The sequence below is a fragment of the Aulonocara sp. 'chitande type north' Nkhata Bay genome, linkage group LG12 (assembly GCF_057382095.1).
Source record: "Aulonocara sp. 'chitande type north' Nkhata Bay isolate Kocher_YH1m ecotype deep benthic linkage group LG12, A_spYH_male_GT1.1, whole genome shotgun sequence".
In the NCBI taxonomy this organism is placed as follows: domain Eukaryota; kingdom Metazoa; phylum Chordata; class Actinopteri; order Cichliformes; family Cichlidae; genus Aulonocara; species Aulonocara sp. 'chitande type north' Nkhata Bay.
Window position 1 is genome coordinate 25,598,894 of NC_141355.1, and position 142,153 is coordinate 25,741,046.

Sequence of the window (142,153 nt, forward strand, 5' to 3'; positions counted from 1 at the left end):
ATGCATGTGTACCAGTGTGATGCACTGTCTGTCAATCAGCTTCTGAGTTAATTATTTTGTCACCCCGCTGGGTGTGAGTGTGTGTCAGGAACTCTGACCTGGAGACCTGGGGTTGAGTCACCAACACACACATCAACACATTCTTCCCCCTGAGAGCTGAGGGGTCCACCCAAGTACTCAAAGGATGGTTCACTGGCCACCTGACTACCCCCTGTGTTGACCAAGATGAAATGAATGTGTTAATATGAGTAGTTATGAACAATTTTTACTGACTACAGTCAGGATTTCAGGAGACATCTAAAAATGTAAAAATAATATAATATTTTTTGTTTGTTTATTTGTTTGTTTGTTTTATTAATCTTCACTGATTTTTCTTATAGCATCTTATTCGCATCAAGAACTGCATAATAAGAACTGGTAGTTTTGTGTTTTTTGTTGGTTTTTTTTACATTTGCTAACTAGGAGTGTCTTTGTCCTCTATTCTGACTGACCAGTAGCAGATATCAAATACAAACAATGAGTGCTAAGCCACCATGCTTGAACAAATCTTCGCAGCATGATCCAATAGACATTGCATCTGTAAATAAATAATAACAAAAAGCACCCATTCTAATGACATCTAAACCAAAAAACCCTGCACTTCATTTTCCCACAGGAGAGACGCGCTTGTACAATAATCGGCACCTACATGTGTCTCGGTCCATAAGCTCCACCACACACCGTGAGCTAAACTGATGAAGAGTAACCCAAGAATGAAAATTAAAACACTGTCACCTTGTTTTTGAAGATGAAAGATGCTGAGTAAAAGAACAGTGAGCGAGGACTTATTGGATTAGCAGCCGACACAATCGCATCTGTGCAGATTTGCCTCTGTGCTGTAAATGTGATTGTGGGCAATAACATGTCGATTAAGGGGCCGTGGCTGGACTATTGGAGGCTTTATGTGAGACTGCAGAGGAGATGATTTGATTATCGAGGGCTAAAGTGAGAAACCTTCAAGGAGAAGGGGTGAATACTGATGAGAAGGTCCAGAAGTAACCAGTCAAAAAAGTAATACTTTTTACCACATGACGTATTTGCTTTGTTTTAGTCTGAGAACATCAGGAAGCACTGGAAATTTTTTTTGTACATTTATGATAAAATATCCAAATCACTTAAACTCTATATTTAATGTAGAATATTCTGTAACAGAAGTTGCAACCTCTTCTATTTACAGCACTGTGTGAGTGTTTGAAAACTGAGGACATGAAGACAGTGTGTTGTAATTCTGAAAGTATCATGTTTTCCAACTCTTGCTGATACTGGATTTTCATTGGTCAACACTTTGGGCCCCAACTAAGTTTCAAAATGTCCCAAATGTTTTCAGCAGGTACGGAGCCCCGCAGGGGACATGGGAGAAAAAAAATTAAGACGGACTTTTGCAAAAGTTGAATTCCAACAATGGCGGCAGCTACTTAGTTGTAATATTACTCTTTCTGGGTCACAAAATACTTTGAGGCGTGAATGTAGTTGTGTAAACGTCAGATACATGCTCGGTTTACAAGACATCACATATGTGCAAAAGTGCTCCGACGTTTTCGGAGATCTGACACCCACCATCTCGAAGCTAACGGGAGGTCGAGACCTACTACAGCCGGGAGGAACACCGCTTTCCCGGCACATCGTGCCTCGACCTCCCGGTCGGCTTTGAGCTGGCGGCCTCCAAAGAATGCGAGATCCCGAGTTTGTTTTGCGAGATCTCGCAAAAGTCCGTCTTAATTTTTTTTTCTCCCATGTCCCCTGCGGGGCTCCGTAAGCAGGTGACCAGTGTAGGATAAAGTCTATTTTACTCTTTAAGTAAGTGCAAAGATGTAGTTTGGCATTGTGTTGTTGAAATAAGTAAGGCCTGGTCCCAAGAATGAGCTCTAGAGGAGAGGGACCAGAGGATGCATCATCCACAATATTCCAAAAGAATGTCAAACTTTGATTGGTCAGACCATTGAATAGCTTTCCATTTGGGCTCAGGCCGTGTTAAATGATATTGAAATTGACTTTCACTTTAAATCTTTGCCTCACTTTTCGTGACTTTTAGACACAACCAAATTTCAGGTGTCCTTTTGGGACAATGTTATTGCTAATAATAAACACACAAAAATCACCTTGGAAATCTTTGCAATCATTCGTAGATATTCCTGAAATTTTGAAAAACAATATTGCACTAGTATTTCTCTTCTTGAGCTCCTTCCTCCATCTCTGTCCTCCTGGTGATCAAAAAGAGGCCTCTCTGATTTCCACCTTACAAATTGTCTTATCGGTCTGTGAGCTGATTGGGGAGAATGAAAACATGACCTTCTCAGACGGGGTCTCTAACAGAAAACTCCAGGTACACTGATCGGGGCCGATAAAAGCTTAAGGAAGAGGATACTGCAGAGTCATAGAGAGACTTATCTCTGGGTTCACTGATCAGCAAAGATAAAGCCATATGAGGATAAGGGAGAGCAGTGGAGTGGCAAACAAGCACCATTAGGGTTATTCTTTTCCTACGTAGAAAGAGAGAGAGAGAGGGGGGGGGGGGGGTGTGTGTGTGTGCAGGCCTGGCAGTTAAGTGGCTAACAAGGTCCATTATTACTTCTTAGACTTTCAGAGCAATGGCGGGCAGACTGACTGAATGACTGATTAGGCTGCGGAGTGACAGGAGTGATGGGTAGAAAGAAGGAGCATTAAAAGTAAAGCGTGATTACATACACATTTGTACACATAACTTAATCACTGTCTGGTTAATTTATGTGTTAAGGTGAACAAAAGTTCAAATTAATAAAACTTTTTCATACAGTGTATTTATGTTCACTTATAAAATGATTTAACATCCTTTTTTTGTAATGGGGCAAACTGCAAAAGTCAGTTTTATCACTTAATAAATGAAGTGGCTATAAAAAATGTAATTTGATTTACTTCTCACAGTTTTTAAAAGATAAATGGATAGAATGTGCCACAAAGGGTCACTAAACCCAAATGTGAGATGATCTCATCTTGATACTTGCTTGTGAATATGCCAACACAGCAGATCACTAGAAAGATTTTTAAGTGGGACATCCGAGCAAAAACTATAATTGCACATTATGACTATCTACAGAAAGATTCAGTCTTATTACGCCGCCTTTAATAGACACTATTTTGTGCAATGTGTGATTTTTATTTTTATTCTTTACCTTAAGCTCATAATTTTTTTGAGAAATTATACCAAAAGCATGGTGCATAATGGGTGGCTATCCGGTCGTTAAGTGATGACGTGGCGAATCCTACTTCTGGGCCTAAAGTAGTCTGCGTTTAATATGGCTTTTGTGTTGTTAACATGTTTAATATTTTGTATTTCCTTCTATTTAATCTCAAAAAGCTCCTAAAACAGTCAGTGATCACTGTTGACCTCCCTCGGCTTTTATTACCGCTAATCATTTATTTAAGCTCAGTTTTTAAAACCTTAGGATGTAACTACAGCCCAGCCCATGCAGCAGTATATGAATGACTAACCTCGTATTGTGGATGGATTGTTCTCCTGGCTGAAGTTTGGTCCTTTTACAGCATCCTGCCATGCGATTACATTTGTTCCTGACCACCGAGAACACTCGTGTTAACTTTTATCGAGTGGGAAAAAAGTTTATATTATGCTAACATAGCTGTGTCACCAGCTGTCACGTAGCACATCATTATATACCAGCTAGCCAAACTTCAGTAACCCTACAAACGTCACTGCTGTTTAGTTTTCTGTCTTCATTTATGTTGGAAGTGATAACAGAGCTGTACGTTTTAATATGTTTCCAAAACCCCGCAGTCAGGACATGCTATATTGTATTTAGATAGAAGCTAGCGAGCTAACTTCCTGCTAACTTCTAACTCTGTTAAATGTCATAAATTCCGTTTTCATGGATGCCTGGATGTTAAACTCAATTGTTACACCTCGTAGAGCAGAACACTGATCATTTTTATTAAAGATGAAAGACTTTAGACAATTTTTCAACTCTCAGTAATGCCATAGTGATCGTTTGATATATGGACCTGCAGCGGAGTTTAGGCCCAGACACGGCTAGTGACGTTCAGACTTAACGACCGGAGCTTTGTAGGTAAAGTGGGTCATCTCCCAATTGGAAGGTGAGTGGTTTGCTTCCCACTTCTTCCTGACTGCATCTCAAAGTATTCTCAGGCAGGATACTGAACCCAGAGTTGCCTGTGATGCATCCATCAAAGCGTGTGTGTGAATGTAGACAAGGTGCTTAGGTATAGGAAAATAGCATTTGTATGAATGTGTGTGATTGGGTGACTGAGGCTTGTTGTAAAAGGTTCAGTTAGAGTAGAAAAGCACTATACAAGTACCAGGCTATAAGACATTTTTTAAAATGAAAAATAAAAATAATAAAAATGGTCACAAATAATAATATTAATTAACTTATATTCAAAGATTTAAACAATTAAGGCTTGGGGTGGAGAATAAAATCAGGTCTATGTAGCAGCATAAGAAAGAGAAGGCTCAGCGGAGGGAGGCGAGTGCATGGGGATACAGTGCAAAGGGCTGGCTAAACTTTCAGATCTGTCCCATTGTTCCACATTAAAAGCATCGGTGTCCATTGTGAGAGCTGGGAGGGCAAGGTTTCCATGCAAGCTGCGGATGGCTGGAGGGAAAAAAAGAGGGGGAAAAGGAGACAGAGAATGACAGAAAGTTCAAGAAATTAAGGAGGATGTGTCGGAGCATAAACAATACATCAAAACAAAAAGTATGATGGGGAGAAAGAGAGGAAAAAGGTGGGCGTAGAGGTAAAAGAAGTTGTGATGTGTGCACATGATAAATACCCCCCCCACCCCACCTCTCCCTTTAGCTCACGCTTGGCTGCTCCAGGATGGAGAGAGAAGGAGAGAGAGGGGATGGGGGAAGAATAGAGGGTCATATTAGACAGTGGGGGCTTTGTTGACACTTATCAGACTGATGGCAAGAACTGGACCCAGAGAGGAGAGACAGTGAATAGAAATGGACCAAGGTGTGTGTGTTTCTGTGTGTGCGTGTTGGACTGAGGATGTGGAAGTGAATGAGGAATGAGCCCAGAAAAAAAAGGGATGATGCAAATACAGATGAGACAAGAAACTGTGACGAGCAAAGGGGGATGAAAGAGAACGGAGACGAATGAGGAGAGCCATAGCACGCTGGAGATCACTTTACCAGCCTGAATGCACCTTCAGGAGAGACTGAAGAAGTCGGAAAGAGGTGGAAGAAGGGAGCGCAGGGACACTGACAAAGAGCGAGAAGGTCAAGGAGAGGTATATCATATGGAGTCCGAGAAAACAGAAAGCTAAGGGAGGAAAGGGCCAGAGAAGATTGTATTACACAAGAGTACACCAGAGCTACATCCACATAGGTGGAGTTTCATAGACAGAGGGACTCTGCTGTGTGTGTTGCTATGTATCAGGGTGGTGAAAAAAGTTATTCCCCCCCCCCCCCCCCGCTGTTTTCTGTAACTCACTTCTTAACTTCATTGCTTTCCTTCACTTTCCCAATAATACACTGAGACATACAGGCACGCACCGTGGCAGCTCCCAGCTCACTGCGGTGCGCCTGCTGAGAGGGGTCATGTCAGACATCAACTCCCGTCGCGTCAGCTCTTTTTATCCCACTATTCAGCACAGCTGAGCCTGTCACCACACTAACCTCCCCCCACCCACAAAAAGGCCCAGACACGGCCTCTAACTTCCACGTAGACGCAAACATATTTATGATGTACGCACATAATTCAAAACGCACTCACACACTCATTCACAAGCCCCATCAGACCCACCTATTTAGATGCAGTGGCGTTCTAGAGGGGACAGACCCCCAACTGGTGTCCACCAGCAGGGGTGCTGATCTTATGCTGGCATTCCCATCTCAGCCACCTCAAACGTCCCTGCCACTTTACAGACTAGAGAGGCCAGGACACGCACATATGAACTCACACAGTCACGACTGTCCCAGAAAGACTGCCAACAAACAGAAACAACCTAACAAGACTTTGTCCGAGCTCTCTTCTCTCAGGACAGCTTTGTTTTTTTAACAAGGGTGAAAGTTTTCCTGGAGCTTGCAAGTGTACATTTGTGTGCATAGGTGTAAAGTCATGGAGTCAAACAACCTGAATCTCTTCATACAAAAGGCTGAAAGTGAACTCCTGACACAGGCAGGTGCTAAAATACTGCAAGTAAACATGTGTATACTTACTTTTAGGGCTTGTTTTCAACCAGAAACAAGCCCTAAAAGTAAAAATATGGCAAATACCACTGAACAAGTTCAGGCACCAGTAAATCGAATGGACACCTAGCACTTATTTCAGTGAGCCAAGTCATGTCCTCTAGTATTGTGCCTGCATTTTATATTTCACTTTTTCCCACTTCAACGGTAAAGTTTAAGGCAGACCCTCCCTTTATATTAAAATCAACAGTTTCAGGCTAAACTGTGGGGACAAAATTGTAGCAGTAGTAGATTACACCAAGCAATCCAAGTAGGACAATAATCAGTTGGTAAAAGCAGAAAAATAAATCATGAAGCCAACAATATTATTTGTCTAAATGACAGAGACATAATTGGCATCATTTGACTCAAACAATTGCAGACAGGCAGACAATGCAAAGGCATGGAGCGCCAACAAAGCTCTGTCTGAACAACGTCGTATAAGGCAGCCTGGGGATCATTCATTGTCCGCCTGTCTTTCTGCATGTCTCCTTCTGCTTAATTAAAACACTGCAATAATGTGACAGAACCATCAGAGTTGACTGCAGCCGCTGAAAGGAAGGAAAATCACCGTTTAGTTGTGCCACACTTCAGGCAAACACAATAACGGGACGCTATCGCTACAAAGCAAATGCAGAGATTACAGTAGCAATATATATTTTCATTTTTTGACACAGATCTAATTAACAATGTTTCATTAACGGAGTGCAAAGAGGACAATACAGAGGAATGCAGCGCTAACAAAGCTCTGTTTGACTGATGTTCTGTAAGGCAGCCAGGAGGATCAGTCATTGTCTCTCTGTGATTGGTGTGTTGTCTCGCTGCTCCGCAGCATCACCGCCAGCAACAGGGGAATTCTCCCCCACTGCTGTTTCGCTTTGCCTGCAGAGAGAGAGGTTATGAGTGATGACTAAACAAAAGCAGTTTTTTCTGTAAAGTGTTTTATAAGTTTTCTGACAGCAGATTTTCAAGTGGATATGTTTTAATAACCCAAATGCTGTCCATAAAAAGCATATTGCTGCAGTCCTCAAATCCTGTCTTCTTTCTTGGTTTGTGTTTTTATGTCACTGTAAATTATTCTGGCCACCTTTTTCCAGGAAATCATATTTATTGGTTGCAGTTATTATGCACTGCACAGTCTTGTCTGCTAACCTTTTGGAAATATCATAAAAAATCTTTATGATATTGTTTGTTTCCCGGTGCATGAGCATAAGCTAAACTTGACTTATAGGCTATTTTGATATTGTTTGCCAAAAGTGAAAGTAAGATACGCAGTTAGTGAAACTCTTTTATTATTAAACTTTTACCCCTCTACGTGTCAAATGTGGATATGTGTGAGTTTCTCTCTTTATAGAACAGTTGTGGTCACCTTGACTTTATGTCAGTTATACCAAAATGTAATAGTGACAAGTTTTCCCAGCAGAAATAAGAGTCACCACATCCATAAAAGTTTTCACAGCATACTGTTCACTCGCATGTGTTGGTATTTCTTTTTATACACTGCATCTCTGGTAGCAACCACAAAGGAACAAATAAGGTTAGGTGACTTATTTCACTTATTTCAGTTTCCTAAAGCAAAACTTGCATAAAGTACCCAGTGGCTGGCTATGACACAATAACAATAATTTGCTAAATAAGCTCATGTAAGCATAGCATTGTGGCGGCAAATTGAGGCGGCACATTTTTTTATACAACATCAATGGAAAACCTTCTGTTAATTGAACATACAGTAGCTGTGCAGGGTTGGCTGTATAGACAGAGCTGGATATATGAGAGTAATCTACAGCTCCACAAATGTATTATAGTGTCTGTGGTGTGGAACTTGGTAAATGAATGTTAGTAGAGCTTCAAAACTGTTTTGAAATATCATAAGCTGTTTAAAACCAATAGCCACATCACAATGAGATAGTGCTAACATTATGTTTGGTGGCTTTGTGCAAAAAAGAAACCTAGAATCTGTTTCTCAGTGTTTTCACATCAGTTCATGTTGATTGTTACAGTTACTTCTAACATGAAATATGTCCTACACTCAATGAGTGTGTGTGTGTGTGTGTGTGTGTGTGTGTGTGTGTGTGTGTGTGTGTGTGTGTGTGTGCGTGCGTGTGTGTCTCCCTGCATTTCTTGGGGGAGTTGGGGTGGGGGGGTTACATCCCAGACGTGTTACCAGGGTGACAAGGTGCTCCTTGCCGCCGTCGGGTCTCGGCCAAGTTGGGCGCCATGGTGACTGGGTGGTGACAGACACTGTGACAAGTCCACTGGGACATCATGGATGGGTCAACCTTAAAAGTGCACACACAACGAGCGCGCGGGCATGCATGTAAGGCGTGGACTTACACATGCACTTGACACAGGCCCTCATAAACGAATATGTGGATGCAAGCTTTTCACATATTACAGGAGAACATAAACACTATTTAGATTTACAGTATGAGAAGTGCAAGCAAATTATCTGTGTGTGTGTGTATTTGTTACATTAATAATTTGGTTTTAAAGCAGCAGGATGTCATATCACTTGCTTCACTTTTGCTCTGTGTATGTTTCCATACTTTTGTTTCGCTTATTAACTCGAGCAAAAACATACCGTACAAATGGTTCTTGCCTCACACGTGGAAACACGACATGCTTGCTTGTTTTATTTTTGAATCTGTGTGCAATCCTGAGTTTGATAAATACATAGTAGAAAAGCCCATGTATAACAACCCTGACAAAGCAAAACTAACAAAGGAAAAAACATTCTAACTTTAATGGAAAGTACAAACACACACGCATACACACACATGCACGAACACATATACACACAAACCTTGACCAGGAGACAGGAGAAGCCAGGAGCCACAGTTTGAGCATCCTGCTGTGAAGGGTCACAACCCCTATCAGACTCTATGTCAGTCTGTCTATTGTGCTTTGGGTAGAGTACAAACACACACACATACACACAAGCAATGCTATAACTTACATGGTCTCCATGACAATGGTGGGGGCGACAGTAAGGCGGCAAAATGGCGCTGTACTGGCTGCTGAGGTGTTATGATGAGACGACCAAATGTAACCATCAACACTGCTCTGACGCAAGGTGTAGTGACATCATGTTGCCAGGTTTGGTGAAAACTGGGTTTATGGAAGAGGCCGGTGTTTTAAAGTGTTTTGTGATGTGTCATTAGAAGAACATTCAAAGTTCAATCAGGTTTTACTGCAGACATGTTTGTCTGACATGTAGCCAGACCATCTCTAACACATAATCTGTGCACACAGTCTGCACATGAAATACAGTTTAAATCCATCTGTCACCACATCCTGTCAAACCACAACCTGATTCAAGCTCTGTGTGTGTGTGTGTGTGTGTGTGTGTGTGTGTGTGTGTGTGTGTGTGTGCGTGTGTGTGTGTGTGCGTGTGTGCGTGACTGCCCAGGAGGAAGGCAGACCAGTTGGATGGTTGAGGAACTACAGTAGAGCTCAATCTTAGTTGTTGTTGCTTCACAAATTTGCTTCTCTTAGGTGAGAAGATTTGTTAGAAAGCAACATTTTTAACTTGTAATGGAAATAAATAACTTTGCTTTCTTTGAGCCAGCTGTGAGACAAGTGCACAAAGAACATCTACAAAGTGCAGGACTAAAAAGAAAAATTTATATATTTTATTTGCACAGCCAATATAATTTGAATTTATGACCCTCTTTAGTTTCCCTTTGTTATGTATTTAGTAAAAGCAATATATTGTGTAGTGGTACTACTTTATGTTATAAAATAGAGAACACCAAGTGTGGTGTATGTGCGCATTGATATGCCTGCGCCCTTGCAAAACATGTTAAATAAAGTAAGTTACTTCAACAAAAAGGTGTTGTTACCATAGCAGTTAAGTTATAAGAGAGAACATAACACCCTTGTTATTTTTTTATTTAAACCTTGGCTCGGGTTTGGGGTGACTGTAGCTCAGGTGGCAGAGCAGGTCAGCCACTAATCAGAAGATTGGTGGTTCGATCCCAGGCTGCATGCCAAATATCCTTCCCCAATCCCATCACCAGTGTGTGAATGGGTGAACGACTAAATGTAGTGTAAAGCGCTTTGGGGTCCTCAGGAACAAAGTAAAGTGCTTTACAAATGCAGGCCACTTACCATTTAAACAGGCATGACATTTTATGTAACTTATGTTAATATACTGAATTATGTGGCTTAAGAGAGAGCAGCAGCAAAGGTCAGCTGATTAAATAACCTGTCAACCAAAAAAAAAAAATCTGCAGAAGCCCAATACTCACTTGATGATTGTTATTATTATGCTACCTTACATAAAAATAGCTTCAAGTACACACCAATAACAGGTGAGTGCCTGCTCCGCTCCCAATGGTCTGCAGTTACTGCTAAGTAATATCACTTAAAAGCGTCTGAGTATCACTTTTAAGTGAACCGGTGGAATTCTCTGAACTGAAACAAAGCATGCTTCAATTCTTCCTTTCTTGATCTCCTGTAGCATAGCAGATACTGAAACATCCATCCGACAACAAAAAAGAAACACCAGATACATCAGTTTCCACAAATACATCAGTTATTTAAATTATCACTGTGATCTTCATCTAATGCCAGAAAATTGGCAATTGACAATAAAGTTGTTATTTCTTTAACAACTTTATTGTTTCTGCGCCCATTAAAATGGGCTGTACCTTGCACACAGAGATTTAATATAGAAGAACTAGTTTGACAGTTCTAGGACTGTATAATGATAGGGTTTTTTTAATATATAAGGATGAACAAACTGTATTCTCCCAAAGTGGTACTTAAATGAGAGCAAAGAGAACACACCTCCAGAGGATGCTGAAGTTACAAAAGGAAGTGAAGGAAACTTTGTAGTCCTTTACCCCATCTCAAAAAAAATGTATCTGCTGCCACCTGCTGATCTGTGAATGTGTGACAGTGTTTGGCACTTTTTCATTTTTTTCGTTTTTAAACTCTGGGGGATTTGGTTGCTGAGTAACGGGATATTTATCAGATTATAAGGACAAAATAAGTTTAAACATCTTGTATATTTATTGCAAAAATGCATCAATACATTTGATCTAAATGTGTTTTATACACTGTACTTTGTGAAAGTCTTGAGCCACCCCTTTCATTGGGAAGATGGGAAAATAGCTGCAGGAATTCATGGAAACACTGCTAACCGTACAGTACATGGAAATACAGGATATAAAGCTAGAACAGAGTTTGTACAAATGTAACAGGCTTTGGTATCACACACACACACACACACACACACACACACAATGAAATCTCACTATTGTTGGTTTTAAAATATCCTCTTCAGTTGGATTTACTTAACATATGAGTTTTTTTAAGTTTACTTAAGTTATTTGTGTTATTTAAGTAAAATTAAAAAGGTTATTTCAAATGTTTCCACCCAACTGTGTTGAGTAACTCCAAAGAAATTGACTGTTGTACTCTATATTTTTAAACTGAGTGAATGTAAAGGCATTGAGTATTTACAGTATTTAACTGAAATAACAGATAAATAAAGTCAAAATTAAGATGTTTCATATGAGTTACTAAACATAGTTGTGTGAAACTACTTAAGTAAATTAGAAAAAAAACATTCTTTGAGTTCAAGATGATCCCACACTGCTTTTATAATGTTGAGGTCTGGCCTCTCCTTCCAGGTATGCTTTTACTGCATTGGCAGTGTGTTGGAGCTCACTGTCATGCTGAAAAGTGAAGCCATCCCTGATCAGATGCTTTGCTATTCTTTGCTAAATGGTCTGCTATGTGAACACTCGTTCATGCCTGCAATTAGGTGTGTTTTTGTGCTTGAATGATTCATTGGTCAAGCCATTGTGTTAGTGTTAAGTGGCTTAAGAAACGACTACAACAAAACTCCATTCATTTGAAAATGGTAAGGTAGAAGGAAGGACTGAACTAAAAATGAGTGGAAAATCTGCCTTTGCCCAAATAAAAACCTTGAAAGCTCTTCAGAAATCCTAGAGCACTCAAGCACAATTTCAAATATACAATAAAGTCTGGCTCCTTAAAAGCAAAATTTAGAGAAAAAAAGAGTTTCTAAGGACTTCATGCGTCAAGTCAGGGGATAAGAGCCTTCTCCTGACAGAGCCAGATTTTACATATTGGGTATTATCTGGGGATAAATGGCATATAGAGCAGGAAAATTTGTTGTATTTAGAAGACTTTGGGAAAAAATGTATATTCCCAATATAAATTTATATTTATATTTCCCATTAAGAGTTCTCGTGTTGGATGGTTAAATGCAGAAGAAATAAGTTATTATTGCTTTGATGGTAATAAATACATTAATGAAAACAGAACATATCCTTCCAAGACAAATCTGGGTTCACAAAAACAGGCATTCCCTGTAGGCATGCAATGCTATTTGTTTTCACAGTACATCCAGCAGTTTGATGTTCATGATGGAAATTATTATTATCATTATTGTTATCATCATTATTAATATTGCACCACGATTTACTTAGAATTGCTCATTGTCAACGCTCTGTAAAAACCGACGACCCCATTCTAAACAAATTTCATGGACTTGGCTAGTACCTGTAAATTGCATAGTAATTACAATTTAGAAAGACATGTCTGTATCTTTGTAATTAGCTCATACCCAGACAATTTAAAACAAAGTGCATATTGCAGTTAATGATCCATACATTCAAATGATATGGTTACCCACAAGTGCTACCGGGTGTGTAATTTTATACATCAGTGATTTCATAAGCGACGTCAACACTGCCGTGAAAATAATGAACCTCCTTCTCTTCTGCCCACTAGTGGAAAGGAAAACGCCGTGATACCTCACGGATGCATTCATATGTATTTATATTCGCGATGAGACGCTGACACTCATTACATTACCATTAGCCCTGTAAAACTCAATGTGAGCGAAAGCGGAAGTATGCTACAGAGTACCATCTTGACTTACCGATGAGTTTCCGCCCACTTCTTCCTCTTACCAATGAGCTGTGCCGGCTCGGATTCCTCCAGGGCCGAGGGAGTTCGCGGGAAACCGGGTATAGTAGGGATGCAGCATACATAACTCGGGAGTTTAACCGCTTTCTTTGTTACAAAACCCGTGTGACATTACCGATCAATTTTAAGCTAATGCCGTTAAAAACGGAGCAGTGACACAGCTTTCTTACCCTCTATGCTAATATCTGGTGCTAGTTAGCGGACTCACATCGTGCATCACGTTGTGCTTCGTACGGCTGAACAGGAAAAAAATACGGCTGAGTAGGAAGAGACAAAGAAGTGCCGCTGTCAGGCACATAAAGGACCTGGTAAAATGAGTCTCTTCAATTTAGACCGGTTCCGTTTTGATGAGAGGGCATGCAGCAAGGACCAGGTTAACGGGTCAAAAAGTCCAGAGTCTGAAAAGGAGAACAAACCAGGTAACCAGCAGCTACATGTAAAGGCTAGCTCTGCATTGCTGATAGCTAGATGTGTTGAAATGCTATCGTTAGCATGACCTGTATCACTTTAACAGCTCAGCATGGCTTCCCCCCGCAGCAGTATTGAGGTAGATATTTAGAAATAATTCTTTCAATCTATAGCTGGCCATTTACACAATCAAATATTACACCTACAGCATAAAAGACAACAATTGTTAAGCCATTTCAGAAATCCTATTAGAGATTTGAGGTGATGTCAGTCTAATCTTCATCTTTTAGCAGCATACAAACACTAAGCTCAGTATTATGATGATGTCTTGTGTACCAGGGTTCACAAGTCAACCATAATTTCAGGATTTGGTCCTTTTCATATCCACCTTCTTTAACTTCAAGTAGTTCCATGCATGTGGTTATGTTCCATGTTTTGCCAAGAAAAACGTAAAAGCAGACATGTGTCATACAATTTGTAGTATCACTGGTCTTCTTCACTGGTATTTTTCCTGCAAACATTAATTTTAATATATCGAATGAAATTTCTTTGTCTGCTGTTAGGAAAACATCTACCAACATGTTTCTGCTGTCTTTTTTCCCCCCAGCTCAGACAAAGCCTGTCAAAGCCCCACCAAAATCCGTCGCCCGAGGAGTTGTTTTTGAGGAAGTCTTTACTATTGATTTAGAGGAGGATGAAGTCATTTCTGAACCAAAAACCAAGATGTCGTTAACAAAAAACTCCAAGTGTGTATATGCTAAAATAACTAGTAATTATTTTTTTCCCCCCAAATGTATGCATTCATTCACTGATCCACTGCATATTTTAGAGTTGTTATCTTTCTTTTATAGCAAGCCTGCTGGTAAAGCATCCCAAATTGTAGTGCTGGATGATACGGATGTGGACGATGATACGGATGTGGACAATGAATTGGATGACAAATTGAACAGACTAATGGAGATGTTTCCTGAGCTGACAAGACTGGATGCGCTGGAGGTGAGTTTCAATAAAAGTTTTGTATCTTTTAGGGATGCCACGATTAGTCAACTAGTCACGATTACGTCGACTATCAAAATCGTTGACGACTGATTTAATAGTCGACCTGTCGTTTGAAGCTTTGTAAGATCACAACAGACGCAGGAATAAGAAGTAGGATTTAAGAGTGTAATAACGGACTGAAACAGAAGATGGCAGCACTGCATGTACAAGGATACCAGCTGCTGTTAAACCCCGAAGAAGAAGAAGTAGCCCTGTCCCAGAATTCATAGCACAACCCAGCTCAGTTTCCAACAATGGCGGCAGCTAGTTAGTTTTAATATTACTCTTATTCTTTCTGGGTCACAAAATAAACATTTAATATATGTTCAGACAAGAATGTAGCTGTGTAAACCTCAAATATCTGCTCAGTTTATCAAGACAGCACTACTTCGGCAGTAACCGATTTACAGCACTAAATCGGTTTGGCTGAGATTAAAGTTAGTTTTTACACAGCTGAATAAATGTCAAGAAGACAACTGATTATCAGAAGTGTGAGATGCTCGAGTATATACTCCGGTGTCCCGTTATATTTTAGATAGCAAGGAGTTTATTAAACTTAGCTGAAACAATCAGCAAATTTCATGAAAATTTAATAAACTACCATCTTGTCTTTATTTTTAGTTAGGACATACCTTAAACACTTAAAGCTGTAAGCTAATGATAGTTATATAAGAGCAGATGCATGCTGGTTCAATTGACCCTGTGCACGAGAAAATGCTAACTTCCTGGTTTGAGACTGGATGTGGGGTTGTACATTTCCGGTAGCTTTACTTTGCGGTCAATCGCTACTGCGAAGATATACTCCAAAATCATGTCCAAAACGGAAAGATCGCGTTAAGTTACAAAGAGAAGAAGGTGGGAACACTCACCACTGTTGTGTCATAAAAAATCTAATGATCAATTTTGACGTTTAAAGAGTTTAGATCGATCAGTTGTTTACATCACTCAACACAAGCAGAACTGCATCACTGCAGCAGAAGACACATCGTCCACATTCAGAAGCACATCTCTGTATAGTGACTGGTCTTATGATTTAAACAGGCAAATGTTCAGCATTCAAACTACAGGGGAAGAATAGTCAAACCAGATGTTTCCCCCGTTATGTCAAGATCAGCTAGTCAAGTACACACATACACAGCATGTTAACAAACCGTGAAAAAAGCCACACAAAAATGAATGATTGCTGGTAACGGTTTTTATACATTAGTATTTACGAAGGGTATGTTGTGACTTACCTTAAAAATTACAGCAGTCCCTCACTATAACACGGTTCACATTTCACCTCGCTGTTTCGCAGATTTTTTAGTGCAAGTTTGCATGCTTATTTTTTTTACGTCACCTTGTGTCCTGCGTCCTGATCGCTGCAGACGATCTCCTCCGTGCCGTCTCTCCTGTACAGTACACAATCGCTGCATCGATCGCTAGCAGTGTGACTCTGAAGTGCAGTACTGTATGTCCACGAAATGTTTTGCACCGTCAAAAAATAAAATTGGCTACTTGATTTCACCTATGGCTGATTATTTTTAGAACATAACACCCACGATAAACGAGGGACAGCTGAGAAATATAACATTTTTAGAGCTGGGCGATATATCGAGTTTTTAAAAAATATCGATATATTTTTATACGAGATATAAGATGTGACAATATCCTTTATATCGATATAGTCTATGTTACGTTATAATTATACTTGTGGAGCCACAAGTTTGCCTCTCTTTCGTCCACTTTCGTCTTTACGCAACGTTACTCGGCCTCGCCTCTCCTTCACTGAACACAACTCCCCCTCCTCCCCCATCGCTTCACCTGCAGGAAGCGACAAGATGGACACGGCAAATCTCCGTTAACGAGTTACTGCGCATCGCCCCGTGCGTGGGGCTGGACGGCGTCAGTGTGTTAGCTAGCTAACCACGCTAACGAGCTAACCACGCTAACGCCATGCAGCCCAGAGGTGCTGCACGGACTAAAATCCTTTCATTTTCTCAAAAGTTGACAGCGCGCCTTATGTATGAATTCTGGTTGTGCTTGATGGCCGCGAACCGATTTTATGTGGAACGCGGCGCTCAGCAATCTGTCAAAAAATGTTTTAGTATGACTTTGGTAAGCTACGGAGCTGCACCGCTTGATGGATTGTCGGAGCATTACGGCTGAGCCTCGCGGAGTGATACGTACTGTGCTTCAACGTAATATTACCCTGTGTATAAGGACCATAAATGGCACCTGTTAAGAGACGTGGTTGCGAAGCGGATTTAAAAACTCCAGGCTGTCAGTCACGCAGTACAAGTTGGGAACAGAGCAGCTGTGAAATCTGTCTTTGTTATTGTGCTCAGCGTCTTTTAGTTTACATTTTGACTGCACAATTGTGATCTTTTTGTTATGCACAAAAACAACATTGTTTTCTTTTATTTATGGAGCATTATTATTTAATAAATGCTCATAATTTAGTTTTGAGTAAATTTTATGTACATCTGCTCTATGTTAATAAAAGTGCCTGTGTGACATCTGGGACACAGCTTTGACTAAGAACTCTCTTTTTGTTCTTACTTTATGGCTTTAAAAAAATATATCGAGATATATATCTTATATCGCCATCCAGCTAAAAAATATCGAGATATGAATTTTGGGTCATATCGCCCAGCCCTAATTTGAATCCCTTTTCTCTTTTGCTCTGAGGTGCGGGGGAAAAAATATCGACAAGTCGATGAACATCATTTACAGATACAGTATATTGGGTAAATGCCCAAGACATCTATAGAAATGTAAATCGCCGCTTGATTCATTCATTTGCTTAACTTGTTTTGGACCGTAAACCAGGCGCGAATAGGACACCGGAAACAAAGCTCCCCACAGCAGTTTCCGCACCGGAAGTAGCATATGCTAACGTGCACATAGTCAATAAGTTGTACGTGTTACGTCCAATGGATGCATGATCTGATTAGCCGACTAATCGCAAAATTAATTGGTGACTAGTCAACTATCAAAATAATCGTTTGTGGAAGCCCTAGTATCTTTATGCATTAATGCCAGTTGCCAAGTATAAAACATTAGGGGTGAATGGGTTTTTTTGTGCCAATAAGAGCTCAATGGTCTGTCCATTTCAGGCTACATTTTTTTATTTATTTATTTTTTTAGCTAATTCTTTGCTCAGTAAATAATCAGCCCACTAATGTTTACGATTGATTTTCTTTAACCCATGTTCATTTACTTTAGTTAAATTTGTGTGTGGCCTGTAAACTGCTAGCATTGAATATAACTTCTTCATAGAGAATACCTAAAATAAGTTCTATATTTTTTATGTTTGCTTTAGAAATTATTTAGTGTTTAAAAATCAGAACCAGCCTGCTGCCTGGTTTTTCAGCACCCTTCCCAAATGTAATATTTATAATGGTGATTGAAAACTGTATTTATATATTAGCCACTTCAAATGTAGTCACTGTTCATTAGAGATGATCCGTTCGGTTTTCCTTTCAGATCGTTGAAAGTACAAGCACACTGGATGGGGCTGTAGCTGCTTGCCTTTTAAAATATGGTGATAAAGAAGGTAAGTATTTATTTTACTTTTCATATTGAGGTTTATTTTATAACTTAAAGGGAAATCTTTAGTTCTACAAAGAATATACCAAATCTAAACCTATAGAGAGTAAGTAAGAGTAAAAAGAAAAAAAGAAGCAATTATTAGGTGTGAAAAATAATTATTCCAAATATATGAGCATGTTATTGTAAAAATAACATCCTCTTAAAGTGATTAAAGTAGATAGATCTGTTTCTTAATTAGTTAGATTTATTAGGAACACTGTCTGTTTTGTCCTCTCAGGCCCGAGTCAAAGCAGGAAGAGAAAGCAGGATGGAAGCAGCAGCTCTAAAGACAGTGTTGAGATTCAACCTAGCAAGAAGACAAAACCATCAGCGGTAAGCCTTCTAACTGTGTCTTAATAGTTTAAAATGGGAAGAATTGTGCATCTTTGCGACACTAATGGTGACTTCAGTCATGATACAGCATGAAAACAGTGTGCACAGAACACTGGGAATACTTTAATTTTCTTTTAAACAGAACAAAAGCGTGGTTTACAAGAACTGACTCCTGCTTTGTTTTGTTTTTTTGTAAATTAAAATGGTAATTTTATTGCATTTTTTAACGGACAGGCCTCTGATGAGGAAGAAAATGAGGACAAAGAGCCAAGCTGGGAGAAGCAGGCATCTATGGTCAGAAGACTGCAGAAGAAATTTCCTGACCAGGACAAGGAGGTGAGTGAGAGACGTCTTAAATTCACAATGTCGCAATTAACATTTCCACTGATGTAAAAAATATGTTACAAAAACTGTATAAAATGGCCTGCAACACTGCAGTAAAAAGTAAATGTGTCAATGTGCCACTTTAGTTCGGCTGGTGAGAAGGCAACCCTTGCTGTAGTGTCCTGGTTCAATTCCACCCTGGGAATTCCCCTTCTGGCTCTGCCTTCTTTTTTACATGCCACAGTCCTAGAAGGCCAACAAGTAAACTTAAAATATACATACAGTGCTTGACAAATTTATTAGACCATGACCAAGTGTATGGTTTTTACCACAGCTGCCTTCTACAATGGTCTATCCACCAGTATGTACAATGTCTTTAAGTGAAAGTTTTTGTTTAAAACAAGATTTCTAAAATGTTTGTTTTCATCCCCTAATAAATGTATTAAGCACCGTATAAAGGTGGAGAAGATGTAGTTGAACATTTACTGATGAGTTCAAAGAAAATTACATCGACACAAAATAGTAAGAAAAGGAAGTCGGTCAAAATTACAGCTGTTTCTGAAACAATGTTTTGTGTTAGTTTGACGACTGATCCGTAGTCTGTGTGTTGTAGGAGCTGAGGATGGTGCTGCAGGAACATGACTTTAATTTTGAAGATGCTCTGCAGGTTCTACAGATGTTCTCAGACACAGGTGCAAACACAACAGCTGTCATCTGAATATTTTCACTGTTTAACAAGCAGTTTATATGTACTTTCAATTTAATGTTGAAGTGCTTAACTGGTTCTGAAACCTCCGTTTGTTTTCTGATATTAGATAATACAAGTTTCAGCTCGCATGGGTCAGAAGGAAAGGTATCCAGCAAATCAAAGAAGAAAGACGAGTCAAAGAGAGAGCTGAGGCCCCGAAAAGACCAGAAAAATGCTGAAAAGAGGCAAGACCATGTCAGTGAAACGGAGGATGACAGTACAGATGATTCTGAAAATACAATGGACAGTGAAGATGATTCTGACTTGGAAGACAACGAAGACTCCAAAGAGAAAAGTGCCACTCTGTCTTCTTGGATTGTAAGAAAATCTGGTCCAGCGGCTTCATCATCCTCTGCCAACAAAACTACTACCTCTTCCTCGCTGAAGTCCTCTTCCTCTTTATCTGCTGCCCAGACTTTGTCCAGATTTGCCAGTGGAACCAGCATAGCTAAGAAGCAGGCGGCAGAGAGAAAGAGGAAGGCGCGTGCCTCCGATGAACATGTCAGTTCAGAGGGCGAAAACGACTATGAAGACCCAGTAAGCAGCGAGTTTGAGGATTCAGATGATGAGCTGGACTCTAAAGTAGGCTTGACAGAAGTGAAGAGGGAGATTCTTGCATTCTTCCAGGATGCATCACTAGACGAACTGTCACTAATGTCTGGGTGCTCCATTAAAAAGGCACAGAAAATTGTGGAACTGAGACCCTTTAAAAGCTGGAAAAGCTTGGTAAGAGGCCATGTGTTTCTAAACAAGAAGCATGAAACCACAAATAGATTTCCAGCAGATTATTTATGTTAAATAAAACAGTTTGATAGAGTTTTTGTCCAAAGAGGTATAAAAACAAAGGGCTGTATTCACAGTCTGAAATCATCTGACTGAATGCAACCTTTTGTTTATGCTGTATTGGCTTGTTCTGCAGATAACATGCTCTGTTCAGCACAATAGTTTTATCACAATAGTTTTCTTTTTCTCCACACCTCTATCATCAGAGGGTAAATATGCAAAGATGGATAAGATTTATCAGAATGTGTACAAATAGAGTAGTAATGACTCCTCTCTATATTTAGTCAGATTTATTTGTCATGTTAATTGTTGTTTGATGTTTTTCTCCTCCAGGTTGATGTTCTCAATAAGAACAATGGACTTTCAGAAGACTTGCTGGCGGGCTGCAGAGTCGTCCTCAAGGAGAGGAAGGTTGTCCTGGGGCTGATGAGCAAATGCGAGACGATTTCATCAAAAATGGTCAAACAAGTCACTCAAGTGATGGAGAAAGGGACAGGAACCATGAAACAGCCCACAGTGCTCAACACCCAGTGAGTACAGTGTAATTCTTGAAAACAGTTTGTGAACCATCTTAAATTTCTTAAGTTTTTGTGTAGTATGACCAACATCAGATTCTAATGCAAGGGTTCAAAGTAAATATTCTGAAACGTACTTCTAGAAATTAAAAGAAAACTGTCTCCGAGAGTTCAGGCTGTGTTAAAGAATAATGGGGAAATAATAGTTCAGTGGTGGTAGCATGTGGGCTGTTGTGAGGAGCTTCAGACTATCTGCAGAGAGTGTCTGTTGTCAAATTGGGGCAAGTGTCAAAAATATGTGGTATAGCCGGTCTGTGGGCCGCTCTTACATGTACTGCTATTGGTTCATCTGTCAGCCATGGGGAAGAATGAAGTTACAACATATAAAGAGCTGAAGTGAAACAGTGTTTAAAAAATTAAATGTCTCCACTGATGTCACTGTTTGTACTTTGCATGCTATATTTTTTTAATGGGTTTTTGTTTGCACAATTGTTGAATGTATCTCTATAAAAAGACGAAGGTCAGTTCAAGATATTTGTGCAAACTGTCGATTGTTTCAATAATTTGTAACCAAAAAAATTGAAATTTCGTAATAAAAAAAATCAGTTCTTTATTATAACAAGATTGTTAAAAATGTCTTTACAGAACTTTTAAAAAATATTTTGTAACTTGATAAAGGAGGCTTTCTGTTGTCATTTCAATGTATAAGACAAGCAAATGTGATACAAAAAACAAGCGAGTATGATGTGCAGAGTATTAGAAAGAAATGTCTGAATGTTTTTGCTACTGAGTGAAAGCTGAACGATCTTTAACTTAACTCTCCAATGTTGGAAGGAAAGTGCAGAATTTGCAAACAGTGTAGGAACCAATGTAGGAAGACTGAGGTGATTTGTGACCTCAGAATGAACTTGGCCATAACTGCTGTTATAACAGCTTTTCATCATTTCTCCATAAATTATGCATGCAGGGTGTGTTTGGGAAAAAAAGACAGACCTAGTTCTTTTTCTCAGTCTGTAATTATTGTTGTTCTTCAGGTTCCAGCTGAAACCCTATCAGCTAATTGGGCTAAAGTGGCTGCTGCTTCTTCATGAACACAAATTGAGCGGTATCCTTGCTGATGAAATGGTGAGGCAATAAGCTTGGGACCTGTTGTTAAATGTTAAATCCGACATAAGTTTGTATAAGTTTGTTTTTTTCTTCCCAAAAAGTATAAATATGGATACTGAATTAAAGCAAATGTGTTGTTTTAGCCTAAAAATGGCAAGAGAGCACTGATTTGTGCAGTTGGTCAACATTTTGTTCTTAATATTGTTGAGAAACAACAGTGTTCAAACATAAGTGTTTGAACACTGTTGCTACTGTTCGTGTCTCATGTCTGATTGTATCGCTTTGTCTCTTTCACTGTCCAACCTGCAGGGTTTAGGGAAAACTATCCAGGCTATAGCATTTCTAGCTCAGCTGTACCAGAATGGTATTGAAGGGCCTCACCTCATCACTGTGCCTTCTTCTACACTGGGTAATGAACTCCACATGTCACGCGCTTTGCCACTTCACTTTATACCGTGTAATCTTTCAGCTTGAATAATAGTCCACATAGATAGATACTTTATTGAAATTATAACTTGAAAATTGAAACAGAACAATATACACACAGATTTTTATCTTCATTAACATTTATGGTACAAACTTCAATATTTCCATCTGAATCTTTTTATTTACATAAAACCTAAAGAAATGACTATTTCTGACCTGTGTTGTTTTCAATTTGTCTTGTAGATAATTGGGTCAGAGAGATGAAACTCTGGTGTCCAGATCTCAAAGTTCTCGTCTATTATGGTAAGGTTATAGTTAATTAAGTGTTGCTAGAAAATTAACTGAAACAGTTTTAGGAACTCGAGGATTTGTGTTCTGTGGAGCATGATGTTCACATGTAAATATGCATAATCTGTGGTGATTGTTAGAAGTTTAGCTGGATGTCACATGTCTGCTGTGTGCACTTGCACAATTAAAAAAGTTTTTTTTTAAATTGTGCATTTGATTTTTGCTTCAGAATGTTTGTATCTGACCTTGCTTAAAAATCTAATTTCCTCAGTTTGGTAAACAAAGCATTGTGTTTGTGTTCCTTTATTCTGTATAGGATCTATAGAAGATCGTCGCTACCTCAAACATGACATCCTGAATGGAGATGTTGACTTCAATGTCATTGTGACCACGTAAGCAAACACAGATCACTCATCATTTTAGCAAACATGCTACCAGGAGATCGAATTAGTGCAGTGAAGAATGAGCTCCTGGAGGAAACGATAGAAACTTTTCACTCATACCTTTGCTTTTATTTCATTTGTTTGTTTCTTTATAGTTATAACTTGGCAATAGGAAACGACAGCGACCGCAGCCTGTTTCGTAAGCTGCGGCTGATATATGCCATTTTTGATGAAGGCCACATGCTGAAGAACATGAACTCTTTGCGCTATCGGCATCTTATGGCTATTAATGTAAGCTGACCTCTGTGTAGTCTTTTTTTTTTTTTTTTAACACCACTGTGGTTTTTCTTTGTTGCGCCTAACGGGGTTCGGTTTCTGTCTGGTTCCCTGTAGGCAGAGCATCGCTTGCTGCTGACAGGAACTCCGTTACAGAACAACCTCTTAGAGCTGATGTCTCTTCTGAACTTCATCATGCCATCTATGTTCTCCAGCTCCACTACCCAGCTCTCAAAAATGTTTTCTATGGTAAGTGTCTGTCAAGTCGATTTTGTTTTGACAGAAGTGGGGTTTTTTGTACTTTTTAAGCACTAAATAACTCCAGAATTACAAGAAAATGCAACTCCTTTCTCTTTCTGTTAAACTGTAGTCGGTCATGTCTTCTCTTATTAAATAAGAATTTGAGTGATTAAAACAGCTCAAATACCAAAACAGGTGCTGCATCAAGGAACAGGGTTTGAAAATAAACTTGAGCCTCTGAAATTAACTGATTATTCATTGTCCCCTGGTTTTCACTTTAATTACAGACAAATGTCATGATCTTTTGTTTCACAGGTTAAAACAGTGCAAGAAGAACATGCAAAATCTGTTTAGTAGTAGCGTGTTCTGTTGTTCTGTCTCCTGACTCAAATTGCTTGTTACATTGCATGTTAGAAATCACATGAAGAGCAGAGTCGTTTCGAGAGGGATCGTATTTCTCAGGCCAAACTCATCATGAAACCTTTCATCCTCCGACGGATCAAGAGCGAGGTCGGTTAATCTGAGAAAGTTGCACATTTGTACTGTACAAGTATTATGAGAATTTCAAGTATTTGGAATGAAAGCCTGCATTACAGCTTTCGTTTTTTTTGCCCAAGATGTGTGAAACTCTTAATAGTAATGAACTTCAAGTAATAATCGAGTTAGAATTAAATAAATATTCATACACTTTCTATGAAAATCCTTCTTGTCTGGAGTTGATCTTATTTAAATGACTATTGGGCTAAAAGATAAGCTTCCAGGAAAAACTAACAAACAGTTTTAATCATACACATTTACAGGGATTATATGTACTAATTAACTAATGGTGCTCCTTTTCCCCCCCCCCAAGGTCCTTCAGCAGCTTCCAGCAAAGGAAGAGACTGTGGAGTTCTGCTCAATGAGTGAGAAGCAGCGGGGTCTGTACCAGAACCTCTTTCAAAAACTCAAATCCACCACGAATGGCGAAAGTAAGCCCCACATTAAATGAACTGGGTGGAATTAGAGCTCTTTAGTATAACTCGGGATACTATTTTACAGTAATATAGAACAATGTTTGATTAATAATTCTTGACATGCATCTTCTCTTCAGAGCGAGAGTTGTGTAATGTGATGATGCAGCTGAGGAAGATGGCCAACCACCCTCTGCTTCATAGACAGTACTACACCACTGAAAAACTAAAAGCCATGAGCAAGCTTATGCTCAAGGTGAGGATACTCCCCGACAACCACTGTTTGTGTTCTTTATTGTGTTTTGTTTGTCTTGTTGGCTGAATTATCGATTAGCTCATGCTAAGACAGTGAGCCCTCCGTCCACATTTCCGAAGAATCACTACTATGTTCTGGAGGACTCCTTGTTTTTGCACACAGTGATCACCTAATAAGTCTTTGCTGATAGTGTTCAAGTTCAATGTCACTTTTGGTGGTTTTCAAGGGAATTTGATTCTCATTAGTTCAATACAACCAATGACATGAAAACATCACTTTCTCTGCTTCACACATTACAACAACCTTTGAATCTTGAAGTTATTGACATTCTGGTTTTTCATTCTGTTATCCAGAAACGTCTTCAAGTTGTGATATTTAGCTTGCAGATTTGGCTCACAACACCAAACATTTAGATTTCTTTGCCATCATCATTTTTTGGATCCTGGTACGCTGTTGACTAGCTGAATGCTGGACTTTGATTTAGTACATTTTCATACATTTTGGGTCGTCTCTTTTTCTCTCTCCTCAGGAGCCAACACACTATGATGCAGATCCTGTTCTGATACAGGAGGACATGGAGGTGATGTCAGATTTTGAGCTGAATCGTCTGTGCCAGCAGTACTCCACTATCAGCTCCTACCAGCTTGAAAATGATCTCCTGCTTGACTCTGGAAAATTCCACCACCTTACAAAGCTGCTGGCCTCACTTAAAGAGAAGGTAGATAGAAATATACCGAACCATTTCGTTCTACGTTTTTGATTTTTGGAGCACAGGTTTAAGATTTTTTACAGCACAACCTTCCTGTCGTCATACAGGGGGACCGAGTGGTATTATTCAGTCAGTTCACCATGATGCTTGATATTGTGGAAGTGCTGCTGAAACATCTTATGCATCGTTACATCAGACTGGATGGATCCACACCCATAGCGGACAGGTGGGTTTCAAATATTGAAATAAGATCATTGTAGCTAACAAGGCATCAAGCATTTGATGTTATTAGGTCTAAATCTTTTCCTTTAAAATTATTTATTGGACTTCATTCTTGCGGTTCTCAGTCATATAGGTCATGCTTATCTAAGGAGCTTGGAAAGAAAAGCGACTAGACTTCTTTAAACTTCTTTTGAGTCACTTTTTTTCCCCAAGCTCCTTAGATTCTAGTTATATTCTATGTTCTGCAAACCAGTAGAATAAAATTGTAACATGATTTAAATTTAATATCTAAAAGGTCACGTTGTGCACATGTGGATGTCTATACAGACACTTTGACTGGAACTTCAACAACATCAGATATTACATTACAGTAAAGGCACCTTAAATCCTGCAGAAGTGTTTGTTAAAGTTTAAGCTGTTTGAAAAGTTTAGCACATCTGTTATTCTAGCTGTTGCATCAGGTAAAAATGTGTCAAAATGGAAGCAATGTCTGTTCAATTCAGCTTGTACCCACCTGTAGCTGTTAAATGGTTTTCTTTCTCCTTCAGGATTGTGTTGATTGATGAGTTCAACACAGACCCTGACATATTTGTGTTCCTGCTGTCAACCCGTGCTGGCGGCCTCGGCATAAACCTGACCTCAGCTAACGTTGTGATTCTACATGACATCGACTGCAATCCCTACAATGACAAACAAGCAGAGGATAGGTGTCACCGTGTGGGCCAGACCAGGTTAGATGGAATCTGTGTACGATCCTAGATGTATTTTACCCAACAATGTCTTGTGATTGTGCCTTATCATGTCAGTTACTGGGCAGAAAAGCGTTTTGCAATATCAATGCAGGTTCTGTTGGGAGGAAATTCTGTGGTTAGTATAGTTGCACACATGCAGTGTGTAGTGATGGATCTACTTCTGTGTATCAGAACTGTACAGGTGATTAAGCTGATCAGTAAGGACACTATAGAGGACTGCATCCTGCAACTGGGCAACAAGAAACTAAAGCTGGAGCAGGACATGATCTCATCTGAACAAAGTAAGGAGATATTTAAAGATATGTGCTGTACCTATTTTCACCGAAGGTTTCTCTAGTAGATAAATTCAATTAGATAAATGCATTTGTTTCGGTTTTTAAAATAAACATGAAAAAAATACTCAAAACATAAAAAAACAGTAGTGAGGATTTCATTAAGAAGTCCTAGCCTTTAAGGCCCAAAGTGTGCTTCTGTTCTTTTAAACATGGTCAGCTGCTTTCACAATAAACTCCTGCAAATTTTGTACGAGTACCAAATTTGTCAGAGAGATTATTGCCCCTCACTCACGTCTGTGCTCTGCAAGCAGACACTTTGAATTTTTATTTTAGCAAGTAATACTTACTGGCCATCTGACACTTCTCTTTCTCTGTGTGAGCACCCGAATCGATACTCTATTTTGCTTCTTTCTGTCTTTGAGTGACATTTTTAAACACCACAGCCGCTATCTTTAGCTTATGTGTACGACATATTTTTGTCAGATAAAGGTTGCAAGCCTCTGACTGCAGTGTCTACATCTGTAAATATTTGCTTTTGATTTCTGCTAAAACTCCAGCTGACTTTAAAACTGGGTCCACGTTTTATGGGGTTTTTCTGTTTGGAAAGTGCATGAATTCCAGGAGCAGTTATTGGATTAACCTGATTCTATTGTGGAAAATGTGGGAAATTGATTAACATTATTAGGCAGGTGAAGTGCAAACAATGAGGATTGAGAAGATAATCACAGGAAAATGTAGATATTTTTTGCAGTGTGTACCCTGCCTTTTGTTAACTGGAATAGGGTTAGCTAAGTTGGTTAGGATAATGCAAAAATAATGCTAACAAATGATTTGTCCTTTAGGTGATGAGGGGACCATACCTGAGGATATGGCATCTTTGATCAAAGCCTCACTGGGACTGTGATACACAAATATGTGAAACTTGAAACTGTACAAATGCATTTGTATGGAGTCTCCTGAGATTTCGGGAAGACTTGAGTATTCTGACTGAGCTAACACCATTGTGTCTGTACTTGAGAACTGCTGTAAACCATAAACTGCCATGCAAACACTGAAATCCAATAGATCAGATTTACAGTGTGACATGGCAGCTGTGCCTAAAACAGTTTTTACATACGCACAGTTTTTGCTCTCACTTTGACTACACGACCAGTATAAACTGCATTTTAGCCTCTGCATTTTGTAAGTGTACCAAGCAGTAAAAACTTGAAAAAGTGTGATTTTTAAATCTTTAGTAATAAAAAAGTATTTAAAGTACACTATCACACTGGTCTGACAGAATTAAAGTGTCGTTTAAGTTTAAACATATGCAGTGTTGCACTGCTCCCATTCAGATAAAAGTAACATGGTGGTAAGGAGAATGATGCTTACTTGCCAAACTTTGATACAGGAAATATTTTAAAATCTAGGACTTAAAGAAAAAGGTTCGAGCATGGAGAATGGTGGATATATTTTTACCCGCCGTTCCATACAGTGTTTACGTGTTCAGAGAAATACAGTTCACATAGCAAGTATACTGAAAATGTTGTTCACATTAAATTCCTCTACCATTTCTGATTTAAAATTTGTGGCTGCATCACATGCATATGGACTCTGTCAGTGTTAAGTGTAATGTCTTACATTTCATCCTGTTGTCATCTTCTAATTACATATTTAGGAAAGGCAGACTGCATCAAGCATACAGATATTTTAATTCTTATCCTGGTATGTAAGAAAAAACCTATGGTGCTTGAATTTCTTTCATAGCTGTTTCTACTCCTTTAATTATCGTGCCGAGAGAAGACTTTTCGATTTAAGGAAGCAGCTGCCGCATTCGTGTACTGTATAAGTAGATAATGTGTTGTTATTGTAAAAGTGTTACTGTAAAAGCTTTTACTAAGTCATGTGTATGTTTGTTTGTTTTTTTTAGTTTCTTGTTAAAACTGAATAATAAATATTGGAATAATTGTTTGTGTGGTGTCTATAACAGTGCACCAGTAGAGGGAGCCAATGACAATTTTTTTTAACTATTATTATCAGAGATTACAAAGATCCTCCCAAAGGCCAGAGTTGGTAACGGTCTGTAGTAGTATACATTGCTGAACTATAATTACATTTCCAATTTTTCATTTGGAGAAACTGTAAAGGATTCTTTGATTAATCTAATGAAAGAGTGCCAAAATAATCACAGAGCAATAATATAAGAACTTATTAATAAACTGAAATTGGGAGGTCTGATATTTTTTCAGAAAATAATTGTTTGTATAAGTGCGTATTGTTACCTTGTTGCTGATGTAGACAGTTCCAACAGGCTTAAGAAAAGTCAAGGGTACTTAAAAATGAAACTGGTAATGTCTTGATTCAATTGTTTTTTTAATTTTGGTTTATACAAAAATGCTGCTGACATGTATATAGAAGACTAACAACAAGTAGGCTATCAAAATGTATCAATACAATATAATGTACAATGGCACACTTTATCATTCATTATATATGTATATCATTAGAATGCATTCATGTCAGATTAAAAAATTAGGAAAAAATTGTTCCTGTAAAAATGTGCTCAAATACCATTTTGGTGCACATTTTACCAAGTTGTTCTGTCATATAGGCAAATCACAAGAAGGACTTAATGTCTTGGAAAACAGAACCACCAAATGATTATATAGAGTACTGTGCAAAAGTCTTGAGCCATATCTAATTCCTTTTTGTTTCCAAGAGTTTATTGTAATTTTTAAAGTGTCTTTGTTTTTATTTGATCACTCATTTAAAGTCCAGTCCTTGTACCTTGTACCATGCAGCACTGACCCATGGCTTATTCAAGCATAATAAAAAGCACCTATTCCAGTACTGTCTATGCACAGATAGCTCGGCAAAGAAACAGTTTTAAGTTAAAAACGGTTAAAACTTGACATATTTCAGCATGGTGTTCAGCGTGTCCTTAAAAATAGGAGGACTTAAATAAGTCAAAGACCATAGATGGTATCTGAGAGAGAAATCTGTTTTTCCAGTTTATCCATTGACCAGTCACTGAAGCATCATCAGAAATGGTCTTAAGAGAAAAATGGCTGTCGAGGAGTGTTCAAGTAAGGGAAAGATAAAAGGCTGGGGCGTGGCCAATTACACAAGAACTGGACTGAAAATTAAAAGCAACAGGTCTTAACAGCCACAGCCATTGTAAGACATGGTTGAAACTGACTTGGTTTGGGGCTGCATTGGAACCAGTGGTTTTGGGAATCATCTGAATGGCCACAGCTTCATTTTTCAGCATGACAATATTCTATCCATGAATGCAGTAAAAGCATGCATGGATAGAAAAACACAAACGCTCAGTCATAGATCAGAATCTGGACGTCAGCATTATTGAAGCAGTCTGGGGATCATCTTGACAGAGAACAAAGCAAAAAGTAGCCAACATACAAAGTACAGCATTGGAATGTCCTTCAAGAAGCCTGGAGATCTACTTCTGAAGGCTACTTAAAAAAAATGACAAGAAAGCTTGTCTAACAGAATTCAGTCTGTGTTGAAGACTACAGCTGGTCATACCAAATATTGACTTTTAAGCTCATTACAAATGTACAAACCCTTATTTTGTCTTAGATTTTTTTTTAATAAATGTTGATCTTGTAATGTTTGTTGCTGCACCTATTTCCTGTTTTCATAGCAAAATATGGAGGAAAAAAAGAAATGAGGTACAGACTTTTGCACTACTGTAAATCCATACCTAATCTACTCAGCATTGGGGGAGTATCGTCCACACCTATATCCTGTCAAGTGAGCATCACAGTTGATTCTGTAGGTAAAATAGAGAACCCCTTTGCGCAGCTGACAGCTTAAGGAATGAATTCCTCGCTCTGGAAACACAATACACCTCCCTGCAATATCATTGTAAAGCACGTCCCTATCCCAGACTTCAAACCTCAACTCCTGACCCAGCTCCACCGAGCCAAAGTCATAGGTGGCATTCCATATCGGGTCATTGTCATCCATCACCGTGTCAGTCTCTTCATATATGCCATTGTAGAAGATCTTCACATAGGCATCTGTTTTTGTGAAGGTGTCTGCCCTCAGGCCTGCAGCTCTGTGAATCTCCAGTTGGAGAGTTCCTCTACCAGCCCTTAAAGGGCAGCAGTTATGGTCCAGGTTGGGAGTCGGTGAGCAGTTCTTGAAACCAAGTTGGTCTTCCTTCAGCTGGTTCTCTTTTATGTACTCTGAGACAGTCCTTATCAGATTAGCGCTGATTTGTGAATCCTCCACCAAGTGATGCAGAGGGAAGATGGCATAAGAAACCACATCGGGGTTTTCATGAAGGCTGTTCATCCAGCTGTGGTAGGCTTCAGATGGGTCCTGCTGATAGAGGATGTCAGGGAAGTACCTCTCTCCTCCAGTAACCTCAATCTTATGGGTCATGAAGCCTTGGTAAAAGCCCATGCTCATGTTGCCTTTAAAGAGGCTGTCACACCTGTTGGAGAAAGATACATTGGCCGGGAGGAAACCCAATGCCATACGGAGTTCAACATTCAGGCAGTTTTTGATCTCTGCCTCTGAAAAGCCCTTCAGGGTGGCCAGGCAGGTCCTGAAGGCAGTGATTCGCCTCACCTTACCACCGAGCTGGACCTAACACAAAACAGTAATAGAATGCATTATAACATCACCATTATTTTGCACCAGAAATGCTTTCCACAGCCTACATATTGCAGCATTAAACCCCTGTGTATCCAACAAGTTTCACTGACCTGGTGTATATAGTGTGTTCCATAAGTGTCTATTAGACGTCTGTATAGGGCTCTGTTCTGGCTTGTGTTTAAACTCTGTGGGAGTCTCTTGAGATGCTTTGTGAACTCTGCACTCAGCGGTGGATGATCAGCCAGCCTGTAGCTGCAAAAACAAAAGGCATGTGGAGTTCAATCATGAAACAACAGCAATTGAACCTTGCTTTTCTGTAAGAGGGACGATAAGCAGCTCAGTCCACTGAGTCCAACAATTCCAAAAGTAAACATTTCTCTCACATTGTAATCAAGGTCATCCTTTCAATTGTAACACATACAACTGAAAGGATGAGCCTGTGTTGCTTTACCTGTAATAGGTGCAACTGATTTCATGAATGGCAAAAGTGGCTTTGTCCACACTGTGCTGCGAACGTGCAAACTTTGCCAAATCTGAGCGGCTTCCTCCCAGAACTGCCTTTCCAATGTTGTCAAGGCTCAAACCCAAATCCCAGTTGTTGTTAACCAGCGAGTTGGAGCTGCGCAGCAGGGAGTCCACAGAGTGGTGAAGTGCACTGGAAAGCTGCTTAGAGCAGCGGCTGAAGGGACGCCAGTCAAGCACTGAAGCTGGGAGTCTCTGAATCTGTGGAGCAGATGAAAGGCAGGAAGTGGAGCGGGATGCAGGTGGTGGAGGAAAATATAGGAAGTTGAGGGGGAGGAAAAATGCAGGAAAGTACAGAAAAAAACAGGGTGAAGGAATGAACTTGAGGCTGATAAAGAGTGTGAAGGTTAAGTAGTAGGTTTCATGTTTTCACCTCTCCTTTTTGGAATCGGTTCGGACACAGTGTGCAGGTGTGGTTGTCAGCTAGGTGGGCTTTGACATTGATGACATATGCTCCTGTCCGACGCATCCGCACCACGTCAAAGCCTTCTCCAGCCAGATTGTGGCCTGGTACAAAAGGAGCTTTCTCACACTGGGACCCTGTGCCACTCCGACAGGCCTGGACACTGCAGTCTTCCAGCATAATTGGCAAAGCCAACATAAACAGGAAAATGTGTCTCTGCTGGTATCCTCCTGCACACATGGTTACCTAAAGGTACAGTGAGGGATAAAAAAGGGAGTCAGTGGATATTAATGGTTACTGTGTATAAGCACATTTTTGTAACTGAGTTATTTTCCTTTGAAATAAAGAAAATGTCATTTTTTTTATTGATGTAAATGCAGATGAGCTTCTAATCCTCTTAAATATATAAGCTGTAATCAGGCCACAGATATTTTGTTAAAGCTGAGAATGTGCACATTGGTGGCATACATTCTTACCTTGTCCTAGCTTTCTTTGTCCTCTACGTTTCGTTGTTGTCCAGTATTTTTTCCACAGCCAAAATAAATCTCTTGATTTTAAGTCCCCCTCCTTATTTGCACCGTTGATTGCACAGCTCGCTGTGAACAATGGAACCTCAAGCTGACGTCTCGATCCTGCTGGAAATAAAATCACGGTTGGACGAGCCTTAGCGTTGCTGAGAGGTTGTGCTGGAAGCCTGCTGCGTGCACACTTTGGTCTATCATCTGCCTTTTAAAAAAAACATGGAGGGAGTTGCCTGGCTATGCTGCTCTCTCCCTCTCTGTCTCTCTCCCTCTCTACCCCAAGGCCTTCCCAATTTCCTCAGCATGAGCGGGTTTGTTTTTATTCTCAAGACCCAGTTCCGTAAATCCCTCACAGCCCTGTATGTCTGTGCACGTGCATGTGCATTTGTGGGGGAGGGAAATTTTGTGTAGTCACGAGAGAAAAGATGAACAGTGGTCTGAGCAGTCTTTACGGGAAATGGGCATGTATTTATGTATGTTTGTACATGTGAGTGTACAGTGCACGGGTGTATGTCTGCTGGACTGAATCTGTGCTTTCGTTCACATAATGTCTGAGCTGGCCTGTCTGTGTGCTGATAACCTTACCAAAACCATGAGCTCAGCTTTGCCACTGTCTATTTCTGGATGTGGGTGGCGTGTTTGTGGTTTTTTCTCAGTGAGGACAAAGGAGAGAAACATGTCTTTATGCAAAAGGTTTCATTCAGTGTAAGAGGTATTCAGTTCATATTTGAATAAAGAATATTTTGTGTGGTGCCACAGATTTATGCAAGTTTTCCTAGTGTAAGTTCCCTTCACTGTTAAAATTTTGTTCTTTACACTATACAAACTATAAAGCAGGTATACTATAAAGTTCCAGTTAAATATGCTTTGTATCAGGTCAAAGATCTAGCACAAATTCATTTGTTGTATCATGAAAAAAATTCATACACACCCTGATCTAGGTAAGTCTTTTGTGAGGGCTGTTTCTTTGCTGACCATGACAGAGTATGAAGTAAAACTGAATTAAATGTTTTATTTGAGGCAAATGTACAAGCAAGATCTGACCTTGATCTCTCTAATAATCCTGTGTTTGTTTTAATGTCGGCCTTCACTGATTACCCCGTCCCAGATTCACATGAACTCTGGCCCACAAGCACTTGAATTGTGTTGGACACTGCTGTGTATATAAGATTTTTATCTTTCATGTTGTTTTAGTGAAGCACTGAGGTCCGTGGGAGCACTGCACTTTCAAGTTCCTGTGTATGATCTGTACATATGTTTTGACAATAAAGCTGACTTTGACTTTGACTAATGTTAATGACTGATTAAAAATGAGTTGGAGTGGGAGTTGTGAACCTTGTTTGCCTTCTAAAGGGAGTCTACATGGTTAGAGAAATACCATTAATCAATACAATGATAAAATAAAGACTGATCCATATAATGTCTGCTATGCTCTAGTGCACTTTCAGAGTCACACCAGTTTTTATAGTAGGCCTTAGAGACAGAAAGTATCAACATAAAAAAAAACAAAAAAAAACAAAACATGTGATACTTTAGATTTGTACTCCAAAAGATTGATTTTGTTCATCTGGACGTAACGTTTTCAGTGGGACAAACATTTTGTCACTAATTCAGCTGAGACTCAAGAATTCATGAATCTCAGCTGACTGCAGGTTTCCCCAACCTTGAAAAAAAAGTGCATTTGCACAATGAAACTAGCACCCGAATGAACAATGGGCTGTGAGGTGAGTTCCTTGATCATTAATGTGCAAATTCTCATGACCATTGATCAACAACTACTGATCAAAGTGGTGCTAGTTTCAGTCATTGTGCAATGTACTGTTTATAAGGTAGTCAGCTGAGGGTGAAGAAGTCACTTGGATGAGTGATGAAACATTTCTCCCACTGAAAACACTACGTCCAGATGAACAGAATAAACTATATGGGAACCAGGTATTTGTCCAATTAGGCTTGTTAAACTCTAGTTTCTGTTTGCTTGTGTCCACTTTTGGCTCCTTCTCCCGCACTCAACCACAGGGTACTATATAATACAGCTGTAGCATAATATTTGCCTATGAAAATCATTAGGACCTGTCAAAACATGTCCAGTTGCAAGTAAATCAAACCTCCATTGAGTTAATGAGAAAGACACATCTGCTAGTTCTTCTTGCTGGAGGACAACAAGAAGAATTTAGACACTCTCAAAGCTCATGTTCCCTCTGCTAAAATTGAAACAGCATCCTCCAAAAGAAGTTGCCCGGTTTTGTGCCAAGGTAGGTATCCCCAACAGAAAAATTTTCCCTGCATCAGGAGCACGCAGCAGCTGTCTAAATCATGGACAAATAGTATCTCACATTCTTGGTTTTTAGTTCACAAACACTTCTTAAAATAACTTATTACTCCAGACATTTTTGAGGTTTTAGCTCTTAATACAGTAAAGTTAGGATACAAATAATTATCAGGCAATTATTTGTATCCTGTGTGGTGCCACAGATTTATGTCTACAGTAGTTTTTGACAATTACTGTAGACAAGGCTTAGAGTTAGACCAGTCTAGTTCTTACTTAAGTCGACTTTAAAAAACCATCTCATAGATCTTAGTAACTGGTCCATGATGCAAACAGCATCTAAATACAAAAATAATGATATACTTTGTATTTAGACATTGTGAAATTACAAATAAAGTGTTCTTCGTTTATGAATTATACACGGTTTATTGCAAGCAGTGTGAAAATCATACACAAAGTTCTTTTATTGGAGCAAAAATTGAATTAATATAAAACATGGCATGTGCATATTGACCTCAAGGGGGAGCCGTTGGGCTTAATGTTAACTTTGAAAATCTCTTCACCTTCTTTTTTAAAAAAAGAGTCAAAACATTTTTCCAGAGCTATAGTATAACAGTATAAAGTTCTCGAGTACAAAACACAAAAAAACAAACTGAAAAGGCTGATCCAAAATAAAAGCTCTTAACATTTTTCAGTGCTGTAAGAAGCATAACAACCAATAGAGTCACATTACTATAATCTTTGTATCTAGTTGATCAAGGTATTACGTTCTTATTACATCTTGTTGTGTATCCATTTCAGCCTCTTCAGGTATTTTCTCATAACCTCTCATAGTTCTAAACCCTGACATCCTCCTCCTTCTTTTCACCAAGAAAACTGCCACTATGGCCACCAGCAGTATCATACCGATCACCCCAAAAGCTACACCTGCCTTTTCGCCACTAGACATCTGATTCAGTTTAGGATGAAGATTTTGAATAAATTCCTTGATTTCTTCTGGTTTGGCAAGTTTCCACGTCTTGGTCTGGCCCACTCTCACCCAGCTGTTTTCTCCTTCAGTCATCACCATCACTGTGTTGGTGGCTTGCATGCTGATAAGTGGAGGTTTGGTGAACGGAGGCAGATCGATGGGATTCAGCTCCCCACCTGTGAACAGTCCAGACTGAACACAGTAGAGGATTTCACAGCCATCACTGATTGCAGCAAGGTGCTGACTAAACTTGGGAGGGCACCTGCGTTGACTCCTTGCCAGTGGGTTGGTTGACTGACAGCTGAAGAGACCTCCGAATGGTACTGAGAATCTGGTACCTGTCTCATAGTCATTACTCATACAGATTACCTCACCATCTGAGAGGAACTTTAGCGGAATAAAGTTTGGAGGACAGCTTTTGCTTTTCGTGAGGGGGTTTGGGAGATTGGGGTTGTAAATACCTCCAAACAGATACCCTGAATTTTCTGGAGCCCTTCCATTTACGGAGCACCAGTAGGTGTTGATGCGAGCAGAGCGAACATAGGTGTTGTCCCGACACCAATGATCATAACAAGTTGACATGTCAAAAAACCCACAATCATAGCTACGTGTATAACATTCATTCTTTGTTTCAGTGACATGTCTCAAAATGTTGAAACATAAGTGTGACAAGTGCAATAAATAAGGAAGAGGAAATAAGAAAACACATTTTCAGAGTGCTGTACATACTCAAATATAGTGGATATGAAGACAGATTACAATCCTGTAAAACAGGAGAGATAACAAGCTGAGGAAACATGCTGCTGTTCGCCAGAATGGCAAGTTTAAGACGGCTATGCGAACAACTGAGTTCCAAGGCACTCTGCTGCCCTCTACTGCCAAAGTGACACACATTCACTTGCAACACTGTTTATTTACTGGTATAATGAGGTTCACAATGTGAAGCATACAAGATTACCTGGACAGGTTGCCAATCTGTTGCAGGGCTAACACAGAGTGGCAGACAACCACTTACACTCACATTGGCCAGTTTAAAATCACCTCCACTCCAATCAAACTCCACTGAGAAAGGCCAGATGATGGATTAGACATTAGGACCTTCTTGCTGTGAGACAACAGTGCTAATCATCGAGCTACCTTGGTCCCCCAGTCATCCAGCCTTCACATGTGAATGACATTTGATTAATTTGTGCACTAAAGGATATGTCCTGGTCAAAAATGACTCCAGGCTGTTTCACAGTGCTACTGCAGGTCATCCTGATTGAACATCAAGTCTGACATTTTTAGTGAAATGCAATATCCAAGTATTTTTGTTCTTTTACATGCATGGATATGGTTTAACCAATATGTGTCATCGGGTGATTAAAAGCTCTGATGACCCTTTGTCAGTGAGCTGAGGGAGTCAACAGGCAGCTTGTTGGGTTTACTTTGACATTATAAGACTTTTTTAAGTTCCACGTCCACACTACTTGCCAGAACACTCATGCATCACCTAATGGAAGGCTAAATGAATCCCCATCATTGGCAACAGGGTGTGGAGATGTTCTATAGGTGGAGTGTGAATGCTATACAAACCATCTGGGACTCTCCACCATTTGACCCTAGAACTGAAGAAGCTTCTCAGATGAGAGGTGAAACGTCTTCAAGCAACTTAAAGAAGTCCAGACGCTTTTCTTTCCAAGCTCCTTAGACTACGATGACCTGGATAACTGAGAACCTTCACAGACATATTGCCGTTATGCGGTCATCCTAATTGGGCGTTTATAAAGTCAGCAAAGAGTAATTAGTAATTAGATATGTTACTAATCTCCCTGTGCAATACAGCAGCTGGACCTTTAGCTAGCAACACACTGTGCAAACTGCATACAAGCAGTTTGTTTCTTTACTGATGTTTGTTGAGCTGATGGCTTGCAAGATACTGAAGTACCGCAATTTATGGACACCTGCAGTTGTTCCGGTGTTCAACAAAAAATAAATAAATAAAAGGAAAAAGGACAAACATCCCCACTTAAACCCCTGACTATAGCACTCAGTTTTGCCTCTTTCATCTATTTTTATGCAACATCCTCTGGTGATTAATACAGGAACAGGATTGAGTTTCATGTGTTACTTTTAGGAAAATTAGTTTGATGTTTAAAGGCCCACAGTGACGAAATAATAACGCAAATGTGTCAAACCAAAAGTAACGAGCCTGTTTTGAAAACACAAGAAGTAGAAATTACAGATATTTGTTTAAAGAATGTAGAGAGTAAAATTAAAAAGTTAACGTAAAGTAAACAAATAAACTATAGATACCTGATAATTGTACTTAAGTAAAGTATGTATTTGTAAATTGTTACTTCCCGCTCTCTGGTTATGTGTGTTTTATTTAACGTAGTTCTAAACAAAGTTTCATGCAACCTCTCAATATTTGTACAAAATTATTTATAATCAACATGGAATTCTGCAGCTGGGCCTGAAGAGGGCAGTATTGGTTCAATGTGGAGTTTGGAAATCTCTGATTTCTGTTTTAAAAGCACCACTTAGTACTTTCAAAGATGGTGTGACAAAGCTATCTGTCCACATATACAGTACCCAAAATTAAGACTGCATGGTTGACAAACCATTGTTGGCAAAGATGCATAAGACAGTGTCTTGTCATCCTCACACATGTAGAGCTTGGAAGTAGAAGTTAAGATCAAGATAGAAACAGTACAAACCAAAGATAGCCACTTCCTCCTCCATCAAACACATCCTGCATCAAGACTGATGATGATGTGATCTCCATAGCACAATCTTCTCTGTGCCGCTATCGACTTACAGAGAAAGTCTTGAATTTGGCGCAGATTGTATTTTATTGTAATTGTACCGGTAAGTGTTTTTAAAAACTCTGCCATAAGGGGTGTCATGTAAAAGAAATACAAACTTTCATAGCCGCTTTCATTCTGGGCCTCTACAGGGCTAGAAGCATACAATGCATAATATTAGTAATGTGCACAATAAAAACAGTTTTCATTTTAATCAGCTTAAGATACATAACAGAAAAGGTGTGCAAGAAACTACACAAAACAGAAAACTCTTTTTCTTTGCTTGTTTATTAGAATATATTGTGGAAAAAATGAAAACCCTTCTCAGATTATCTATTATACATGTTTTCTTGAAAGTATTTGCAAACAAAATCATGCATACAGTGCTTAGATATTTACAAAAAAATTTTTACAGCATGATCTTATGCATCTTGGGCCTTAGTATAAAATCACCCCTGCTTTCCCTTTTTGATGGCTCCATCTGGTGATTTCAGAGGCAGACTGCTACAAAGTCATTTCTCCCTGCATATATGTTAATAGTCTACAGGTTAAAGTACAAAATGTGGAGCATAATAAACTAAAGTAATGCAAAGACTGATTCAAAATAGAAGCTCTTAAATGTAAATATTTTCCAGTGCTGTAAGAAGCATGAATGTGGAGACAATCAAAAGAGAAGTTCAAAGCTAAACCTGCCACACCGGTTTCATTTCTCTATGTGAGTGATCAAACTTCTAAGCTGTGTTCTGCTCAGGAGCCTCATCTTCCTGTGACTCCCTCTCAACTTCTTCACGTATTTCCTCATAACCTCTACTTCTAAGCCCTGACATCCTCCTCCGCTTGAATAGGACCACTCCCACTATGGCCACCATCAGCATCACACCCATCACACCAAAAGCTACACCTGCCTTTTCTCCATTAGACATTTGACTGAGTTCAGGGTTAAGGCCTTGAACAATTTCCTGGATTTCTTCTGGTTTGGCAAGTTTCCACATTTTGGTCTGGCCCACTCTCACCCAGCTGTTTTCTCCTTCAGTCATCACCATTACTGTGTTGGTGGCTTGCACGCTGATAAGTGGAGGTTTGGTGAATGGAGGCAGACGAATTGGTTTGAGCTCTCCACCTGTGAACAGTCCAGACTGAACACAGTAGAGGATTTCACAGCCATCACTGATTGCAGCAAGGTGCTGACTAAACTTGGGAGGGCACCTGCGTTGATTCCTTGCCAGTGGGTTTGTTGACTGACAGCTGAAGAGACCCCCGAATGGTACTGAGAATCTGGTACCTGCCTCATAGTCTTTACTCATACAGATCACCTCACCATCTGAGAAAAAATTTACTGGAATGAAATTTGGGGGGCAGCTTTTGCTTTTCGTGAGGGGGTTCAGGAGCGAGGGGCTGTATATGCCTCCAAACAGATACCCTGAGTTTTCTGGAGCCTGTCCATTTATAGAGCACCAGTAGGTGTTGATGCGAGCAGAACGAACATAGTTGTTGTCTTGACAACGTGTTTTGTGACAAGTGAAAAAACCCCAACAGGAATGACTTTCCCTATGACATTCATACTTAGAGTAACTCTGAAGTCTCACCTCTGATCTGAGTAAAGTTGGTGAGTAAGGTGGACGACAGGAGAAGTCACCTGTATCTGGGTTTTTCTGGGCCAGGGCATTACATAGTGGATCTGCATCTGAGCTGATTTTAACACACTCTTGGTAGACACCACCAAAACTGAGGTTTGTAGCGGGACCCTCACAGGAATTATCATCCATGTTAGCCTGGAAGTTGAAGTTCTTGGAGTTGACATCAACACATCCGGGGCGAGTATTGATCTTGTAGTAGCGCTCTACAGCCTGACTGACTTTAAGAGCAACTTTTCCAATCGTAGGGTGTGGCAGATCAGTGAGAGTGTTGGTGTTTATGAAATAGTTCAGAGGAAATCCTGAGCGATCGATGGCAACGAGGTTGTTTCTGGTACTTTCCTGCCACTTCTGCAGAGTGATACCAGGATAAAAGGTTGTGCCTCCATTGCTTTGAATGAGAGAGTATGTAATGTTGGATTGATATGTATGAAGTGATGAGCTCTGTTGGGCACTTTGACTGCTAATGTCAAACTTTAGCTTATCAAAGAAGTTTAATCCAGCCTGTGCTTTCACAGAGGAGCTTTGTGACTGGCTGTCTGACACATAAGAGGAACGGAGATAGTCCTCCTGCACCAAAGCAGCCCCAGCATCCACAGTAGTGATGACATGAGTCCCATAGTCCAGCACCATCTTCTCCGAGAGATAGTCTGCATTTTTCGTCTGGTTGTTTTCAATTGCATCAGCGATGTCTCTGACTTGCTGAACAAATCGTGTGTCCAGAGTGAAGTCTGGATAAGCCTTAACTGTGTAGAGGAAGTTACGAACCTTTGAAAGAGAGGATTATAAGATTAATTATTGTTGTACATCACTGTGTATCTCAATCTCTTCTTTATTTTCTGTAATTAAAATTACTTTTAACATATGTGCTGAGACTACAGTTAAAAAAGCTTTTTTTTTGGCTAACTCTAATATTTTTACAGTGATTTTAAAAGTGCATTATATAGGATCATAAAGGAATAAAATGCTAAAGCTAAATTTCTAAGGATGTTCTACAACACTGTGCTGGCGTCTGCTATTTTTATGCTGTGGTCTGCTGGCGTGGTGGAATGGCAGAGAGGGACATGGGGAAACATAACAAACTGGTAGCAGCTGTCAGAATCTATAACACAGTTTAACATGGTTATCTTACTCATTACCGGTTTAATTGACATATCACTTGTTTTTAATTGCTGTTAGTCATTTGCATCTTGTTTGTACATATTCATGGTATTCATAACCCCCTCCCCCCCTCCAACACACACACACACACACACTTTTGTACATGTCTCTGTACACTTTTATGCATATCTCAGTGGCTTATGTATATAGGACTACTTTGTGTCTATATTCCTCTTGCTATAAGAGTTGTATAGCACCCAAATTTCTCATTCGTGGGATAATAAAGGTTTATTCTATTCTATTCTATTCTAAATATAATGTCTTAGCATACTGTACAAATACTGTATGATTAATAAATGGTAAATTGCTTAATATAAAAAAAGTCTCAACATCAGTACTGTGCATTTTCCTTTACCTTGTTATTGTTATTTATTCAAAACATCTGAAAACTTACCTGCACTCTGGCTGTGGTTGAAGAGTCTCTGACCTGATGGGTTTTCATTCTAGTGTTCTCAACAGAAAATTTACCATTGAGCACCGTGAGGAAGGATATGTCTGCATTAATGGAGTGAGATGTTGAGCTTTTCTGCTCAAGCCAGGAACTGATGATCTCTGAGCTGGTCTCCACACCTGTCTGTTTTTGAGGGATGACAAACACTTCATCTGGAATGAGGTAGAGCCCATCCTCAGTGGTCTGGCACTGGGAGTAGCTGAGGTTCATGACTCGACCCATGTCCATGTTCCGGAGGTTGTCCCAGCCTCCACCTGGCAGCACCTCCAGTGCTGTGATGGAGAGGTTGGTAGAAGCACGGCATTGTCTGAGCCAGTTTGTTGGACGGCTCACAGGTACTGAAGAGCAGACATGAAGGAAAGAGAGAGCCAGGAGGGCCACTGCAGTTTTCATGATGACTGTGTCAAAAGTGAGTGCTGACACCACTGACTATAAACCCTAAGCCCCTCCTACTTTTGGGCAGTTTATCATATGACAAAGAGGAACATCTTTTTCCACAACTTTAGCTTATTAGCTTATTCCCACACATAAAAATGTCTTATCAGTAAAATGTAGCCACAGTAAAGGCACCACACCTTTTATTTACCTACTGCACATAAACCTGCAGTGATTTATCTAATGTTTCAGGTCATTTAAAGCTGTTATTTCATCAGTCAGTGCCAAAGTGTGCTGAAATGAATTCAAAATTGAATGAATTCATAGGAAAGTGCAGTTAGTTGGGTAAATGAGAGCTCCTAGGAGGAAAAAAATATTTATTAAACTTGCAAAAATGCACAATAATCTGGCAAAAGAAAATAATATTTAAGTAAGAGAAGTAAAATCAAAAACCTCTGCACCAGAAAAGGGTAGACTGGTTAAGTCTTCCTCATATTAAAAGGAACTGAAAGTTGATCTGAAAACATGTTGTGTCTGTTTTCACACGTATTTGCAAGTAAGTCACATGAGTACACGTCATTGGGGTTTTCCTGAAAATTTCTCAGTTTCTACCCAGAAGTTGATAATAAGCTTTCTGCATGTTTCCTCTTACATGCATGGTGATGTCTACCTCATTTCCAATAGTTTATTTTTGATGTGTGACTTCTTTTGGTTATGTGAAAAAAAGGGGCGGGGGGGACGACACACTCTCCACACATTCAGCTCTTGTTTCCTGTCTGCTGTATGGAAAAAGCCTTAATTGGGACCTCGGTTTTGGCAAGATCCCCAACACCACTGTCTGAAATGCAACACCCCACTGTTCTACCTCTTTCCTTACCTCCTCCACACATGCAATATCAACTAAAAAAGGTTACGTTTGGGTTCATCACTTCATAAAACCTGTTGTCCCTGATTTTCACTCCAGTTCTTGTGTAATTTGGCATACATCTGGCTTTTTTTCCCTGTTTCCCTTCCTTAAGAATGGCTTGACAGCTGCCCTTTTGATGAGATCATTTTAACTTTTGACTCAAGGCCCAGATGCAGTTTTCAGGTCCCGTGCGAGGTCTTTTAGAGTCTTTCCTGTTTCTTAACGACAGGACTTTTAGATACAGTTCATCTGCTGTTGATGTTTTTTTTTAGGCCTGCAACTTCTTCTTTTGTCCTGTGATTGTGCATTTCCCTCTTTTATTTATTTATTTTTTTTAATTGCACCACATGCCCGGTTTTGCTTATGCAAAATCATTTTGTTTGTGCACAAATACTATTTTATATCTCCAAAGTGTTGTCTTTGACATAAAAATCTACTTAGAGTCAACTAAAGAAATGTGAACATATGATGTGCTTTTGCAACAGGCTTGTACCGTGCACAGGTACATGTTGTGAACTGAATTTCTTTTAGCTTCTTTTAATAATGCTATCAGAGATGCGAGGGCTGCCTATTTCTAACAAATGGTTACAAAGAGCAGAGGTAATCATAAGGTGTTATTCAACCATTAGTCACCATTGTTACTCCTGCTCTACCTGCAGCCCCTATTTCCTCTAATGAAGATTGTGAAAATTTTCTGTCTTTTCTGCTTGCAAAAATTAATAATGTAAGAATGATTTTTTTTTACAATCAGTACCTGTTTTGTCTGTCTCTACCCCATCTCGGACCATCATCTTGGATACTTTCGCTCCTGTTTTACTACCTGCGCTGGTAAAACTAGTGAATTCAGTGAAAGCATCCTCTTGTTGTTGTTGTACCTGTATCATTATTCAAAAATGTCTTCCAGTCTGTTGGTCCATGTGTGCTCACTTTAATCAACTTTTCACTGGCATCTGGTATAGTTCTGGTTTATTTTAAAAATGCTGCTATTCTCCCACTTTAAAAAAAATCCCAGCCAGACCCTTCTCTTTGGGGCAGTTACAGGCCAATCTCTAAATTACTGTTAATTTCTAAGCTTCTAGAAGAGGTTGTGGCTAAGCAACTTATAGAGGCTCTGGACAAAGATAGCTTTTCTTGATACGTTTCAGTCCGGCTTTCGTAGAGTTCATTCCACGCAAACAGCCCTTCTTAGGGTCTCTAGCAACATTTTGATGAGTAATGATGCAGGAAAATGCTCTGCTCTGCTTATGTTGGACCTCACGTTGGCGTTTGACACAGTTGACCACCATATCCTGCTTGAAAGGCCAAAACTTTGGGTTGGTGTATGTGGAACTGCCTTAGAGTGGTTCTCCTCATATTTACATCACCGATGTTTTTCTATGAGGTTTCTGCTTTTAGGTCATCCTCTACCTCCCTTACTTATGGTGTCCCTCAAGGTTCGGTCTTGGGGCCTTTATTGTTTTTAATATATCTTCTCCCCCTCCAGCATATAATGGGCTCCTTCAAGGACATCTCTTATCACTGTTATGCTGATGACATTCAGTTTTAAGCCCCAAGATTTATCCAAGCTCCAGCTTCTGAATGACTGCCTAGATTATATCAAAACCTAGCTTTTGGTTCATTTTTGCCTGTTTTATATTGTCTGTTTTACCTTTCATGACTTATCTTTTTGCAGCATTTCGTGATTCTGTCTAGAAAGGTGCTACGTAAATAAAATGTTATTTATTTGTTGTTTATAAAATGCGTGAAAAAGCTATTCAGTGCCTTGAGTTTATTATTATTGGGTTTATCGTTGATAGTTCTTGATAGTGCTTCATGTTCCCATGTTCCATGTTTTAGTGCCGAGTCTGCATCATGGTGTTATTCTCAGTTTCCTGTTTTACTTTGGTAATCCTTGTCCCATGTTTCTGGTTTCAGTGTTGCTTCCCCGTCTTTCATCGTCCCTGCATTGTCCCAGCTGTGTCTCCCTCCTGTCTCGCATTCCTTTATTACGCCAGTATGTATTTAAGCCCTGTGTTTTTCCCTGCCCTTTGTCGCGTCCTCTGCGTTAGCTGTGTGTTCATCCCTCATCCTATGTCGTCAGGTTATGACATGCCACGCTGCTTAATTACATACAGGTACACATGACTACCAGTATAAGGACCTGAAGAATGAGACTATTTCCAGTCACAGAAAAATTACTTCAAGCAGACTAGATTAAACTCTAGCCTTAGTAAAAGGCAGTGTCAGAAAAACCACCATTAGAGATTATTGGGTTAAATGTTTAGGTAACAGCCATGATGCTGAATCTGTTGTGCAATTGGACTATCAGATAACACAGTGATTTGTGTTTTTTAATTGTCTAAGTTCAGTTTTAAAGGAAAGTTCCATGTGGACAACATGAGAAGCCACTTAGGAGAGTTGCAAGTAAATGAGGGACCTTTGCTTTCTTCTGTCAAATCTATTTTATTCATTTCAAAAGTAACTCACTACTTTCTTTTTTATTAGTATTTACAAACACAAAAACTGTTACCTGTTCAAATACAAGTGAGGAAGTATGTAGCAGAAAAGGGAACTAACATTTATTCTTAGTCTAAGCTAAGACTAGCACAATGTCAGTGTTATTATTAAACAGAAAACATGAAGTAAATGTATAGACATGCTTTGTTTTCAAACATACGGTTCCGTAGAATCCAATTCATCATCAGGTCTATTTGAGTGCAGACCTGATGATGATTTAGGTCATATTCATAAAGAAATGCAGACAATTGAAAACTGTTCATAAACTCAAATGCACCACTTTACATGGCCAATGATCTCCTGGTACTTCCTAAGCCCAACAATAAAGTTCTAATCTTTAGCAAACTACATATTTTAATGGAAAAAATAAACAAAAAGAAAACGATTTGTACGACTAAACTGCAGAATTTCAATTAATGCATCAATTCAAAACAGCAAAGGGAGAACAACTGATTGTTATTTGTTTCGGTTTATTTTGGGTTAATGTTTGGCACTGAATAAATCAGTATGTTCACACTTTTCTCTCAGTTCCTCTCTCATGCTCTGCCACTGACAAACGGAGTAAAACTTCCAGAGTTACAGGAAATACATTACAGTAGCATGGGCACTGTCTCCATTTTAAACAATTTTAACATTTTTCATCTGTTATTTAATTTACAAGAAAAAAAAAAGCTCACTCAGTTTTATGACAATTTTTTGAGTGAGAGGGATGCCAGCTTGTATTTGTGCAATAGGGTTCTGTAAAATACTTAGTTGGTTACATTTTTCGTCAGTAATCTGCATGTTACAGTGAAATTAAACCACACACAGTCTATGCATCTGACCCCAGATAAACGTTGCCTACATTTCCAGTTAACAGTTGTTAATTAATCCCGCCAGCAGGTGGCAACACTAAACCACTCAGCTAATGAATCGCACAGTGGCGCGAGTCACTGCTGTTTGGATACCTACAATCTTTCTTTGTTTTGCTTCTGTAAAGCACCTTCAAAACGCAATCAAGGTGTGATTTTAAATGTAGGCTTTAGTTTGAGAGGCTTTATAGAAATCTACTGTTGATGGTTTTGTCATTTTAACTTACTTGTATCACGTGTCTTTAATTGCTCAAGCTGTGAGCTTGGTTTTTAGTCAGGAGTCTATTTATACTTAAACCTTTGTGAAACTGGGTGTAATTTCTGAGTAGTTAAATAATTATTTTTGAGGTACCCCCTGGTGTGAATGGTTTTGTAGATTATTTCGCATTAGTTTAAAACCTCATGAAGTCAGAATATAATAATTAACAACAATATCACCCCTTCATCCCTATCACGTTCTCATGCTAAGCTCAGAGGAACAGCTGTCCTCTGCTGTGTACATTCAGTCATAAACTGCGATGATGAGTGTGATAGAATAAGCCCCTTTTGGGAGATGAGCGGAAACCATGTTGTGATACGCCCATGAAGCCTCACTCTTCTTAGTATTGGTGAACTCTTATGGGTGTCACTTCCTGTCGATTTTCCTTTTTTCACATTTATATGAGTATCTAACCGGTTTCTTTATCTATTCTTTTTTTTTTAAATCAATGTGGAATAATAGGAAAAGTGAAAACTTTGCATAAGTAACAATTTAATTTAATAACTCAAACTTCTGAGAAAAAACTTGACTACTAAGTAGGAATTTTGAGATAATAACCCGACGTTGTGACATATGGATAAGGATGGCCCAAAGTTTTGTGTTTGTTTGTTTGTTTGTTTGTTTGTTTGTTTGTTTGTTTGTTTGTTTGTTTGTTTGTTTGTTTGTTTTACTACTTACTATCTTCCATAAAATCGTTTGACACTGTGGGACTAAAAAAGATAATCTACCACTTCCCAAGAAACGGATTACATAGAGTTGAAAACTATATAACTCTGGGAAACTAGCTCCCTGTGCGTAATTGTGCGTAATTGCGCGTAATACGCACTCCTCCCAAACTTAGCCGTGAGTCAGGCAAATCAGCTGTTAAGGCGTCACGCACCAAAAAAAGTTAACCGCCGTTCAGAAAACATCGATTTTTTTCTTTTCCCGATATTGTTTGTTTTTTCAATTAAATTTTATCAGGCTGGAGAATTTCTTTTTCAGATAAAAGCACACTGTACGCTCTGTAAATGAAAATAATTTTATTTCAAGCAAGTGCTATTCAGTTCATTAAAACATCATGACAGGAAGCAGGAAAGAAAGGCTTGTACAAACTGCGAGTTCATTTTTTCTACTTTAGAAAAAAAAACCTACTTAAAGCTTGACTTGAATGCAGCTCAGTCCGCATAGAGTCCACAAAGACCGGCATTTAGTGTTCAGTGGAAGAGCATTCACTTCTTGGCAGCAGACCTGGTCTTGGAGACTCTGCGTTTGGTCTTCTTTGGGCTCTTTGGCTTCTTGGGCTTCTTGGCCGCAGCGGGTCTCTTGGCTTTCTTCGGGCTCTTTGACTTTCTCCTTTTCTTGGGGGACTTCTTGGCTGCAGGAGTGGCTCCTGCTGCTGCTGTTTTCTTGACGCTGGCCCGCTTGACCTTTTTCGCCTTTGGCTTCTTCTTTCTCACCACCTTCCTCTTCCTAGGTGTGGGGGGCTTTTTGTTGAGCTTGAAAGAGCCCGAAGCCCCGCTGCCCTTGGTCTGGACCAGAGACTTTTTGGTCACCAAGCGCTTCACGGCGATGAGAATCCTGGCATTGTTTTTCACCACATCATATCCACCGGCCTTCAGAGCCTTCTTCAGGGCTACCAGAGACACACCGCCACGCTGTGTGGATGTGGACAGAGCCTTCAGTATCAAGTCTGACACAGTCAGGCCTGTTTTCTTCCTCGGAGACTTAGCTCTCTTTTTAGGAGATTTGGCCGGAGCTGGCGGAGTCAAAGCAATCGCAGCAGAAGACATTGTAACAGCTGTGATACCGAGATGAAGTCAGTGAGGGCCACAGACAGAATCAGTAGAGAGTGATATCTCTGCTTGCCCTCTTGGCTGGTTGAGGCTTTATAAAACCCCAATGAGAACCGTGTAGAGTCAGTCCCACTGCCACAGTGCGCCTCTTCTCCTCCTCCGCCACTTGATCAAATTTGTGTTTTCTTCAACTGGATAATTCTTTAAAATTCCAACGTTAATTGTCATACAACTATATAAAAGTCACTTCACAGCAATCAGGGAAATGTGAACTGTCTGTCTGTGTGTTTTTATTCAGCATGCGTTCAAATATATTAGCACCTGTTGAGCGATTAGAAGCTGACAAACGAAGAATGCAATGTGGGAATCGTGCTTTTAACATTTTGACTATGTTATATTTCCCAAATAAGTAAGAAAAAAGTTTTACAATTAAATAAACTCTAACATAGCGACGTGTCTAGTACACCGAGCCCAAAATTTAGTTTTATTTCCACCGTTATTGTGAAATATTTTCACCTAAAGAAGACTCAAGAAACACACTTCCCTTGATTCTATTTCGAGGTAACCACAGAGAGACTTCTAATGATAAATATTCAACTTGGAATCAAAGCAAGGGCGGTCTTTGAGTTGGGGATGATGTGTTAAAGTATAATTAATAGAAAATTTTGTTTGATATGAATATATGTAACATGAAAGTGAAATTAAGGCTATACATTGTGTATTCCCTGTGTATAGATGGACCAAAGCCAGAGTAGTTATCAGCCTGTGAGGAGGGGCAGCCCAAGAAACGAATTTCTGATTAATTTTCCGGGCTTTCTTTTTAACGAGACACTTTGTGGAATGACTCCAGTGGGGTGCTTGTACATAAATATAAATTTAAATTAATTTGAATTTAGATCATTTCTTATTTATGCATCAATTAACTTTTATGAGGAACTGCTGCGTAAAAATTGTGCAAAAATAACTTCACTTATGAGATTATAACAGTTCTGCGCATATAAATGCAAAAACACGAATCATGTTTCATTACACTGCACTTAATTGGTTTTGGTAAAACAGCACAGCACACATGAATGTACAAAAACCATCCTTTACTTGCGCATCTGTGAAACCAAAACAAACTTCAGGCACTCTGACGCGCTTTACACGGCTTAGCTGTTTGACCTTTTAATGATAAACCATCGGTTTTATTGGGTTTTACAGGATTGTTACAAACCCGTGGGGGACAGGGGGGTTGTGATATTTGTTTACAAAAACACGCAATAAAATCTGCCACAGGTGGAGCCAAACAGCGGGAAAATAAACCAGAAAAAACTAAATCGTGTAGTCCAACATTGGAGTCTTTGTTTTATATTAATTTTATATTATTTTTATATCAGTTTTAAAATGAATGCAATTATCAGACATACTTCTGGGAATGTTTTAATATTACAGTCTTAGTGCAATCCATCAAAAACGTCTCCAGTGAAAGAGGGATGTGTTTTTCTCTTCTTCGTGGTTTCTCGCGCTACTTTTGTTTGTTTTCTTATTATTAATGTGAGATAAGATATGTACTTGTGTGTGCGTGCGCGCGAGGGAAAAGATTGGCAAACGTTTCCGTGCCTTCTGTAGTGCGCTGATAGCGCCTCCTCACAAACACTGGAGTTTTGTTTGGCTGGAGTGCAGTTCTGATGGACACCTGTAGGTGGTGAGAGTGTTGTCACGGGAGACCAGCTTGAAGTGCCCACTGAAAGCCTCAGATGTGTAGTTTTTGTTTCTCGCGTGTGGAAGCTTTTAATCGTGGGCTTGTATGCAGAGCAGGATGATGCAGGTATACTGCAGCACGTCTGATAAGGCTGCAATAAACTCTTGGAATTTGGACCCAGAGTGGGAGAAACTCCCTGGCAGATGCTGGACTTTCATCCTCTTTAACAACAAAGCCTTGACTGATTTTGCAGTTGTTGGTCATCTTGGCCTCATTATCAATACAAAACCTTTACTTCTATAGGCAAAGAGACCTACTCCGAGGCTTCTACGTGTTCCTCTGAATAGCGTGCAGCCGTGGTTTAACAGTTATAACCCATGTCACAGTCGGAAGAGCAACTGAATATTTCTGCCGCTCCCGCATTCATTTAAATGAGTGTCAATTGCTTTAATCTAAATGTGTCAGTTGCTTTAATCTCTTGCAGTGATACAGAACTGAGCGCATAAAGGTCAAACGAAGCCTTCTGCTGAACTACTCTGAATAAAACAATTGTTTTTGTGGCTGCAAATTGTCTGTGTTGTGGTTTTCTCTTTCTATAACTCCCATCCACATAACCTTTTGACTCAATCCGAAAGAATAGCTGCCTATTGTCCTCAGAGTTACTGCAAAAAGAGTCACTACTTAAGCATGCTTCACACGACTAAAATACATATTTTTTTCTGTTATTAATAACAATAAAAAAAAGAAATGTGACCCCCCTATTATCTCACATACTTAGACAATGAAGGACAATGAATCTTGTGCTGTATTTCACAACCAATGACTGTATAATTGATGCCAACATTAAATTACATTACTGGAGCACATCGGTGGGATTAAAACCAATATGCAAATTTGAGACATAACCTTCAAAAAAATGTATGCTTAAACAGTAAGCTTAAACACACCTTCCTCATGCAGTGATATGAAAAGCATGCTGCTTATGTGCACTCTTCTTTGCCTCGAGCATTGGAAGTTCCATCCTTTGTGTATTTGTTTTTATTTTTATTTTTCTAATGGCTGTCACAAACTGCAAATAGGTAATTTTATTTTCTACAAATTTATAAGATCTTTGGCTTTATAATGGAACTTAACTGAACTGCATGTTGAATTAAAGGGGGGAATGAATAAAAATACATTTTTAAATGCCAAAGGCATTTAAAAGTAGAATCCTTTCTACGCAAAATTATGTTAAAATCCTTTAACCAAAATAAAACGCGTGTGATATCAAGCAGCTTGATAGAGTCTCGGGCTTCCTCGTGTGAGACTGATGTATGACGTGATGCACGGGTTGGAGTGGGAGGGGGAGCTGCAGGATCTGCTGTGTAGCTTTGCTCTCCTCCCATCATCATGTGACCAGGTGATCAGTCGGTACAGTCAGAACACAACGGAAACTTGTGACCAAAGCGGGCGGGCAGCTGGAGAAACTCGGCGTACATAAAAAGCGACATAAAAAGCTGGACATTCGGTCTTTTTCTTTCTCTCCTCCACCATCCACTGAGACGCCATGGACTGCGGAGTCGCCAAGATCATCCTCCTGTTTATCAGCTTGATATTTTGGGTGAGTCGCTGTGTAATTCTGTCGTTCGTCCACCTGCAGAGATTTTATTTCCTACTGACGACGCTCTGTGATGCGGAAAGGGAAAAAATAAATATGTGGGGGCTTTTCTATTTGTGTTTCTCAAAAAAAAAAAAAAAATCTGCTGCTATTTGTTTTCTCTTTACTCCTCCTGTGTGAATTGTGCTGTTTGGGGTGTAAACAAATCAGTATTATGGTTTGATAAAGATCCCAGTAGTCAGCCCCCCGCCCTCCTTTTTTTATTCTAGCACAGTCGCAGCATTACAGAGCACTTCCTCATTTCACCCCACCTACCCTTTAATAGACTTCTAACGTATGTAGCTCTGAAATAAAAAGGCCTGGGAAATTTTCATGAGATCACTGACCTGCCCGACTCTGCTCTTATTTTTCCGGCCATTCACTCCCTCGTGCAGTCATGTCTGTCTTTGTGTTGGAGTACTTTCAGTTGTGTGCTGCTCGTTAATGTTGACTTAATAAACCCAAGCTTCCCCGCCTGTGTCCTCTTCAGTGACCTTACGAAGGCTTTTGAAAGGAGTGGGTAAATTTCCCAGCCTGTCCCTTCCGTGGTTAATGTGTGTGTCTAATTGGATAACTGTAAGACAGAAACAGCCTGTGTGTGTGATTATTTACCAGAGACAACATGGACGTGCTTTAATTTGAGTATTCAAATCCTTTTTTCCTCTCCTCTCCACTTCCTAGTTTTCCTATCTTCTGTTCCAGCCTGTATACTTTCTCTTTCTATGCCACACTTACCATCTTACATCCAGCAGCCTTGGGTTGGATTACCGAGCCTCTTTGAATTAAATGAAGGTGTTATTGCATTTCTCTGACCTTCACTTTATTTCAGTAATGTTCACTCCCTCCCAGCATGTGAGCATTACAGACAACAAATGACTCCATATTTTAAAAACACCTCTGCTTTTTTTTTTTTTTTTTTTTTTCCCTCCTTTGTTGCACAGTTCAGATGTGGAGTTAGTCAAACCTGCTGAGATTGTTTAGCCAACAAACAGCATTCCTGTGTTTGAGCTTCAGGCTGAATGTGCAAGTTTGACATTTTTTTTGTTTTTTTGTTGCTGATTTATCAGAGCAAGAGCCCTGATTAGACATGAGTTGATGAAGAAATCACGTATCCGGTTGAATTAACTATTGACCTTCATGATATACCCAGCAATTTGATAAATTAAGGAGTTTCAGCTTTCTGTGGGAAAGTGAACATTTTTTAAATGATAAACAGCCAGTTTCATTCTGGGGGATTGTTTAAAGAAAATCATTCAAAAGATTGAACTGAACTATGACCCACAGTGATAAACATTACACAGATCCTCACACGTGTTTTAAACAGTTGCTGATATTTCATGGTTAGATTTAGTGAACATGTTCATAGTTTGCTTTTATAAAACAGGATTTCTGCTGCTTCACAGCAATAAAGTTCATGTATCTGATTTAAGGAAACGATAAGTTAAATGGTTCCTGGTTCACAAAATTTACAGTAAGTCTTGTCTTTTCCTGGAATCAGATTGAAGCTGGACCTTCAGAGAACCCCTCATGGCCTCAGAGAGCTAGTTACATTCCAGAGAGGTTGCGTTTTACGTTGTGTAAGCCTCTTTGTGCTGCTTCTGAGCCCCAGGATCTGAGATTCTGGAGGGATTAGGGGGTGAGCACTGGATGGGCGGGGGGGCACAGCGTAACAAACCCACAGGGTTCCCGTGACCGTGAAGTGATCAAGAAAAGTGAGTCATGGGGCTGAGCTACAAAGTGAATTGTTAGGATGCGCTAGACACAAGCAACCAATGTATAAGTTGCTTAACTATGAGGGGAAGTAAAACTGAAAATTGCATGAATGACTTACCTCGGGGAAACTTTGTGTGTGAGACTTTCCGTCTGCTACAGAAATGAAAACGTTGCTGGTTAACACCTCCTCTGTTCCTGTGTTCTGACTGACATCACCAACGTATGAAGAAAGAATCTTTCATAGACTAGATACAAAAATGTTAGCTTATTAGTTAATGAAGCCTTTTTTAAATATCTTTTTTTTTTTTTCATTGCTACAGTAGGTTTTTTTTTTTTTTTTTTTTTTAATTATTTCAGTGTGAAGAATCAGTGTGATTCTTTTTTTTCCCCTTTGTTTTTAGGTGTGAGCTCCCTATGCACAAACTTGGCCCTCATACCTGCGGTCATATGACTGGTGATCTCACTACTAAAGCATGACTAGCAGTAAGGTCGTGATGGCAGTGTGACTTAACGCCAGATATGCATCAAAGTTCAATGGGGCAGACTATCAGTGACTCTCACAGAGTATGTTAATCACATGAGAGCCAGTAGGACAGAAAAATAAGAACAAACATCTTTGTGCTCAGTTTTAACAAAAAGTTTTAAAATCAATACAAAAAATAGAACTAAAACAAATAATTGATTTTAACAGTTATAGGTTTGGCCAGTGTAACATGTCAGAAACAGAAGTGTTGTAGAGGAGGAAGTATGATGCGGTGTGTCTGGTTTTAATGTTGTGTTGACAAAGCAAGGAGCATGTGACTGACTCGAATTTTAACAGTGTAAGCTTTTAAAAACCGGTTGCAGTCTGGTTTCTAGCAACTTCATGTCTAGAACGTCAGTTTCTTCATGAAATCGTCAGAATGACTTGTGAAGGTGCAGATGATTTAGCATCTATTGTAACCTGTGTTTATTTATAGTGGAATCTTTTTTTGTTCTATCCCCATTTCCTTCAGGCTGCAGGAGCAGGACTGGCCTATGTCGGTCACTACGTGATCAAGTCCTTCGGCAGCTTTGACAGTCTGATTCAAAATAAGTCAACTCTAATCCCAGCAGCCATTATCATCGGAATCAGTGCGGTGATGTTCTTTGTTGGGATCGTGGGATGCTGCTCAACCCTCCGCGAGTCCAAATGTGGCCTCAGCTTTGTAAGTGTGTGTGAGGGAATTAGGACAAGACGTGATTTGTGCCTTAATCATATTCCCAATTCCTTAATGTTTATATGCTCATCTGTAAAATCTGAAGGTAGAAGCCCAAGAGCAAACCCTTATCACCTCAGCTATGAAGTTACTTACCATCCTTTCTGTTACATTTGTTTGTTTCTGTTGATCTTTCGCTCTGTTTTAGGATCCAAATTTACATCTCATTTCTTTTTTCCATTCATTTTAGTTCTTTCTGATCATCATGTTGATCTTTGCAGCTGAAGTGACTGCTTTGGTGTTTAGCTTCATCTACCGCGGCAAGGTGAGTCACAGACGCTTCAGGTGTTCTAAATAATCCTAGAATATTAATCTGTGTTTAGTTATTTATTTTAAGTAACAGTAGGGAAAATATACTTGTCGTAGCTCACGGTTAACTTACATGACTGCTTACATTTGGGGGGGGGATTTGTTTCTCAACAGATCAATGGACAGCTTGAGAGCCCCATAAGAGACTCTCTTTCCAAGTATAATGGGGAGAAGAACTCTGAAACCGAAGCAGTGGACAGCATGCAGACTTTGGTTAGTGTATTTTCCACTTTGATAATAGATTTGTTTTCTTGATTCTATTTTCATTCTCCATTGTCTCTTTTGTTGTTGTGTGCATTCTCTCTCTTACATGGTTTCACTTCCTCTTCTCCCTCCAATTTTGTCTTCAGAAGACAACAATAAAAATAAAAATGAAGTTCATAGGAAGTCGTTGCACTTTACAGCTTCATGACCTACATGCACCACTTTTACTTCTCCTGTGTCTGTCAAACGTAACTGTGGGAAACTGATAACTGGATTAGAAGAAGAAACCGATCCAGTGTGTACAAAACTTGAAACACTGCAACACAGCCGCAGTACCATATTTCCCTTAGCTCAACTTCTTGTAGGACCTTTATCTTTACCTGTACCTTTATCATAGTTTCCGTTTGCACATGACCCTTTTCTCTTTGACTTTTTGCAGTTAAAGTGCTGCGGTGTCAAGAATTACACCGACTGGACCAACACCACCTATTTTTCTACAAACAAAACGCTGCCTTTGTCCTGCTGTAAAAACTCCTCATCGCCACAGTGCAATGGCAAACTGGAAGAAAAGGACCAGTTTAACACTGAGGTGAATCACACTTGAGTCACACGTGTTTGTCTTTCTCTGGACTGTACGATGTTTACTCTGACTGCGTGTTCACCTGCAGTTTGGATACTTCTGTCATTCAGTCTCAGATTTTTTTTATTTTTTTTAATGATTTAAAAAAAATGTTATTATGACAGTTTTTAAGTCTGCAAAAACTCCCAGCAGTAAAGGCAACAAAAAAGGAGCTAAAGTCAAGTAAATACCTTTGATGTGCATGTACTGTATGTATACTCACAACGATTGTGTATGTGTTTTTAGGGTTGTGAGCCCAAGCTGGAGAAGTTCATACAGGATGTTCTGACCTACGCCATGCTGGTCGTTGTTGCTTTTGCCATCATCAAGGTAAGACCAAGCTTAAATGTGGTTTGGCAGGTAAATGAGGATATGTCATTGACCTGCGTCCTTCAAACTCTGAAGTGCATGGATTTGTTAACTTAGCACTTGTGTGATCATTTTGTCTTCTATGTGAAGAAAAAAAATGAATTGTTAAAGAAATTCTAAAAAAAAAAAAAAATTTCCTGCAAGCATGTCTGTATTATTGTAGGGTGTTACATAATTCAATTTTATATATAAATATATATTTCAAGGTTGTTTTTTTTTCACTCAGGAAGCCAAACTTTGTGATAGGTTTGTAAGATAAAAAATTTCATCCCCCTTATTAGTCGGTTCATGTAACCTAAACAGAAAACGTATTTTAATTGGGTCTCTGATTTTTATTTTTTCCTTTTCCAGTTTTTTGGGATGGTGAGCGTGTGTGCGATAACCTGTAAAAGCCGAAGGAATGGTTACGAACCCCTCTACGCTTGAAACAGTTCCCGCAACCTCCCACTGTACCTCCTCCTCCTCATTTAGCTCCACTGGGATTTCTGAGTGCTTGCTCTACATTGCACAGAAGCATCTGTTCGTTGTGCTCTTCTAGTTCTATTTAAGTAATTACATGACGATCATTGTCTGGGCCTTAATGGGGTCATACCGGAACATTCCTGCACGAAAGAAATCTTGGTGAATCTTTTTGGTTAATGTGAACGCAGCTCTTTATTCGTAGTTTTTGTTTTTGTTTTCCAGCTATGGTTTGGAATTTTTTTTTTCTCTCCTTCATTTCTTTGGTATCGTTTTCAAAATAGTTTAAATAATCATAAATGTTGTTCGCAGCTCGATTGTGCTTCCAGCGCAGGCCATCGTCATAGCTGCCATTTCATCAAAGGGGAAAAAAAGAGAACGAATATGAACATTTACTCATGTGCTTGTAAATCCTGCTGGGCCCTTCCTGCCCTGCTGCATCTTGTAGATACTCATTAAGAGGAAATTACGCTTTGCATTTCCACTGTACTTTAATGAATGAGCTCTGTCCTTGTTTTAAGCTGTATGTGATCGTAAACAAAAAGACAGCAGTTATATGCCTTATCTAGGACAGCAGAGTTTATAACCACCTGCACGAATGAATACATGCAACACTTTATGGTCAGTTAACTCTGGTAAATTGAGTTGTAGTTCCACTTTGACTTTTACTGTGTTTATTATATTTCTAAATTAAAAAAGGTGAATATCTCACAAGCGTGTGGTGTGGTTGTGTCACTTTTTTTTTTCTTTTTTTTTTCTTTGTCAACTTATTTGCAACATTCAATGATTTTTATAGAAATGGCAAGCATCGCATTTCTTGTTTCTGTTGCTGTTGTTCTGAACTGAGGGCAGAGGGAGCAGTTGTCTACTCCTGTGGCCACTTTAGTGCCTTCTAGCTTTACTATTCACTGCTGCACGGTGTTCAGAGCATCCTATTAAACGTGACCCAAAGCATTTATCTGTTACCTCCTGACTCTGCTGATAAAGAGGCCCCTCAGTGTGGCACATACAGAAGATAGGAGTATTCATATTGCATAAGCAAAGTTAGCGTTCAAAGAGATAAATAATACAGACTCCTGTGCAGGAGATCATTATTCAATCAATGTGCAAGAGGAACCTGATATAGCAGTCACTGATGAAGCTGTAGATAAAACTATTTTCAACCATTTAATCTCAAATGATCCCTGTACTACGTTTTTGAAATTAATGACACATTCAAGCTGTTCACACTTCAATCCTCATTTGTTTCCCTATTTGTTCCTTCAATTTTTCAGTTTGCAGCTGTGACATTTGATAATGCATAGTCATGTTGGATGCTGTGTATTTAGTTGCAATAACATATAAAATCCTGTATATGGTGCTAGAGAACCTTTTATCTGAGTTTAAAGTTTAAACCATCAGCTGTAGCTGTGACGGGGACCTCAAAACATTGACTTCTGTGGAAGATAGTTCATAATTTGTCAGTAATTACTTGAAAGGTAAGATGTGATGGTTTAGAGCCTAAAGAGACATCTGAAATTATTTTTTTTAACCGTTACATTTACACTCGCAAATCTCACATCTCTGATAAAGTTTAGTTGCTCTTCGTCTGCCTGGGATCTTTCCGTGGTTGCTGCTGTATTAATGACATCGACTGATGTAAATGACCCTGCTGCTGCGTGTCATTCTGGGTCCCTCTCATATCTCCTGGCTGCATATCTTATGCCGTGCACATCCCCACTGCCCCAGGCTGTGTTGACATTTAGACAGGCTGTTCCTTTTCAGAGAGAACTTGGCACGCACACTCCTAGATAACCTTGTCAGCTCCGAGACTTGCCTGTTCCTCAAACTGCTTTTTTCTCCTCTCTCTCTCTCTCTCTCTTTCGCTTTCATGGCAGTTTCTTCTTGTGTGTTTGTGCCATTTCCCTAGCCTCACCTTCTTCTTTCTTGTCATACATTTTTGTTTGCTCTTATTCTTTTTCTTTTTGTTGACATTTAAAAGTGTATTTGCATCTCTATCTGACACCTGGAGCACCCATCTGTTTTCTGTTCTGTCTTCTTGTTTTTCTGAACTTCTCTCACGAGTGTTAACCCTTATCATATCAGCTGGTGCAGCAACGAAGATAGTGCTCTTTCTCACTCACTCTTGCTGAATACTGCGAATAATACCAATCGTTCTCAACACAGCAGCTGTCTATAAAAAGTAGGTCAGTTAATTAAAATCATGAACTAAAAAGGTGTTAATTTGAATTAAGCACTTGCTTAACTATATTAAGCAAGTCTATTTAAAAGTTGTGTCTAATCAGTGCATAAAATGCATATTAGAATAAAGCTCCTGTGTGAAAACAGTGTTATACTCTTATATTTATACAAACCCAGTTTCCAAAAAGTTTAGGAGGCTGTGTAAAATGTAAATAAAAACAGAACCCAATGATATGGAAATCTGATGAACGCATGTTTTATTATAGAACAGAGAAAACACACTCTTTCTATTTCATGCAAATTATTAGCTCATTTTGAATTTTATTGCAGCAGAAGGCTGCGAAAGGCTTTTTAGGGGGTACTAAAAAGAAACAACTGGAGGAATATTTTCCAACAAATTAGGTTAATTGGGAACAGGTCACTAACGTGATTGGGTATAAAAAGAGCATCTCAGAGATGCAGAGTTTCTCAGAAGTAGAGTTGGGCAGATGTTCACCAATCTGTAAAAAAAACTACAGATTGGTGACAAATCTACAAATTTTGCAACAATATTCCTCAGTGTTAAAATGCAAAGACTTTGAATATCTCATCTACTGTAAATAATAACATCAAAGGATTCAGAGAATATGGAGAAATTTCTGTGCAAAAGGGACAAAAATCAATATTGGATTGGATTGGGGCCCTCGGGCAGCGCTGCATTTAAAACAGGTACGATTCTGTCATGGAAATCGATGTAGGGGCTCAGGAACACTTCCAGAAATCACTGCTATAAACACGGTTCATCGTGCCATTCTCAAATGCAAGTTAAAGCTCTATCGTGCAAGGAAGAAGCCAAATACTGTATGAACATGATCCAGAAACGCAGAGTGGAAAAATGTTATGCGGACAGACAAATCAAAATTTGAAAATCATTTTGGAAAACATGCACGTTGCATTCTGTGGGCTAAGGAAGAGAGGGACCAAATGTGACAAAGAACTGTTGAGCAGCAAGAATCTTTTTTTTTTTCAGCTTAAACATCTGACATGTTTTCTGTGTTCTGTTAAAAATGAAATATTATATTTATATTTTACACAGACCAAACACCTTTTTTTTAGGAATCCCGTTTGCATACTGGAGGAAAACACTAGGTTTGTTTGTTGTTTTATGACAGTATCGTGTTCACTTTGAAGATAAAAAGAACCAACCAGAGAGCGATGAATTCATGAGGTTGTGAGTCACTTGTGTGGATAATTTATTACCGTGGCATTTTCTGTTGTCTTACGTGGACACCTCCAGATGTGGCCCCTTTCTCGCTCTCTCACACGCTTTCCAATTTGGGCCATCAACTCACAGGAAGAAATTCCTCACAACCCAAGTGCACATGCCAAATGTCATCACAAGAAGATTTCTGCCTGCCCTCTAATTTATTTATTTCCTTTCCTACTTAGAGAGGGATCTTTGCTTTTATTTATTTATTTTGACAGGAGCTAACCTGAGGAGGACGCACATACAGTGCTGCTGCTCACTTCCTGCAGGAAGATGGACAAAAAGTTCAGAAGGACTGTTTTTCTGCCTCTTTGAAAAGATTTGAGGACACTTACCTGAAGAATTCCTTCATGATGTGTGCAGCTATTCAGCTACTAAGTGTCTTTTCTGGATTTGTTTCATAACTGCTGCCTTTGTCAGCTTTACCATCAAAGGTTTAACAAAGAACATGCCTTGAAGTGTATCACATGGTGGATTAGGGGGATGTTTGCTTTCTTATAGGTACAGCAGGGGGAAAAAGGTGGGATTTGTCTCCTTTTTATTAAAAAGTTATACAAACAAATTGTAGTAGAGTTGTAGTAGTGTCAAGGTTTATTTGATTTTCCAACCTTTCACCATCCTTTGAGACCAAATATTAAATATGCATTGTCAGGACCAAGAGCAGGTGCTACTGACAGCAAGCATGCCCACTACTGTTTATGTGTGCTTCTCTACATATTCATCCACAACCGACGCTGTGATGTCTCCATTTGTTCTACGCCATCACTGTTAATTAGAGAGGGAAGCCAGAGAAGAGGCCCAGACACACAGGACAGAGAACAGAGGCTGAAATAGACCACATGAGGAGCAGCAGGTCACAGCTCTGTCCATATTACCTATAATTGTGTATCTTCACAGCATGCATTGTTGAAGGAGATATCCGTATCTTCTAGCTCCTTTTTTTATATTCCTTTGCCCTTTTTCTCATTATTCCATCGTCTCCTCCTTTCATTTATTTATTTATTTATTTATTTACCTCATTTCCTTTACACCCAGCTTATGTTGCTCAACAAAGAATCTGATTTGCCACATGAACGATCAGAACAGAAATGGAGAATGAATTTTAAAAATATATCCCCAAACAAAGGGTTATTTTTGTCCATCTTTTCTATATCAGTATTTTTTTTAATTTTTGTCATTTAAGTTTGTTGCAGAAAATATTCACAGGAAAAACAAAATCTGCAGACAGATGTGTTTTTGAAATGTCTGGTCACCAGTTGCATAACATAGCAAAAGGTGTCCATCTCTGTTTTACATTTACAAGGATTCAATGGACTAGAAACAGGCTTTTAAACAAGGGGGTGGTGCAGTGTTGCCTCACAGCAAGAAGGTCAAACTGAGTCGCCTCCACCACCTATGTGGGGGGGAGTTGCATGTTCTCTCTGTGTCCGGGTACTCCAGCTTCCTCACACAGTCCAATGCAGTTGGTAGGGTTGGGTTATATGATGACTCTAAATTGCCCATAACTGTGAATGTGAGTGCAAATGGTTGCCTGTTCCTCTGTGTCAGACTGCTGACCTGTCCAGGATGTAACTTACCTCTTGCCCTATGGTAGCTGGGATAGGTTAGCTGGGATATCGGTCAGGATGGTTGTCACCATGCATTTTGATTCTTTTCCTGCTACTGAATAAAACCATCCTTAGAGGAAGTCTCTTTGGGTGCAACTGCAACCAAAGCATTTGACAGTTTTCTACTTTCCATTTGTAAACCTGTTCTATTTTTGCAGGACAAAGAGCAGATATGCTTCTGTAAGATGCAAATTTGATAGACTATACCAAGATTCCCTTTAGATACATAAAAAAAAGGAGAGCGAGAGACAGAAATCCTGTTGTTGGAAATATTTCTTGTCACTTTTCATCTTAGCGATAGCAGCGGCTCTCTGGTTTCAAACCTCCTTCTGTAATTACAAAGAAACCACAGACCCACTTACTGGCTTGTGTTTAGCAAATGATTCATCCCCGAAACATAATTCAGCCAAACATTGTAAGATACTTTTTCCAGTCTGAAGACCTAATAAAGTCTTGTTTCCCAAACTGTTTTATGCCACGATGTTTCAGATTAGAGGTGAGAAAGACATCTTCATCTGTGCTCTCACGCCATGAATCCCCATTAGCTTAGATATCTGTACACTAATGAGGCAGAAATGGAACACAAAATGCAGAAGTGTATCTGTAACTGTGTCTTCTCCTTGACAAACCCACAACATCATAACAGCATCACACACAGTTCATTACATTAGGTGACTCATGGATCTGTTCTCTGTGGAGCCTCTCTCCTCTTTATTAATCCCTCAGCTGAAGCAACCCTGCATAATTATTACGCTCACCGTGACCTTCCAGCGGCTGCTGAGGTTTGTAAGTCAACAGATTATTGAGATGCTGGAGAAACTTTGCTTTTTCCTGTTTTTTCCGCTCTGTTAGTCTTCATAAAGGTCAACAACCCACACACTTTGAGCTCACGCAGTTTTCTGGAGTTGTCAGAAAAGGGTTTAGGAAAGCAAGAAATCATATCTTAATATGGCTTGAGAATGAGGAACCAATCACACTGCGTTTATCCAACTATAGCTGTAGATTTACCTTTAACATCACTGTTTTTCCCCTCAGTTTTTTAGCAACAACAGCATGGCTCAAATGGCTTGTGAAATAGACTAATTTCATCATAATTTATATAATAAAACTGGCACACTTTAGTTCATCAGCAGCCATTTTCTTCTGTTCCTCTTTTAAACACTAGCCAATGCCATGCTCACAAAAGCCGTGTGTTTTTCATTTTCACTCTCCTCACCAGCTCCTCACCAGGTAGATGTTCTGCAGAACCCACAGTCAACAAAGGCTCCTCTCTGGCTTCCTGTCTTGGGGGATCTCAGACCCACAGATGTTGTGCCTGTCAGGATGATAGATGGCCGTGGTAATCATCAAGCTATAATAACGAAACTGGAGTGAGATGGAGGGGCGAAGGGATGAGAAAGATGGGGTCTGAATTATAATTTTCTCTTTGTTTATCCTTCAGCGGGTTTGGAGACCAGTAACTGTGACACTCGTGGAAACTAAGGTCTGGGAGATGCTGCCGGGAGTCACGGAGATATGAGGGAGAGATGTGAAAGTGAGGAGGGAGAGGGAGAGAGATTAGTACTTAATCGTGTGTGGTGCAGTGTGTGAGAGAGCCTACGAGGCCACTCGGGTCTGCTGGATGCACCTGAATCGGGGTGATCGCTTCCTCTCCGCCCCCTCACTCAGATCATCGCTCTGAAGCGCTGACAGAGAGCGGACAGTCGCTCACAATAACCGGCTCTGTAGCAGCCTCCGGCTTATCTCATCTCCCCCCAGCCCCGGTGCCGACCCGCACCGACTGTTCCCCTCTCTATCAACTGAATCTCCCCGACACACCATAGAGGCAGAGCTGCGGTCGTGTTTCACTTTCTTTGCTTGCACGGAGCTCGCATCGTTTCCCCGGATCTTTGTTTCTGGACGGCAGGCTGCGGCTGTGTAATGCCCCGGTGAGTGCTGGATGGTTCCTGGTGTTATCTTTGCGTGTATTTCTTTCTTCTTCCTCTTGTCGTTTGCCACAGAACAGATGCTCTGATAAGATATCTGAGATATGTGTCTGACATAGGGTTGTTAATGTTTGGAATACTTTTCCCCTTATAAACTGGGCTTTATGTTTTATTACATGCACTTCCATTACATTGTTTTTGTTCTGTCAGAGGGGCGTTTCTAGAGTGTGTGTAGACACACAAAGGCAGCTGCATCAAGCCAGCATGCGCAGAGGAAGAACATGTAGTGTTTCCCATGATGTAAAGTGGGCTAAAACTGCCTTTACGCTTATTGGGAAGTAAACCGAGTATAAAAGAGAGCGCGACAGAGAGAGAGAGAGAGAGAGAGAGAGAGAGAGAGAGGAAGATGGAAAAGAAAGAGTAGAAAACAAAGCTACAGAGGTTCCTCTGGGACAGAAAATCATCAGCACAAAGCCAGGAGTATGACAGATGTGCCCTTATTTGCTCATATCTGCTATCACCTACAAATTTAGTAACATCATATTGGCTCATGCCAAGAGTTGACTTTTATTTCCCTCCTCTTAAATATGAATGAATAACTACATTATATTATTTTAAAAAGCATGCACTCTGAATTTAAATCAATTGTTTTTGACATAAACATTTTTTGGACTGGATAAAGCCACTGCATTGTTATTCATAATATATAGCACTGTTGCATAACCCGAAGAAATATAGAGAATAAATGCTCAGTTTGTGTGTGTGTGAGAGAGAGAGAGAGCACCAACATGTCGTTAGTGGTTATGCATTATTTATAAAGTTACCCCAGTGCTGCACCTCCCACCCAGACCCACTGTCAGTGCTGCCTCTCTAGTCTCTCTGTTCTCACCTTACACTCTTGCAGCCTCTGACTGAGCTTAACATGAGTGTTTAAGTATTTTAAAGGCTGTGGAAATGGGGGGGGGGGGGGGGGGGGGGGATAAAAGTACCTGCAGTCCAGTTCAGTTACAGGGTGTATGCTCTCCAATTCAAGTAAGAAAGAGCTAAAAGAGGGATGAGTTCATTCTCAACCGTGCCTCGAGGCTTCCGGTAGCACAGAGATTTGTTTTATGGATTGATGACTTCACCTCTGGGGCTGAAGAGAAGGACAAAGTCAATTCTTTTGTTTGCTACCTCTATGTGACCTTCCTGGGTTAGAAATTGGAACTAAAATTGTCTAAAGCAGATCAAAAACTGAAAGGATGAACAAGAAACTGCAATCATGTCAATCTAGTCCACCCTGTCAAATAGACTTTTTGCTTTGATGTGATAACAGTTTCATATAGCGCATATTAAAGCACCATAAAATTGATCATCCTCTCTCTATGCACTCAAAGTTGCTTGCATAGATTAGGTTACACTGCCATTTGGTGTTATGTAATGGTAACTCTGCCGCAACAGACAACGTTAACACCCGGGCTCTGCTGCCGTCTAACTTTCCTTGTTATCTTCCTCGTCTCCAAGCTCTCACCCCGTTTCCTCTTTCCCTCCCCAGCAGCAGGAGCAGCAGATGTGCTGAGCGACGCAGCTAATGGTGGTGTCTTCCTATACTGGCCTTGATGCTGATGCTGCTGAAATCCCTACATTCAGGAAAAGGCAACAGGAAGCAGATTTCTGAGGGATTACACCCAAGCACATGTACACATATGCATACTGAGCGGATACCACAGTTCTAGGATTTGGCTGGCACCCAGGTGTGGAGCTCCCTTTGAATGAACTCGCGTGCCTGAGAGAGGCACTCACTGGTATCATGGAAGAAGAGGAGGAGCCAACAGAGTCTTATTGAATATAAAACACATGACTGCTCCTCCCTTTTTTTTTCCTTGCCTCACCATCAAAGGCTGCTTGATGACTTGTAACAAACAGCGGAGCGTGCATAAACAGAGAAGAGTGCAGAGCCGACCATCCGCCTGCTGCTGCTGCTGCTGTCCCATGATACATCAAGTCAAGAATCAGCCACACGGAGGGTTGTTTCTATGGATACCCCATGCCCTGAGTAGTATTAATAAGGCTCCCTGATATTCTGACTATCTGTGCATGAAGATACAGGCAGAGATTAGAAGTACACCCCTGCAGCAGACTTCAGCTCTAAAATAAAACATCTGTGAGGGAGAGACAGACATCATCACCATCAAGAGTCAAGAGGAAGATGCTGGAGGAAAAAAATAAGTTATTTTTAAACATCCACTGTAGAGGCTTTACCAGCATGTTAAAAGTGTCCCTGTGTGATCACTGACTAAAGCCGAACATTACAGTTTTGCATATTTTTAGCTGTACTGAGTTTGAGGTTTTGCTCAGTTGCACCTTTTCTCAAAGGCATCAGAGTTCATCTTCTTTGTCCTTAGTTTGGGACACACAGGCAACAGATGGTGAAGTGCAACTTGAATTGCTCCACACTGGACTAAATGAAGAGGTCAAATGACGCACAAAATCTTATTCTTTAGATCCCATGGAGATCATTTCTTTTCTTGCAATACTAAGAATAGCTCTGAAATTCAGCACAAGCATTTCTTAATAATCCCTTTTAAAGTTTTGGTTGGTCTCTTGAATTGTCACCATTTTCCGTAGGAATAGTCCTGCATTGTGCTTTTGTCTACAAGGAAACATCTATCTACATGTATCTAAATGCAGCAGCTAAGTAAATAAAATTCAGGTCTCCACTCACCAGCAAGATGTAACGTGTGCATAAAAGAGTGAAACAATCATTGCTAATCAAGAGATTAAATCTACCGTCTGGTACCTCGAATCATACATCCCTGTTACCTCCAGAGTGAGCAGCGATGGCCACACAGGACACACCGCACTTTCTCCATGGCTTCGACCTCGGTGGTCACTTTGTTGACCCTCGACCTCTCGGTACAGGTGTCACAGGCTTGGTCCTGTCTGCTGTGGACCAGCGGACTGGAAAGTGTGTAGCAATTAAAAAGCTGGTGATGCGAGACGCCGTGACGGTGAAACATGCCCTGCGGGAGGTAAAGATCACCCGACGGCTGCACCATGAAAATGTGGTGAGAGTCCACGAGGTTTTAGCTCCATATGGACGGCCCTTGCCCCGAGATCCAACCCAGCTCAGCGCCCTCTACATTGTCCAGGAGTGCATGGAGACTGATCTGGCTCGACTGCTGGAGCAAGGGCCGCTACATACAGGTAAATAAAAGGAAGAATACAGAAAACTTGCCCAGCAAATCACCACAAAGTTATAAACAAAGCAGGGTTTTTTTTATAACAATTTGGCAAGGCAGAAATCTCACATCAAAACAGTCAAGATGGATAAACAGAAATACAGGCCAGAGGGATACGTATTTATTTTTTACTATTACCTATATCCAGACATGATAATAGATGTTTTTTAAAGAAGAAAATATGTGCTTATACATTGCATATGGACATTGGGGTACATCGTGATGTGCTGATTTGATTTTTGCCCTTGAGCAGGTCATGCTACTCTGCTGTTCTACCAGCTGCTGAGGGGACTGAAGTTTATCCACTCTGCCAACGTCCTGCACAGAGACCTGAAGCCAGCCAACACATTTATCAACACGGACCAACTGCTGCTCAAGATCGGAGACTTCGGGCTGGCCAGAATAGTCGACCCTCATTATTCTCATAAGGTAAGCGTGAAGACGCACAAGGACCACTGAAGGACCCACGCACACACAGGCACACAAACACACACAGAAGTGCATGATCTGCAGGGAGACTCATGCTGACAAGGTGGCAGCTCATTGCATGGATAGCTCGCTCAAAAAAGTTTTCCAAATGGCCTACAGTGTCTTTTCAAATTGGTAAATGGATGAGTCATATTACAGCAGTACTGTGCAAAAGTCTCGAGCCAACCCTCATTTCTTTATATTCTGCAAGGAAAACTGGAGATTGGTGCATCGATTTATTAAAACACGAGTTTGTACAATTCTAAGAAGTTTGAATGTCAATATTTAGTGTTACCAGCTTCATCCTCCAACACAGCCTGAACTCTCCAAGGCAAATTTTATTGTCATTTCTTCAGGTAGTCTCCAGGCTTCCTTAAGTTCTTCTTTGGATGTTAGCTGCCTTTTGTTCCGTCCTCTGTCAAGATGATCACACACTGATCCAATAATGTTGAGATCCAGGCTCTGGGGAGGCCAATCTATGATAGTGTTTCAGTGTGTAGTTCTATCAGGGCATGTTTTTACTGGACTGGCATTGTGTTTGGAATCACTGTCACACTGAAAAATGAAGCTGCTGCCAAGCAGATGCTTTCAAGATGGTATTGAATGGTGGATCAAAGTCCGACTGTACTTTCTGCGTTCATAATTCCATCAGTTTTGACGTATTGTTGTACCTCTATCCGGACCTCCTCCATACATCATTGACAACGATTAGAAACAAAATTTTCAAATTTGATTGATCATGTCCTCTTGCCTTATGACAGCTGGGATATGCTCCAGCCCTCCTGTGACCCAGAACTCGATGGATGGATGATGAAATAAGAAGTGCTCAAGCTTTTTGCACAGTACTGTAGTTTTTGTAGTCTTTATTTAAGTGCATGTCTATAAGAAAATACTGGTGTGATGACCAAAGAAGAGATTGTGATATGTGCACAAACATTCCCAGATGTATCCCAATTATTCTCACTTAATGTTTTTGTAGGGCATGTAAATAAAGCCAGAGTGCCAAGATCTATTTTGACTGGAAGCTAATTAATGCCTTTTCATTTTTTTATATAAATCTTTAAATCCCTGATCAACCACGAAGGGCTCTGTTGGCCACATTGATTTTGAAATCAAAATAAAAAAATAAAAAATGAAATACTTTGTGCAGCTTGTTCTACAAAAACTAATCATACCAAACATTTCAGCCAACTTGCGGGGGATTTCTTTTCCTCTCTTCTCATTTCTCTGAAGCACCGTATGCCATTCAACTGCTGATGGCTACATCTAGGCAGCACATTGTAATATCAAACATTATCTCTGCTCCATCTCATTATGGTAGAGTTGTTATTAGGGAAGAGACACCAATTCCTCAAACCCTATGTGGTTATCAGGCAGCTGATCACACACAATAAATAGTGTAGTGCTGTAAAAGAATCCTTTCAAAGAAAATTCTTTCTATATTTCAATTTGCAATGAGGAATCTATCAGGTTTCCATTTTATTTTACAACTGGATGCTTATCAATAGTCTGATCCTGCGTATGTAAAGTGCACCTGTGGACCAAGCAGCCAGAATTTCATAATCTCCAATTTTGAGAAGTGTGTAACTGATGTATCTCTCCTAACGCATTGCAGTGCAGGCTAATGTTTGTTTCATATATTCTCTGATTACACATCTCCCTGTTTGATATTGCCAACCTGCGTTTTTCACAAGAAGCTTCCCCTTCACCCCGAACCCAGCTATTTATGTCTTCTTCCCAGAGCTGATATCAAGTTTTTCACTAATTAAACTCTGTGGATAGTCTGGCAATGGCATATAAAGACTTCTGAAAGATTAGTGTGAAGATTTACTGCTCTATTGTTCAGCTTTATTGTGTGCAAAGAGCCCAAAGCCACACTGTAACACTAGCGGGACTGAATGTGTGTGCAAGCTTATATGTTTGTGTGTGGGGGGGTTTGGGTTTGTGCTTGTGAAGAGGAGCTCTTGTGAAAGGCGATCTTTGTCAGCTCAGAGCACGGGACTGGGGATCAGCTGGGTGCAGACACAGGGGTGCATTCGGAGAGGGGGGGTGGAAGGGAAGAAGAGAAGGGAGAGAAAGAACAGATGAGAAGCAAGAGTGAGAAATTTTAAACCGGGGAAGGCTGAGCGAAAGAGCTAAAAAGCTTTGTAAAAAAGTATGAAAGCAGAGGCAGGGAGAAAAAGAAAGAACGTGGAGAAAAGCTCAAAGCGGAGACGTCAGACAAGGGCGAGAAAAAGTCAGAGGCTACAGTTTTTCAAACACATTTCTCCAAAATACTATTTCAGTACTGAAAAAGTGTTTTCCAACACCACTCACACAGTCATGTGAATGTGAAGTACACTCGCTTTTGGTTCTAAGATTTTTTTATTATCAAGATACAATTTTAATTTTTTTTGTCCTTATCAGGTCTTGCAATTAGATAAATGGAACCTCAGACATATTACATGTCACATCTCATTATTTATTTAACAAATATTAAGCCTAAATGCAGAAGCAGTGTGTGGAAAAACACATATTCAACCTTTCTCTTCCAACACCCACCAACTTCCATAGGAATTAAGAGAGTAAGTAACAGACAGGTGCTGCTAATCAAATCAACCCGATTAACTGAGCACATTTATAAAGCAGAGGTTTTGTCATTTTGCTGGTCTGCAGTATTCGACTGCCTGTTAACACAATGCAAAGACATCAGCAATGATCTCAGACAAGTAACTGTTGCTGCTGTTAGAAATCCATTTCTAAACAATTTGAAGCTTGTGATTTTACAGCGAGAAAGATTATTCACAAGTGGAAAACATTCAAGTCTGTTGCCAGTCTTCCCAGGAATGCACGTCACAGAAGATTCCCCCCAAGGTCAAACTGTGTATTGCTCAGAGACCCTGCAAAAAAAAAGCAAAAGAAATCCACCAGCTATATCTCAGACTCTATAGAGTTCAGTTAGCATGTTAAATGTTAAAGTTCATGGAAATACAATTAGAAAAAAGCTGAACAAGTATGGCTTGTTTGGAAGGGTTGCTAGGAGACAAGAGAAAGTCTCTTCTCTCTCTAAAAAAAAAACAAAACCAGGGCAGCATGGCTTAGATTTGAAAAGCTGCATCTCACCACATTACAAGACTACTGGAAAATTTCCTTTGGACAGATGAGACGAAGGTGGAAATGCGTGGCTATAATATACAGCAGATTCTTGGAGAAAACCAAACACAGCATATCAGCGCATACACTTCATACCAACTGTCAAGCATGGTGGTGGAGGGATGATGATTTGGGCTTGTTCTGCAGCCACAGGAAGTGGGCACCTTACAGTTATCGAGTCAGCCGTGACATCCTCTGTTTGCCAAAGTTTTCTAGAGTCAAATGCGAGGTCATCTGTTCGTCATGTAAAGCCTGGCTGAAACTGGGTCATGCAGCAAGGCTATGATCTCAGACAAACCACCAAGTCTACATTAGAATGAGTCACAATGACAAGAATCAAATGGCCCAGTCAAAGTCCAGGCCCCAACCTGACTGAAATGCTGTAGTGTGACTTTAAGAGAACTGTGCAAATGCCCACAAACCTCAATAAACTGAAGCAATATTTCAAATTTGAGTGGAATCCTCCACAACAATGTGAAAAACTCATAAAGTCAGACAGAAAATGCTTACTTCAAGTTATTGCTGCCAAAGGTGCTTCCTCAAACCACCGAATGATGGGGTGTAATTAGTTTTTCACACACTGCTTCTATATTTGGCTTGGCTTTAGTTTTTAATAAATAATGACATGGTGTAATATGTTTTGTTGTTTAACATCTGGGTTTGTATTTTAATAATATAGACTACAGACAATATTCTAAATTATGTTTATTGTCCTCAGCACTGAAACATGGTGTCTCTTCTTTTTCACACGACTGTTTCTTGTCCTGCGTATCATGACTGATATTATTGTATCAGACCATTGATTTGCTGAGAATAACTGACTGCTAATACGAATCAAAGCTAATACTCTTTGGATGTTGTTTTCAAGGTTTTAAATTCTACCTTATAAAGCAAAAGATTAGTATTTGTTGTAGAAAAAGAATCCTATAATTGAAAATGAAGTAAAATACAGCAATACAAAAGAAAAAGGAAAAAGATAAAAACAGAACAATGGCATGCAGACTGTCAATGCCAAAAAAAAATAGGCTTTATTATAGTAGCAAAATAGTCTTAGGAACCAGTGGACATTCTGTCCCTCTGTTTGGCTACATGACCAAGCACTTAATACTCTTCCTTGTACTGCAACAAGGGGATGTCTTCTGTATTCTACCCACATCACATCCTTCATCTTCAAGGTGGTTGGTTATTACCCCCATGAATGTTTATCTAGGCAGAATCCAGTATGTTCACAAAGTGCTGCATCTGTGTTGCACTTAAGCTCTATAAATATGCTTTAAATGGTTTTGACAACAACATGGACCAATCTTCACATGACAGCTCACACAAATTAAAAATGTCTAAAGATTTTTGCAAAATATTCAAGAAAAGAAGAATAATCTCATTCATAAGTTAGATAATGCTGCAAAGGATTTCTCAAATTATTATGGATGGATAACGTCTGATGCTATTTGGGCTATTTGTGATGCAGTTTTGATACCAAAGCAGATGCTTTCAGTGAATACAATAGCATTCTCTCTCTGTTGCTCTTATTCAATAATGCAAACCAAAAGTGCCTTTTCAGGCATTTTCTGTTAATGGGCGTAGGCCGCATTAACCTCAGCTGTGATGGAAATTCACAAATGCTGTTAACTTTAAATAAGACTGGTTAATGCTTTAGTATCACAGAAGAACTTATGAAGATTTTATATCATGTTTTTTTTGAAAGAAAGTTGTGATGTGTAATTCTTCCTACTCAATGATCAGACAGACTTCTTCTCTGCATTAGCCATACCTTTTAATACTTGTACTGTATCTCAGTCCAGGCATTGAAATTAGGTTGTTTGAAGAGCTGTCTGGAAGTGTGTTTCTGACTACACAGAGCAAACATTTACTCAGGCAGAGAGAGATGACAGAAGGGCTGAGAGGAGAGAGGCAGAAAACAGAGGGGGAAAACAACATTATTTGTGATGTTATTTACAGTCTACACCGGTAAGATCTTGGTGCTTCTGTGAATGTGTATGTGTGAATGCCACCTGCTGAGGCAGTGCTGGATCTGCCCAGAAATTATTCATTACCTGGATGAAGGTCAGAGCAGAGGAAGGGGGAAGACAGTTGGATAAGGACAGAGTGTTTAAAAGTACCTGGAGAGAAGAGAAGGAGGGAAGAAACAGATGAGAAAGGAGGTAAAGGAAGCTTGTTGAGATGCACTAAAGGCTAGAAGAAAGAGAATAAGTGTGAAGAAAAGAGGAAGGGAAGGGGAACAGGCGCAGCTAATGATGACGCAGAGAAATACTGAGGTGGGAGGTTGGGATGAACGAATGATAAAAAAAAGTGGGAGGAAAAAGCAGGAGGAAGAAGGTCAATGGGGACAAAGAGGAAGCAAAGATGGGGGAAATCACCCCGTAATCTTAAAGAGTAGCAAAAACACTAAAACAGAAGTGGGGATAGTTTTGGAAACAAAGCAAACACAGCTACAAATGACATATGTGACCACATCTATGCATTGCTTTATAAAACTGAGGCCTAAATTTGCTTTTCCCTTAAAAACTGTGTCCAGGCTTGGGTTGGCCCTGAAAGAAATGTACTTTGGTACTTTTGAAACATCTATCAAACTCTCACCAGGGAGCGTAAACAAGAGCTCAGATATGAAAAGGCAACAGCGGGCCAGACAGATAGAAGATAAGGTCACTGAGTAGTCAGCATCATTTTTTGCACTGTCTCCTGCCACAAAGAAGAGAACAGGCAGTGACTTAGCAGTTACATTCAATGCACGTAGGAGTAGTCTAACTTTTTAAAAAAGAGTCGTACAGTCGTTTTGACATGCAAAGAAAACCTACTTCGGCCAGGCACACCGCGCACAGCGATGTCTAAGTGGGAATCTTGGTGTGGGTGGCCCACAGTGAAGAAGACTCTGAGTCATACTCATAACCTGCTGATCAAGAAAAATTACCCTTTTTCTTTTTCCTATCGAGAAGGCACTTATTTTCAAGCTGTCGAAAATATGAAGCAGCTTTGGGACGCATCAAAAGCGTGAGAAAGCAGGCCAGCCCTTTTTTGGCATAGTACCCCCAGATGATTTACTGACATGAAGAGTTTCAAGTGTGATAGCTTATCTGAATGAGGAAAAAAATTCAAGCTGTCTGTATTTTATTGGCTTAAATAGAGTAACTCTTTCCCCCAAAAAAATAGATAAGAAGATAGGAGACTGGTGAAAAGGAGAATAGAAAATTACTTTAGGAGAGCGGAGGATAGAAGGAAAGAAGAGCAACGAGGATAAAAAAAAATGAGGGCTAGAGAGGCAGAAAGGATAAGAGAATAGTGCTAAGAGGCATATTAGACATGTATGCCATGAGCCATTGTGGGGTTCATTTTCTATCTATTTCTGATCTTTGCCAGTTAGTCATCAAATTCAAATTAGCCTGAGAGATGGGCAACAGAATAGCGTCCCAGCACAATGAAAAGTTTATGTGAGTGATGTCAGTCATTATAAAACAATTCACAGCAGCTGAGTGGAAAAGCAGTGAAGACTACATCTGCCTTTTCCTGCCAAGAAATCTAAAAATGTGTGAGGGGAAATATAACCGCATTTTCTCGTGCAGTCTGCTCTCTTTTCAAGCTGGGCTGTGAAGAAGTTTAAGAGCCCGGGGCAGTGAAATTTGGCTCAGGAGAACTACGAGGGGAATAGAAATATGATGTAGTAAGTGAAGGTATTTTGAGATTTTACAAGGCTGGAGAGTGAGAGGTGGGGTGATATACAAGAGGTGGGGAAAGTGTTAATGATAGCAACAGGCAGAAACATCTCATTATCTCTACATCAGGGAATATGCGGACTTATCTCTGTGGTGACTGGCGTATCTCTGTGCATAACATCATTATTCACAAAGAGGATTTTTTAGAGAATTAGATAGAGTCCTCTGAATCCTGTCAGAGCAGCACTAATGAGGACTTATGTTGTTGCTTCGGTGGAAATTCAGGGCAATCCATTTTAAAGACAAACAACTACCAGCAAACTTTATACGTATTCAAGTACATGCAGCCTGCTAACAGTCCAATCTGATGCATGCCCGTCGTATATGAAAATAACTTAAGATTCTCAGAGCTTTCATTTTCTGTATTTCTCACTTTCAACAATTTTATCCCTCTGCTTTCCTTATCCAGGGCTATCTGTCGGAAGGTTTGGTAACTAAATGGTATTGCTCCCCACGTCTGCTGCTGTCACCCAACAATTATACCAAGGCCATAGACATGTGGGCTGCGGGCTGCATACTGGTTGAGATGCTCACTGGACGCATGCTATTTGCAGGTATGTCTACTGTTTTTAATGCGTTCACCGTTTAAGTACTGTCATTTTCAACCTTATTACTAATATATCACCCCAAACCGCAGATAACTGCCCCTCCCTGAGCCTGGCTTTGCCTGAGGTTTCTTCCTCTTAAAAGGGAGTTTTTCCTTCCCACTGTCACCAAAGTGCTTGCTCATCTGATTGTTGTTTGGGGGGTTTTTTTGTTTTTGTTTTTGCATTTACTCTAAAATATAAAGCACCTTGAGACAACTGTTGTTGTCATTGAACTGAACTGAACATAATTATAATAATTGCATCACACTAGTGACGCCATCCAGTTAGAGCAAAGAGAGTTTGGTTTTTTTTCCTTTGACAGTGTCCTCCACCAAAGACACTTTGCTCTCTTTCTGCACACTACTTCTTTGCCTGACTAGAATGACAATGATGATAGAGAAATTCTCACTCTCCAGAGTAGATGTAGTTCTTCCTCACAGGCTGGTTTGACCTCCATCAGCCCTCTACACCACAGGGCTGGCATCATAAACATATAGGTGTTCTTTGTTCCTTAGTGTTCCTGCATTTTTTAAATTTCATACATCAGATGTTAGAGGTGTTTTCCTTGGCTTTTACTTAACCCGCAGACTAGAGTGGAAACAGCATATATTTGTTTACCAGAGAGGAGACCGCATTCTCCCTTCCAAACAAACTACCACTGCTTGCATATTTCTTGCAGCTACGACTCTGTTGATATAGCTCCACCTGCTGGTGTCCATTGGCTTTATGAAACATTTAAAGGGAACTTCACCATGTGTCAGATGAGCTGAAAATGCTGCTTTGCTGCTCTGTGTTAGAAGAAGACTTGCATGCCACAGAAGCATGCTACACTTCTGATTACTCCGCATTCAGTGACTTCAAAATATGAATTTTCCCTCCAGCTGTCAGAGGTAAAATGCTCTTTGTGAACTATAACTGAGTGGAAACTTACGACAACTGATTCCTCCCAGTTGATGCAGGCACAGCAACAAGCTAGGGTAGTTAGAGTAGATGTCTGCCAGTGTAGATGGGTTGCAGGATGTTTATTCCTTAATGTGAGAGTGGCCAAAAGAACAGTGTGCCCAAAGTTTCAAGTTTACTGATTTCACAGGGTGTGGTGTGAAATTTGAATGCTTTAGTAGTAATTTCCACCTAGCTGTTAACTTACTGTGTCTTTAAATTGACATCTTCCATCTCCCAGATATTCATGCTTGACTCTTAAAGTTGACGTTTCCCCCCAGCTTATGTAACTGATCCTCTGTCTCTTCTGAACTTGCTTCTGATTGGTTGTGTCTTGCTCCCAGGAGCTCATGAGCTGGAGCAGATGCAGCTGATTCTCAACACAGTGCCGGTGCTGAGAGAGGAGGACAGGCAGGATCTGCTACAGGTCAAACATCAGAGGCTGCTGCAAGTCATATTAGCATTATAATGTCTGACTGATTATTAAGCCTGACATTCATTTTCCCAGCTTTGGAGAGCAATTTTTATTTATTTTTTTTAAAGAAATATTGATTATGTCAAGAACTGCACATATTATAATATCTGAAATAATCATGCACTCCCCCCTGTTTTTGTTATGAATGTAGACTAAAGACTGTCGCTTCACCTCTGTGAACTTGCATTTTGAATTTAATAAATCTAACAAAAAAAGACGCATGATAAACAAAATATATGTTTCATTCACCCGACCATTTTATTGCTTTTACCTTTTCCCCAAATTTTCTTTAAATAGTGAGATATTATCATTTTTATTAATCAAGTTATTAAAGTCTGATGTTCTGAAAGGCTTAATTTTGTACAAGGTTAAATGTGTCTTTTTTCAGCGTGGAATGCCTTAAATGTAAACAAAATAAATAAATAAAATAATGAAACATAACTAATATTTTAACCATGCATTTCTAGGTGATGCCTTCATATGTCAGTCATGAATGGAAGGTGAAGAAACCCTTTTCTGAACTTCTGCCTGAAGTGGATCCTCAGGGTGAGTGATGGGGACTGAGTGATGGGGAGAAGAGGAAGGTCAAGGACTTTAAAGTATGAAGGGAACAAATAATGGAAGTGCTAGAAGGGAGAAAAAAAGATATAGAAAACCACAGCTCTTCTGACCTGTGACAGATGAAGTGATGCTGGAGTCGTGTGAAGATGTTTGGAGGTCTAACACATATAATTTAGGCTTTACTCCCACACCTTCTTTTCCCCTCCCAGCTGTGGACTTCCTTGAGCGTATCTTGACCTTTAACCCCATGGATCGCCTGACAGCTGAAGCGGCGTTGTCTCACCCCTTCCTTCAGCAGTACTCTTGTCCAGAGGACGAGCCCACTTCATCGCATCCCTTCCGCATTGAGGATGAGCTGGAGGACAGCCTCATCACTGAGCAGAGCCTCAGCAACAGCAATAGTCAGGCCTCCAGCATCCAGTGGGACAGGTGTGTGGATTTTTTTTAATCACCAGTGGGGAAAATTGGATCATGTTTTCCTAGTCATTCTTAGTATGTTTTAATAATAAAAATACTACTAAAAATGATCTGTTGATCATTTTCTCATCAAATCAACTACCAATCTCAGCTGTTCATTCGTGTATTTTCAGATTACAACTTAAATGTATGTGTTTGAGCACAAATTATTTACTCCTGACTTGTAATTTCTGCCTTTCTGCAGGTACGAAAACAGTTTATCAACAGTTATGTGCTGGCAACAATCAGGTGGGAGGTGTCGCTGCGTGCCCCCTTGTCACATTACCTCTGACCTGGGAGACACTACAGAGGAAGAGGAGGTGCAGAGAGACCCCCGGGCCAGTTCCAGCTCACTTGTAGAGGAGGCTCAGGTTGGATATGCTTCCTCCCTTTTCTAGATACTAGGAGACTGCTGTACTGGCACTACTAGTACTGTAATGTCTTTGTTATGCAAAGACATAAGTGAAGATGTTGGATGTTGGTCAATAATTTTTCTACATTTTAAAGCAGGGATACTGCAAGTGTCAGCAGTTCTTGTAACCCTGTTGGCTCTTGTCACAGTGAGATGACCATATTGTCTCAGTTCCTATAATTCCCCCCTCTTCTTGCTTCCTCTCACTGGCTTCCACAGAGATTCAGAATTCATTTAAAATGTTATTAATTACATATAAAACCCTACATGGCCAGGCTTCTGAGTATATTTCAGACCTGCTGATAACTTATTCTGGCAACTTTTGACTGTGTCACACTTGACTATGCTTTTGTCCTTTCTCTGTAGTATTTATTCTGTCATGAGCTTAAGTTTCATTGAACACATGGGATGTGAGTCAACACAACTAGAATTAATTGCTTATTGAAATTAATTACTTTTCCCTCACCAACTGTCTCATATAGGTTGATCCACGCAAATATTCCCACAGCAGCTCGGCGGAGCGCTTCCTGGAAAACTCTCACTCCTCTCTGGAACGTGCCTGCGGTTTGGGATACGGGGAGGTTGACTGTGGCCGCTCCTGTGATTACAAAGTGGGCTCTCCTTCGTATCTGGATAAAATTGCCTGGCGAGAGGGAAAACCTCAACACTACTCAGAGCCTAAGCTCATCCTTGATCTGTCACACTGGAAGCGTAACATTAACAGCCTCCTTGTGCCTCCTGAGCCTATTGGTGGCAGCATGGAGGATCTGGGAGAGATGAAGGAGGAGGAGGCAGCGAAGGAAGAGGAAGACAAGGAGATAGGGGATTTGTTCCAGGAAATCTCTCGCTGGGTTGAGAGCACCCAGTCTCGTCTGCACTCACCCAGTCCCAGTCCTTCTTTGGAGCAGCAGTCACCTTCCTGCTACACTTCCTCGCCACCTCTCCCTCTGTCCCCTACTGACCTCCCAACTCCAGTCTTCCACTACACGGAGGTTGTGCGGCAACCATCAGAGTACGATGAAGGCAGACTAAGCCCATTTCGCCCTATCATGTCTTCCTCTTATGCCCTCCCATTACTTCTTCCTTCATCTCCCACCTCCCTACATCCTCCTCATTCATATCAAACAGTGTCTTCCCCCACCACCACCACACAATTTTTCCAGCCCACAGAATCTCAGCCGCTTTCTTCCACTTCTTCCCTTTCTCAGCCAGTAAACGCTGACTCCCTGGAGTCTCTTCCTGTCAAACAAAAAGAGCGTCTGTTTGACCTAGATGTGTTTATATCCCGAGCACTGAAACTGTGCAGGCAGAGAAAGGAGAAAGCAAGCGGGAAGAAAGCGAAAGAAGGAGGATGGATGGAAGAAAGCAAACAGCCAAACATTAACCGAAAAGTACCCGGCTTCCCAGAGCACAGGACTCCATCACCACAGACGCCACAGACTCCCAACTCTTGATGTTGAATTTCAACTGCAGGTACACCACAGCATCATACCGGGTAGCACTCCCAAATGCTCATAGTGCTTTACATTGTGAGCAGTGCCCGTGGTTTAATATGCTGCTTAAACATTAGACCATAGTGTTAGCAGCTTTTGTCTTTTTTGGTACTATTGCAACAACGCACTATATGCTGTGATAAAACAACCCCCTGACTTAAGCAAGCAATCTTCCAGCTTCGTCGTGAGATGTTCTCAGGCAGTTAGAGGTCAGAAATGTGGACCACATTTGCCAATGCAAGCAGCAAAGATTTGATTTACATGAGCATATTTTAAAGCAATCAGCTGACATTCCTTATTAACTGAGGTTTGCTCTGATCGATCAGACAACAATTTCATTTTGTGCCACAAACATTTGCAAATGACAAAAGAAGGAACAGTCAGCTGCTGGTATCACCTCCCTACGCTATTAATAACTAATAGCTTAAGCCTGTTTTAGGCTTGCTTTCAATTTGTTTTTCTTACAAGATTCTGTACTTATTCTCTACTTCTTACTGTTTGTAATCCTTTTCAGAACAAAAATTCAAGTGGTCTTCCAGCGGTGAGTTTCACCAGCTAATAATAGTGACACAGAAGGTGTTTTTCCGGTGTGTCTCTGAATGTATTTATTGGAAAAATAATCCATCATATTATGCTACACGATGACCCATAAGGAGTTTAACACTCTAACAGCAACTTCATTTTGTCACTGCTCCAAACGGCCTGTCAACTTGTAAAAAATACAGTCAGATTTAATTACATACTATATTTCTCAATGACTAGTATTTTTGTGTTTGTATTTTTCTTGTGCTCTTTGTTCATTGCTACAACCCATGTTCATGTTATTTGGAGTGAATTGTGTTCTTGTTGAATGTGGAATGCCCTGTGGTAGTAATTTTTGACTATCAGACAGCTATGGTTTCTTGTTTGCTTGATGCACCAAGCAAGGTCTGTTTTACACTGAACATATACTATCCTCTCGTTCCAAGACAGCCACACAGAAAGCTTTCATGCAAACAACGGTATACTATATTTTGAAGTATATGGATACTTTACAACCTTTGCAGGAAATTATTTGTACTCAAAACTTTTTAGTGGTTTGCAGCAGCCAGATTAATACATGAAACTCAAATAAAAAGAATTAAAAAAATAGACCCAGGTAAATGGCAGGTGAACATTAAGCAGTAGGTGAAGGCTGCTGGCTTGTGCCTCATAGTCTGTTAGTCAAGAGCTTCTCACATTCTCTTGAACTGTGGAGCTAAAACTGGCTTTACAAAACTCTTCAACGCTAGTGCCAAACGTAACCCAGTTAATTTAACATTCCTTTTATTCTGTGGCCTCAATCCCTCCATCTCAAATGTCACTGTTTGAAATGTGATATTCTGCTGTTAACTGATCAAAGAATGTACGAGTTGAGTTGTAATGCTGAAATACACTATATGGATAGAAGTACTGGGGCACCTAAATATTACCCCTACAGGAGCTGGGATGGAAACCAATTCCACGAAGCTCCCCGTGCACAGTTTTTGTCCTAATGTGAATGCCAGAGGAGGTTTTGATCACTGCAGTTATTGAGTCAGCAGTGCAAAAAATAACCCTTAAAGTTGATAATGGAAGATAAAATACATTTGAAAAAGTGACAAAATCCATCCACAGACACACATAAATACAAACTGGCATTGCAACAGTGGCATTCTTACTGTGTAACTGTGTGTTTAGCATCCTATTACTTCCTTCACATATGTTTGTACAGGTAGACTGTATAAATGCTTGATTTTATATACCACAGGACTGAAAACACCTGAATTCAAAGATTAAAGGGTGTGGCCTGTCACTTTTGTCCATATAGTGTACGTGAAACATACTGCCAGCAACACAACAGAATAAGAATGTTTTATTCCTTTCGTATTATCAAATAATAAGTTGAATCCTTCCTTAAAATCCATACAAGCCACACACAGGTCGAAGTTGTCTCGAGTCTTAGCTGTTAACTGTGCAGATGTAAGTTGTTCTAAAACAGTTGACTCTCATGCTGTCTGCACCTGTAATGCATGGTGTAGCCTACATACAGATGCTGTAGGCACATTTTCACTTGCACAACTTAGTATGACTTCCAAAGAATTGAGCCATACATGAGATTTGCCATAAGTACAACCTACGAGACAGCAAAGCCGAGTTGGTTCTTTTAAACATCACAGTGAAGCACAGGTAGTGTCACTAGCACATACAGAAATACAGGAGTTCACCCTATTTTTTGCCAGTAAACTGCGGTCCACCTAATCAAAAGGAATTTTGCTTTAAGTCAAACACAAAGGATCATATTTTGCATTAGCAAATTTCTTCTGAGCTGCAGGTAGAGCAAAGCCAGCAATAACGTCACTGAAAAGTATCTGTAACACATGTCGGTACTGAGCCGAAGTTAATTATTTTAAGTGTTTAAAGCAATGTAGAAAATGTGCCTCGGTACACCTCAATACTTCCAGCTTGCTGAATGTAACGTGTCCTTTTCCTTCTGCATGGCTCTTCAAAAAGCTCAACGGTTGTTGTTTTCATCATGTGTCACTTTGTGATAAGAGTCATGTTTCTGTGGGCACCTATTTATGTTGTATCCATGCTTCAAGGAGGCCTCAGCTTTTCATTTGGGAGAATCTGTGACATTTTTAATTCTCTCTATATTGATAGTATCTCTTTTGGAGTTTCTGTTCTTGCTGGAAAATTAATAAAACAGTACTAAAACTATTTTTTGATGTCATATTTGACTGCACTGGTATAATAATGTAATGGTGGGGAAACTCAGGCAGCAACACTCCCTAGCAGGAAACACAACTCCAATCCTAACTCTGTCAAGCACAGATGGGAGTCTCAGCCCAAAATCCACAGAATCCAAATGATCTGCCAGCTTTCACAGGAAGCCCCCACAGTTTCTATGTCCACATGTTAGAGTTGTTTTGGCAACACGAGGGGGAAATGTTATGACTAATCAGAATACAGAATGTATATTTCGTTACTCAGTTTATGATAATGCACTTGGGGGGAGGGTTGAAAAAACTGTTAGAAAATTGGCTTGTTTCGCTAAATTTGTATTTTAAATTGCATTTAAAATGTAAATGCATTCTCTTGTATAAAATAGTGTGTTAAAAAAATATCAGCATACATATCGACTGAAAGACACTGTCAGTTTTTATGTACAATCTACATTTAGCATTCATTAAATCATGCCAATAAATATACATTCCATTTTTGTTGCTTTCAGATAAATATATAAATATGCCTTTCGTGATCTTTTTGCATTCTTCTGTTAAGACCTCTAGCAATATCCTAACATCTGTTAATCTGTCAATATTATTGTAGGTTAGTTTAGGAGAGCAATGAGTGTTTACTCAGAGCATAGGCACTATTAAACTCAGTTCATCATTATCTACCAGTTTCTGTGCTGTGTAGCCTTCATATAAATATATATGGTAGATACTTCCTTATTCACAAGGGGTGAGCGCAGTTGGTAGCTCCGCATGTCTGATTTGGCAGATTCTTTACCCTGGATGCACTTCCTGACACATCCCAGAGAGATGTCTTCTCCTAAGACTGAACAGGGATGTTTTGCTTCTTAGATAAATATGTAAACCACGCACGCACCACATAGCCACAAATTTTCTACGCAATACAGTACCACAGCTTAGGATAAACTAGTAATATGACATAACATGCGCAAAATAAAATGCGCGTGTTGGAGTATTTACGGTAATCGAGAGGGGAAACCCCAGCATCTGATTGGTCGAGCGGCCGGGTTCTTCTACAGCGTTTCCTCTCCTCGCGACTCAATCTGGTGTATGTGTGCTGGCAGGCAGGCTAATCCCAGGGTCAGTCCACAGAAGTTAGGCACAGCGAATATCATAAGAGTTGTGCCTAACAGACATTGAACGGCAGTATTATATTACTCAAGAGCAGGTAAGCGGAGTCGTTGTTCTCTAAATTGTAGAAAGTGTGTGTCATTTGAGAACTTCCTGCTTACTGAGCCAAGAGAGATGGCAGCAAGCAGGGCTGTGATGAGTAAGTGACTGCATTTAGCTAAGTCATCCGAATAAAAAGTGCCTAGTGTCGGTGTGCTTAATCAGTTTAGTAGCTTCAGACATTAAGACTTAGGTGACAGAGGTGTTCAAATGACGACACCCTCTGCTTTATTTTAACTTAAAGTTAGCAAAAGGTTAGCTTTTAGCTCCTGTGGTTGTGAGGCTAATGGCTTGCAGTTGTGGTGGATATCAGTTTTTGGGGGGTTTTGTTTTTGAAAGATCTCCAACATGTTATAAGGTCACATTTGGCATTTGCCCCCAATTATCTTCTCATTCCCTTGAGTGTTAAAGCTTGGGACAGTTGAGTATTTCCTTGCCTTTTATTGCAGGTTCTGCTAATATTTAACCTCCACCGGTGGGTTTTTTACGTTCAGTGATCAGACACACTGACAGGGTGAGTGAGAAAGACTGAGAACAATAACCTGTTAGTAAGGCCACACCTAACAGCTGTGTTAAGTCTGTCTGGTCAGTTGAGGAAACTAATAACCTAAAGTATCATCTGTCTTCAAACCACTTTACCCTGATCATGTGAGACCATAAAAGATTTACACTTAAAATCATGCATGTGGGTGAGATTCGGAGCTTGAAAAAAGGTGCCCAGTGTGCACAAGAGGGTGGATACAATGCATGTTATTACATTATGACTGGTTTAGTTAACACAGTTGTTGTTTGCACCAGTTATTATTCCAGAACCAATAAGAAAAGATTTATTAGCAGTTTAAATTGTACTGCCTTATTTGTCTCACCTGTTTACAAAGAAATTAAATTACCAGTACTCCACAGGAAGACAGATGGCAAGTGAGATGCCTGATTTTGAATGGCATTTAATTAAATCAGAATCAGAATCAGAATACTTTATTGATCCCTGGGGGAAATTATTTTTTGTTACAGTGCTCCATTTTAAACCAACATTAAGACAAGACAGACAATACGCTAACTAAGAATAGTACAATATATACATATATATATATATACATACATACATAAGTCACTTATAAATAAATATTTGGAAAAGAAACATGTGTAGTTGTAGCAGCAAACAGTGTGTTAAGTGGATGCGTTGTACAGGGAGATGGCCACAGGCAGGAATGATTTCCTGTGTCGTTCAGTGGTGCTTTTCGGTAATCTCAGTCTCTCACTGAACGAGCTCCTGTGACTGACCAACATGTCATGGAGTGGGTGGGAGGTGTTATCCAACATTGTCTTTATCTTGGACAGCATCCGCCTCTCCAACACCACCTTGAGGGAGTCCAGCTCCATCCCCACAACATTGCTGGCCTTACGGATCAGTTTATTAAGTCTGTTGGCGTTTCTAACGTTATGGTTTCTAAACTTACAGAGCATCTGTATCTAGCTGCAGTACTGGTGAGCTCATGCTGTACATTTTCTGATCTCAGCACAATTTTGCTATCATTTTGATTCCCATTTAGAGCAGTCCAGGTGCATAATTATAGGCAGGTTTCTTGTCTCCATTCATACTCTGTTTGCAGACAATTGCTCCTACAAAAAGTCCCAAGCACTTTCTGGCTGTAATGGTGTGCATTCATGCTCTGTGTTACAATAATGATGCGAAGCTGGCACATGTACAAAGATTACCTTGTTTGCTACAAATGGAAAAATTATTTGGTATCTACACCACATCAAATATTATCCTTCCCATTAGCCGTGGCCTTTTTTTGCTTCTGAAAGAGGTCGCAAACCTAACCTAACAAGAAAAGATCTTTGTACAGTTTGAGTAATAAAGACTGACATTTCACAGACGCTGCATCGAGACAGCTTCCTCTTTGATATCAAATCAACAGATCATTAAAATGTCTGCTGGTTGTTGGAGCTGCTTATGCAGTCTGCCGCTTTAATGCTGCTTTCTAAGCAGCATCTCGTCCAGCTGGCTCGTCCAGCATCTGATTGGTCGAGCGGCCGGGTTCTTCTACAGCGTTTCCTCTCCTCGCGACTCAATCTGGTGTATGTGTGTTGGCAGGCAGGCTAATCCCAGGGTCAGTCCACAGAAGTTAGGCACAGCGAATATCATAAGAGTTGTGCCTAACAGACATTGAACGGCAGTATTATATTACTCAAGAGCAGGTAAGCGGAGTCGTTGTTCTCTAAATTGTAGAAAGTGTGTGTCATTTGAGAACTTCCTGCTTACTGAGCCAAGAGAGATGGCAGCAAGCAGGGCTGTGATGAGTAAGTGACTGCATTTAGCTAAGTCATCCGAATAAAAAGTGCCTAGTGTCGGTGTGCTTAATCAGTTTAGTAGCTTCAGACATTAAGACTTAGGTGACAGAGGTGTTCAAATGACGACACCCTCTGCTTTATTTTAACTTAAAGTTAGCAAAAGGTTAGCTTTTAGCTCCTGTGGTTGTGAGGCTAATGGCTTGCAGTTGTGGTGGATATCAGTTTTTGGGGGGTTTTGTTTTTGAAAGATCTCCAACATGTTATAAGGTCACATTTGGCATTTGCCCCCAATTATCTTCTCATTCCCTTGAGTGTTAAAGCTTGGGACAGTTGAGTATTTCCTTGCCTTTTATTGCAGGTTCTGCTAATATTTAACCTCCACCGGTGGGTTTTTTACGTTCAGTGATCAGACACACTGACAGGGTGAGTGAGAAAGACTGAGAACAATAACCTGTTAGTAAGGCCACACCTAACAGCTGTGTTAAGTCTGTCTGGTCAGTTGAGGAAACTAATAACCTAAAGTATCATCTGTCTTCAAACCACTTTACCCTGATCATGTGAGACCATAAAAGATTTACACTTAAAATCATGCATGTGGGTGAGATTCGGAGCTTGAAAAAAGGTGCCCAGTGTGCACAAGAGGGTGGATACAATGCATGTTATTACATTATGACTGGTTTAGTTAACACAGTTGTTGTTTGCACCTGTTATTATTCCAGAACCAATAAGAAAAGATTTATTAGCAGTTTAAATTGTACTGCCTTATTTGTCTCACCTGTTTACAAAGAAATTAAATTACCAGTACTCCACAGGAAGACAGATGGCAAGTGAGATGCCTGATTTTGAATGGCATTTAATTAAACGTTTCTAAGTTATGGTTTCTAAACTTACAGAGCATCTGTATCTAGCTGCAGTACTGGTGAGCTCATGCTGTACATTTTCTGATCTCAGCACAATTTTGCTATCATTTTGATTCCCATTTAGAGCAGTCCAGGTGCATAATTATAGGCAGGTTTCTTGTCTCCATTCATACTCTGTTTGCAGACAATTACTCCTACAAAAAGTCCCAAGCACTTTCTGGCTGTAATGGTGTGCATTCATGCTCTGTGTTACAATAATGATGCGAAGCTGGCACATGTACAAAGATTACCTTGTTTGCTACAAATGGAAAAATTATTTGGTATCTACACCACATCAAATATTATCCTTCCCATTAGCCGTGGCCTTTTTTTGCTTCTGAAAGAGGTCGCAAACCTAACCTAACAAGAAAAGATCTTTGTACAGTTTGAGTCATAAAGACTGACATTTCACAGACGCTGCATCGAGACAGCTTCCTCTTTGATATCAAATCAACAGATCATTAAAATGTCTGCTGGTTGTTGGAGCTGCTTATGCAGTCTGCCGCTTTAATGCTGCTTTCTAAGCAGCATCTCGTCCAGCTGGCTCCACTTGTTGTTTCCTTCATCCAGACATTATGGTCAAATAGAGGGATACATAATTCAGTGTGAAGTGCTTGAATTTGTTGATCAGAAAAGGATAGGCTAATTTGCTTTTCAGTTGTTTTCTTGTTTTGATATAGCTGCTCATCAGCATAGCATATTGTATTTTTAATATTTGTTTAGCTTAATACTACTTAATTTTGTGTTGGTAATTTTTAATTATGATCAAATGTGGATGAACAAGGAAAGGAAGGAGGCAGGATAATACTGACCGCACACATGAGTGCCTTTTGTCACATTAACTGACACCAACTTTGTTTTTTTGCCAGCTGAGCTCAGCTGCATGTTGTTCCAGGCCGAGAAATGAATACAAATTCTATTTCAAGCCTCACTGGGATTAAATTGCAATGGAAAAATACACTTTGTTAATTCTTATTTCTAATAATCTGCTGTGGTTTCCTTGTGCGTCTTGCATTTCAGTTTAGTATGTTTTTTGCAGAAATGCAAGCCTTGGCTGCTTATTTAAAAGGAACTGATATAGAAACTGCAATGTTGTCAAATTGCATTTCCTGTGACATTAAGGAAGGCTAACAGGAATTTTGCTAGATACAAAAAAATTGTAAGAAGTGGTTTACATCTCTTTTAACATCTTCACAAAATTTAAAGAAGTCCAATCGCTTTCTTTCCAAGTTCTTTACTGGGGGTTTTTTTTTGTCTGCTTTAGTCTAAAAGTAGTGAAAATCTTTGCATTCCTTCTTGTTTGCAGTCCACATGCCAGGTCATTTCTGCAGTTATTAGTTGGAGTCTTGCTTTCTGTCATGCGATCCCTGTTGTTTGTCTGTCTTTCCCATCGGTCCATTGCTGGATGATTTAAAAATTTTAACTCTGTGGTGAGAAGGAACTTTTAAACCCATATGCTCCTGCTAGGGCTTTAAGGTCATCCTCACAGTTACTGCTGGTTCAGCCCAGATCTCGACTGAAATCTAGAGGTGATCGATCGTTTGCTCTAGTTGCACCAGAGCTGTGGAACAATCTCCCGATTGGCATCCGGGTGTCTGATTCTATTCATTCTTTTAAATCACAGCTAAAAACATATCTTTTTAAACTTGCCTTTTCTACCAGTTAAATGCTGGCTTGCTTGCAGTGACCTATTGACCTATTGTATTAAATTCTCTGCTATCTTTCCATTATTGGTGTCTTTTATCATGGTGGTACAGTCTTACCTTGCTATAACCTACAGCGGGGAAAATAAGTATTTGACACATCAGCATTTTTATCAGTAAGGGGATTTCCAAGTGGACTATTGACACAACATTTCCACCAGATGTTGCCATCAAGCCAAATATTGACGTCATACAAACAAATCAGAACATATAAGTATACAAGTTAAACCACAATAAATAAAGTGAAATGACACAGGGAATAAGTATTGAATACATGGAGATAACAAGGGGCAAAATGACATAGAAAGCCAGGAGATCACCTGAAATCTGTCAGTATTGATAGAGAAATCCTGTCCCCTATCAGTACTAATTGATATCAGCTGCTTTAGTCCTAATTGATGGCCTATAAAGGCTCCTCATTACCCAGAAGGCACACAGGAAAGACTTCATGATGGGTAAAAGCAAAGAACTCTCTCAAGATCTTCGTAATCTTATCGTTGAAAAGCATTTTGATGGGAATGGTTATAGGTGCATTTCCAGAATGCTGAATGTTCCTGTGAGCACTGTGGGGGCCATTATCCGGAAATGGAAAGTGCATCAGTTCACCATAAACCTGCCACGATCAGGTGCTCCACGCAAGATCCCTGTCCGAGGAGTCCAAAGAATAATCAGGAGGGTTCTCCAAGAGCCAAGAACCACTCGGACAGAACTTCAGGAAGACCTTGCATCAGCAGGTACTGTTGTTTCAAAGAAAACTATAAGCAATGCACTGAACCGCCATGGCATCCATGCACGCTCACCACGCAAGACTCCATTGCTGAACAAAAAGCATGTCAAGGCTCGGTTAAACTTTGCGCAACAGCATTTGGAGAAGCCTGTGGATTATTGGACGACTATAGTATGGTCAGATGAAAGCAAAATTGAACTTTTTGGCAGTCATTCTACACACCATGTTTGGAGAAGAAATGGCACTGCTCACCACCCCAAGAACACCATACCAACAGTCAAGTTTGGGGGTGGAAGCATCATGGTTTGGGGCTGCTTTTCAGCAAGGGGTACTGGCAGACTTCATATTATTGAAGGCAGGATGAATGGAGAGATGTACCGGGACATTCTGGATAAAAATCTGCTGCCATCTACCAGGAAGCTAAAAATGAAAAGAGGGTGGACATTTCAGCAAGACAATGATCCCAAACACAAGGCCAAGGAAACAATGAAGTGGTTTCAAAGAAAGAAAATCAAGTTGCTTGAATGGCCCAGTCAATCACCTGACCTAAATCCCATAGAAAATCTATGGAGAGAACTGAAGATTAAAGTTCATAAAAGAGGCCCAAGGAACCTTCAAGATTTAAAGACCGTTTGTGTGGAAGAATGGGCCAGAATCACTCCTGAGCAATGCAGACGACTGGTCTATCCATACAAGAGGCGTCTAGAAGCTGTAATCACCAACAAAGGCTTTTCTACAAAGTATTGAATAAAGTGTGTTCAATACTTATTCCCTGTGTCATTTCACTTTATTTATTATGGTTTAACTTGTATACTTATATGTTCTGATTTGATTGTATGACTTCAATATTTGGCTTGATGGCAACATCTGGTGGAAATGTTGTGTCAATAGTCCACTTGGAAATCCCCTTACTGATAAAAATGCTGATGTGTCAAATACTTATTTTCCCCGCTGTATGTGCTGCAGTTTACTCTTATTGGTGGCTTTTATCTGTGAGCATAATTCGTTACCTTTATGTATTTGATGTTAATGTGTGAACTGTTTTATTTTTTTATTGTTTTATGTAAAGCACTTTGGTATGCCCAAGGCTTTTAAATGTGCTCTATAAATAAAGATTGTTGTTGTTGTTGTGATGCCATAGCGATTTATCTTGTTCTGTGTCTTCATGCAGAGCTCATCACGAAAGGGATTATGACAATCTGTCAAAGCTTTGTTTCTTAGAGCGCACACTAAATCGCTTCAGGCCACGTCCAGATTAATGTTGGCCACTGCTTCCAGCATTTGTAATCCTCAAGTGCTGTCCATGCACACAAAGAGGATTCATTGGCTACTGTGAATAGGTGTGTGTGTCTGTAAGCTGACAGCACTGACTGCGGTTAGCTTTATAACGTATTAAGATGTGATAATCTGATACTGTCATATTAAAAGGCTTTGGTAACAGTGCACTGCACGGTTTGACTGTCAGAAACAAGAATAATTAATAGTAAGTCTTTGACTCTAACCTGCCAAAAAGCCCAAATGGTAATGCACCATGTAGACAGTTAAGACTTAACAACTTAAAATCTGAAATGTGTCACCATGGTGATGTAATCACTGTGCTGCACATCAATACTTTTGTCAGTAAAGCTATAATCATTTCTACAGCCAGGTTGTGCATATCATTTGCACATGGTCAGTATTTTTTCATCTTTCCCTGTCTTGTCTCCCTCAGAAACCAGTGGATCTTCTAGAAAGCACCAGTGGACCCACACCGGTGACTGTCTACCATGTTGTCCAGATTAAGGACAACCTGGTCTCTGAGGCCATGCATCTCTCTTTGCAGATGGGTCCACACCAAAGAAAAGGGCAAGCCCCTCATGCTCAGCCCTCGCACCAACAAAGTAGGTGGACCTACCTTGTGTTGGGGTTTTAAGACACGGTGACGACAGCCCGTTTTTGTCTTGATCAATGTTAATTATGTCATTATGTGAAGAAGGATTATTTTTCTCTGTGTGCCTGGACAGAAAATAACTATAATGAATTGTTGAAATGTTATTGTTTGGTTACAGTGTCCAGAAATGAGTAGAAATTTACTGCAAGATGTCATAACAGTGGTTATAATGTAATCTTTTAAATTTTAGGCCTGTATATTTTCCACACGTTTAAATGCCATAGTCTATCCCACTGCAGATGCCAATATCTGTTTATATCTCAGACAATAGAATAGTGGGGAGCTAAGCTTGTGTGTGACTGATATAAACTGGCATAACCATTTTTAGTAGTCTGCAACCAAAATACAAAAGTTGTAAAAGAAGTTTATGCTTCAGTTATTTGTATTCCCATATCTGTAGCTATTGACTATTTATGATGAACGGTGCCTGTCTGTCAATGCCTGTCTAGCACATTGTTATTTGGCTGCTTTCTGAATTTTTCTTTAAGGTGTTTGTGATTTTCGCTGTCTGTTTTAAAATGCTCACAGCAGGGTATCTAGCAGTGCGCATACAAGTGAGACAATTACAGTGTCGTGTATTTGCTAAATTGAAATGATGCTGTGAAGCATTTGGCTTGGAGGGTTTGATTTTTCAGGAGGTTTGCCAACTACTGAGAGTTACAAGTGATATTTGTAACATGTACATTTTGCTGCTTGAGGTGATTTGACCTTTTGCTAAACTTAGCCCATACCAGATAAATATAGAAATTCCAACCTACATGCAAACTGGACACAGACCAGCTGACCAGTGGTCCCACAAACTGGGGTTTCAACTACTGTTTTTTCAGCCAGTTTTTGAGCTCCTGCATAGCTCCATGCTTGATTTAATAATGGTTTGTAAAAGCAGGCTTGCAATGAAGACTGTATATAGAAAAACACTGATATAAAAGGCCTATAGAGCTGCTTTCAGGTCTGTCAGTACTCCCCTCCTCCCTGACTACCTCACAATACAACTAGCAACCATACCAACCAAGCACTGCCAGACAATATATGGCATGCTGTATTCTAAAGTTAAAGGCATGGGCAAAATGACTGTAATTGGCACCTATTAAAAATCCTGAGTGGGAGTCCGAGAGTTTGCAGGCATCCAGGAAAAGGACACCCACATACATAACTGAGATAATAAGTAAACAGCATTAGATAAAACTTTAAAATCCATTTATTTATTTGCTCAAATTAAAATTATTGCATTATAGTAAATTCTCTACAAATTGAGTTTATGTACTTGCACTCAAGAAAGAGGCACAAACCTAATTCCATGGTTTGGTTCGGCATTTTTAAAAAAAAAAAATTTTTTTAAAGTCAACTTGAAATTCTTCTTGCATTAAAAGTCTCAGTTTCTAAACGAGAACATGCCAGCTGGTTCTAGATTACAAATATAAGAGCAGTACTTGATGTGACTTGCATCAGCAGTGTACTGTAGCAGTAAAGGTCACTGTGTTTGAAATGTAGTCTGGTATGACTGTTAAAAGGGCTAGGATCTCAAATTCCTTCACCCTAAATGTAGGGTGAGCTGTGCAGGGAAAGTGTTCACTGTACAGAATGTATTAATACCTTTATCCAGTATATTCCTGTCTTGGAAGTGTTGAAATTGCATTTCTAAAGTGCTAATCATGGGCTTGCTCAAGATGGTCTTTCATAGGGAAGTGCTCAGCTCCTGAAATCTTACAAAAATGTTACTTTCAATTTTATGCAAAAGGACAAATGCTAGATTAAGGTGTTTGCAGCATGTGGCATTGCGCTGAAAGGAACTGATTGGTAGAGCTGTGTGAAGTGAAATGCTCTATCAGCATGACTAAGCATTTTTCGAGGGGAGCCCCAGCATTCATCATTCTGACAAAATAATCCGCCCCCTTCTGCAGCCCCAGGCATGGCGGCCTCTTTGTTACGCCCATATTTCAGTCAGATAGGAGCTTGTACACTGCAGGGACATGCAAACACATTGCATCCACCTCTCACCTCCCCCATCCTCTCATTTAAAAATTGGGGTGTTTCAGCCCACAGTGGTCTTCATTGGTTTCTTTGAGGCTACTCCTCCTCCTCCACTACTACCCCCACTCTCCGTCCGTCTTTGTCCTGCTGCAAAATTGCTTTCGTTTTGTTTTTCTTCATTCCGTCAGCCTGAATTTATTTCTGTAAATGCTGAAAAGGTAAACTCAGTTAAAGGTCCCATAATGAGGCAGTGCACCGTCTAAACAAACTCCATTACAGTACATGAACAGTTAGTCCAGAAACTGCTATATTTTATAAAGAACAGGACAGAAATGTGGTATGCCTTAGCCATGAGTAGGGGGATGGTTGACATAAACAAATAAAGCCCTGCCCCCAACTACAGGTTGCAGGAGGAGTCCTGTTTTTTATGGTTTGTCAGTAAATTTCACAAAAACGGTCCTGTTAAGAAATGGCTACAGCAGACTTTGATGTCAGACGGTTACAGGGGGTGTTGCGTTAGTACTTTTAGCGTCCCAAGTAGAGGTTGATAATAGACGCAATATACAGTAGTGTGCAAAAATCTTGACTCACCCATTATTTCTTAATATTTTGCTAGAAAAATGGGAACTAGGTGGAGCAATTTATTGAAGCAAGTGCAGATTTATATGAACATGTCTTATAAACACAAGGCCACCTTTTATTCTATAATACAGGCTGAACTCTCAGACAAGTTTTCTTTCAATTTCTTTAAGTAGTCTGAAGAATGAAAACAACCCTGACCACACACATTAAAAATACCCCTCATATTATTCATGAGAGTGCAGGCAGGGTCGAGCGGGTGGAGGCAAGTGTCAGAGGTGATTTGTGACAGAAGGATAGCAGTAAGAGTGGAAAAAGATGGTGGTGAGACCTGCTGTGTGTGGTTTGGAGACGGTGGCAGTCAGGAAAAGAAATGCAGAGCTGAAGAAGCTAAAATGTCATGTTTTTGTGTTCCTCCACAGGGTATGGCCTTTTCCCTTCAGGAGCGTCAGATTTTGGGGATACATGGTCTGCTGCCTCCCAAAGTGGAGACTCAGGAAATTCAGGCCCTGCGCTTTCAGAAAAATCTCAAAAAGCTGCACGATCCCCTGGAGAAGTAAGGATGCATTTTTCTTGTTGTACTGGAAAGCGTAAACATGTTTTTAAATAAAAACCGAGCATTTGTCTTCCTGTACACAGCTTAACTTTTCTTTTTCCATACAGGTACATCTACCTGATGGGCATCCAGGAAAGGAATGAGAAGCTTTTCTATAGGGTGTTGATGGAAGACATAGAGGAGCTGATGCCGATTGTTTACACTCCCACTGTAGGGCTTGCCTGTACGCAGTATGGACATATCTTTAGAAGACCAAAGTAAGGCCTTAGCAGATAATTTGAGTTTTTAATGTAGGTTTTGTTGCTCCAGTTCTACACAGCCAGGTATTTTGTCGCTGGGAGGAAATCGTCCAGAGGTGTGCAGAAAAGCTTGATATGGAAGAGAAGAGAGATTGCTATATGTCTTGACACAGCATATTGACAGCCAGTTCTGAAGGCTATATCCTTACAAGGACAAATAATACTGTGTTCATGTCTGAGATTGTCTATCCAAATATGGCTAACACAGCTCTTATCTTCAGTCTAAAGGAGCAGGAATGTTATGTATGCAAGATCCTATTGATTCTTCTAAAATTAGGACAGAAGCTCCTTTCAGGCGAGACCTTTGAGACCTTACCAAGTGAAGGGAGACCTGCTTTAGTCAGGAAAAGCTCTTACGTGTTTTATTTTTGATGGCAGGCGTATTGAATCTTATGCACATAATGTTAAAAAGTGGTTTTATGCTGAAGATGCATTTTCTTTTTCTGCTTAGTTAAAGTTAGGATTTAATCACGATTGCTGCAATAGCTAAACTGTCATCCTGTTTATCTCTCTAGAGGCCTGTTTATCTCCATTCTGGACAGAGGACATATCCGCTCCATCCTTGACAACTGGCCAGACACTAATGTTGCAGTAAGTCTCAAAATCCTCACTATAGTAAAACCTTTTCAGATATTACATTGGAAAAAAAGTCTAAAAATATGTCATAAAGATATGACAGTTGCTTATAAATATGTCAAATTTTAATCTTCAGTTTTCCAACTAATGTGCTTCCTCCATCTCTTCTTTGTGTAGGTAGTAGTAGTAACTGATGGAGAGCGTATCTTGGGATTAGGGGACCTGGGTGTTTATGGAATGGGAATACCTGTTGGGAAACTTTGCCTGTACACTGCCTGTGCTGGCATCAGACCTGAGAAATGTCTCCCTGTGGTGATCGATGTTGGGACGGATAACGAGGTAGGAAGGCTAGGTGTTGGTTTTTTGTTTTGTTTTTTTTCTTTCTGTTTATTGCATGTGTGAGAGAAGAGAAATATAATAACTGTGTTTACTTTGGCTTCTCATGGTTGCCCTTGTCCTCCCGTTAGACTCTCCTTAAGGATCCGCTTTACATGGGGCTGTACCAGAAGCGAGACCGCTCCCAAGCATATGACGATCTCATTGATGAGTTCATGGAAGCTGTCGTGGACAAATACGGGCAGGACACGCTGATCCAGTTTGAAGACTTTGGGAACCACAACGCGTTCCGCTTCCTTAGAAAGTACAGGGAGAAGTACTGCACCTTCAACGATGACATCCAAGGTTCACACATAACCCCTGACACAGCACTTTGAGACTACTGTAGTTAAATAGGTGCAGATAATGTCTACCTTGTTGTATGACTCTGTCGTCCTAATTCACATTCAGGTTACACCACACAAAGTGCTTAACTTACAGTTTTATGTTTATGTATTTTTCCAGCTGATTCAAAGGATCAAAGTTTAGCAATATTTACAGATCGGAGTATTTCCTAAGAACAGTTCTATAAGATTTGCAAGTTTAGGCCCATCCATACAAATGACTTACGGCCTTAACTGTTAAGTTACTGGAGCTGTTTCTAAAAGGATCGCTGCTTTATTAGAGTCCACCTGAAACTCAATGTAAATTTTTATTGTTGGATTAAATTACTGTGGAGCATTTCAGAAATCATCTGTTGTGAGTGATGCTGAAATAAGATGCATTCATGAGCTGTTTTCCTTGAAAATCTTTCTGATTTTAGACAAATTATCATGAGTGTTTGGATGTCTTTGAGGCAGAGACTCGATTGTTTACTCTTCTGTTTGTCTACATGTTTCCAGGCACTGCGTCTGTAGCTCTTGGCGGTCTGTTAGCAGCTCAGAGAGCAGTTGGCAAACCCATCACTGAACACCGGGTGCTGTTCCTGGGAGCAGGAGAGGTAAGCTGATATTCATCGTTTTAATCAATTGAACTTCTCAAGATTTTCTTTGTTTTTTTGTTCTCTTGACTTTGCTATATGAAAGTTACGTATTTGAAAATGGCAAAAAAGGCACAATTGGAAGAAGCGTACTGTTCCCGACTGACCACAAACAGAACAAAAAACCTGAGGAGTTGCTCCATTGTCTATTTAGAGAATAATCGTTCATGTTTTCTTTGTGTAAATTTTTTTGTGTTTTTATTTTGTTTATTCATTCTTTTATTTATTATTTGGTAGGCTGCCCTTGGAATTGCCAATCTGATTGTGATGGCCATGATGGAGACGGGAATGACCCAAGCTGAGGCCAGGAAGAAAATCTGGATGTATGATAAAGATGGCTTACTTGTAAAGGTAAGTGTGTGACACAGGAATTTATAATAAGAAAATGATACAATTTTGTCTACTTTCCTGGCTGGTCCACGGTCTAAACAGTCAACGGCATTTTCACTGAACAAGTGTTTATTAGTAATTGTGTCTAATGTGTCACATGTGACTCCAGGGCAGACAGCAGGGAACTGACTCTAACCAGGAAGCATTTACCCATGAGAGTCCAGGGGATGTACAGAGCTTCCTAGATGCTGTCAATGCCATCAAACCTACAGCTATCATTGGTGTGGACCTTTAATTTATTTATTTATTTTTTTGTATTCATATAATTGTAGCCTTGTAGCACTGCTTGCCAACCAGAAAGAATTATACAAATATCTATTTTATTAAAATATTGTTTGTTAATAATAAACAATAAACTCAGTCAGTTACAAAAAGGTTGTAGTCTTATTTCAGACCTTCTTTGAACAGTAATAATAAATCAGTCTCTCCTTTTTTCCAGGTGTGGCAGGAGCTGGACGTCTGTTTACCCATGATGTCATCAAGTCCATGGGAACCCTGAATGAACGGCCAATCATCTTTGCCCTGAGCAACCCAACCAATAAAGCAGAGTGCACAGCAGAGGAGGCCTACACTCTGACAGATGTACACATTTTTTTTTCTAGGCTTAACTTTTTTCCTCTTTTTTGTCTTTTTTGACAAACTCTTAAGTTATGCATTCAGATTGTGTTTTTCCTACCTCATCACCTCTCAAGCTTTGTTTCTGTGTCTCACAGGGAAGATGTCTTTTTGCGAGCGGCAGCCCTTTCGGTCCAGTGACTCTGAGCGATGGTCGCGTCCTTACACCAGGACAAGGGAACAACGCTTACATTTTTCCAGGTGAGAGGGGGAAAAAAAATTGATTATTCATTATTTACATTAAATGCAGCACTCTTAAGATGGTATGAATTGCATTACATCCTGCAAATTTGAATGCAGTATGTTGTAATTGGTCTTCATGCATTTCAGGCGTGGGCCTGGCTGTGATCCTGAGTGGAGTGAGACACATCAGTGACACGGTTTTCTTAGAGGCTGCCAAGGTCTGAAGACACTACTAAATATTTTTCTACCTGTTCTTTAAGTTCATCTTTAACTTTTCCCTCACTCCATCCTGTATTGTCTTGCTGACTCTTTCATGTATGCATATTCTTCATACAGTTTCTTCCCAAAGCCCATAACCACCCTTATATCCATCCATATATACATAACACTATTTATTACATATTTACTTTTTTACACTGGTTTGTATATTCGTACATTTTATATATTTTTTTCTCTGTTAATACTGTTCATATGTATATAGTGCTGCAAAACTGACCCCCCCAGCATGTTTGCACTGAGTAGGAGATGCTCTGTATCTCATTGTACAATTGTATAGTGACAATAAAGGCATTCTGTTCTTCTATTCTATATTCACTATATGCTCATCTCAGCCCTGTTTAACCCTTCGATGTCTCCTCTTCCCTCTCTTTTTAGACTGGCATAACAGATGAAGAGCTTCTCTTTGCTGGGCTGCATTTGATACATTAACACTAATCAGTGCAACAGATGATCACTGTGCTTTGTTGCCAGTGTTTTTGTTACTGTTCAGTGTCAGAAACACTGATTTGCATGGTGTTAATAGTACTAGAAGGGGTTTGATTACTTTTGTAATTACAACTGGCCAAAATCACATGACTAGTGTGGGTAGACAAACAGTAGTAGTAGTTTTGTCTGGTTTTTGTGACCTAGAAATTATTCTTTATTGTAAATGCAATCTTACGTTCCTTTCAGACACTTGCAGAGCAGCTGACAGATAAAGAGCTTGCAGAAGGCAGACTCTACCCTCCTCTGTCCAACATCAGGGAGGTCTCTATCCAGATGGCTGTCAAGGTAAGCCTCCTCCAGTTTAAATTTTGGTTATTGTCAAGGTCAATTTACATATTAACAGTCTCCAAGAAATAATCTCTGTGTTCAACGGATTTTTTTTTTTTGAAAAAAGAAATTCATGCCCTGCAGCCGGACAAACCGTAACATAACCTATCAAACACTGTTCTCCTTTTGGTCAAAGTCATGTTGTAGTTCCTGTGTCACTCCTTACGTTTGGTCAGTGATAAATTTTCTCTTTCCCACTAAAGGTGGTGGAGTATCTCTATGCTAAAGGCATGGCGTTCCACTACCCTGAGCCAGTGGACAAGGACGCCTTTGTGCGGGCTACTGTCTGGAAGACCGACTATGAATCTTTCCTGCCGGACACCTATGATTGGCCAGGTGTCAACTTTAGCCCCAAGTCCATCTAGAAATAGGGCACACTCACTGTGGCTCATGTCATAATGGCCTTCTCTTCCTTTTTTTCCTGCTTTATACCTAATCACAGATTTTGTAAGATTGCCTTACTTTAAACATATGCTTAAAAATAGACCACAGTAGCCATGCTGCTACATTTTCACCAAACCAGTCTTATTGGATCTGTGAACAGTCAAAGTGGAAAGTGAAGAGAAGGGCATTGAAATGAGATCAGCCATTCTCATTTTAAATTACACTTCTCCATTATGTGCATAATGTAGAAACCTGCACAAAGCCAGATGGCCACCTGGTGGTGGAAATGGGCAGTGGTTACATCTATTTTCCATGCTGCTCCATCAAAAACTCAGCACTAAATTTGCATAAATTTCATGAATTTTTTTTCCCATTAATTTTTAAGATGTTATTGTTTCACTGTATCTGTAATCTAATAATGACTAATCTGTCATTTTGTTGTGTACATTTCTGATATTTGCTGTCTTCAGTTAGCACGCACAAACTCCATTCTTTACTTGTACTCCGTCTTCTAGTATTCTTGCAAGCTTGCAAGAAATGACCTCAATTTCATAACATTTAGTAATATCCAGTATGTATTTGTGTATTGCCTTTGTCCACCTTAAATAAGGCTCTGGTCAGTTTTCCTCTTCTCATTAATACCCAGTATAAGACATCTAGCAGAACAGAGGACTGAAGAGGAGAGCCTTTCTGTTAGAGGCAAACAAAGACCGATTCACTAAAATTGAGATTTTCTGAAGGGAAAATACATGAAAGTTATATATTTAAAAAAAAAATGTAGGCAGACAACCTTTTAACATCCACTCCAGCCTTTTGTTTGTTTGATTAATTGTGTCACCTAATATTTATTTCTTTGAATTCATGTTTTTTTTTTTTTTGTATTCAACTGTTTTGAAAAGCCTCTCTTCAACACTCCTTAAGGAATGGTCTCATGAAGAATGTATCCCATAAAATGAACAATTTTGCTTAAGTGTTATATGAATACTTAAGAAAATATGTGCAGTATATAATCATTAGATACTCATTTATGTTGTTAAATGAACTTTTTTGGTCTGATGCGCAGTGTGTGGCATTGAGGTATGTTGGTTTTACTACTATTGTTTCGTCTGAGCAGACTGTACAAACTCACAGGCCAAGCTTCTCTTCAGTGTTATGATCCACCACGAGGTTAAAACACAGGTTATGTATTCTAGCACAAGTGCTCCTCATGTAATAAGTCTTTTTTGACTCAGCCAAGTGATGTAAACTGAACTGTTTGAAAATATTATTGGGATTAGAAAATATTGACTGAAAAGCCCTGGTTGATTAAGTCCTTCGTACTGAATAGCAATGGTGCCTAAGCACTGTATAGACTGGCAAAATATCTTTGTGATAAAGTGCAAGTCGGCTATACAGTGTACAAATCCACGTGTCAGTTTGATGTACTGACCTAATACCAGTAGGACACACTGCTGACCGTTAACCTGCTGAGGTTCTCTGTTAGCGCTTTGTTTTTGCTCAGTTCTGTGACAGATTGCTGCATTGTAATAGCAAATAAACTAAAGGTATACCACAGTGTTTCATGTAAAATGCAGGATTCAATCTATGCTCTGATCATATTTCTAAGACTTTAAACTGCTTTATGACAGGGGCATTGGCAGCATTGCACATTGGTCTTCAGAGATGTGTGTAAAATGGAGATGGTTGACAGGTTAAAGAAAGAAAATGAGTATTTTAACAAGGAGAGGGCACCTACATCAGGATAGAAGTGCTTCATGGTTCATATGCAGTGAATGCTCCCTGTAACCATGCCAGCAAAAAGCCGCCTTCTTTTTCCTTTAAATTGTCATCCATCGATTTACACTGTAAAACTTTAACTCAAGGACCTTCCAACCGCATACATTTAAGTGCCTGCACAAATTACAGTGTCCCTTCATAGTCACTCCCATGCCTCATTAAGTTAACCATGCAGATAGCCACACTATAATTATTGACATTATTGTTTTGTTATGAAATGGTGTAACTGTAGCATTGAGCATACAGTGCTTTCTCTAATAAATGTTAGATTTAATGCAAACTTTTCAGTGGTTTAATGATATGTAAACACTGTAATGTCATCGGTGTGTTGCTCACGTGTTTGTTAAGATGTTGACTGTAATTGTCCAGTTTGAGGTTTTTGCTGTTTTGTTCGATGAGTGGTTAGTTCATGTGACTCTTAGTGGTTTCAGTATTCATAAGTATTCCCATGCAGTCTGACACTGATTTTTGGTGCAGTCATGTTTGTATACCAGAGTGCAGTATGTTTGTTTTATTATACTTGAGGTGTGAAAACTCCAGAATAAAACCAATTTTTACATCGGCTCCCTTGTCTTTCAATTTATTATTATTTTTTTTAATCCCATTTATTTTTCTTCCTTTTCTTTCTTAACAGATTCATCTTTTAAACTGCTTTTAACAGGCAGTTTACTACAGTGACCTCCTTTTTGAACCCTTACTGAATTCTCTCTATATTCTCACTATAATTTAATCCTGCTGATACCAAAGTACGTTCGTCTAAACAGCTAGCTGTGTCCAGTTGTTAGGAGGACGATGCATGAGTCCGCTTTGAGTCAACAACTGGAATGTATTTTGTGGACCACTTAAAGAGGACACTAACAGTTTTCATGGCTGCATTACCGAATGCATCAAATTGTAAACATGCCAACTTACCAGCCCAGGACTGCATGCTGCTTTGAGAACAATAAGACTTTGATCACTACTGATCTTAACTGCTTAATAAAAAGAAGAAAGCTGAAAGAGGAGAACTGAGGAGAGTGCAGCCCGACCTAAGGGGGAAGCTGAGGAACTGCAAGGACTCCTACAGGAGGAAGCTGGAGGCTGAGCTCAAGCCGAACAACATAAGTGATGTGTGGTGTGGAAAGAAGATCTCTGGGTTTAAGGTGACAGCCAGCCAGTGAGCACTCTATGGAGAGAGCAAAGAGCTACACAGATTCTTTAGTTCACAGCTTTCTACTGCCTTCTCTACCACACACTGGCCTCCACGCTGCACTTCTTCAAGTGAATTCTGTAGATAACACCCCCACATCGGTTAAACACCTTCTGTTTGAGTGTGACTTCTGGCCAGATTAGGAGACAGCCTGAGAACCAAAGCAAGGCTGCTGGCCCTGACAGCATCAGGCCCGAGGCTGTGACGTCCTTTGTTTTGAAGAAGTACAGGTACATGGGCATCCATACTGACAACAAGCTGAACTGGAAAACCGATACAGAGGCTGTATACCAAAAGGGGGTGAGAAGTAAGCTGCAGAAATGATGGTGATACTCTTATCACTCAGTCGTGGTGGGCCCAGCACACTGCTGTGGTCTGCTGGAGGTGGGTTGGAGCTGGTAACACGGTAAACAATAGACTAAATACAGTGATCAGGAAGGGTGGCTCTGTGATTCACTGCAAAATGGACACTTCTGAAGCTGTGGTGGAAAGGAGGACACTGAACACTCTCTGCACCATTTACCGGACAGATCCTTTACAAAGAGGTCAAAGAGCGGTTTCCCATTCATTGTTTTGCTTTTATAGATATAGCAATTTTGCATGAAACAAAATCAGACTGATAAAAAATACAACAGATGAGTCTTTCACATTGAGCTCTGTGATTCCAACCAAAATCAAAACAAAAACAAACAAACAGCAGAAAATCAGGTTGGACATTAATAGATCAGAGCAGCAATGTCTTTCCGAAGGTTCTGTGAATGGGTACATTTTCAAAAAATAAAAAAAATGAATACATGTCCACGGATAAGCTTACAGAAAGAGTAGGAGATATCTACATAAGCTTTATATTTCAGAAGGAAGTGTTTGGTTGGATAAAAGAAACTTTTTTAACTTAATAAGAATTAAGAAATTTTGTGGAAGAGGTCATATTTTTACCCAGTTCAATTTCTCCCCGCAGTTTCCCCAATAGGATACAGAGGGAATATAACATCGTCTTTGATATGTGATCTTAAAATTACGACCAATCGTACCTAACCGGACACGTCACGCATCCTACGTCATCAGCGGGCGACAGTATTTTCATTGACATGGCATGCTTGCTACTGTGTGGCAGATAGTAAAAAACAGTTTTCTGTAACTCCGGGAGGATGACCATGGATTTGACTTTCCTCGGGACGGGCTCGGCGTACCCGTCCCCTCACCGCGGTGCCTCGGCTCTGGTGCTGCGGACGGACGGGGAGTGCTGGCTGTTTGACTGCGGAGAGGGAACCCAGATCCAGCTAATGAAGAGCCAGCTCAGAGCCGGTGTGCCACTTCAGATCCTCACACACACAGTCTGTCTGTCCTTTAAATATTTCTGGAAAAATAAAAAAAAGTTTTCCCCTGAATAAACTTCCTGTCATTGAAACAAATCTGTTCATGCCTTTCCATACCCCAAATCATTTGTTTGTAGGCTAATTAAGACTTCCTTTTATAAGTGCTCATAAATATGAAACAGACAAAACAGTGCACAGTGTTGTTTAGGAAAAGAAAAAAAAATTCCTCATCTCCATCTTGACATGAACCTGTTTTAAGTGCATATAGTTTAATTCAGTTTACAGCAAAATGCCCGACTTGATATGAAGGTGTAAAAATGTGATGTGCTTTTCACACAGGGCGAATCACCAAGGTTTTCATCTCCCACTTGCATGGAGATCACCTGTTCGGTTTACCTGGTCTCCTCTGCACTGTGAGTCTCAACACCAGCCCTGAATCTCAGCAGGACCTGAACTGTGTGGACATCTATGGGCCACGGGGTCTCAGACACTTTCTCAGAGTCACTCTTGGCATCACTGGATCACAGCTGCTCTTCCCTTACGCAGGCAGGTCCAAGGCCTGATAAATTGATCAGGCACAACATTATGACCACCTGCCTGACGTTTGCCCCGGTTCTGCTGCCAAAACAGCCCTGACCCATCGTGGCACAGACTCCCCTAGACCACTGAAGGTGTGCTGTGGTGGCGTCAAGGTGTTAGTAACAGATCGTTTAAGTCCGTAACTTGCGAAGTGGGCGTCCATGGATCAGATTCAATTGGATTGAGATCTGAAGAATTTGGAAACCAAGTCAACACATCAAGTGTGCAGTGCATATTATCCTGCTAAAAGAGGCCACAGCCAGCAGGGAATACCATTTCCATGAACTGGAAGCTCAATACAGAAGCTATATGGGTGTTTCCCAGGTTTTTTCATACACCCCCCCAGCCATCCACATGATGTCAAAGAACATATGATTCATCACACCAGGCCAACTTCGGTGGTCCAGTTCTGATGCTCAGATTCCTATTGTTGGCGCTTTTGGCAGTGGACTGGGGTCAGCATGGGCACCCTGACTGGTCTGCAGCTATGCAGCCCTATACACAGCCTTTGCTCCCCACGTGCATCAGTGAGCCTTGACCACCCATGACCCATATGCTGGTTCACCACTGTTCCTTACTTGGAGCACTTTTAATAGAAACTGACAAATGCAGACCAGGAACGCTCCACTGGAGCTACAGTTTTGGAGATGGTCTGACCTAGTCATCTAGCCATCACAGTTTGGCTCCCAAACTCACTCAAATCCTTACACTTGCCCATTTCTCCTGCGATTAACACATCAACTTTGAAGACAAAATGTTCAGCTGTTCCTTAATATATCCCGCTGATTACCATGTGGCATGATGGGTTAGTCAGTGTTATTGACTTCCCTTGCACGTGGTCATAATGTTATACCTGATTGGTGTATTGATACAAGATTGAAAGCATTCAATACAGGGGTTTAAGAACAAGCAGACGGTGTAGCTTGTTGTGGATGCTCTGTTTACTAGTTTCTCTGAGTCTGAATCTTGTTCCCTGGGCTATTTATAATTTGCTGCTGTTTTTTTTTAATGCAGCTGCATCATTTTAAAAAAGAATCTTTAAGAAACCTAGTAGATGGCTCAGATATGCTGCTTGATGAACACTGATCAAATAATTCAAGTTATACCTAAGTTATATCCTGGTTAAAGATATAATAGTTCACATCTTTTCTCTTGGTTTTTAGTGCATGAATTGGAGCCCACACCTGACCAGAGCCCAGAAGAAGGAAAACTTAACCCAGAGGTAAGTCGTTGATTTTGTTGTTTTGATGTTCCTGTGTTGTAGAATATCACCTCTCCCTGCTGTCAGTCCCTGTTTTTACTAAATGATGAAATCTGGAATTCATATTTTCTATTTAGAAAATGATAAAGATGTAGTGAAAGTTCCTAGTGATCTTATGGCCTCTATCAGTGGTCTTGTCTTTGTCCTTGTCCTGCTAGACCTCAGTGCAGCTTTCAGTACTGCTCATCACAACATTTTAATACAGACTTAAATACACCACTAGCTACACCAATCGTGTTGATCTGACAGAGTGTAAGTGTTATATTTGTGAGGACATTCACTGACAGTAATACCTTCTTAAGATTCTTACCCCTAGGTTTAACTGTGTGCTAAACCCTCAATCTAAACCTAATTCCAACTTTTACTTTAAAAGTTGATCTTAGCCCTAAAAAAGACTTTGAAGAGGTATGAAAAAGTCTATGTTTGCCAAAAAGATTAAAAAAAATTCTCTTTTTGTGGGTTCATCATTTCATTTATGTTTTTATAAAAATATATATGATTTTCTGTCATGCAGGACAGTCATACTCTTCCTCCAGAGAAAGTGCATCTTCACAGCTTTCCTCTTTACATGATCACTTCCCTGTGTGTGATGTGTTTAGGGTCATCTTTAAATTGTAGCTTTTTTGTTTTTTTTTTTATTACTATGCATGATAGTTTAGTTATTTTTTTAACAGACATCAGTGTGCAAATTGTTGCTGATATGCCTCCTTTGACTTGCGCTGGTACATGTTTGAGCATATCTCCTCAGCTCACCAGTTATGGCAGTTTCCACCTGAGCATTTACATTTTGTATTTTGTCCACTTGTATGCTGTTTTTTTCTGACGAATACTAGCACCTCTCTTGTCTCCCCAGATGGCAGCAGAGTGCGGTCCTCTCCATCCTCAGGAGCAACCAGGCAGAACAATCTCCTTGGATGTCTCCAGTGACACTTATCTTCTCTTTGAAGACCAGAAGTTTGCGGTCAAAGCCTTCAGGTTGTTTCACCGCATCCCTTCCTTTGGTTTTTGCATTCAGGAGCGAGATCGACCTGGAAGGTTGAAAACAGAACTGCTGAAGGAACTAGGTGAGAGGCATTTTCTGTTCTTTTAATATCTCTTCATTATTTGTGTAATATTAAAAATATAAATTCCCTGCATATAAAGTAGATGGAAATAACTGTCGTCACCAATTATTTATTAATGCAAGAAACAATTTCAGAAAAGCAACCCTTGCAGCTGGTCTCATTTTGTATCCTACAGGCCTGAAACCAGGCCCTCTCTATGGGCGCCTCAAAGCTGGGGAGTCAGTAACTCTTGAAAGCGGGCGTGTGGTGCAGCCTAGTGAGGTGCTAGAAGAAGCTATTCCTGGGAGGAAAGTCTGCATTTTAGGGGACTGTAGCTCGGTGCTTGGGGAAGGGCCGCAGAGGTTGTGCAGCGGAGCGGACATTCTGGTTCATGAGGCCACCCTTGGGAACGAGCACCGAGAGAAAGCAGTGGACCATGGGCACAGCACACCTGAGATGGCAGCGGCAGTAGCACGGGCTTGCTGTGCACGGAGGCTGGTGCTAAATCACTTCAGTCAGCGGTACAAACCCAGCGCCATGGTGAAGGAAGGAGATGAAGACCATGTTTCAGAGTTAAAGAGACAGGCTGAAGAGGCTTTGCAGGACACTGGGGTAGATGTGATTCTGGCAGAGGACTTTCTCACTCTACAGATCTCTCTCAGAAGATCAAGATAATAAGCAGCTGGTTTAGTGAGTATAAAGCTGGTAGTGTTTTTGGCTAAAAGCAGAGGAATTGTCTGTATATTTTATGATGTAAGGTGAAATTGTCTGCTCTTTGTCTAACTTGTTTTTATTTTATTAAAAGACAAATTAGTGAACTGACAAAAAAGTCAAGCTCAAGGTCCTCTTGTTTGCAATCTACGTTGATAATCTATATTATCATTAACTATTTTTCTATTTTAGGGAATTTTATTACCTGTAATACATGTTGGCTCTGAACCTGAGCTTGGCAATGGCAGTTTTTGCAGTGGCCAATATGCTTCATCTCAGGCTTGATTAATTTTCTTTATTCAAGTCTTATATTCTGGTTCCTAAAAGCAAAATTGCTGAGTGCCAATGTCACGTTGCAGTTAAATCACTGTCCTCCAGCAACTATATCACTGGTTGTGGAGGAATGTCTCTGTAAGGTTCTGGCTGAATATAAGTAGCTGTTGAGAATTTCTGTAGCTATTTTGCAGATTTTTAACAGTTAATTAATCAATGAATTACAATCAGGCAGTGAGTGGTTGCAAACCTGATCTTATATCAAGGAACAATTTTAAAAGAAAAAGACAGCAAGTTTATTGCACGCAGTCCCAATAATGTTGTTCATTATTCAATCTCTAGCCAGTTTTCCCTAGTGTGACTAGGAATAGTACTTTTTAGTGCTTTGCCTACAAAGTAAAGGTTGCACCTTTGTGTTGATTGGACAGCTTTTATTTTGTAGACAAATGTTTTCATTTACTACTTAATAGTTGACAAGTGTTTGCAGACATGTTGCTGTCTTCCATGCAAACTGTGGGCACCTGAAGCAATCTGATAGAGACCAAAGTAAGTGCAAAGTTTTATTTTGGTATAACACGTGGTTTGTGACCAATTTCACCCAGCAACAATCAGCAACCACTTGCTAACCAATCAGGCAATACATTTTCCCTACCAACCTGTGGTTGTAAGGATTTTAGGCTGGTTCAGATGGAACAGGCAGGTAAGCAGAACTTGAGCTGAGATTTTGTCAGTTTAAAGAATGGTTTTGGGGGGGCTGTAAATAATACTTGGTCCAAAAACTAATGACTAAAACTTTCTTTTTTAATATCACGAGGAATTTAAGCCTCAAGTTTTGTTAAACTGCCGCTCTCATGTAAAGAATAAACGTAATGATAAAGATGCAGCAGTAATCTTCGAACCTTTTCCAGAGCTTTATTTCTGGATCTGTACACAAGGTATTAAAGTACAACATAAAATACAAAATAATGTTTAACAAAAGAAAAAAAAAAAAAAAAAACTCAATGTTTATGTACAATTTTTATAAACAATAAAGATAGCTTCTTGAACATTTCTCATAGTGAAGTTTTTGATTGTCTATATTTCTGGATATACATTTTTAAGTTTTGTAGGTTTTTATTCACAAAGGTGTTTTTATTTTCATCAAAGGACTTTGTTTCCTTCTTCAAAACCACAACTGCTATATTTTTTTCTTTTTTAAACTTCAAAACACAATACAAAATATAAAATAAATTTGTTTAGTGCTTGCTTGCACACACAAGTCTCATACCAGAGATATCAATAAAATATCACATTTTCGAGAGTTCACAGGGTGGTGAAAAACCTACTTCTACTACTTAATGGCCTTTACATTCTGACAGTTTTTCTGAGTCTTTGTACAAACCACAGGTGAAATAAATATCACTGGACTGCTAAAGCTAGAAGAGCTTGGAGGACCTACTGCATTATGCACATTGCATTAAAAGAGAAACTAGCTCTCCACACACTTACAGCAGCAGCCATCCCGTTACCATCGAGACAAATATAGACGACGACAACATGTAAAAACTCTTAAGGAAAGAAACATGAGTGTCTTTTACACATGGCTGCATGTTTTGAATGCAAAAATTGCAACATTGAGTAATATCAATACGTCTTCGGGTAAAGCCGTTTTCAGTGGTACACTTGAAACAGGGCACAGCTGGCATGCGTGGTTTCAGCTGTGTCCTGGTGTCTGGGTGACTTTCCAAGGAGAGAAAAGAAATGAAAACACCAAGTCAACCAGTAAAATGCAAAACCCAAAATATCTGTACATATCTACAAATTATTGCCTTTCTGACAAGGAATCAAAGTAAAACCTTTTTATCAACACAGATTCACAAGTGTAAGAGGTCAGTTAATAGACTTTTTAAAGGCTATTTGCTAATTATTTACATGAAACACAGATGTGATTATCCTCTCTGACGCTGGCCGTTGAAACTGAACTGCTTGATTAAACTTAAGGATTATTAGGCATGAATGGACACAACAAACATGATGTACCCCTGAAACAAACTAAATAGTCATAGCACAATGCATAGATAAATTAAGTAAACACTACTACTGCATCCAATCAACTGACACTGACCTGCTAAACGTTTTACAACTCACAATTATGAACTTCAGTCAAGCGAAAAACAGCTCCATTTCTGCTACTAGGCTCCAAAATATTGTCAACCGGATTTCAAAAAGGCATAACTAGGCAGTACAGGCTAGGCAGAGGTTCAATACAAACTCAGAGAAGCTTTAAAAAAAAAAATAATAATAATAATAATAATAATAATACTGCTAGCAGGTTAGGGGGGAAAAAAAAGAAAGAAAAAAAAGGCGCTACTTGATTTAGGAACATATCCACTTAATTAGGACACACACACAGCTTAACTTGCCTAAGCGTAGCGTGAGTGAAAGCATGAACTGAAAGGGTGAAATAAAACTTTAGAATGAGAAAAGTATATGCAATAAATACATACTTTACTGTGTCGAGGTTTAAATGGCTATTAACCCAACCAGAAATCTTTGCATTGCAATATTGCTGTTATGGTTCGTTGATATTCTAGCAAGTAGCAGGATTTTAAAAATATATTTATATACTCAACAGTAAAACAAGGTGACTCCCAGTATATTAATTTGCGCCGGTATTTTTCAATCACCTATTTTAAAATGTAAAGAAAAAAACAAAACAAACAACAACAACAACAACAAAAAAAACAAAAAACAAGGCCATTCATTTGGGTTTGACTACATGGGCATTATTAAAAGGAAAAAAAAAACCTCCAGTATTGGCCACTTTGAACAAAGGTAAATAAGCAGACAGACTACAAAGCACAAGAGAACATAAAGAGAAGAAACCCAAACAAGATGGCCTTAGCAGCTTAAGCCACGACACTTCCTGGTTTCCAAGCTAATCTCCATGCTAGTGTTGCTCTTCGTACAGTTATGTATCCAGGTAGATTCAAATCATATAAAAACCATTTGCACAAGTTGGGTTACTGGAAAGTACCTGTAAACAAAAAAAAGAAAAAAAAAATAGTACCACCTTAAACAACAAATACAGGCAACTAAATGCTAACACCAGAGCTGAGGAAACTAAGTTTTTGGCAGCTAGAAGAATGGCAGGATAAGGTACTGAAGCTCTGAAGATGGTGGGTGTAGATGTGAAGGAGGAAGAGACACATCTCTCCTACTGCAGCCCCTGGGCCCTGCTGTACATGGACGTTACACATCTCAAGACCGCAAAACAAAAATAAAATAAATGACTATATAAACTCTTGAGAGAAATCAAGATTTTAGTTCTATATGATAGACATCACTGATGTCATATTACACAAAAAATGAAAACAAAGTATAGTCATATACATATATATAGATATATATATATATAATAGAATTTAAACAAATTGAATTTTCCAGTGAGGTCAGTCTTATGTACAAGCAGGAAAAAAAGGGATCTTAAAAGGGAAGAACAGGGAAGAAGATGAGGAAGATCACTCTGACTGAAGTGCTGCAGTGTGCTGTGTGTGGTGCCGTGCATGTGCTCCCAGAAACCCGTTGGGCTCACCGCTCCCAGCCAAGCTCCCAAAGTCTGTGACAGATACTGCCATTTTGGCGCCGGTGATTCGGTGGTGATGCGTCGTCGTCCGTCGTGCATCAAAGTCCACTCCGAGGTTACCCACGGATACGTCATTGATAAAGGAGTCAGGCAGCGCCATCTTGAGTCTCTTGGAGGGCCGCTCACAGTCCTTGTTGACGCACACGCCTCCCAGCTGGCCCAGATCTGAGTGGTAGAAGCCAGCCTCAAGCATATTGAGGCAGTCAGGTTCTGCACCATTTGCAGGGAACCCAAGGGATTCCTCGTGGTTCAGGGAACCTCGATGGAGACTGTCCAGTGGAGGAAAGCTGTAGGAGTCCAGGCAGCTAACCTCTGCAGGACTGCATACTGTGGCTACAGTGTTGCTCAAAGCTGCAAAGACACAAAACAGTTAACAACAAGAAGTAGTCATTTATTTTTATTTTTTTAAACCATCGCTGCACAACTAAGGTCTGTAACTAACCCGTGAGGTCGCTGGCAGTGATGGAGTTGAGCAGGCTAAGCTGCTGTTCTGTGGTTGTTTCCAGCCTTCCACCACCACCAGCACCTGAACACACGGAGGAGGAACTGTCCACAGCTAACCCCTCCGCTTCATCCACCAGCCTGTCCATCAGGTCACTAGAAACAAAGAAATGTCACTGGGTTTGTTTCTTCCATATTATGTGAACTTTTTTCCATTTTATTGAAGCAAAGCAATAAAGACAGACACTCCGTTTCATTTCACTTACGTTACTCCAGGATAGTTGCTGAACTTTTTCTTCCCGAACCGATTCTGCTGCACAAAGAAGTCAAAGCGCTCTGACTTTTTCCACATGTAATAAAATGCCACACATTCTGCTACTGTTCTTGTTGTGACCTGAGAGGAGAGGAGGGGGACAGAGTTTACAAAACTTTGTATACATTTTTATTTGCATACACTTGTAAAGGGAACCATAAATTCACACTTACTTTGTGTTTCTGAATGAGGTGAAAGTTCTTGTCATACATCTGAAGAGCATGTTCAAAGTTCTTGCATTCCTCTTCAGACCATGGAGGTGATTTTTCTGCAATGAAACCATGAATCCATTTTAACAATGGGTGTGCAAAGGTAACCACAGGCCATGTCGAAACCAAGACATGTCCCACCAATAAAATTCATCCCAACTGAATGGTCCATTATTCCAAACTTAGTATCAACCATTTAGGAATAACAGGCATTTTTATATAGTCTCCCATATTCCAAAGGTTCAAAAGTAATTGGACAAACTAATAATTTTTAACAAATGTTTAAATTTGCCTCAGATCTAGCACCCGTGGACAATACCAAATGTATTGATTTCTGTCGCGATGCTTTCATTGGAGCCGTGTTCAATTTCTATTTGTTTGTGGATCTTCTGCCTTCAGCTCCATCTTCAGCAAATGTTAAGGGCCCGTAACACTCACAGCGGCTACCTTGCGAATTGTAACACACACTAGACTAGAGATCGCATGATAACAATAACAAAAAATAAATAAAAAATACACTGGGATAGCCTACTCAGAGATGAAATGCCGGTTTGGCAGCATGTAGCGAGGCTCCCGATGCTTTTTAGTGTGAAGTCACTCCAGACCGCCGACAGGTCTCGCACACAACAGCCGCTCTATCAGGTGACACATACTGCTCCGACGTGCTATGGTCGCGAGCTGGTGTATGCCATGTCAAAAGTTTTGTGAGGTGCTTTTGTGATGTTTAATTCATTTTTTTTTTTTTTTTATTTCTCCCTGATATCCGATCCAGTAATTTAGGTCAAGATTGGACCGGTACCAATACTGTATATCGGGTTGTTCCATCTCCAGTTACATCCTCAGTCCTGCGTCACACATTGACATTATTTCGACTCGTTCTTCAGCTCTCACTTTTTGTAACCCCAAACGGGTGGCTTGGCCAGACTGAAGGCAAAAATACACAATGTAGTGACCACAATGGGTCCTTAAGGGATACTCCGCTGGTTTAAGATCAGGTCACTGGCTTGGCAAGTGAAGAATATCCCATTTCTTTGCCTTGAGAAAATCTTGTTGCAGTCTCCATAATCAATAAACACATGCCATAACATTGCCTCATGTTTAACACATGATTTGGTAGTCGTTTCTCTCCTTCCCCATACTTTTCACTTCCAATCATTATGGTACAAGTTCATCTTGGTTTCATCTGTCTAAATGTTTTTAGGCAGAAGAAACTGCTCCTTTAGAGGATTCCTTGGCAGGCCTAATCAGGCGTTCTTATTATTCAGTGAAACTAGTGGTTTGTAAATGTCGTCATCAGACAGTAAACGTGAGAGTTTGCATGCCTACCTGTTTTTTGTGACCGCGCAGACTTGTCTGCTGAGACAATACAACCATGCATGCGCTCAAGCAGCGGACTTCAAGTTGATTTTAAAGAAGTATAACAGGAACGAGAACTCAGGCATCAGGCCTCCAGCTGTCAGTGTCCGCAACAGATTATAATCCAAGCTTTAGTTGTCTTATGTAGTCTTTTGGTGTTGCTGAGCAGCAATGTTTTCCTTTTTCAAAGACATCTAATTTGTCTAGTCCCAAAGGTTTATTTTGGTTTTTCAGCCTAATGATGGCATCCTACATTTGCATTAACATCTCTCATATTTTGATGTCAGTGAACAGCCATCAAGTCCAATACTTGCAATCAGCTCGACCTCACATGATCAAGAAACTGTTCATCAATTCTCATTTGTCTAATTACTGAAAAGGGGGGGCCCCATGTACAATAATGACTTTGAATGAAAGTGAAATCTACATGTGAAGCATTTTGAGTGTCTTGAGGTGCAAACGAATCACAATGACATTTCCTATGAGAAATCACTTGCTTACCTTTTGAGGACTTTACATGGTTGCAATATCTTTCTAGTGCTTCGCGGGTGTTGTAGTTGCATTTTACAAGCTCACGTAAAGCCTACATTGAAAGAATGAAAGAGTAAAAATTATAGCATTTGCCAAAATTGATCAGAAACAATTAAACAGATATGAATGTCAGAGAAAATACCTTTCTTGAGGTGCACTGCTAATAACACATTCATCATTTTATCAAACCACGTAAAGGACTGAGTAAGACATGACTGACCTGCTCATTGTCTCGCACATGCATTCCTGGTTTGTCACACCCCGTCTTTTCATCTGTCGTCCGTGACAATACTTCACACAGGAAACTTCTAACCTTGTTTTCTGATAATACACCTGGACTCCACAGTAACTCATCTTCATCTTCATATGCTATACAACCAAATACATGATGTTAAAATTAATCACCAGGTGTACATCACCTATTCTTAATTGAATGGTTAACAACACTGTAAGCAGCCACATTAAAGAATAGATTAGGAACGTGTGATGAAAGCAAAAAAAAAAAAAAAAAAAAAAAGTAGTATTCACCTTTCTCCTCATCTTTGTAGTGACAGAGGCAAGAAGGAACTTCTGCTTGGTATTCCAATCCCACCATTATTTCCTATTACAAAGCATAAGAGGGCATGTCTGAATTCAAAAGCAACCTGACTTAACATGAAACAAACATGAAACGGCGAGTAAACTATATCCTATATCCATGTTTCCAAATGAAACAAATCATTTACCTTTCTCGAGTCCTCTGGGCATGGGCCATCTTCATCACACTCTGACTCTTTATCACCGTCAGAAATAGCGTTTGCTGGGGGGTTTTTTTAAAAGAAAGAAAAAAATGTTTAACAATTAGTAAATCTTAAATACTTTAGCACACCCTGAATTTAAATGGCAGCTGCTTAATGCCAAAGCCGGATGTTTTACCCAAAAGATTTTTTTTCCCAGTTTTTCTGCTAAAGGTTGTAAGATCTCCTCAAACATACTTGAAGCTTTCCAAAGAATTTAGGTAAAGTTATGTGTAAAGAACCAACACTGTTTCAAACCACAAACCCACGGTAAGTTGGCTGAGTAACACAGCTGCAAAAACAAATTTATGACAAAAATATTTTTCCAGTAAAATGACTGAGCTAATGATTCATTTTTGTTATGCAAACTGCATAACAAATCCCAGCTGTTTGTCTTTATTTTACAGTGTTATAATTATGGTTTTATTTGAGTTACTTTTCTAATCCAACCTATTTGTACTTTTTTTGATTCTGGCTCTATTTGGACATGCTAAAAATTAAATTTAGTCTTAAATGGACTTGAGAACAGCAGTCAGAGACAGATAAGCTAAGCTTAACTTACACAAATAACTGCATTAGCTGCAGACTTAACACATCTTTATCTAAATGTTTTGTTAGACAACGAGCCTTGTCGAATTTTATAACCTTAACAGTAACTTTTTCATCAACAGCTAAGTGGGAGAAGTGAATATTTCACAGTGCACAACAGTAAGTGACCCTCCTTTATAACACCAAGATCCACAGTCAAATTACCGTTTTATTGTGTGACATATTACACACTAGGTTTTAAAATAATTAAAAACTAGTCAGCTGCACCAAATATCTGTGACAAAAAGAAGGGAACTGCTACTACATTTAGCATTCACAACCAAAATCTAAATTTGAAATTTAGCAAACTACACATCTTAGTATTCTCAGTATTCTCATAATATTAATATAAAAAAATAATGAGCACATTAATCACTGTATTGCACACACTAAAAAAGATTTAATTCTGACAGTTGCAAACATAAAATACTTTTAATTTAAAAGTAGTAATCTATCACTTACATCTAAGTGTTCTTGGGAAGAAATCAGTGGCCTCATGGGAGGTAACTGAAGGAGTCAGATCATCAGCTGAGGACTGGGTCTCCTCCTCATAATCTCCAGACAGAAGGTCTTTAGCTATTTCCTCCTAGTGAGTAAAAGGAATATAAATTGTACACCATACAAAAACCATAAGTTACAAATATAGCATTGTTTTACAAATTAACGCTATATTTATTGCCAATTGCTTCTCACAAATCTACTTAGCAACTGTATAACTACCAAATAACAGCAACTCCTTACCTTATCCAAAGTCATGTCGGGGAGCTCATCAGTCAGGTCTCCAGAGGAGCTGTCTATACTGGAGCCTGCTGAGGCCTCATAGCGATAAATGGCCAACAGTTCCTCTAAAGGCATGTTCCCTTCCTGTTAAAAGAAAAATGAATGGAAAAATGTATCAATTCCATTTCACAGGGTTATACCGTTTTCATGTACGAAGTACAAGATGGTCAAGTTGGACAAATTTATACACTGCACCTATCATATGACATTTGGAATGGCATATGGATTTACTGATTTATTATAATACCTTTTCCAGATCTGCAATTTCAGATCTGAAATTTGTTCCGCCTTCCAGAGACTCTTCCTCCTCCAGAGTCCTCTCATCATCATACTCATGAACTAACATTTCTGCTGTTGGATCAAAGTCATGGTCCTCTGATGATAAAGAGCCAACTGAACGAGAAAAATGGAAAGAAAAATAAAAGAATTATAAATACCAAATTGTTATCGTGCAATAAGCAAAACCTTACTTTATTACAAACTCATAACATTTTCAGAAATTCATCTCGATATTTCTGTTTACTATTATTTGTGAAAAGTAAAAATAGAGTTTTGAAAGTACACCTTAATATAGATTAGTAAATTGTAAAAGTAAATTGTATTACCTGGACTTGAACTCCCTAGGGAAGCCTGGAAAAGAAGGGAAAAAAATACCATAAATTGGAGCAAGACAGAAAATTAGAATTAAAATAAATTACTCGGGGGCTTTAACCTCAAATATTAAAACAGGATGACCAATAAAATATTTTTACGTTGTGTGTAATATGACCCAAGGAAATAGCCGGGCAGGAAAACTGCAATTGTCGCTAATGTTACCCGATATAGGTGGCTAATACAACGCTAGCCGAGCTGCACACTCAGGAAAAGATACGTTTTTTTAAACGCTGGAATAAAAAATTTCCCCAGAGGACTGAATAAAAAAAACCTCGTATAATCGGTTGTATATGTCATTGCAGATCCAGTACTGCTTAGCTAGCCGGAAAGCTATTTCCAAATCCAAATGTTAACGCTGTCCACCGAAAAATGTAAACACTAATTTCGTTTGCGCGGTACTGCAATCGATAAAGTCGAGCAACCTTTTAAACGTAGGTGCCGCTACTCCAGCCTGAACATCAAAAAATATTTTTCCATTCACCATAAAGATTATATGGTCTGCAATTTACTTGAACCAGCAAGCTAACGTTAAATTTACGTATGAATTTACACAGCCGCTTCACCGAAGCAGCTGAGAGCGAAGGCGCAGAGGCCTCGTAGTGAAGGATCAGTCCAGACATTTAAGCATATTTAAGAGAAATAAAAACAACAATTATGAGACGAAACACGCTACACACAAGGCAAAAAGCATTGTTTCTTCAATCGATTGCGTAAAAATGAAAAATACAGCACACAAATTTTAAAAATGTCGATTTAACATCGATTGCTTCTCCCCTGTTTTCCCTCTTACCTCCGCCATATTGGTACCTTTAGCTAATGGGCTCCTTCTAGCGCAGTACCCGGATCAGCGCTCTGAGCCAATCAGAGATCCAGGTGACTGCCTGAGTCGTGACGCCGTTCAAACCATCTACTGGTCAGACTAACGGTAATTACTAATAAACGGGTAATTTACGGTATAAAAATGTGAAAAACTGAGATTACAAGTCAAATTGCCGATACACATTCTACCTACAACATATCGGTGTCATGGCGTTGGCCGGTGCCTTACACAAAGACGGTTTACTGGAACATTCCCGGCACATCCCAGCTGATTTCCTGTTCTCCTTACCGTATTTATCGAAGCTATGGCATCTAAACTACTGTGTTGTCAACACCGTCTTGTTTTTCCGCTGTATTTCTGAAAGAACAGTCCAATGCGGAATTCAAATAGAAATCAGTTAAGGTTTTCCAGCTGTAACACTGGATATTAGGACAGTAATGTGTATGCTACTGTAATATTGCTGTTAACACACCTGTCTTCTTAAATAAAAATAATGCACAATTTAGCTATAGATAAACATTTTTTATTAAGTTGACCGTTTATTTATCATAAAATTATTTTACTTGAATTTTGATCCCTTACCAATCAAACTCCTTGGTCTGCACATTCCTCAAACTCTTCAAAGAGCAATTTGTTGTATTTCTATTTGAAAAATAATACTCTTATAAAGCACCATACTAATTATTTTAGAGATAAACATAGCAATAATTACAGTTTAAGTATGTTTTTAATCTTTTTTTATATGTTGATATATTGTACTGTTGGTATATATTTAACTTTCTCATGAGAAGCTCAACTTAATTCTGCTCAATAATTATTTTATCTCTGTTATAGCTCTTTTTCTTTCTTTATAAATACCTACTGGTAAGAGTAAATTAGACGTTACAATTAGGCAATGAAAATGTGAAATAAATAGTAGCAGCATTTTATCCATCCATCCATCTTCTTCCGCTTATCTGGGACCAGGTCACGGGAGCAGCAGCCTAACCAGTGAAGCCCAGACCTCCCTCTCCTCCAGCTTGTCCGAGGGAACACCAAGGCATTCCCAGTCGATCATTGACCTGCAGCCTAGGGTGTCCTGGTGTCACGTGCACTTATGGACAACCTTATGTTCAACATAAGGCTGTTTGTTATGGACAAACTGCGGTTTGCACATAAGTCCAACCAAAAAACACCGCTTGGGTTCAGATCCGGGAGGCCGTTCCTCTCAATCACACCCCTCCAGGTCTCATTGCTGTTGCCCACATGAGCGTTGAAGTCTCCCAGCATTTTATTGTTATTTAATCAACATCCCCCAAAACAATTGTGAATGAAATGTGCATACTTTTGCAAAATTTCAGAGACTTTTAACTTTATCCAAAGTGCTATTTCTGTTTTGCTTGGACGGGAATTTTAAAGACAGTGTACACATGCTCACCGCTGAGAGAGGATCTGTATTGTTTGTTCTCATATGAAGATAGATCCAAAGAGAACCAACATCTTCTGAGCATGTCTCTGACCATGTGTGGAAAGTTCTTCTATTTGAGAGTGATCTGCCAGAAGTGAATCAAAAGTGCTTGTGGTAAAGGTAACTATTTTTGTTACCACATCAACAACATGGTTAATATTTAGCACTGAGTCACACAACACCTCCAGTTTCAGTTCTGCTGTCATTTCATGTCTCTTTCTCTTGCATCCACTTCAAAAGTCTGAAATTTTTCCCTGTCAGATTTGGACAGCCATTGGCTGCGATACCGGTTTGTCCATTTTCAACCTCCATGAACAATTCACTTACTATCAGAGTCTGTTTCACTGAGTGCATTGCTGCCAGCTCCTCTGTAATCTCAGACTCTTTCGTTACCACATGTACAAAGATGAGTAACTGAGGTGTGTGGTGAACATCAGAGCTCTCATCTGGAGCCAAGGAGAAAACAGACTAAACTGTCTGCTTTTTCTTTAAAGTTAAGTGCCACCAAACATTCTTTGATAAACTTACAATTTTGTGGGAAATCACAAAACTGGTCTTGAAAGTTCCATCCCTGGATGTGTAAAGCTTGGTAAAAAGTCCTTGCTGCTTTTGCAGCTTTGCTAGCAAAGGTTCAGATGTCTGTCCGCACTCTGCATCAGTCAAGAGCTTGTCGGTGTGTGCTTACTTTCATAATGGAGAATGTGATTGTAATCGTTACACACACAATCAGCTCTCCACAAACTAAGCATGCGGTTTTGCCTCTGATTTGAGTAAACGCATTCTTACAAGTCCAAGTCTTGTTAAAAAGTCCACATTCTGCATCGGTCTTTCTTTGTTTAGTGTGAGCTGGCATCTTTCGGCGCTGGCAAACTCACATCTCTCAAACATGACGCTGCATTTGCTTGTATGTAAATTTAAAAAATAATAGCCGGCAACTTTAAAACAAAAGCAATACATTTGTATAATGATTTCCCACAAAATCACAAAAACCAGTAAATCATTTTCTTATGGGGATCATTATGGAGTGTTTGGGGGCTAAAATGGGACAAACTGCATGATGTATTCCATTTTTAAACCATGGGGTTGAATATGATGTCAGCCCACCCTTTTCACCCTTTTGCAGCTTCAGTCTGCATGCCTAGGTGCTTGATTTCATAAACCAGAGACCATGGCATTAACTGAAAAACCTGAATTCAACAATTTGGATCAGTGATTTAATAGTTATAGTGTATTTATGTTTAACCTCCTAGGACCTGGCGTCCACATATGTGAACATCACATTTTGGGTTATTTAGACCAAAATACTCAATTTTGCTCTACAAGGGCCTGATATCCACGTACGAGGACATTATACTGCTACCGTTCTATCAAAACTTTAAACGAATATCCTCATATGTGGCTCTTATTTTTCTTAAAAACAAAAATAAGGTAAAAAAAATCTGGTAATTATTTGTTTTTACATTCATCTGGCCCAATCAGCCCAAATATCAAAGAGAAATTAAAAATGCATGCCGTGGAAGAGTTCGGGTCTTAGGAGGTTAAATGCTAATTTCCCTTTTACATCACGTGGGCTGGTAAGAGACTACCAATGGGCTGGATGTGGCCTCCAGGCTGTACAATGCCCAGCACTGACACTGGTTACACTTACAAGACACTTTATTAACAACACTTTGCTAACACTGTGTTGCGCCCACCTTTTCTTTTAAAGCTGCCTTAGTACTACAGATTCAAGAAGGTGCTGGAATCATTTCTCTTGAGATTTTTGGCCAAATAGTCGCTGCAGATTTATTAGCTGCATACCGTGATATGGATCTTCTGCACCGCTACATGCCAAATGTGCTCTATAGGTTTGAGATCAAGTGACTGTGGAGACAATCTGACTAAGATGAACTCAGTGACAGGTTCAAGAAACAACTTTAAGATTATTTGATCTTTGTGACATGGTAGATTATCTTGCTGAAAACAGTCATCTGAACATTAGGCTGTGGTCATAAAGAGAGGGACATGATCAGCAAGGCTGGATCAGAAATCAAGACTCATCAGACCAGACAATGTTTTTTAAGCCTTCTGTTGTCCAAATTTGGTGAGTCTGTTTGAACTGTAGCCTCAGTTTCCTGTTCAGGACGGACTGCTGTTGTGGCTTTCTGCTGCAATTCATCTATGCCAGTGATTGAGGTGTGATTATTCGATTGACGGTTGCCTTCCTATCGGCTGTAAGTAGACAAGCCATTTTCTCCACATTTCTGGTATCAACAAGGCATTTTCACCCACTCACTGGGTATTTTATTTTTCAGACTCTTCTCTGTAAACCCTAGAGTTGTTGGGGTTCAGATACTGAAATACTCAGACCAGTCCATCTGGCCTTAACAACCTTTCCCAAGTTCAAACAATTTCACCTCAAAATTTCAATTCACTTCGGCAGGTTGTATTGGGCGTGTCTGTTCGCCTAAATACTAGAGTGTGAATTTTGTTTGAATTGCTGTTGTAATTATTTCTGTATGACATAAAATGTGAACTACCTCTTTAAGGCAAGAGTTCTGCATACCAGAGAATTACTTTTAGGAAATACTAAAACAATATAAAATGTACTATATACAATATATAGGAGTTTGTTCACAAAACTGAGCTCCCCACACAATCTTCCCTCTTTTCCTGTTTTTGGAAAAGAGGGAAATGGGATAAGAGTCGTGAAAGCTCTTATCCTATTTGTTCATGCAGTCACATATAAAAACAAACTGACAGTTTTGGCAAGGAGTGGTGTATGTTGGAGAATCCAGATTTCAATCTATAAGGTAACAGGCAATTGTTGTCGTTGGTTCTGTATTTATTTAGGGATTTCAAGCTCTTGAACTGGGTTCACAGGCCAGTAAGCAAGGTTTCTTAAAGTTGTAACTTGAGTTTTTGCTATTAAAGCCTTCAAATGTTTGTACACAGCACGTCAAAGATAAAGGGGCTTATTTCCTGGTCGGGTCAGATTCAGAGCAGAGGTGAGGGGCCTTCCTGCAGTATAACAAAGTTATCTGTGCGCTTTTGCCATGTCAACCACTACATTTGTCTTAGACTGGGGACGTGAATACATTTTTTTGTGTCAAAAGCTGGGGAAGGGGTTTTGTGTCTGTATGATTTAAAGAACAAGAACAAAAAAAGGATTTAAAAAAGTTAATATTCCAGTTTCCGCTTGTCCCGTTTGGCCATTCAGAGCACAAACAAAAAAGTGGAGTTTCCACAGGAGTGATGTGACATTAAAATCCACATTACACGTAGAAGAGGGTCGAACTGCTTGATTGTGCTCGTAATGGTTGCCAGCACTGAATTAGATGACACAGAATTGCAATGGTGTTGCTGTGTTTGACCAAAAACCTTGTATTCATTGGAGGTGGTTAGTATATATACAAAGACTACACTCGGATAAACACATCTTAACCTTGTGATGCAAACCAGACGTAATATCTAACTAATAAACACTGATTTGTGAGTTTCAAGTGGTGGGCGTTTTAAACTTATTGTAGCAAGTAAACACCTCTGTGTCTGCAAAACAGAATCCCCAGTAAGGCGTAGGAAGAGGGCAGCGTGGGCTTCGTTTGGAGGACTTTACAAACAGATGAGTCACTGTTTTTTCGGAGAGTTCAGAAACCCATCTCTCTGTAGGCCACCACATTTGCTAATTATCTAAGCTACTTTAGACCACTAAAAGTTAAACAACCACTGATGCATACACTGCATTGAGTTGACATCTTAAATGAATGAATAACCTCCCCAAAAGGTTTAGGTCATCGTATCCGGCAGATGATTCTTCTTTTTTGTGTTTCTCTTTGCACAGGTGGTCATGTTTGGATGTGCATACTAAGTAGAGTAAATAATTAAAGCAGAGTGAAATGTCTTTCTTCCTTCTCTACTCTGTAGATAATTTATGATTGCCATAATTATTTGAAAGCCCAGTTTTAAAACAACAACAATGTAGCCAGGAAGATGTGGGCCCTTACCCAATGAGTGAAGCTGTCAGGTCAACAAGTTATCCTCTGACGTAGGTTATGGGGAGGCGGTGATAAAGGGTCACAGTACATTGTTACAGAGTAAAAACGGATGTGGCTAATTAACACAGACGCTAACCTACACTGTTTTTTCAGCTTCCCGGCAAATGCCCACTCTACTGATGTGCTATTCAATACATTGTAACTGTAATAACGCATAATTATCTATTATATTTCAGGCCATCTGAAAACATCAACCACATATATTTAGACGTCACTGGAGGATGTTGCACTGAATGAACTGTTAGTCTTGAAAAATTTTAGTATTATTATTTTTTGATTCTGTACCCTAAAGCACTAAAAAAAATAGTAATCTAATTTGCATGGTTATCTAACGCAGTATGATGTGTTAGATAACCATGCTTCTTTGCAAATGTAGCAGGACAGGAACAGACTCCTCAATTTTGTCAAGAAGACCATTAAATCACTACTGTGCAAAAGTGTCAAGCCACCTCTCATTTATTTATATATTGCTAGGAAAATTGAAAATACGTGCAAACATGCATGCATATAACTTTAAGTTTGTACAATTCTAAAAAGCTTTACAGTCAATATTTGGTTTGACCACCTTTATTCTTTCACAAAGCCCAAACATTTTATTTGGGCATTTCTTTATAAAGTCTTCAGGAATAGTTTTCTAGCCTTCTTGAAGGACATCCAAAGCTCTTCTTTGGATGTTGGCTTGTTGATGTTTTGATGATGCAACAATGGTTCAATAATTTTGTTGCCTGAGCTATGAGAGGAGGACAATCCATGACTGACAGTGCTCAATTGTGTGTTTTTCTATCTAGGTATGCTTTTACCACATTGGGAGTGTGTTTGGGGTTAATGTCATGTTGAGAAATGAAGCTGTTGCCAATTACACACTTTCTAGATGGTACTTTTCTATGTTCATAACTATTGATCCAAAAACACAGTATAAAAATAGTTATCTTTGGTATTTTTCATAGATTAAACAAAGAAAATAGGAACTAATTATGTGTTTTCAGGCCCTGAAGTACCTAAAGATAAAATGTGTGTGTGTGTTATTTGTGGGCACAAAACTGGTTCATCTACTGTGTTAGGTGTTGTTTTTAACTTTTGTTATTGAATTATTCGGCTCGAGACTTTTGCAACGTACTGTATGAGAATAACAATATTCTTTTTGCATACTGAAACTAATGAAAGGTAGAAAATGCAGCGCATGCAATACTTTTAATTGTACACAGATTACAATCCCAAATGGGATGCTGTGTAAAATGCAAATTCAGTTCAATTCAATTTTAATTACCGTATAGGGAGACAAATCACCATCGAGGTACTTTATATTATAAGGTAAAGACCCTACAATTAAAAAACAAATACAGTAATTTGCAAATTTATGAAACACATATTTTATTCATAACAAGTCAGAAACATTACTGGGTACCAAAAAAAAGTTTTTCTCGGAAGCAAAGATGAGCATTGGTTCACCTTCTTGCAAATGAAGCAAAACAAAACAATCTGCAAACTGGGACAGAATTATCATCCTCAGCATAAAATTGCACAGGCTTTGGATAGCTCATCATAAAGTACATAATATCAAACATTTCAGTGAATGTGGAGACAAGAACGGGACAGAAAATTAATACTGGATGGTTGTTCTAATAGCACTGCATGAAAAACAGGCATGATTCGGCCATGGAAATCACTGCATGAAATCACACTCTTTGGACACAGTTCCCTGTGCCTTCCACAAATGCCGGTAAAAACTGAAGAAGCCATACATGAACACTGACAGGGCTGGACTGGGACAAAAAATCAGCCCGGGCATTTTGACTAGAGACCGGTCCACCAGGTATTATAGGAAAAACCATAAAGTCTTTGAATGAAAACAAACGCTGTTGTGACAGTGATGTACAGTCTTGTATGTATGATTTCTATATGTTGTACATCAGATAAAAACTTTGGTTGTAAGATTCAGATAATTATTTAATAAAAGCTAGATATTGTAAACAGTGTTGGGAAGGTTATCTTTAAAATGTATTCCGTTGCAGAATACAGAATTCATGCCCCAAAATGTATTCTGTAACGTATTCCGTTACGTTACTCAATGAGAGTAACGTATTCTGAATACTTTGGATTACTTAATATATTATCATGCTTTTTACAACAACGTGAATGTATTATTGCTGTGTGATTTATTACTATTACTGAAGGTCCGCGACTCCAAACTGTAGTAAAGGGACCTCTGACTAATACGGCGGGGTCCCTGTCGGCTCGTAGCCGAAAAATAGCTTTACTTTGTTGTGTGGGTCAACTTTTCTTGCGAGAGACAGAGAGAGGCGTTGAAAGGCTGCTCCAACAGAACTTATTGTTTTCGGAGGAAAACACGAACACGGTGTACAGTCGAGTCTTAATAGCTTACTTACAGCTGGGCTCGTCAGGCACTCTTCTTGGCTGCAGTGGTTATTATTATATTTACATGCTTCCAGCTCCCGTTTTTCCTCGATGACAACTCGTACCTTTCTACTCCCCTTTTTCTCCCTCCTCGCGCTCACAGACCCATAACGTGTATGGCAGTCCATTCTCCCTGCAACACGGACTACACTGCCCATGATGCTACATTCTTTAGAGCTATGCTTGTAGCATTCTGCCTGTTAGCTTAGCACAACAACTACAACAACGAAAAGGCGCTCTCTCACCCAGGAAACACACAGTCGCAGAGAGAGAGAGAGAGCGTCGCCCTGTAACCATGGCAACCGTAATGCTGCCGCCTGGAACAAAAGAACGTAGCTGTCAAACAAAACCCAAACAGTCCTGACCCGCGACAAAATGAAACAGGAAAGTACCGCAGTGTAATCCATTTATTTCAACAAAGTAACTGTATTCTGAATACCACCTTTTTAAACGGTAACTGTAACGGAATACAGTTACTCATATTTTGTATTTTAAATACGTAACGGCGGTACATGTAATCCGTTACTCCCCAACACTGATTGTAAATGAGAATAAGAAAGAAAAGTATTTCTTTGTGCCCCCCTCTCCCTGTTAATGCCCTACCTGGCCCCCTGGCAAAACTTTGCTAGATCCGCCCCTGCACAGTTACCAGCTGTCAGCTACTTAGAAAAGGATCCTGGTGTTATTTGTCTCTCAGAAACAGTTCATAACTTCCCTTCAACTCATTCATGTCACCTAAAGGTAAACCCGTTTCTCCATCACCTGTTCAGCTCTGATGATTCAGTAAGGACATCTCCTGGTTTCATCTTCATGTTTCCCTCTCACCACATATCCAAGCCGATATCATGACCAGCAGCTTTTACAGCTGTGGCTCCAGCAAACATCAGCTGATACTAGAAAGTAATAGAAGTTAATATTAAATAGATTCTAACAACAGCTGATCAAGCTTGAACATGCTGCTGTTGTTTAGCACAACAACCGCTGGTTTCCTGTGGTGCAAAGTGGGCGATAAACAAGCAATTGATCAGTTTCATGATTGAATGAGAGAAGAAGAGACAGCTGACAGCATAAAGACAGAGAAAAACTCCAGCTTTGTGTCTTTTTCCATTGTAGCTGAAGTCCGGGACAAACTGTGTTCCTTTTCACCTCAATACGAAACGCGTAATATTTTCTCGGAATACGGGACAATTCCGTTTTTTAGGGGACGGTTGGCAACTCTACTAACTAACCTTATGAATAAAATAAAGTTCACTATCAGTAACATAGCACCCACCCAGCTGTAGAAACTCCGTCATGCTAGCTAGTACGCAGTACAAGTTATTGTAAGTGACGGTAAAAAGTCAGCACAATGAAAATAAACTCCACCTAAACTTGGTTTATATCTGACCCAGATAGACTGCAGGTCATAACTTCTTACCTGAAGTTCAGTTCACCTGACACTCGGACCGGCGGCCGCCTCGGGTCTCTCCTCCTCCTGCCTCACCTTTCCTCATCCCTGGCCTCTTGTGGCAGCTCCGCCATAGCCACCACCAAACAACTGAGTTATTTTTACACATTTGCCAGCATCTGGCCAATCCATCACCTTTCATTGTTTATACTGTTATAAAAATAGATAAATTAAAAAAAAAAAATCATCGGCCCACCGGGCAAATGCCCGGTATGCCCGATGGCCAGTCCAGCTATGAACACTGATGCAAAAAGTAACTGTCTTCTTTGGGCCAAAACTCATTTAAAATGAACTGAGGACAACTGGAGGTTATGAAGTTTGCAAATCCTTGCTTTTTCTTTTTCTTTACATTTGTACACACCTATTTATTTGGAAGTGGGGTTTGTACATTATGGTCTTTTAAATCTAAATTCAAAGTGGCTGCACACTTGTTAAATTAAATGTGTTCATAATCATGTATTTTCAGAATTATAAAAATACATACATCATATATGAGCTGTTCTTTTATAGAAAACGCTGTAGTAATTCATTGTTTACTTAAGTGAGGCAATACATTTATGCACCACCAGGTGGCAATATGTGACAGATTTGTGTTCCTCATGACTCAGCTTTAGCCTTTTCCATTTCCTCTGTGCCCCAAACACCATCCTTCAGGCTTCAACAGTGAGTGTGAGCACTGACTATGTGTTGTGTTGATATTTTAACATGAATCATGTAAAACTCCAGCATGTGCAATGACACAGCTTTGTTTGGAAGTGCAGTATTTATTCCCACATGCTGCTCACTAAACAGTCAGCAGCTGCAGAGCAAGTTCTATAGCATCAATAAATTTTCTGTAGTACTCGGCCATTTCAAACGTTTATATTATTCACCAGTAACACAAACAAGCTGCTTTCTTTCCTGTAGTATTTTGCAATTTCCATGAAATCCTGTAATACTGATTGCGCACATTAATAATTGTAAAATAATATGACATGAAGTGGCTACAAATGCAAGCAAACAGTTTACAGGGCACTAAATTTAACTCTATCAACAGCTTTTGCTTGCTAGAATAGTCCAAATGTAACTGTTGTTGCAAGACTGGTGCAACCATTATTTTAGTGCCGTCAGATGCTCTTTTAGGAAGATATGAAGGAAATCTTAACATACTCACTGGGAGATTATTATGTTTTATAAATGCCATAAACATACTGTAATCCTTTAGCACATCTATTATGTCCCACTTAATGAGTCATTTGTTCAGGGATGTTATTGCACATTACATGAAAAGTATGTTTTAAAAAAAAACAGTTTTTTACTGGGACATTCAAAGACCTATTAGGCTCAAGTAGTTCTGTTTTTTGGTACTGAAGCGTTAGATGTTTTATTTTTAGGCACAAATCTGAGTCAGTGGTGCTGTAACATAACAACACGTGTTTGGTCACCCAAGATTTGAGCATGTTTATTACTAAATATTGCTCTGTATCATAGCTCTCAACACTCAGCCTTCTAAATCCAGGACTTTTTTTCTTTTTAAAAGATGTATTAACAAATTCGTCTTACTGAAATTTTGACTTTGGCTTGTTTTTCTCTACCTCAAATTTGTCTGCACAAACCACAAATGCAAAATGGGTTTATGTGCAAAAAGGAAAATGCTTCTGGAAATATTCATTTGTCTAAATTTAAATGAACCCTTTCAGTCTCTGAGGAGGATTTTGATTATATTAAGGGGACATTAGCAGCAGTTGGTACATATAGGTGCAGAGGGGTCTTTGAAAATGAAAGAATACTCTGTAGTACGTTTACATCGCTGTCTGTGCCTGAGATGCGACACCAGCTCAGATTATTAAAAATGTAAAGCATAGTTGAAAATAACCTTAAGTGGTCAGAAATAGCGTGATTACGATCACAGACTTTGCTAATGGCTGTCCTTACCTTATCATTATTGCTTATATTAGTTCAGTCAGCATCAAACAATTTGTGAAAATTGGCATTTCATTCACACTTAAGTGGACTGTACCAGATGGTAGCAACTGAGACTGACAGACTGAGAGATTTTTCATTAAATCAGCCCTTAAAGTACCCACTGACACTACTTTAATGCAGCCATCATGGGCTGGTACACGGACTTCTCCAGTTTGTTGGGTATCTGTTATATATTTTCAGGTGATGCTTTGGTTGGGAATTCGAGGCATGCATTAACTGAGAGTATTAGCAGAGCTCCATCTCTGCACCCATGCTGAGCTCCACAGCAGAACACCACAGAGCTCATCTTTAACTGTCTGATTTGATTTAACTTAAAACATCATGTATGAATGCAGTCTAATTTAACAGTGCTTTAAATCCGTCCTACTACACTGTTTATCAGTGCACAGTCAGTGTTAGAGGTTGCAAATGTTGAATAAATCCAGTAGTAAAAGCTTGGCAGTTCAGCGTGTGCTCTCTTCATTTTTGCAAATGCTGGAACACTGAGTAGTGAGAGCTCACTTCAAGGCGGAGTAACAGTGAGTGGGCACTGCAATTTCCTCTCTTTCTGTAGTCAGACGCAGTTGTGGAGGTGTTTGTATATATCCATAACCTGCGTCATACTTTAATATGAGATCACTTCTTTCAAAGTCTTGTTTTAAATAGCAGTTATGGAAATGCCCATATTTGTAAGAATGATGGGCATTAAACGCTTGAGAGAATTTCCAATCTCAAAAAACACAAATCTCAAAATCCAGCAGTAGGCTCGTGTAATGTTTATTTTCTTATATTTATGCTCCCTATACAAGTATTGATTCAGCTGTAGCCGTGAACATTACTAAGCACCAGTTCTCACCAGTGGGTAAGGTTTTTAGTGTGAGCAGGATGTCGTGCTCTAAACGATCCTTTAATTTGAGTATTGTGCAGAATATGCAAAGTGATGAGCAACGTACCAAATGTGAAGGATAGAGGAAACAGCTGTGTTGTCATCGATAAGAGCATCCTCATGATGAGACATGTGGGTGATTCTGTCTCCATGGCAACCCAAGATTCAACCGCTAGAACAGTTTGTGAAAGGAGGAGAACTGTACTGTATTTATTCTTATTGTATTCTAATTTTTGCCTCATAACTTTTGCACTGTCCACTTCCTGCTGTGACAAAACAAATTTCCCACGTGTGGGACTAATAAAGGTTATCTTATCTTAACAGAAGATGCTGAGGCTGAAAACTTGGGACGTTTTTGAACTTTTTTTCTTTTCCTTTCTTTGAGTATAATTTCATTCAGATATCACACATACAACTCCCACTCCTAACAGAGACATTTTTACAGTTTCTTTATTACAATGGTCTGCTGTCGCGTTTAGCCACCTACTCGATCGTTCCCAAATGATTGTCGAAAAAGAGACTAATTAGACAATTGTGTCTTTTGCCTTAAGGACACAGCTGGCTTTTCGATTAGGGGAACAAGTGAAATGGTTTGAACTACTACTCTTTGACTAATTTTCACATCTATGAAAGCCATATACAACCCTGAAAATAGCAAATACTTTTGAAGGGGGAACGAGCCTTTAGAAATTTGAGAGCTACTGCTTTAGATTACTTTAATTCTCAAAGTCATATTAATCACTTCTTTTGTAACAACAAAGGAGAAAATTACTGTGTGAATGGGAAAAAGGTTTCTTCTGATAACTCCACAAAGAAGCTGTGCACTTACAATGAACTATTTGGGCTTTTTCTGAATCTTTCATTTTTGGTTGTACAGAGTATAACTTTTCTTTTTGTTATATTTTGCTTGCGATAGTTTCTTTATCCAAGAAGACGCACATGAATGCACATCCTAAGATGATGATATTGTTTAGCACAGAAAAGATTTGTTGACTATGATAGCAACATTATTTGTACTTTATGCTTAACATAATATTCCATCATTTGTTCCCATTTCTTTTGCAAAATCCAACTATGTCTTGGTGTGTGTCTATAATAATAAAGGATTGCATTTATATAGCACTTTTCGGGGCCCTCAAGGCACTTTACAATTCATTCACTCTCACACTGGTGGAGGCAAGCTATAGTTGTAGCCACAGCAGACTGACAGAAGCTAGGCTTGGCCAGTAGGCGGTAGGTGAAGTGTCTTGCCCAAGGACACATCAACCGAGACTGTCCGAGTCGGAGCTCGAACCGGCAACCTTCCGGTTACAAGACAAACTGCCAACTCTTAGAGCCACGATCGCCCTATGGTGTGCACTGTGTCCTTAAAATAAAATGTGAGGGAACTGGACAAGTGAAGAAGTGGCAGAGCTATCTATATAGATCTGACATAGGAACTGAGACATCTGGCACAGCTGATCTATCTACTGTTCACGAAAACCTCATTAGAAATGGCCTCAGCTGTCAAATCAAATCAAATCAAATCAAATCACTTTTATTGTCACATCACATGTGCAGGTACATTGGTACAGTACATGTGAGTGAAATTCTTGTGTGCGAGCTTCACAAGCAACAGAGTTGTGCAAAATACAATAATGTAAACAAGCAAAATACAAGAATGGCTACATCTGAAACTAATAAATATATGTACAATATATAATAGTATATGCATTTCTGGATGTGTATACTAAATATTTTTCTACGTGTGTGTGTGTGTGTGTGTGTGTGTGTATACACATATTTTACAAATTAAATAGAGTAAACAATAAATAAAATATATAAAAATATACAGAGTTGAGACATGTGCAAAACAGTGGCATTACTGTACAGTATACTGTACAGTCATTGCTGTCAAAAAGGCATTCTCAAGGAAGGAAAACAAGACAGGGAGAAAATACTGAGGTATGCCAAATTACACAAGAACTGGAGTAAAAATCTGCGGCAACAGGAGTGTTGAGTACAAATTAGAATTTTTTTTGATGATCAACATTTGAAATTGTTGGTTCAAATCATTGTCAATATGTATGGAGGACGTCAGGAGAGAGGTACAATAGTGAGAGTCTACAGCAACCTGTAAAAACCAGCAGGAGCTCTGTCATGGTTTGGGGTCATAATCTAGCCAGTGGTGTGGGGGATCTTGTCAAAATTGCTGTAGAAAAGCACCATCAGATTCTGATCCACCATGCAATACCATCTGATTTCCAGTTGCTTCATTTCTTAAGATGACAATGATCATAGTAGAGTTTTAGATGTCCTTTGAGAAGCCTGGGGAACTATTTCTAAAAACTTAATGCTTACCTAAAAGAGTTCAGGTTGTGTTAAAGAATAAAAGTGGTCATGTGTATTCTGTGTTTCTATGTATTTTAATACACGTCAGTAAATTGCTGTACCTATTTCCCATTTTCCTACAAAATCTAAAAATATTAGAGGCGGTTCAATACTTTTGCACAGTACTATATGCAAGTTGAAGTTGGAAGAGAACATTATGACCTAAATTTAGGTCAACAATTAGTTCTGAGTGACTATATCTTTTGATGTCCAGCCATCTGGCCATGGTTCTCTATTAAGTTGTGATTAAAGGATGAAAGCCAATCTGTGGGAGGACTTTTTCTTAAAAATAAACTTAGAAGATTGTCATTATCACACACTAAAAGTAAGAACGTCTTCTGATGTTGTCAGTTATACTGATAGGAATCAGTTGTGGTGCCTAATTAAATTGAAAAATTAATGAATTTGACTTTGAAGGAAGTAGAAATAATTGATGCTATCTTCAAACAGAAAACCCGTCATTTAAAGAGCACTCAACTGTATCCAGAGTTGTGTGTCTTTATATAAAAGCCGTCTGCAAAGTGTGATAAGAGGATAATATATATATATATCTATAACTATTTCCTCACCTGAAATTTTTTATCCCATGGGTTCTCAGCCAAGGCAGACAGTGTCGCTGCCTTTTGTGCTGCTTCACAAAGAAATCTGATGGGTGACGAAAAAGCAGTGCAGATATCTGATTGTTAAATATCTCTATTCACTTGTCAGACTTTTGACACTGTTCTAAATTTGGTAAAAGAGGAAGAAAAGAGCCAAAAAAAATGGTTAAAAAAGGAACTTAGTGAGAAGAAATGATAAGGGATTTCTTTATTGAAACACTGGCTCACAGGAGAGTAGCTCTAAATGCACGAGTTTAGAGTCTCCCCAAACTTTAACAACTGAGAAATTCAATCAAAGTGCTTATCAAAGAATATATTTTGCTGTACAATTCTTTTTTTATAACTGGCGAGCGTTAGCTCATTGATACCTCTGAAGAATGGAGTCTTTGAAGTTACACGTACGTGTTCGAAATGTGTGAATCCTGCTTTTATCACACCTCTATTTTCCGTGGCTTTATCGGGAGACCGTAGGTGGTTAAATTGGAAAAGGAATAAAGGATGGAACTCCCTGGTGGAGTAGCATTTAGTGTTACATTACATAATAGTTCAGTATTACAGTACAAGCTGTACACCAGCTTGTACCGTGTATTGCCTCCATCTCTTCCTCTGTACGGCCCTAGTAATGCACCGCTGGAACTAAAGATATCTAATGATGCTCCGAATTCAGCTTTCAAGTGCATCAACTTGTTTGCTGTTGCTATTAATATCAGTCTTTTGAGAACAGTCACAGAAGAGTGTCAAAGCCGGTTTGTCATCCACAAAAGACACAAAACAGGCACAAAGGAGATCGTTATATCCCAACGACACTAAATATAGTGCCTGTGAAACATCCTGCAAACAAAGACGTACGTGGCTGTAAACTTCCACCTTCCTTGCTATTCTGATCAGTTTTGAAACGTGAGAATGCTCATGACAAAAGTCTTTTTGGCAGATAGCCTGGATTCTCGGACACTCGGCGGCAGTAAATGGAAATTTTTAGCAAGTGTGTGGGACCAGTTTCATTATTTTGGTCTTAGTTTGACTGCTGAGCAGCTTTACTGTAATGTGCTGTAATGTTGAACATAAAATAATTTAAAAGCATGAAGGTTTTAACTATCTGTGTTTTAATGATACCTTAGTAATATAATAAAATTACATTTACACTTAATTTTATGTTTTAAACATTTGTGGTGTTTTTATTTTTCCCCCCTAAAAATATCTCTAAATGGTTCCAGTCTGTGTGTTTATGTTGTACAAACTATGGAAACAGACATCTTTGAATTCTCTTATTAGATTATTAGACGATAGGTGTTCCAACACGTGGTTATGCAGCAGCGAAGGGACGTGCTCCGTTCACCTCTCTGCTTTCTGATTCACAAGCACCTCACCCCCTAACCTGGGTGGTGGCTGACTTTCACAGCATTGTTCCAAGCCTCCCATTCTCCGCCATTTTGTTTCCTGTGCAGGTCAGGAAGTCCTGCTTGCAGCTGTTCCCAGCATTGCGAACTAAAGAGCTTTGCAGGCAAAAACACACACACACTAAAACACAACAGTAAACACACATCCCCTTCCTTTGTGCTTCCCCTCAGCCTGTGCTCAGGATGCCCTTTTCAGATGTGAAGATGACCCCCAGGAATGATGGGATGAGGCCAAACGCATGTATGCTTTTCTTTTGAGGACAGCATCGCTTCTTGTACGTAAGCGCTACGTGTGCAAAAAGCTTGCAAAAATATTGCAAAATACAGGTACTTCTGAACTAGCTCCAACGCTAGGAATATTAGCAGTTAGAGTAATGTAACAGTGAGTATAAAACAAAATGCATTATGTTGTAGGATCTTTCCAGAAATCTCTCATTTATCCGGGAATGTGTTCTCAGAATCATTACTTTTGTATTTAGTATTTCTCGCAGCGTGAAAATGTAAATGAAACCGTGATTCTTCTCAATAGCACAGAATCTGGGCAATTTTACAACCGTGGGAAGACACCTAATGACCTTGTTCTTACTGAGAAGCTGATGCCCTCAAGTCTCCATGCTGAAAAAGTTCCTGGAGAATGAATGTTGATATTAGCTTGGCATCAACAACTACATCACACAATTGTTCAGACACCTCATTTGCACTGACTCTTGATAACCCTTTTTGTCTTCCAGTCCTTTAACCATACGGTTTGCAATCACTCACATTCTTTCAGCACATAAAGATCACATAGGCTATTTGATGCTAATGAGCAGCCTTCACAAGCATAAATGCACGTTTTTGGCTTTAAAGGCAAAAGTACCAAATGCAGACACAGAATTCTTGATTCTGCAGCCGGGTGTCAATCTGTTTGTTTATTGTAAGATAAGAGCAAAAATCAGCTGGAAATTTGCAGCATTGTTCATTCAGCACCAGTAGAGTTAAATTCATCACTTTGAAAGTTTGGTCCACACCACAGAGAGTTAAAACTACACATCTAAAAATGTGTCAGATACTTTACACCATGAGAGCTGCAGAGACTCCCTTAATAACTGAAATGTAACACTTGTCAACACGGGTCAGGATTGACGTTATGCAAGATGAGCGTGTTTTAGCAAACATTAACACCGTCATATTTATTTTTAACGCTAATCACGACTCTGTCATATTAGGAGTTGCAAATGTGACTTATTGAAGTCTTATTTTTAAGTCTTGTAGCACTGATTGACATTTCAAATACTATAAGGTCAACTACCACGCACAGTAGAATATTACTGCAAAAAGGTTTGTACTTCAAGCAAAATTATATTAAACAGATGTCCATCCATCCAGTTTCTTAACCACACATCAAATTTATGGTTGCAGGTGGGGTGGAGCCTATCAAGTGTCATTGGATGAAAAACTGGGTACACCCTGGAAACACACACTGTGCTGTGAAAGTAGCTTACTGCTTTTATATCATTAATCCCCCTTCACTCATGGTACAAAATAAATTCTTCATGGACAGCAACTGTAAGCTATGAGGAACTCTGTAGAGGTGGGAAGACCAGTAACACAAATGTACTACACAACTATAGTGCTGTAAAATAGCCTCATTACATACTGGTCCAGAGACACATTGTCTGAAAGAATGCTCAAAGTAACACTAATGAGATCCTGTGAAATCAGCACTGTATTTTGTTTTTCACAGAGTACGACATTGCACTCTGTGTATCAACACCGGCTTTTAAAGAAAAACCTCCCTTGTAGTTAAATTGGAGTAAACAGCTCTCCAACACAAAAATGACAAACACTTAAATTCTTTATTTATCCATTGCCTAGTTGCATCAGATCCCATTACAGTTAGTATTTGCACTGATATTGGTCCTCATTTGGCCCACATGGCCTACATGGTCACAGGGGATTTTAGCTTATCAGCACATTTATAGGGTGGGGTGGCAGGAAAATACTCTGGACATCTTGTTAATCCATCAGGCTTTACATCCTCTCCCATACCTGAGGGAAAATTTAGGCTGCAGTCCGTTTGAGTTGGAGTGTGAGAGGAGAAATAAAGGTTTGGAGGGAACCCATTAAAAAAATAGATGCATGAAACTTTACATAATTTTAAAGGTCCCATTGCAAAATGTAAGTAGGAGGTTTGATGTTAATTAACACTGACATTATTCTGTCCTTGAGTAGTATGCATGATTACTCACGGTATAAGAAAAACGCTGCATAAAAGACATTTGAAACTGAATTAACATTTTTTTCTCTATGGTTGCAATATGACATATCGTTAGCTTCATAGCATAATTGCCTAAGTCATTTGACTAAGTCAATGACTTAGGCACTTATGCTATGAAGCTAACGAGTGATGTATTGCATATTTAAAGAATAAAAATCACTATATGTAAAAGTTCATCAGTGGAAATTTTTATTATAACGTTTATTTCACTTCCTGATTCTCATCTGTCCACATCAGTGTTTTCAAAAGGTGAGAAATTACAACAGGGCCATTCGAGACGAGCACTCAGGACTAAAAAAAAAACCAAGAATGCAGACAAATATTTCATTTGTGGTTCTTCCTTTGCAAAGAACACAATGGCTGAGTACATTTGAGTACAAGTACACAATTAACCAGCCATCACTGGCAGTATTAGGTGATGAGCAACAATGGTGACTAATGAAATCAAATTACTCTTCAAGTGTTATTCATATTTATCTTTTGCATCTAAGTAAGGGTGTACTGCAAGGTACTCTTCAAGCACATCCTTCATAAAAGAAAGCTGCTGTGTTTAAAATCTTGCTGACTTCAAGAAAAAAGAAAATGGATCTCTCACATTCCAATAATTAATTGGGCTTCCTCTCCATATCCTTTGTTTTACCCTCTGGGGAAACTTGCTTCCTCTTCAGGACCTCTTCCATGTGTTTCCTTTATAGGAGGATGCCACTCACACCTCCTCCACTCGGAGGGTTCCACCCTTTCCTCACTTAAAACCCTTGACCCAGTGATCCTGGATTGGGTGTGAAGTATTAAGTAATGCATTGTTTCATACATTAAATCCCAATCACATCTGTGTTAATTATGGGTGTGTGCCTGTGCATTTTTTTGAGTGAATGGGAAATATATGTGCTTTGTGTGCAAGGGGCTGTTTAAACAGTCTGGGAAAGTCATAAGTAGTTCAAGAAAAATCAAAAGAAAATCCAATTTGAGACATTTTATATGAAGTTCTTCTGTAAGCTTATGCAACATAGCCCGGATTTTATAATGTAACACTAAGCCGTAGCACTCCAGGGATCAGGATATGTTGTTTAAGGAATTAAATCTCTGCATTGGTATGTGATTCAACTTGGAAAGCAATAACTGGTTTATTGACACACCAGAAGAACAACATAACTTCATATTGCAGACAATTCATGCGAAGCATATTTCAGTGGAAATGAGGACAATGTGGGGGAACTTTCTTTTTCATAGTCTCTAAAGATGGCTGGATGAGGCTTGCAGTTGCAATAACAGCAGTCGAGCACATGGGGCACAATCTGCCCACACAGGGCATCTATATCCGTGGATTTACTTGTGACTCACTGAAAATAAAAAGAAGGAAAGGCTTTCTGACTAAAGGGAAAGAGGAGGAGTGAAAAGTCGGAACAGGCAAAGAAAGGAGAGGATAATATGCTCGAGACCAAGGAAGGTTAGTGAGTCATCACAGGGATTCCATGAGTGGTTGGTGAAGCCTCCCTCATATCACTTTCAGAGGAAGAATCTCCCAAAGGGCAAATATGCAAGAACTAGAGAGCTTCCTCCTGCAGGGGAGCACTCACCTCAACTTCAAAGTTCGGTCATCTGAAAATGAAAAGGTGTGAATAAAGTTGGGATCACTCAGATCAAGAAGTATCAGAATCCCTGGATGCTGTAAAACACCTGAAGCTCACTGCCAGCCCACTTCCTGATCAGAGTCATTAAAGATTAATGCTGGGTGCTTTCAGCTCACTTAAAAGGCATTCAAGAAAATTAATGCATGCCCACATTTCCCCAATTTGTCAAAGGCTACTTGTCTACATTTCTGGCATATTTAAAATGTTACTTCATAGCCTCTGAAAGGCTTATGCTGATTTTTCACACGTGTGTAGGAATGTCCCTGTGAATGTGGCCCCACATGTGTGAATACGTAGTTTTCACCCACCTGTGCGTGGTTATGTAGTAAACCGGAATTCATGTCATTGGCACTTTCAGCAATCTCAACTTGCAAACAGAATTTTTAATGTGAACATCCAGCAGAGCACAGCAACAGAAAAGTAAATCCTGTGATGCATGTCATATGAAATACATGAAAATATCTCTAAAATGTGGCAAACAGAGTTAAATTCTACTCTGGTTAAATAACCTTTGTGCCCGTTTAATGAATTTCAGTAGCTGAGACATGAAAAGTATGTCATTCAAGTGGCACAGTTACAACTAGTAGTACGACATATTTAAGGTAACAGTATATTCAAAGCCCTGTTATAAGAAGAAGTATTGTTCAAAGACTTTATTAGAAATGACTCCATGCTCTACATGTAGTTCAACTACTGTGTGAATAAAGTACTATTCGGTTTCCTGTCCAAAAATAAAACTGTGCATTCTATTTTTAGTTACAAGGAAACAAAAAGACACAAAGCTTATCATGACGTATAGACTGTAGATAAAAGACGGACCGACTGACGTTGTGATGCATTTTTCAGCCTCAGTGTTAGCATTTAGCCCATTGCTATGTTGGGTTCAATTTTTTAGACAGAAGTTGCAATATTTGGACAAGAAAGGTGGAGAATTATCAGCTAACATTAGCAAGCTTCATCCATAGACTGAATAGATGCTACCCACACACACATGCACATATACCCATTAATTAATAGCAAGTATAAAAATAACATACTTTAATTTTCAATGCCAGAAGGCCCAAACTGTATTTTGTACCTGGCTGTATGCTGCTTAGTAAGGCAATTTAACATGGGAGTCACTGGGGACTAACTTACTTTTGGAGTCAGACTCAGCTGGACACTGCAGTTTGGGTCCAGAGTTTGCTGCAATACCGTACTGACTATTTAATCTGACAGGAAATAGTAAAGCACTGGAAGTCAGCTGGATTTGTATTTTTAGTTTATCACCGCTAACACATTCTTTAGTATAATAACAGAAATTGTTTACTAAATGTTTGTTGTGATTTGCTATTATTTTTGTACTTCCTCTGTTAGCTATGTTACCATTCCCAGTGAGAGCTTATGTGACAACACTTAGCTAGGTGGGGTACTGCTCAATTAGGGATATTTTTTGTGGCTAAAGGAAATGTCCTATTTCAGCCATCTAAAACAGTAAGATAAGATATCAGCTTCATTTTGGACTGCTGATTGATCAAAGAAACAGGCTGTCAAAGATGCAAATGCACACACACACACACACACACACACACACACACACACATATATATATATATATATATATATATATATATATATATATGCATATAAAATATATGTATTTACTGTATTTCAAATCTTCCCCAAAAGCCCAGTGGCTGCACATGGCATTTGAGGTGCATGGGCAGACAGTCCTTTATATAATAATCCCAAATATCAACCACACTGACATTTACCCCTTTAAGAAATTCCAACTTTGCAAATTTTCTTTGACACAGAGAGCGCTTGAAAGTCCTGCACTAAAGCCCATCTGCAAAGTGAATATTATCAATCTTACAAACTCTGTTTGTAGTTATGTTAACTATTGTTTTGGTCAACTCCTAAGCAATGCTACTACTGCAAAATTATGAATTATAGTGTGAAACTTACTTATCTTGAACCTAACTTCTACAATCGAAAAGGCGTAGATCAAGGCGGGATGTGGAAAGAGCTTCCTCACTGGATGTTTTTCTCTCATGAGCGATATTTCTGAATATCAAAATGTAAAGAGCTAATCAAAATCCAAATCTTTGCTCTAAACATATAACACTCTGGAACATTATCATCATTAGCTTTACAGTTTCACATTGAATATGTCAAAGTCTTAAGTGATTAAGTGGTAGTGATTCCTCTGCTCTGAACCTAATCTGATTCAGGCACAGTGTTTTCTATCAACAAACACTGTATCCCCCCCCCAGCTGTTTACAAAATACAGTCTAAGGTCGATGTCATCTGTGTCAGTGTTTAGAGCTAAATTACTAAGCCCGGAAATAATGGATGAGGTAATTTCTGCTGGCAAAAAGTCTTCTAGGGATGTTTTGAACACACAGGATAGGGGCTGGGCATTGTAAGTGGGGAGGCAGGAGAGGAAGGGGAGGACCTTGTAGGCCTTGTCTCTCAATGTGTGCAGCTGCAGGAGCGAAACAATAATGCAAAACAAACAGTGAAAGGAATAAATATGACCTCTCCCTCAGGAAAGCCCCTCTGGTACCTGGAGGATAATATGACAGCCTGTGATTAAGGCACTACCATCACTTGAAGCTGTCATGACATCAGAAATAATTAACTTCAAAGTCAGTTTCGGTGAGAAAGCACAGGCAACCAGATGGTCCGGTGTCCATTTTTATTGCTAAGCTAAGAAAGCTGTACATTTTTAGTGTGCTTGCTAGAAGCATGTCTCTGAGGAAAGTGATGTCAATGTCAATCTGAGTATTGTTTAAACACCACTACCTACCTGATCATGTGCCTTGCACATGGTTTCAGCAGGATAACACATGAGGTCACCAAGCACAAATCATCTCAAACTTAAACTGAGAGTTCACTGGACTCAAATGGCCTCCACAGTGACCAGTTCACAGTTAAAGAGAGCACCTTTGGGTTGTGGTGGAACAGGAGATTCACTTTATCAGCAAACAAATCTGCAGGAGCTGTGTGATTCTATCATGTCAAGATGGACCAAAATCTTAGAATATGTTCAGTACGTTGTTGAATCTATGCCATTTGGAATTAAGGTCTTGTAAAGATACTAGGTACTAGCACTGATCACAAAGTGACCAGTGAGTCTAAATTACCATTACACAGACAATATTGATCCTAAGAGAATGCGGTATGATGTTTACAGTGATCCCGTTATTAATTAAATGACTTACCATAAAGTTATATTGAGAACTTTTCTGTCTCTGGATACATTTTGACATTTTTCTAATAAATCCCCAAACTAAACAGTCACAATGAACCAACATTAAAGGAACCAGAAAGTCCCCTTAAGGAGTTGGGTTGGGCAGTAGTAGCAAAAACACACCCAGCTTTCAAATGTTGTTTGGTTAGGTTTAGGCACTGGCACTACTCGGTTAGACTTAGGCATGATTGTGTTGGTTAAAAATACACTAGTTTAAAATGGTGCCAATTTCCACCCCGGACCTTCTGTAGGCGAGGAGAGCTGTGGTGGTTCAAATCAGCTTGGAGCCAGTAACATGTGTAACATGTGTTCATATTCTAACATTTAACTTTGATGTTAGATTCCCAGATTACTATGTTAGCACTTACCTCAAAACACTGCTGTGCCTGTAAGTGCAGCCTTACAGAGGTACTGAGGCTGCTGACTTCAGTTAGACAAACATGGACGTTTTATTGCATGAATTATAAATAAACTGTCAGGCAGACTGTCTAAAGCAGTCGGTTGAGGGACAACCTAGTTAGGATGGTTAGGATGCCTTCTGGGCACCTGCTTTAAAGGTTATCCAGCCCAACTGGGAGCAGAGATTATATAGGTCATCTAGCCTAGGAATGCCTTGGGATCCCTCAAGAGGAACAGGAAAGTGTGACTGGGACTAAGAACCCCAGGAATACTCTGCTTAGTCTGCTGCTATTACAACCTGACTTTGGAAGATTACAACAAAAAAAAATCATAAAATAATTCTGAATATAAACATCCCCAATTACATGTGCTATATTTCAATGAAAATCAGTTGAAGTAAAGCTTAATTAACGTCCATCATTCTTGTTATTATCAGTTAACACCGCTCTAAGCTTCCAGTGTCCTCTGAGTCATCAGAAAGACTGGAAATAAGTGAACGAGAGGGGTGGTAAGCAATGTTCTTGGCATCCAACATTGACGTGTGGTTATTTTTATTTTGTCAGTTATTGTTCTACTCTCTGTAGTCTATCATTCTTATTCATGAGCTGCAATTGCTATTTTTGTTGTTGTTGTTTTTTTTAACCACAGATTGATTTCATTTTGGTCGCAGCATGCAAAATTTAATTATTCTAGCCCCCTGGATGAAACATTGCATCACCTTTGTAATGAGTGGGGAGCCAGCACGAGAGGCTAAAATACATTTTGTAGCTAGAGAGAAGACATATATAAATTTTGATGCATCAAGATACTCTTGCATGCAGGTTTCTGAAAAATAATTGCAAAAATCGGACATGTGTTGCATCATCTGTGGAGCGGTCTCTCATCTCCGTATTCAGTCCAGCACTCACTGATTGCAGCAACCCAGAATCA

General features: G+C 39.5%; 9 protein-coding genes across 17 annotated transcripts; 5 read left to right on the forward strand and 4 right to left on the reverse strand.

Moving 5' to 3' along the window:
- Positions 1-13,152: 13,152 nt before the first annotated feature.
- smarcad1a (SNF2 related chromatin remodeling ATPase with DExD box 1a) lies at positions 13,153-28,742 on the forward strand. 2 transcript variants are annotated; one of them, XM_086314613.1, is made up of 24 exons: positions 13,153-13,608; positions 14,205-14,343; positions 14,449-14,593; positions 18,104-18,173; positions 18,447-18,541; positions 18,776-18,877; positions 19,479-19,557; positions 19,681-19,931; positions 20,028-20,339; positions 20,730-20,926; positions 21,946-22,036; positions 22,328-22,427; positions 22,688-22,747; positions 23,049-23,124; positions 23,271-23,406; positions 23,509-23,640; positions 24,046-24,141; positions 24,482-24,599; positions 24,722-24,837; positions 25,367-25,555; positions 25,654-25,772; positions 26,317-26,499; positions 26,692-26,801; positions 27,638-28,742. In XM_086314613.1, exons 1-24 carry the CDS (start codon positions 13,503-13,505, stop codon positions 27,697-27,699), a joined length of 3,084 nt encoding a protein of 1,027 aa, XP_086170739.1. In that variant the 5' UTR covers positions 13,153-13,502; the 3' UTR covers positions 27,700-28,742. The 2 variants fall into 2 exon arrangements, with proteins under 2 accessions (XP_086170739.1, XP_086170738.1); XM_086314612.1 differs by having other exon boundaries at positions 19,681-20,339.
- A 406-nt stretch (positions 28,743-29,148) lies between these two features.
- Positions 29,149-33,218, reverse strand: prf1.5 (perforin 1.5). Its single transcript, XM_086314614.1, has 5 exons — positions 32,802-33,218; positions 32,296-32,571; positions 31,852-32,123; positions 31,511-31,652; positions 29,149-31,391 (listed from the first exon to the last, which is right to left on the reverse strand). Exons 2-5 carry the CDS (start codon positions 32,563-32,565, stop codon positions 30,504-30,506), a joined length of 1,572 nt encoding a protein of 523 aa, XP_086170740.1. The 5' UTR covers positions 32,566-32,571; positions 32,802-33,218; the 3' UTR covers positions 29,149-30,503.
- A 5,920-nt stretch (positions 33,219-39,138) lies between these two features.
- On the reverse strand, positions 39,139-42,552 carry mpeg1.1 (macrophage expressed 1, tandem duplicate 1). The gene is made up of 2 exons (XM_086314615.1): positions 42,058-42,552; positions 39,139-41,270 (listed from the first exon to the last, which is right to left on the reverse strand). The coding sequence occupies exons 1-2, from the start codon at positions 42,505-42,507 to the stop codon at positions 39,600-39,602; spliced, it is 2,121 nt and encodes a 706-aa protein (XP_086170741.1). The 5' UTR covers positions 42,508-42,552; the 3' UTR covers positions 39,139-39,599.
- Positions 42,553-48,009: 5,457 nt separating this feature from the next.
- LOC147317554 (histone H1.5) lies at positions 48,010-48,857 on the reverse strand. The gene has a single exon (XM_086314616.1). It carries the CDS (start codon positions 48,772-48,774, stop codon positions 48,214-48,216), a length of 561 nt encoding a protein of 186 aa, XP_086170742.1. The 5' UTR covers positions 48,775-48,857; the 3' UTR covers positions 48,010-48,213.
- A 2,992-nt stretch (positions 48,858-51,849) lies between these two features.
- On the forward strand, positions 51,850-57,725 carry tspan36 (tetraspanin 36). Its single transcript, XM_086314620.1, has 7 exons — positions 51,850-52,061; positions 54,806-54,997; positions 55,239-55,313; positions 55,472-55,570; positions 56,001-56,150; positions 56,427-56,510; positions 56,901-57,725. The coding sequence occupies exons 1-7, from the start codon at positions 52,008-52,010 to the stop codon at positions 56,973-56,975; spliced, it is 729 nt and encodes a 242-aa protein (XP_086170746.1). The 5' UTR covers positions 51,850-52,007; the 3' UTR covers positions 56,976-57,725.
- A 5,695-nt stretch (positions 57,726-63,420) lies between these two features.
- mapk4 (mitogen-activated protein kinase 4) lies at positions 63,421-82,396 on the forward strand. 2 transcript variants are annotated; one of them, XM_086314618.1, is made up of 9 exons: positions 63,421-63,970; positions 65,502-67,153; positions 67,442-67,617; positions 74,926-75,070; positions 76,387-76,469; positions 76,985-77,063; positions 77,288-77,507; positions 77,740-77,905; positions 78,429-82,396. In XM_086314618.1, the coding sequence occupies exons 2-9, from the start codon at positions 66,787-66,789 to the stop codon at positions 79,398-79,400; spliced, it is 2,208 nt and encodes a 735-aa protein (XP_086170744.1). In that variant the 5' UTR covers positions 63,421-63,970; positions 65,502-66,786; the 3' UTR covers positions 79,401-82,396. The 2 variants fall into 2 exon arrangements, with proteins under 2 accessions (XP_086170744.1, XP_086170743.1); XM_086314617.1 differs by having other exon boundaries at positions 65,505-67,153.
- Positions 82,397-85,428: 3,032 nt separating this feature from the next.
- me2 (malic enzyme 2, NAD(+)-dependent, mitochondrial) lies at positions 85,429-101,258 on the forward strand. Of its 3 annotated transcripts, none has more exons than XM_086314621.1 (15): positions 85,429-85,567; positions 90,701-90,869; positions 93,892-94,025; positions 94,133-94,282; positions 94,840-94,915; positions 95,078-95,239; positions 95,368-95,581; positions 96,118-96,215; positions 96,492-96,605; positions 96,754-96,865; positions 97,084-97,226; positions 97,358-97,460; positions 97,590-97,660; positions 98,394-98,492; positions 98,738-101,258. In XM_086314621.1, the coding sequence occupies exons 2-15, from the start codon at positions 90,756-90,758 to the stop codon at positions 98,897-98,899; spliced, it is 1,752 nt and encodes a 583-aa protein (XP_086170747.1). In that variant the 5' UTR covers positions 85,429-85,567; positions 90,701-90,755; the 3' UTR covers positions 98,900-101,258. The 3 variants fall into 3 exon arrangements, with proteins under 3 accessions (XP_086170747.1, XP_086170749.1, XP_086170748.1); XM_086314622.1 differs by lacking the exon at positions 85,429-85,567 and adding an exon at positions 90,201-90,329; XM_086314623.1 differs by lacking the exon at positions 98,738-101,258 and having other exon boundaries at positions 98,097-98,484.
- Positions 101,259-102,923: 1,665 nt separating this feature from the next.
- elac1 (elaC ribonuclease Z 1) lies at positions 102,924-108,125 on the forward strand. Its single transcript, XM_086314630.1, has 5 exons — positions 102,924-103,188; positions 103,539-103,745; positions 104,942-105,000; positions 105,893-106,103; positions 106,279-108,125. The coding sequence occupies exons 1-5, from the start codon at positions 103,032-103,034 to the stop codon at positions 106,755-106,757; spliced, it is 1,113 nt and encodes a 370-aa protein (XP_086170756.1). The 5' UTR covers positions 102,924-103,031; the 3' UTR covers positions 106,758-108,125.
- mier3b (mesoderm induction early response 1, family member 3 b) lies at positions 107,954-117,523 on the reverse strand. 5 transcript variants are annotated; one of them, XM_086314626.1, is made up of 13 exons: positions 117,448-117,523; positions 116,291-116,315; positions 115,933-116,078; positions 115,647-115,769; positions 115,368-115,491; positions 114,267-114,340; positions 114,070-114,142; positions 113,762-113,910; positions 113,512-113,593; positions 111,619-111,713; positions 111,399-111,526; positions 111,134-111,288; positions 107,954-111,042 (listed from the first exon to the last, which is right to left on the reverse strand). In XM_086314626.1, exons 3-13 carry the CDS (start codon positions 116,029-116,031, stop codon positions 110,567-110,569), a joined length of 1,578 nt encoding a protein of 525 aa, XP_086170752.1. In that variant the 5' UTR covers positions 116,032-116,078; positions 116,291-116,315; positions 117,448-117,523; the 3' UTR covers positions 107,954-110,566. The 5 variants fall into 5 exon arrangements, with proteins under 5 accessions (XP_086170752.1, XP_086170753.1, XP_086170755.1 ...); XM_086314627.1 differs by having other exon boundaries at positions 117,388-117,469; XM_086314629.1 differs by lacking the exon at positions 117,448-117,523 and adding an exon at positions 117,147-117,353.
- Between the last annotated feature and the right edge of the window lie 24,630 nt (positions 117,524-142,153).

What these genes read in the sequence shown, in the direction of transcription:
- prf1.5 (XM_086314614.1), bottom strand. Translation starts at nt 32,565, where the DNA reads ATGTGTGCAGGAGGATACCAGCAGAGACACATTTTCCTGTTTATGTTG. An exon ending in ATCAGTTGCACCTATTACAG is followed by an intron (nt 31,653 to 31,851) that starts GTAAAGCAACAC and finishes TTGTTTTTGCAG; the next exon opens with CTACAGGCTGGCTGATCATC. An exon ending in GAACACACTATATACACCAG is followed by an intron (nt 31,392 to 31,510) that starts GTCAGTGAAACT and finishes GTTTTGTGTTAG; the next exon opens with GTCCAGCTCGGTGGTAAGGT.
- elac1 (XM_086314630.1), top strand. Translation starts at nt 103,032, where the DNA reads ATGACCATGGATTTGACTTTCCTCGGGACGGGCTCGGCGTACCCGTCC. An exon ending in GAAGAGCCAGCTCAGAGCCG is followed by an intron (nt 103,189 to 103,538) that starts GTGTGCCACTTC and finishes CTTTTCACACAG; the next exon opens with GGCGAATCACCAAGGTTTTC. An exon ending in AAGGAAAACTTAACCCAGAG is followed by an intron (nt 105,001 to 105,892) that starts GTAAGTCGTTGA and finishes TTGTCTCCCCAG; the next exon opens with ATGGCAGCAGAGTGCGGTCC.
- mapk4 (XM_086314618.1), top strand. Translation starts at nt 66,787, where the DNA reads ATGGCCACACAGGACACACCGCACTTTCTCCATGGCTTCGACCTCGGT. An exon ending in ACCCTCATTATTCTCATAAG is followed by an intron (nt 67,618 to 74,925) that starts GTAAGCGTGAAG and finishes TTCCTTATCCAG; the next exon opens with GGCTATCTGTCGGAAGGTTT. An exon ending in TCCAGCATCCAGTGGGACAG is followed by an intron (nt 77,508 to 77,739) that starts GTGTGTGGATTT and finishes GCCTTTCTGCAG; the next exon opens with GTACGAAAACAGTTTATCAA.
- tspan36 (XM_086314620.1), top strand. Translation starts at nt 52,008, where the DNA reads ATGGACTGCGGAGTCGCCAAGATCATCCTCCTGTTTATCAGCTTGATA. An exon ending in TTATCAGCTTGATATTTTGG is followed by an intron (nt 52,062 to 54,805) that starts GTGAGTCGCTGT and finishes CATTTCCTTCAG; the next exon opens with GCTGCAGGAGCAGGACTGGC. An exon ending in GCTTCATCTACCGCGGCAAG is followed by an intron (nt 55,314 to 55,471) that starts GTGAGTCACAGA and finishes GTTTCTCAACAG; the next exon opens with ATCAATGGACAGCTTGAGAG.
- me2 (XM_086314621.1), top strand. Translation starts at nt 90,756, where the DNA reads ATGTTGTCCAGATTAAGGACAACCTGGTCTCTGAGGCCATGCATCTCT. An exon ending in TGTTCCTGGGAGCAGGAGAG is followed by an intron (nt 96,216 to 96,491) that starts GTAAGCTGATAT and finishes ATTATTTGGTAG; the next exon opens with GCTGCCCTTGGAATTGCCAA. An exon ending in CTATCCAGATGGCTGTCAAG is followed by an intron (nt 98,493 to 98,737) that starts GTAAGCCTCCTC and finishes TTCCCACTAAAG; the next exon opens with GTGGTGGAGTATCTCTATGC.
- mier3b (XM_086314624.1), bottom strand. Translation starts at nt 116,342, where the DNA reads ATGGTATTTTTTTCCCTTCTTTTCCAGGCTTCCCTAGGGAGTTCAAGT. An exon ending in AAATTGCAGATCTGGAAAAG is followed by an intron (nt 115,770 to 115,932) that starts GTATTATAATAA and finishes TTCTTTTAACAG; the next exon opens with GAAGGGAACATGCCTTTAGA. An exon ending in GCCCAGAGGACTCGAGAAAG is followed by an intron (nt 114,143 to 114,266) that starts GTAAATGATTTG and finishes GCTTTGTAATAG; the next exon opens with GAAATAATGGTGGGATTGGA.
- mpeg1.1 (XM_086314615.1), bottom strand. Translation starts at nt 42,507, where the DNA reads ATGAAAACTGCAGTGGCCCTCCTGGCTCTCTCTTTCCTTCATGTCTGC. An exon ending in CAACCACAGCCAGAGTGCAG is followed by an intron (nt 41,271 to 42,057) that starts GTAAGTTTTCAG and finishes TCTCTTTCAAAG; the next exon opens with GTTCGTAACTTCCTCTACAC.
- LOC147317554 (XM_086314616.1), bottom strand. Translation starts at nt 48,774, where the DNA reads ATGTCTTCTGCTGCGATTGCTTTGACTCCGCCAGCTCCGGCCAAATCT.
- smarcad1a (XM_086314612.1), top strand. Translation starts at nt 13,503, where the DNA reads ATGAGTCTCTTCAATTTAGACCGGTTCCGTTTTGATGAGAGGGCATGC. An exon ending in AAAATATGGTGATAAAGAAG is followed by an intron (nt 18,174 to 18,446) that starts GTAAGTATTTAT and finishes TTGTCCTCTCAG; the next exon opens with GCCCGAGTCAAAGCAGGAAG. An exon ending in CACCGTGTGGGCCAGACCAG is followed by an intron (nt 26,500 to 26,691) that starts GTTAGATGGAAT and finishes TCTGTGTATCAG; the next exon opens with AACTGTACAGGTGATTAAGC.